Below are 144,179 nucleotides of genomic sequence, written 5' to 3' on the forward strand. Positions count from 1 at the left end.
ACCCTGGTCCTCGAGAGCCTCAGTCCTGCACGTTTTGCATGTCTCCCTGCTTCAACACAGCTGATTGCAATGAGCAGCTTGTTATCTGGCTTGGTGCTGAACTTGGTGATGAACTATCAGGACATTCAGTGGAGGGAGACGTGGAAAACCTGCAGGACTACAGCTCTCGAGGACCAGGGTTCCCTACCCCTGCTCTAAGTGGACATTCAATGATCAGGAGACACGGGGGACGTCTGAAAAGTCCCTCCTTTCTCCTGATGTATGGACTTTACCTTAACCCCTGGATGACGTCACAGGGTGAGGGGAAGGAGTTAGGAGGCTTCCTAAAGGAGTTAAGGAAAGGTGTTAGGAGGCTTCCTAAAGGAGTTAAGGAAAGGTGAATACATTAGTGTGGCAGTAGGACTGCACTTTCACTTAGTGATGTCATAATAATGCGACGGCGGCACAAGTCTGCCGTGGTGAGGAAAGAACTACAAGTTTCCCAAATAGGACTACAAAAAGCACATTTTGGTTTTAGATGACTTAAAGTTGTTAAATGCAGATTATTGCTTACACTTACATCAACTCTTCACAAATTAGGTTTGGAAGAGTTGTGTTGCTTTGGCCGGGAATCAAACCCAGGGCCTCTGTCGTGGCAGATGAGAATTATTCCTCTGAACCTCCTCCTGAGATGTTCTGACATAAAGTTTAACCTCTAAGATCCCCTGGTTAGTATAGTGGAGAGTATCTCCTCCTGTCACATTGAGTCCAGGGTTCAATTCCCTGACAGGGAGAGCAGAACCTTTTAGTTTTGTTATTAAAACCAGGTTCAGATTGGGAACGGCCCCTTCCAGCCATTCCAGCTGTTGTCAATGTGAACATAAAAGTTGCACAGTGAGACTCTGGAGTCCATTAGTGGTTCTCTTTCTAGGACCTCATCACTGCACACCAGGTTCTCTGCACCTTTTTTTAGGGACTGAGCCCGTAAGGGAAGCTGCCTGGAGGCGAGGACCCTATTGCATCTGTAGTGTTTCTTTCTTTGTTTCTTCTCCTGACGCCACTGAAACCAAATCTGACCCCTAAACTTCTTCACCAAATTTGACACAGTCATCAGGACTGGCTCAGACTAGAAGAAAATGTAAAAAAAAAAAAGAACTCATAAAGTGCCAAAATGTGCTCTCTCGCGCCACCTACAATTACTAAAATGACCAATTTCCAGAACAAAATGCAAGTGTGAACACTGAAGAGGCTGTATAAAGCTGCTTTCTCCTTTGAATAAATCTCCTTTCATCTCAGCATCTCCATGGCTCAATGGTGTCACCAGTACTGAGATCAAAGGAGAACAAAGGAGATCAGCATCTGATGTAGTTCAAACCCACTGAGCAAGCAACATCCATAGACGTCCAAGACATGTCCATCTGTCCAGTCCCTATTGTGGAGGAGCATAGAGAGTGAGCTACCAGCAGCTTCTCTCTGTGGAGGAGAACATCAGTCCTCACCTCCAGAGGAGCATAGAGAGTGAGCTACCAGCAGCTTCTCTCTGTGGAGGAGAACATCAGTCCTTCCATAATGAAGAGACAAGATATTTTGTCCTCATTATGGCCGAGAGGTACGAATGGCAGGTTGAGGCTTTTAATTTGATAGTGTTCTCCTGAATTTGTTATGTTTCTGCATTTGGGTTACCAGAGTCCTAAATGACTGTCTATCCTTCTTCCATTATGACCATTAGTAGAGCAGTCTTTGCTGAAACCCGGGATTGAACCAGGGACCTTTAGATCTTCAGTCTAACGCTCTCCCAACTGAGCTATTTCAGCACATCTCAGGTGGTTTTTCATGAACATGTGGAAACTTAACATCAGAATCGCTGTACTTACTACTGGATCACCATAGGATCCATTGTTCTCACTCATACTTCCTCAACTTCCTGTGAAGACTCTCCATCCACCTGGTTGATGTCGTCCTGAGGAGGACTTTCCTTCCATTGTAACGCCTCAAAAGTCTTGAATGAACATCGGCTCAGAGTGATTCTGACAAATGAATCCAGGATCCACTCTACCAACTGAGCTATAGAACGGTGTAAAGTGTGTTTCCTCACAGGGAGAAAACATTCCAGTGGAATAGACACACAGCAATAGTTTACATTGTTCTAACTCATGTTTCTGAAAAGCCTTTGGATTTCAACGGTGGATCCTCACATTAAAAGTTCATCATTGATACATTTCCTCACTTCAGAAAACTTCCTTTGAAGCCTTGAGGACTGTGGTCAGATGTCTTGACTCTGAAGTTGACTTTCCAACTGAACAATGATGTCATAAAGTAAACTTGTTCTTCCAAATCCTCTTTACTCAGTTTTAATAAAAGTCCTCCTTCGAGCCGGATTTGAACGAGCGATGTACAGATGTTGATGTTGTCCACTACAGTCCTCCGCTCTACCAACTGAGCTATCAAAGGGTGTAAAGTATTGTTTATGGCCCGGAGAAAAAGTTCCTCAGGACTATACACAGGTGAAGTTTTGACACTGGATCAGCTTGGTTTCCATTGTGCTAACTCAAAGTTCCTCAAGAAGCAGTGAAGACTCTCCATCCACCTGGTTCTGGGTCTGAAGACACCCAACCAGTGGAACTGTTACAGTCCACGTGGTCCAGCACTCGTGTTGCTGCTACTTATTGTTCATGGAAGATCAGAAAGTTCTGGAAATCTGACAGTAGAATTCCACTAGAAAGCAATCGGACACTGATACGTCACTGGAAAAACAAAAACAGCTTCATGACAATTTGAGAGTCAAATAATTTTGGGACTCACAGCAGAATTTGATTTCTAAAGTACAACATGTAATCAGATTACAGTGTGGTGTTCAGTTTCTCACTGCTGTCTTGAATATTAATACTTGGATGACACAATCTTGGATTTTCCAGCAAAGGTTCCATGATATTGTTTGTGAGATTGCAGAATTCCATCACTCACGCTTTACTTCTTAAATTACATCAACACAACAACGCTTGCTGTGTATCTCTGTGTTTAAGGTTTATTGTGCTTTTGTGCCGTCATTTGTGTGGAGATGACTTCTACCATCAAGACTAAAAGCATTGAATACACTGTTCTTCACTTTTACATTCTGTGTTGTTCTCATCATTAATATCATTTCACTGTATATTTCACATAATAGTGAAGGACGTCGACTCAGGAATTTGGTGTCAACAGTTTACCATCCCACGTCACCTTCTGCCGCTAATTTGCTTGTAAACTTATGCACACCCAAAAAAGTTCTGATGGCCCTGTTCTGAACATTATGTCATTCATTGAAACCCCACAAACCTGCAGCATAAAAGAGAATTGGACTGACCATAGAATCAAACAATTGTGTAAACACAGAAAAACTTAAATCATACCATACATTCAGAAACCTTTTTCTTGGTGTGGTCGAGAGTGGAGATATTTTCACAGTTGTAAAATGTTGATATGGAGCCTTTCTTCAAAGGCTCAGATGAAAGCAGTTCTTCTAAGACACTGTCAGGGGGCTGGTTAGGAAAGGACCGGAATGTGGTCTTAACAGAATTTCAAATATAAAAGTGTGAGTCAGAAAGAAATACAACAAAGACTGAAGGTCAAAGGTTAAATATGTATAAACATGGTGCAGGAGGCAGGGATCAGCAGAGTTTTGGGCAAAACAGGTTGTAACCTTTATGTTCAGACGATGGGGGGTGTTGTCAGCAGCTGCTGAAAGTAACTGAAAAAGTAACTTCTAATCTAACTTAGTTACTTTTAAAAACAAGTAATTAGTGAAGTAATTGAGTTGCTACCTAAAGGAGTAACTACTAATCAGATTAGTTTTTCAAGGTAACTGTGGTAACACTGCTCAGTTCTCACGTTAGGTTTGTAAAACACCTCAGGTGCTTAAAATAAGAAAATTCCATTTAAACAGTGTGTGTCTGCCTCTCCTTTGTTCTTAGTGTCTCCATGGCAACAGCAGCAATCTCCTTTAATTTCCTTTAATCTCCTTTCATCTCTTCCAGGAGGAGCCTCTCCCATCACTTTGTATGGGACATTGTTTTGCTGTTTTTTTTTATTGTGTTTGGAAGCTGTTATGTTCTGTTTCACTTAGACACCTGCACATAAAGTTGTTAAATACAGAAAGTAGCAACGTGGCTCCTTGTAGCACAACAGAGCCACTATGAGCCACGTATGGTGCTAACCCCCTTTTAGCACCAGTGTTTATGAGTTCATCATGAAATGTGTCGGCGTTGCTGTTTGAAGCTCCTCAAAGTGAATCAAGCCCCGATACTGTTGGTTGAGTCCTTTTGCTTCTTGAAGATGTTGCTGGTTGGTCTGGAGGACGATTCTCACACACAAAGTCTCAGGGGACGTCTGAATTGTCCCTCCTTTCTCCTTCTCTATGGACTTTACCTTCACCCTGGATGATGTCACAGGGTGAAGGAAAGGAGTTAGGAGGCTTCCTGAAGGAGTTAAGGAAAGGTGTTAGGAGGCTCCTAAAGGAGTTAAGGAAAGGCAAGTACGTTAGTGTGGCAGTCGGACTGCACTTTCACTTCTTGATGTCATAATAAAGCGACGGCAGCACAAGTCTGCTGTGGTGAGGAAAGAACTACAAGTTTCCCAAATAGGACTACAAAAAGCAAACTTGTACATTATTGGTGATTGGTAAAATAAGGAGCTGCATTGGCCGGGAATTGAACCTGCGTGGCAGCGAGAATTGTAGCAGTGAATAACCAATGCTCTCATGCTGACACATTCCCACCATGAGAGGTCATGTGATCAACTGCTGAGCTCAGTGGACTCATGTTACAGTATCTTCACCTAGCAAAAGCTCATTTCTTCTGCTCACTGTTGCTGAGCTGGGAAGCTAAGCAGGGTCAGGCCTGGTTAGTATTGTGATGAGACATGGCAGTATCTCCTCGTTAGTATAGTGGTCAGTATCCCCGCCTGTCACGTGGGAGACCGGGGTTCAATTCCCCGACGGGGAGTTTGCTTCATGGTGTTTATTTACTGATAATCCTCAGGTTGAGATCACAAAGGACCTTTCAGGCTTGACACTGACAGGTCCTGACAGAGTTCCTCCATGTTTTCTGGAGCCTGGATGGACCAGGTGAGCTCCATCAGCTGACCAGTCTCTGATTGGTGGTCAGTATTTGAGAGAGACTCACAACAAAGACACTCTGGAGCTTTATTCCAGTTTGAATTGAGAGACACCTGATTGACAACAAATGGAACAATCAACAGGTTTTCAGTGTATTTTCACCTATAAAAAGGTAATTTCTTCATGTCACTGATCCTTACGGCCATACCACCCTGAACACGCCTGATCTCATCTGATCTTGGAAGCTAAGCTGGTAGAAATCCTACACAAGGTTTTATAAATGAGGCCCCAGATCCAGATCAGATCCGTAATGTGATTTGTTAGAAAATTGTTAGAAAATGAAATGGAGTGAAAAGATTAGAACTGGGAGTTTTAACTTGAAACAGGTTTTTGTTCATCCTGTTCTCAGTTTCAATGATTATTTTTTCAGCTTCTTTTCCTTTGATTTCAATTCAAACTTTGTGATATTTCATTAGAAGCAGGTAGTGTGGCCGAGCGGTCCAAGGCGCTGGATTAAGGCTCCAGTCTCTCAGGAGGCGTGGGTTCAAATCCCACCACTGCCACTTTCAGAGGTTTGGATGGATTTAGTTCCTCAAATCAGCAGTAAAGACACACTGCCATCAGTTCTGCTGCTGATATGATGATACTTGCTCCACCCCCATGGAGGAGGGTTTTGTGGGAACAGTGGCTGTGTTACTCCTTCTTCATTGAAACCACCAACTGAAGCTTTAAAATAAACTGAATGTATAAAAAAAACTCCTCTTCTCACTCATGACCTTAAATATCTTCCATTTCTCTGTAAGGAAGATCAATTCACTTTAATTAAAAAAAAAAAAATCCAACTTTCACTTTGCTAAGATGTGCTATGTGAACCACCAAACATGCTAGTGTATGCTATATGAATGAGCTAGCATGTCGTCCACCATGATCCTTTGTGTTAAATGTAAAAAGAGGCTTTGACTTTGTGTGAGAGAATCCTCCTGCCAGACCTTCTAACACTTGTCTCTTGCTGCCGACTCGTATCGTCTCCATAACAGAGGACTGATACTGCAACATTGAAGTTTTTACATTTGGAGGCTTTTTTTGTGTTTTTCATCAAACTCCCATCCACTTTGAATGAGATGTTTTTCTGAGTTTTTATTTTTTTATTTATTTCAGAAACGGTGAGCAGAATCTTGACAAAAGCCACATTTGTTTCACATTAGTTAGATTCAGTAGCATGATATCCATTAGCTCATCTCAATGATAACTAGGTAAGCCAGGTAGCTACAACACTGAACAGAGCGTCTCCATGGCAACAGACACTGATCTCCTTTGATCTCCTTTGATCTCCATGAGGTGCCTCTCTCATCTGAACTGAATCCACAGGAGGTAATGAGACATTGATGGACTCTGCTGCGCTCTGATTATGTAACCAAACACTGCAGCATAATATTATTGATAATTTTACTGAGAGACACAGACGTCCTCCTCAGTGTTTGAACCCAGAATTGGAGTTGTCCTGTACGTTCACTCCTTCTTCTTCTCCTCACACACTGAAGTTGTACAAACAATATCATCAACTCTGACTTCACCTCATGTTACTTTTTGTGATCAAATCCAGTTTCCAAGGGGTCCTGTGGTGTAAAGGTGAGCACTTTATATACACTTTATATACCCCGGTTAAAATCCGGGTCACAGCAATGGCTACTAAAATGTTGTCGTCACAAGTTTTAAAGCAGGTACGTGGAACCATTAACAAGTTCTGCTCAGACCATCTCAAGCTCCGAGTCGAGCTGTAGGGCTTCATGAGATCAGCAATGTAAGGAGGAGCTTGACCATGTAGGGCTGGAAAAGGTAGCACCAAGATTTTAACCTGAATATGAAAGTCAGCAGGGAGCCAGTGGAGAGATATTAACAGAGGTCACATGGTTCTCCTGTTGCTGCTGCTCTAAAGTCTCACGGCTGAATTTTGGACTGACTGCAACTGATCCAGTTCTGTTTTGTTGAGACACGTGAAGAGACGGTTGCAGTCGTCCAGGTGTGAGGACACAAATGCATGGACAATCATTTCAAGCTCTTCTCTGGACATCATGGACCTGAGCTTGGAGACGTTACACAACTGGAAAAAGCAGTTTTTTACCAGCTGTCTACAATGTTGCTCCAGTGACATGGACTGATCAAAGACCAGCCCTAAATTCCTCAGTTTGTTTTGACTGAAAGGCTCAGTTCACCTGGTACTGTTTGGTAGTGTAGTAGTACTATCTGGTACTGTTTGATATTGGTAGTAGTACTATCTGGTACTGTTTGGTAGTGTAGTAGTACTATCTGGTACTGTTTGGTAGTGTAGCAGTACTATCTGGTACTGTTTGGTAGTGGTAGTAGTACTATCTGGTACTGTTTGGTAGTGGTAGTAGTACTATCTGGTACTGTTTGGTAGTGTAGTAGTACTATCTGGTACTGTTTGGTAGTGGTTGTAGTACTATCTGGTACTGTTTGATAGTGGTAGTAGTACTATCTGGTACTGTTTGGTAGTGGTAGTAGTACTATCTGGTACTGTTTGATAGTGGTAGTAGTACTATCTGGTACTGTTTGGTAGTGGTAGTAGCACTCCCTGGTACTGTTTGATAGTGGTAGTAGTACTATCTGGTACTGTTTGGTAGTGGTAGTAGTACTCTCTGGTACTGTTTGGTAGTGTAGTAGTACTATCTGGTACTGTTTGGTAGTGGTAGTAGTACTATCTGGTACTGTTTGATAGTGGTAGTAGTACTATCTGGTACTGTTTGGTAGTGGTAGTAGCACTCCCTGGTACTGTTTGATAGTGGTAGTAGTACTATCTGGTACTGTTTGGTAGTGGTAGTAGTACTCTCTGGTACTGTTTGGTAGTGTAGTAGTACTATCTGGTACTGTTTGGTAGTGGTAGTAGTACTATCTGGTACTGTTTGGTAGTGTAGTAGTACTATCTGGTACTGTTTGGTAGTGGTTGTAGTACTATCTGGTACTGTTTGATAGTGGTAGTAGTACTATCTGGTACTGTTTGGTAGTGGTAGTAGCACTCCCTGGTACTGTTTGATAGTGGTAGTAGTACTATCTGGTACTGTTTGGTAGTGGTAGTAGCACTCCCTGGTACTGTTTGATAGTGGTAGTAGTACTATCTGGTACTGTTTGATAGTGGTAGTAGTACTATCTGGTTGTGTTTGGTAGTGGTAGTAGCACTCCCTGGTACTGTTTGATAGTGGTAGTAGTACTATCTGGTACTGTTTGGTAGTGGTAGTAGTACTATCTGGTACTGTTTGATAGTGGTAGTAGTACTATCTGGTACTGTTTGGTGGTGGTAGTAGTACTATATGGTACTGTTTGGTAGTGGTAGTAGTACTATCTGGTACTGTTTGATAGTGGGAGTAGTACTCTCTGGTTCTGTTTGATAGTGGTAGTAGTACTATCTGGTACTGTTTGGTAGTGGTGGTAGTACTATCTGGTACTGTTTGGTAGTGGTAGTAGTACTCCCTGGTACTGTTTGATAGTGGTAGTAGTACTATCTGGTACTGTTTGGTAGTGGTAGTAGTACTCTCTGGTACTGTTTGGTAGTGTAGTAGTACTATCTGGTACTGTTTGGTAGTGGTAGTAGTACTATCTGGTACTGTTTGATAGTGGTAGTAGTACTATCTGGTACTGTTTGGTAGTGTAGTAGTACTATCTGGTACTGTTTGGTAGTGGTTGTAGTACTATCTGGTACTGTTTGATAGTGGTAGTAGTACTATCTGGTACTGTTTGGTAGTGGTAGTAGTACTATCTGGTACTGTTTGATAGTGGTAGTAGTACTATCTGGTACTGTTTGGTAGTGGTAGTAGCACTCCCTGGTACTGTTTGATAGTGGTAGTAGTACTATCTGGTACTGTTTGGTAGTGGTAGTAGTACTCTCTGGTACTGTTTGATAGTGGTAGTAGTACTATCTGGTACTGTTTGGTAGTGGTAGTAGTACTCCCTGGTACTGTTTGGTGGTGGTAGTAGTACTATATGGTACTGTTTGGTAGTGGTAGTAGTACTATCTGGTACTGTTTGATAGTGGTAGTAGTACTATCTGGTACTGTTTGGTAGTGGTAGTAGTACAATCTGGTACTGTTTGATAGTGGTAGTAGTACTATCTGGTACTGTTTGGTAGTTGTGGTAGTACTATCTGGTACTGTTTGGTAGTGGTAGTAGTACTCCCTGGTACTGTTTGATATTGGTAGTAGTACTATCTGGTACTGTTTGGTAGTGGTAGTAGTACTCCCTGGTACTGTTTGATAGTGGTAGTAGTACTATCTGGTACTGTTTGGTAGTGGTAGTAGTACTATCTTGTACTGTTTGATAGTGGTAGTAGTACTATCTGGTACTGTTTGGTGGTGGTAGTAGTACTATATGGTACTGTTTGGTAGTGGTAGTAGTACTATCTGGTACTGTTTGATAGTGGGAGTAGTACTCTCTGGTTCTGTTTGATAGTGGTAGTAGTACTATCTGGTACTGTTTGGTAGTGGTGGTAGTACTATCTGGTACTGTTTGGTAGTGGTAGTAGTACTCCCTGGTACTGTTTGATAGTGTTAGTAGTACTATCTGGTACTGTTTGGTAGTGGTAGTAGTACAATCTGGTACTGTTTGATAGTGGTAGTAGTACTATCTAGTACTGTTTGGCAGTGGTAGTAGTACTATCTGGTACTGTTTGGTAGTGGTAGTAGTACTATCTGGTACTGTTTGATAGTGGTAGTAGTACTATCTGGTACTGTTTGGTAGTGGTAGTAGTACTATCTGGTACTGTTTGATTGTGGGAGTAGTACTATATGGTACTGTTTGGTAGTGGTAGTAGTACTATATGGTACTGTTTGGTAGTGGTAGAAGTACTATCTGGTTCTGTTTGGTAGTGGTAGTAGTACTATCTGGTACTGTTTGGTAGTGGTAGTAGTACTATATGGTACTGTTTGGTAGTGGTAGAAGTACTATCTGGTTCTGTTTGGTAGTGGTAGTAGTACTATCTGGTACTGTTTGGTAGTGGTAGTAGTACTATCTGGTACTGTTTGGTAGTGGTAGTAGTACTATATGGTACTGTTTGGTAGTGGTAGAAGTACTATCTGGTTCTGTTTGGTAGTGGTAGTAGTACTATCTGGTACTGTTTGATAGTGGTAGTAGTACTATCTGGTACTGTTTGGTAGTGGTAGTAGCACTCCCTGGTACTGTTTGATAGTGGTAGTAGTACTATCTGGTACTGTTTGGTAGTGGTAGTAGTACTCTCTGGTACTGTTTGGTAGTGTAGTAGTACTATCTGGTACTGTTTGGTAGTGGTAGTAGTACTATCTGGTACTGTTTGATAGTGGTAGTAGTACTATCTGGTACTGTTTGGTAGTGGTAGTAGCACTCCCTGGTACTGTTTGATAGTGGTAGTAGTACTATCTGGTACTGTTTGGTAGTGGTAGTAGTACTCTCTGGTACTGTTTGGTAGTGTAGTAGTACTATCTGGTACTGTTTGGTAGTGGTAGTAGTACTATCTGGTACTGTTTGGTAGTGTAGTAGTACTATCTGGTACTGTTTGGTAGTGGTTGTAGTACTATCTGGTACTGTTTGATAGTGGTAGTAGTACTATCTGGTACTGTTTGGTAGTGGTAGTAGCACTCCCTGGTACTGTTTGATAGTGGTAGTAGTACTATCTGGTACTGTTTGGTAGTGGTAGTAGCACTCCCTGGTACTGTTTGATAGTGGTAGTAGTACTATCTGGTACTGTTTGATAGTGGTAGTAGTACTATCTGGTACTGTTTGGTAGTGGTAGTAGCACTCCCTGGTACTGTTTGATAGTGGTAGTAGTACTATCTGGTACTGTTTGGTAGTGGTAGTAGTACTCTCTGGTACTGTTTGATAGTGGTAGTAGTACTATCTGGTACTGTTTGGTAGTGGTAGTAGTACTCCCTGGTACTGTTTGGTGGTGGTAGTAGTACTATATGGTACTGTTTGGTAGTGGTAGTAGTACTATCTGGTACTGTTTGATAGTGGTAGTAGTACTATCTGGTACTGTTTGGTAGTGGTAGTAGTACAATCTGGTACTGTTTGATAGTGGTAGTAGTACTATCTGGTACTGTTTGGTAGTGGTGGTAGTAATATCTGGTACTGTTTGGTAGTGGTAGTAGTACTCCCTGGTACTGTTTGATATTGGTAGTAGTACTATCTGGTACTGTTTGGTAGTGGTAGTAGTACTCCCTGGTACTGTTTGATAGTGGTAGTAGTACTATCTGGTACTGTTTGGTAGTGGTAGTAGTACTATCTGGTACTGTTTGATAGTGGTAGTAGTACTATCTGGTACTGTTTGGTGGTGGTAGTAGTACTATATGGTACTGTTTGGTAGTGGTAGTAGTACTATCTGGTACTGTTTGATAGTGGGAGTAGTACTCTCTGGTTCTGTTTGATAGTGGTAGTAGTACTATCTGGTACTGTTTGGTAGTGGTGGTAGTACTATCTGGTACTGTTTGGTAGTGGTAGTAGTACTCCCTGGTACTGTTTGATAGTGGTAGTAGTACTATCTGGTACTGTTTGGTAGTGGTAGTAGTACTCTCTGGTACTGTTTGGTAGTGTAGTAGTACTATCTGGTACTGTTTGGTAGTGGTAGTAGTACTATCTGGTACTGTTTGATAGTGGTAGTAGTACTATCTGGTACTGTTTGGTAGTGGTAGTAGCACTCCCTGGTACTGTTTGATAGTGGTAGTAGTACTATCTGGTACTGTTTGGTAGTGGTAGTAGTACTCTCTGGTACTGTTTGGTAGTGTAGTAGTACTATCTGGTACTGTTTGGTAGTGGTAGTAGTACTATCTGGTACTGTTTGGTAGTGTAGTAGTACAATCTGGTACGGTTTGATAGTGGTAGTAGTACTATCTGGTACTGTTTGGTAGTGGTGGTAGTACTATCTGGTACTGTTTGGTAGTGGTAGTAGTACTCCCTGGTACTGTTTGATATTGGTAGTAGTACTATCTGGTACTGTTTGGTAGTGGTAGTAGTACTCCCTGGTACTGTTTGATAGTGGTAGTAGTACTATCTGGTACTGTTTGGTAGTGGTAGTAGTACTATCTGGTACTGTTTGATAGTGGTAGTAGTACTATCTGGTACTGTTTGGTGGTGGTAGTAGTACTATATGGTACTGTTTGGTAGTGGTAGTAGTACTATCTGGTACTGTTTGATAGTGGGAGTAGTACTCTCTGGTTCTGTTTGATAGTGGTAGTAGTACTATCTGGTACTGTTTGGTAGTGGTGGTAGTACTATCTGGTACTGTTTGGTAGTGGTAGTAGTACTCCCTGGTACTGTTTGATAGTGGTAGTAGTACTATCTGGTACTGTTTGATAGTGGTAGTAGTACTATCTGGTACTGTTTGGTAGTGGTAGTAGTACAATCTGGTACTGTTTGATAGTGGTAGTAGTACTATCTGGTACTGTTTGGTAGTGGTAGTAGTACTATCTGGTACTGTTTGATAGTGGTAGTAGTACTATCTGGTACTGTTTGGCAGTGGTAGTAGTACTATCTGGTACTGTTTGATTGTGGGAGTAGTACTATATGGTACTGTTTGGTAGTGGTAGTAGTACTATATGGTACTGTTTGGTAGTGGTAGAAGTACTATCTGGTTCTGTTTGGTAGTGGTAGTAGTACTATCTGGTACTGTTTGGTAGTGGTAGTAGTACTATATGGTACTGTTTGGTAGTGGTAGAAGTACTATCTGGTTCTGTTTGGTAGTGGTAGTAGTACTATCTGGTACTGTTTGGTAGTGGTAGTAGTACTATCTGGTACTGTTTGGTAGTGGTAGTAGTACTATCTGGTACTGTTTGGTAGTGGTAGTAGTACTATCTGGTACTGTTTGATAGTGGCAGCAGAACATTCGCCACGTCTAATGATGGAGGATGTTCCTGCAGCAGAACGTTCTCCACGATGATGGAGGATGTTCCTACAGCAGAACGTTCTCCACAATGATGGAGGATGTTCCTACAGCAGAACGTTCTCCACGATGATGGAGGATGTTCCTGCAGCAGAACGTTCTCCACAATGATGGAGGATGTTCCTACAGCAGAACGTTCTCCACAGCGTCTCCAGACTCTGTCTCGTCTGTCACATGTGCTCAGTGAGAACCTTCTCATCAGTGAAGAACTCAGGGCTCCAATGGCCAATCTGCCAATATTGCTGTTCTCTGGCTAATGCCAATGGCCCTGCAGGGTGTTGGGCTGTAAGAACAGCTCCCCCTGGTGGACGAGGTTCCTCATAGCACCCTGGTGAAGTGTGTTTCTGACACTTTGAGCAGAAACATCACATTAGTGTCCTGCTGGAGGTCATTCTGCAGCTCTTGCAGCTCCTCCTGGTCCTTCTTGCACCAAGGAGGAGGTAGCAGTCCTGCTGCTGGCTTGTTGTCCTCCTACCCCCCCTCCATGTCTCCTGGTGTCCTGGCCTGTCTCCTGGTATGTCCTCCACGTCTCCTGGTGTCCTGGCCTGTCTCCTGGTATGTCCTCCATGTCTCCCGGTGTCCTGGCCTGTCTCCTGGTATGTCCTCCATGTCTCCTGGTGTCCTGGCCTGTCTCCTGGTATGTCCTCCATGTCTCCTGGTGTCCTGGCCTGTCTCCTGGTATGTCCTCCATGTCTCCTGGTGTCCTGGCCTGTCTCCTGGTATGTCCTCCACGTCTCCTGGTGTCCTGGCCTGTCTCCTGGTATGTCCTCCACGTCTCCTGGTGTCCTGGCCTGTCTCCTGGTATGTCCTCCACGTCTCCTGGTGTCCTGGCCTGTCTCCTGGTATGTCCTCCACGTCTCCTGGTGTCCTGGCCTGTCTCCTGGTATGTCCTCCATGTCTCCTGGTGTCCTGGCCTGTCTCCTGGTATGTCCTCCATGCTCTGGACACTGTTCAGGGAGACACAGCAAACCTTCTTGCCACAGCTCATTGATGTTCCATCTTGGATGAGCTGCACAACCTGAGCAGCTTGTGTTGGTTGTCGACACGCCTCCTGCTCCTCCAGGACTGAAACACTAACAACATTCTAAAGTGAGCAGAACATCAGCCAGGAACCAGGAGAACAGCATCATGGTTTGTGGTCACCAGCTGCAGAACCACTGCTTTATAGGACTTGTCTTGATGATTGTTTGATTATTGTGATATGAAATGTTTCATATCACAACAAGAGACACTAAATCACTATTAATCTACTTTCTGCTCTGGACATGAAGCTTGGAGAAGCTGGGGATTGATCCCAGGACCTCATACATGCTAAGCATGACTCTACCACTGAGCTACATCCCCTGTCTTTCTTATTTTCAACTGAATCGGTTCATGAAAGACCAGGAGGAAAACTCCTGAGCAGCTTGTCTTCACCTTTCACTATCAAAGCTTTGATTGTGTGTCTGGTTGCTGGAGCTGCTTTTCTTGGAAGGGTGTGGCTCATTTGTCCAGCAGTTGTGTTTCCTCTAAGTCAGGGGTAGGGAACCCTGGTCCTCGAGAGCCTCAGTCCTGCACGTTTTGCATGTCTCCCTGCTTCAACACAGCTGATTGCAATGAGCAGCTTGTTATCTGGCTTGGTGCTGAACTTGGTGATGAACCATCAGGACATTCAGTGGAGGGAGACGTGGAAAACCTGCAGGACTACAGCTCTCGAGGACCAGGGTTCCCTACCCCTGCTCTAAGTGGACATTCAATGATCAGGAGACACGCCCTTGCCCTTCTTATAGAGAGGGACCACCACCCCGGTCTGCCAGTCCAGAGGTACTGTCCCCGCCCGCCACGCGATGTTGCAGAGACGAGTCAGCCACGACAGTCCCTGCACATCCAGAGACTTAAGGAACTCTGGGCGAATCTCATCCACTCCCGGTGCCTTGCCACGAGGAGCTTCACAACAACCTCGGTGACTTCAGCTTGGGAAATGGACGAGTCCACCTCTGAGAACCCAGTCTCTGCTTCCTCAATGGAAGACGTGGTGGTGGGATTGAGGAGGTCCTCGAAGTATTCCTTCCACCGCCCAACAATGTCCCCAGTTGAGGTCAACAGCTCCCCACGTCCACTGTAAACAGTGTTGGTGGAGAACTGCTTCCTCCGCCTGAGGCGCCGGACGGTTTGCCAGAATTTCCTCGAGGCCGACCGAAAGTCCTCCTCCATGGCCTCTCCGAACTCCTCCCAGACCCGAGTTTTTGCCTCCACCACAGCCCGGGCTGCAGCTCGCTTGGCCTGCCGGTACCTCCCAGGGACTCCAAGAAGGTTGGGTACTCTGAACTGCTGTTCGGTGCATAGGCCGAGACAACAGTCAGAGACCTGTCCACTACTTGTAGGCGTAGGGACGCAACCCTCTCGTTCACCGGGGTGAACTCCAACACATGGCGGCTGAGCTGTGGGGCAATAAGCAAGCCCACTCCAGCCCGCCGCCTTACACCGCGGGCAACTCCAGAGAAGTGGAGTATCCAGCCCCTGTCGAGGAGCTGGGTTCCAGAGTCCAAGCTGTGAGTGGAGGTGAGCCCGACTATATCTAGACGGTATCTCTCAGCCTCCCTCACAAGCTCGGGCTCCTTCCCCCCCAGCGAGGTCACATTCCATGTCCCAAAAGCCAGAGTCTGTGTCCGGGGATCGGGTCGTCGAGGCCCCTGCCGTATACTGCCACCCAATCCACACTGCACCCGACCCCTACGGCAGCCTCTGTAGGTGGTGGGCCCACAGGAGGATGAGGAAGAGGGGCCCGCGTCGTCCCTTCGGGCTGAGCCCGGCCGAGTCCCGCGGGCAAGAACGCGGCCACCAGGCGCTCGCGTGCGAGCCTCCACCCCGGGCCTGGCTCCAGGGTGTGGCCCCGGCTGCGCCAAACCGGGTGACGTCACCTTGCTCCTCGTGATTGTGTCCATGGGGTCTTATGAACTGCTTTTAGTCTGACCCGTCGCCTCGGACCTGTTTGCCTTGGGAGACCCTACTGGGGGGGCAAGCCCCCCGGCAACATAGCTCCGAGGGTCATTCGGGTGCTCAAACTCCCCCACCACGATAAGGTTGCAGTTCAAGGGGGAGAGACTGAGACAAGATATTTTGTCCTCATTATGGCCGAGAGGTACGAATGGCAGGTTGAGGCTTTTAATTTGATAGTGTTCTCCTGAATTTGTTATGTTTCTGCATTTGGGTTACCAGAGTCCTAAATGACTGTCTATCCTTCTTCCATTATGACCATTAGTAGAGCAGTCTTTGCTGAAACCCGGGATTGAACCAGGGACCTTTAGATCTTCAGTCTAACGCTCTCCCAACTGAGCTATTTCAGCACATCTCAGGTGGTTTTTCATGAACATGTGGAAACTTAACATCAGAATCGCTGTACTTACTACTGGATCACCATAGGATCCATTGTTCTCACTCATACTTCCTCAACTTCCTGTGAAGACTCTCCATCCACCTGGTTGATGTCGTCCTGAGGAGGACTTTCCTTCCATTGTAACGCCTCAAAAGTCTTGAATGAACATCGGCTCAGAGTGATTCTGACAAATGAATCCAGGATCCACTCTACCAACTGAGCTATAGAACGGTGTAAAGTGTGTTTCCTCACAGGGAGAAAACATTCCAGTGGAATAGACACACTGCAATAGTTTACATTGTTCTAACTCATGTTTCTGAAAAGCCTTTGGATTTCAACGGTGGATCCTCACATTAAAAGTGCATCATTGATACATTTCCTCACTTCAGAAAGTTTCCTTTGAAGTCTTGAGGACTGTGGTCAGATGTCTTGACTCTGTAGTTTGACTTTCCAGCTGAACCATGATGTCATAAAGTAAACTTGTTCTTCCAAATCCTCTTTACTCAGTTTTAATAAAAGTCCTCCTTCGAGCCGGATTTGAACGAGCGATGTACAGATGTTGATGTTGTCCACTACAGTCCTCCGCTCTACCAACTGAGCTATCAAAGGGTGTAAAGTATTGTTTACGGCCCGGAGAAAAAGTTCCTCAGGACTATACACAGGTGAAGTTTTGACACTGGATCAGCTTGGTTTCCATTGTGCTAACTCAAAGTTCCTCAAGAAGCAGTGAAGACTCTCCATCCACCTGGTTCTGGGTCTGAAGACACCCAACCAGTGGAAGTGTTACAGTCCACATGGTCCAGCACTCGTGTTGCTGCTACTTATTGTTCATGGAAGATCAGAAAGTTCTGGAAATGTGACAGTAGAATTCCACTAGAAAGCAATCGGACACTGATGCGTCACTGGAAAAACAAAAACAGCTTCATGACAATTTGAGAATCAAATAATTTTGGGACTCACAGCAGAATTTGATTTCTAAAGTACAACATGTAATCAGATTACAGTGTGGTGTTCAGTTTCTCACTGCTGTCTTGAATATTAATACTTGGATGACACAATCTTGGATTTTCCAGCAAAGGTTCCATGATATTGTTTGTGAGATTGCAGAATTCCATCACTCATGCTTTACTTCTTAAATTACATCAACACAACAACGCTTGCTGTGTATCTCTGTGTTTAAGGTTTATTGTGCTTTTGTGCCATCATTTGTGTGGAGATGACTTCTACCATCAAGACTAAAAGCATTGAATACACTGTTCTTCACTTTTACATTCTGTGTTCTTCTCATCATTAATATCATTTCACTGTATATTTCACAGAAGAGTGAAGGACGTCGACTCAGGAATTTGGTGTCAACAGTTTACCATCCCACGTCACCTTCTGCCGCTAATTTGCTTGTAAACTTATGCACACCCAAAAAAGTTCTAATGGCCCTGTTCTGAACATTATGTCATTCATTGAAACCCCACAAACCTGCAGCATAAAAGAGAATTGGACTGACCATAGAATCAAACAATTGTGTAAATACAGAAAAACTTAAATCATACCATACATTCAGAAACCTTTTTCTTGGTGTGGTCGAGAGTGGAGATATTTTCACAGTTGTAAAATGTTGATATGGAGCCTTTCTTCAAAGGCTCAGATGAAAGCAGTTCTTCTAAGACACTGTCAGGGGGCTGGTTAGGAAAGGACCGGAATGTGGTCTTAACAGAATTTCAAATATAAAAGTGTGAGTCAGAAAAAAATACAACAAAGAATGAAGGTCAAAGGTTAAATATGTATAAACATGGTGCAGGAGGCAGGGATCAGCAGAGTTTTGGGCAAAACAGGTTGTAACCTTTATGTTCAGACGATGGGGGGGTGTTGTCAGCAGCTGCTGAAAGTAACTGAAAAAGTAACTTCTAATCTAACTTAGTTACTTTTAAAAACAAGTAATTAGTGAAGTAATTGAGTTGCTACCTAAAGGAGTAACTACTAATCAGATTAGTTTTTCAAGGTAACTGTGGTAACACTGCTCAGTTCTCACGTTAGGTTTGTAAAACACCTCAGGTGCTTAAAATAAGAAAATTCCAGATGAAACAATGTGTGTCTGCCTCTCCTTTGTTCTTAGTGTCTCCATGGCAACAGCAGCAATCTCCTTTAATTTCCTTTAATCTCCTTTCATCTCTTCCAGGAGGAGCCTCTCCCATCACTTTGTATGGGACATTGTTTTGCTGGTTTTTTTAATTGTGTTTGGAAGCTGTTATGTTCTGTTTCACTTAGACACCTGCACATAAAGCTGTTAAATACAGAAAGTAGCAACGTGGCTCCTTGTAGCACAACAGAGCCACTATGAGCCACGTATAGTGCTAACCCCCTTTTAGCACCAGTGTTTATGAGTTCATCATGAAATGTGTCGGCGTTGCTGTTTGAAGCTCCTCAAAGTGAATCAAGCCCCGATACTGTTGGTTGAGTCCTTTTGCTTCTTGAAGATGTTGCTGGTTGGTCTGGAGGACGATTCTCACACACAAAGTCTCAGGGGACGTCTGAATTGTCCCTCCTTTCTCCTTCTCTATGGACTTTACCTTCACCCTGGATGATGTCACAGGGTGAAGGAAAGGAGTTAGAAGGCTTCCTGAAGGAGTTAAGGAAAGGTGTTAGGAGGCTCCTAAAGGAGTTAAGGAAAGGCAAGTACATTAGTGTGGCAGTCGGACTGCACTTTCACTTCTTGATGTCATAATAATGCGACGGCAGCACAAGTCTGCTGTGGTGAGGAAAGAACTACAAGTTTCCCAAATAGGACTACAAAAAGCAAACTTGTACATTATTGGTGATTGGTAAAATAAGGAGCTGCATTGGCCGGGAATTGAACCTGCGTGGCAGCGAGAATTGTAGCAGTGAATCACCAATGCTCTCATGCTGACACATTCCCACCATGAGAGGTCATGTGATCAACTGCTGAGCTCAGTGGACTCATGTTACAGTATCTTCACCTATCAAAAGCTCATTTCTTCTGCTCACTGTTGCTGAGCTGGGAAGCTAAGCAGGGTCAGGCCTGGTTAGTATTGTGATGAGACATGGCAGTATCTCCTCGTTAGTATAGTGGTCAGTATCCCCGCCTGTCACGTGGGAGACCGGGGTTCAATTCCCCGACGGGGAGTTTGCTTCATGGTGTTTATTGACTGATAATCCTCAGGTTGAGATCACAAAGGACCTTTCAGGCTTGACACTGACAGGTCCTGACAGAGTTCCTCCATGTTTTCTGGAGCCTGGATGGACCAGGTGAGCTCCATCAGCTGACCAGTCTCTGATTGGTGGTCAGTATTTGAGAGAGACTCACAACAAAGACACTCTGGAGCTTTATTCCAGTTTGAATTGAGAGACACCTGATTGACAACAAATGGAACAATCAACAGGTTTTCAGTGTATTTTCACCTATAAAAAGGTAATTTCTTCATGTCACTGATCCTTACGGCCATACCACCCTGAACACGCCTGATCTCATCTCATCTTGGAAGCTAAGCTGGTAGAAATCCTACACAAGGTTTTATAAATGAGGCCCCAGATCCAGATCAGATCCGTATTGTGATTTGTTAGAAAATTGTTAGAAAATGAAATGGAGTGAAAAGATTAGAACTGGGAGTTTTAACTTGAAACAGGTTTTTGTTCAGCCTGTTCTCAGTTTTAATGATTATTTTTTCAGCTTATTTTCCTTTGATTTCAATTCAAACTTTGTGATATTTCATTAGAAGAAGGTAGTGTGGCCGAGCCGTCCAAGGCGCTGATTAAGGCTCCAGTCTCTCAGGAGGCGTGGGTTCAAATCCCACCACTGCCACTTTCAGAGGTTTGGGTGGATTTAGTTCCTCAAATCAGCAGTAAAGACACACTGCCATCAGTTCTGCTGCTGATATGATGGATACTTGCTCCACCCCCGTGGACAAGGGTTTTGTGGGAACAGTGGCTGTGTTACTCCTTCTTCATTGAAACCACCAACTGAAGCTTTAAAATAAACTGAATGTATAAAAAAAACCCTCCTCTTCTCACTCATGACCTTAAATATCTTCCATTTCTCTGTAAGGAAGATCAATTCACTTTAATTTAAAAAAAAAAAAAATCAAACTTTCACTTTGCTAAGATGTGCTATGTGAACCACCAAACATGCTAATGTATGCTATATGAATGAGCTAGCATGTCGTCCACCATGATCCTTTGTGTTAAATGTAAAAAGAGGCTTTGACTTTGTGTGAGAGAATCCTCCTGCCAGACCTTCTAACACTTGTCTCTTGCTGCCGACTCGTATCGTCTCCATAACAGAGGACAGATACTGCAACATTGAAGTTTTTACATTTGGAGGCTTTTTTTGTGTTTTTCATCAAACTGCCATCCACTTTGAATGACAATGTTTTTCTGAGTTTTTTTTTTTTTTAATTTCAGAAACGGTGAGCAGAATCTTGACAAAAGTCACATTTGTTTCACATTAGTTAGATTCAGTAGCATGATATCCATTAGCTCATCTCAATGATAACTAGGTAAGCCAGGTAGCTACAACACTGAACAGAGCGTCTCCATGGCAACATACAATGATCTCCTTTGATCTCCTTTGATCTCCATGAGGTGCCTCTCTCATCTGAACTGAATCCTCAGGAGGTAATGAGACATTGATGGACTCTGCTGCTCTCTGATTATGTAACCAAACACTGCAGCATAATATTATTGATAATTTTACTGAGAGACACAGACGTCCTCCTCAGTGTTTGAACCCAGAATTGGAGTTGTCCTGTACGTTCACTCCTTCTTCTTCTCCTCACACACTGAAGTTGTACAAACAATATCATCAACTCTGATTTCACCTCATGTTACTTTTTGTGATCAAATCCAGTTTCCAAGGGGTCCTGTGGTGTAAAGGTGAGCACTTTATATACACTTTATATACCCCGGTTAAAATCCGGGTCACAGCAATGGCTACTAAAATGTTGTCGTCACAAGTTTTAAAGCAGGTACGTGGAACCATTAACAAGTTCTGCTCAGACCATCTCAAGCTCCGAGCCAGTGGAGAGACATTAACAGAGGTCACATGGTCCTCCTGTTGCTGCTGCTCTAAAGTCTCACGATGAATTTTGGACTGACTGCAACTGATCCAGTTCTGTTTTGTTGAGACACGTGAAGAGACGGTTGCAGTCGTCCAGGTGTGAGGACACAAATGCATGGACAATCATTTCAAGCTCTTCTCTGGACATCATGGACCTGAGCTTGGAGACGTTACACAACTGGAAAAAGCAGTTTTTTACCAACTGTCTACAATGTTGCTCCAGTGACATGGACTGATCAAAGACCAGCCTAAATTCCTCAGTTTGTTTTGACTGAAAGGCTCAGTTCACCTGGTACTGTTTGGTAGTGTAGTAGTACTATCTGCTACTGTTTGGTAGTGTAGTAGTACTATCTGCTACTGTTTGGTAGTGGTAGTAGTACTCTCTGGTACTGTTTGGTAGTGGTAGTAGTACTAGCTGGTACTGTTTGGTAGTGTAGTAGTACAATCTGGTACTGTTTGGTAGTGTAGTAGTACTATCTGGTACTGTTTGGTAGTGGTAGTAGTACTATCTGGTACTGTTTGGTAGTGGTAGTAGTACTATCTGGTACTGTTTGATAGTGGTAGTAGTACTATCTGGTACTGTTTGGTGGTGGTAGTAGTACTATATGGTACTGTTTGGTAGTGGTAGTAGTACTATCTGGTACTGTTTGATAGTGGGAGTAGTACTATCTGGTACTGTTTGGTGGTGGTAGTAGTACTATATGGTACTGTTTGGTAGTGGTAGTAGTACTATCTGGTACTGTTTGATAGTGGGAGTAGTACTCTCTGGTACTGTTTGATAGTGGTAGTAGTACTATCTGGTACTGTTTGGTAGTGTAGTAGTACTATCTGGTACTGTTTGGTAGTGGTAGTAGTACTATCTGCTACTGTTTGGTAGTGGTAGTAGTACTATCTGGTACTGTTTGATAGTGTAGTAGTACTATCTGGTACTGTTTGGTAGTGTAGTAGTACTATCTGGCACTGTTTGGTAGTGGTAGTAGTACTATCTGGTACTGTTTGGTAGTGGTAGTAGTACTGTCTGGTACTGTTTGGTAGTGGTAGTAGTACTGTCTGGAACTGTTTGGTAGTGGTAGTAGTACTATCTGGTACTGTTTGATAGTGGTAGCAGTACTATCTGGTACTGTTTTATAGTGGTAGTAGTACTATCTGGTACTGTTTGGTAGTGGTAGTAGTACTATCTGGTACTGTTTGATAGTGGTAGTAGTACTATCTGGTACTATTTGGTAGTGGTAGTAGTACTATCTGGTACTGTTTGATAGTGGTAGTAGTACTATCTGGTACTGTTTGGTAGTGGTAGGACTACTATCTGGTACTGTTTTGTAGTGGTAGTAGTACTCTCTGGTACTGTTTGATAGTGGTAGTAGTACTATCTGGTACTGTTTGGTAGTGGTAGTAGTACTCCCTGGTACTGTTTGATAGTGTTAGTAGTACTATTTGGTACTGTTTGATAGTGGTAGTAGTACAATCTGGTACTGTTTGGTAGTGGTATTAGTACTATCTGGTACTGTTTGATAGTGGGAGTATTACTATATGGTACTGTTTGGTAGTGGTAGTAGTAGTCTCTGGTACTGTTTGATAGTGGTAGTAGTACTATCTGGTACTGTTTGGTAGTGGTAGAAGTACTATCTGGTACTGTTTGGTAGTGGTAATTAGTAGTACTATCTGGTACTGTTTGGTAGTGGTAGTAGTACTATCTGGTACTGTTTGATAGTGGGAGTAGTACTCTCTGGTACTGTTTGATAGTGGTAGTAGTACTATCTGGTACTGTTTGATAGTGGTAGTAGTACTATCTGGTACTGTTTGGTTGTGTAGTAGTACTATCTGCTACTGTTTGGTAGTGGTAGTAGTGCTATCTGGTACTGTTTGGTAGTGGTAGTAGTACTATCTGGTACTGTTTGGTAGTGGTAGTAGTACTATCTGGTACTGTTTGATAGTGGTAGTAGTACTATCTGGTACTGTTTGATAGTGTAGTAGTACTATCTGGTACTGTTTGGTAGTGTAGTAGTACTATCTGGCACTGTTTGGTAGTGGTAGTAGTACTATCTGGTACTGTTTGATAGTGGTAGTAGTACTGTCTGGTACTGTTTGGTAGTGGTAGTAGTACTGTCTGGAACTGTTTGGTAGTGGTAGTAGTACTATCTGGTACTGTTTGATAGTGGTAGTAGTACTATCTGGTACTGTTTTATAGTGGTAGTAGTACTATCTGGTACTGTTTGGTAGTGGTAGTAGTACTATCTGGTACTGTTTGATTGTGGTAGTAGTACTATCTGGTACTGTTTGGTAGTGGTAGTAGTACTATCTGGTACTGTTTGGTAGTGGTAGTAGTACTCCCTGGTACTGTTTGATAGTGGTAGTAGTACTATCTGGTACTGTTTGATAGTGGTAGTAGTACTATCTGGTACTGTTTGGTAGTGGTAGTAGTACTATCTGGTACTGTTTGGTAGTGGTTGTAGTACTATCTGGTACTGTTTGGTAGTGGTAGTAGTACTATCTGGTACTGTTTGATAGTGGTAGTAGTACTCCCTGGTACTGTTTGATAGTGGTAGTAGTACTATCTGGTACTGTTTGATAGTGGTAGTAGTACTCTCTGGTACTGTTTGGTAGTGGTAGTAGTACTATCTGGTACTGTTTGATAGTGGTAGTAGTACTCTCTGGTACTGTTTGGTAGTGGTAGTAGTACTATCTGGTACTGTTTGATAGTGGTAGTAGTACTCCCTGGTACTGTTTGATAGTGGTAGTAGTACTATATGGTACTGTTTGGTAGTGGTAGAAGTACTATCTGGTACTGTTTTATAGTGGCAGCAGAACGTTCTCCACAATGATGGAGGATGTTCCTACAGCAGAACGTTCTCCACAATGATGGAGGATGTTCCTGCAGCAGAACGTTCTCCACAATGATGGAGGATGTTCCTACAGCAGAACGTTCTCCACAATGATGGAGGATGTTCCTGCAGCAGAACGTTCTCCACAGCGTCTCCAGACTCTGTCTCGTCTGTCACATGTGCTCAGTGAGAACCTTCTCATCAGTGAAGAACTCAGGGCTCCAATGGCCAATCTGCCAATATTGCTGTTCTCTGGCTAATGCCAATGGCCCTGCAGGGTGTTGGGCTGTAAGAACAGCTCCCCCTGGTGGACGAGGTTCCTCATAGCACCCTGGTGAAGTGTGTTTCTGACACTTTGAGCAGAAACATCACATTAGTGTCCTGCTGGAGGTCATTCTGCAGCTCTTGCAGCTCCTCCTGGTCCTTCTTGCACCAAGGAGGAGGTAGCAGTCCTGCTGCTGGCTTGTTGCCCTCCTACCCCCCCTCCATGTCTCCTGGTGTCCTGGCCTGTCTCCTGGTATGTCCTCCATGTCTCCTGGTGTCCTGGCCTGCCTCCTGGTATGTCCTCCATGTCTCCTGGTGTCCTGGCCTGTCTCCTGGTATGTCCTCCATGTCTCCTGGTGTCCTGGCCTGTCTCCTGGTATGTCCTTCATGTCTCCTGGTGTCCTGGCCTGCCTCCTGGTGTCCTGGCCTGTCTCCTGGTATGTCCTCCATGTCTCCTGGTGTCCTGGCCTGTCTCCTGGTATGTCCTCCATGCTCTGGACACTGTTCAGGGAGACACAGCAAACCTTCTTGCCACAGCTCATTGATGTTCCATCTTGGATGAGCTGCACAACCTGAGCATCTTGTGTTGGTTGTCGACACGCCTCCTGCTCCTCCAGGACTGAAACACTAACAACATTCTAAAGTGAGCAGAACCTCAGCCAGGAACAAGGAGAACAGCATCATGGTTTGTGGTCACCAGCTGCAGAACCACTACTTTATAGGACTTGTCTTGATGATTGCTTGATTATTGTGATATGAAATCTACCAATGAGCTACTTTCTGCTCTGGACATGGAGCTTGGAGAAGCTGGGGATTGAACCCAGGACCTCATACATGCTAAGCATGACTCTACCACTGAGCTACATCCCCTGTCTTTTTAATGAACTGAATCAGTTGATGAAAGACCAGGAGGAAAATCCTGAGGAGCTTGTCTTCACCTTTCACCATCAAAGCTTTGATTGTGTGTCTGGTTGCTGGAGCTGCTTTTCTTGGAAGGGTGTGGCTCATTTGTCCAGCAGTTGTGTTTCCTCTAAGTGGACATTCAATGATCAAGAGAAACAGGGTACGTCCCTGAACCCAAATTTGACCCCTGAACTTGCTCACCAAATTTGTCACACTCATCAGGACGTGCTCAGATGTAAAAAAAAAAACAAAGCATAACCCATAAAAGTGGCCAAATGTGCTCTCTAGCTCCACCTACAATCACTAAAATGACCAATGTCCACCACAGCCATGGTGTGATCTCTAAGAATGTCATCAAACAAAACTCCCTTCTTCATCTCATCAAAACTTAAATATCACACAAGTATCACTCAAAGTTAAACATTCGCCATCAAACAAGAAGTCTCCTGAAACTAGAGGTTTGTATTTCCAGAACAAAATGCAAGTGTGAATGCTGAAGAGGCTGAATAAAGCTGCTTTCTCCTTTGAATAAATCTCCTTTCATCTCAGCATCTCCATGGCTCCATGGTGTCTCCAGTACTGAGATCAAAGGAAGACAAAGGACAATCAGTATCTGATGTAGATCAAACCCACTGAGCAAGCAACGTCCATAGATGTTCAAGACACGTCCATCTGTCCAGTCCCTATTGTGGACGTCTATTTGACAGCCAGAACTAGTTGAAAATAGACATTTTAAACAGGCTGTAATTGAGGACGTCTATTTAACCGTCTATTTTACTATCATGTAAAATGAGTCACTTTTAAGAACTGTGACATCTGTATTCCAAAGATTCTTTAAAGTACGTCCAGCAACTACCAACCTTAATAAATCATCTATACTGGAGCCAATATGACTTGATACTATGATAACGTTGTTTGATTATGTACCAATTCATCATAAATACACTGAAAGACAGTTTTACTGCATTCAAGATGGAGTTCAGTGTTTTACTGCATTTCTAAGTATAATACATACTGTGTAGGATTGGTACCTTGCCCAATGTATGGTAACTGTGTTCAGGTTATGGGTTTAGGAATGTTTTATTACTTCCTGATGCTTTAATGATCTCTGCCATGAGCTTTCAAAGTAAAAGGATCTAGAATGAACTATGTTCTGCTCGCTATGTGAAGTAACTCTACAACTGTAGGATCATTATCAGCTCATCAACATTTTTTGGTGACGTCTCCACTGTAAAGGTTGTCTTATGCTTGACGTGTCCACGAGCTCCTCACGGCTTCCTGCAGCCAAATGACGTCATTTTAGCCGCCACGCCCCTCAGTGCAGTCCTGTTCACGTGGACGTCACCGCTCCGTGTGCCTCCCAATTCTTCTGACTACACGGACGGAGACGTGAGGAATAAAAAGGTGGAGCAGAAGAGGAGGAAGACTGAAGACTTGTTGTAAAGACACAAAAAGCATCAAGCTGCACATCCACACTGAAAACACAAGATGTGCTTCGTCAATATTTTTGCATCTCAATCAACCCGTTGATCACTTTGACACTAAATCCTGACAGAAAAGATGAAGAAAAGGAAGAGCAAAATAGGAGGTGGAGGTCAGGAGATGATATTATTTGGTGTCACAGAATCACAAATCAAGCTGTATTGAGTGTGATTGAGGGTTCAGCTAATGACAATTAAGGAAGACCCTCCCTTTGATCCTCCCACAATGAGACAGCTCTGCTCTGTCAGACGGCATCATGGGAGAAAGTATAATACAACTGCTCGGCCATTCTGACCTAAAAACACCAGGTCACATGTAGCCGAGGACGTTCTGGGTTCTCTAGTTCGTCTCATCTCACACCTTCACCCTGATGATGTTGTTTGGTCGTCCAAGAGTTTTCTCTCCAAGCCAACAATCAGGGACTACAAGCTCCAGTGGAGCTGCAGAAGCTACTGACGCTAGAAGGAGGAGGAGTGGAGCCATAGACCTATAGAACTAGAATTATATAGAGGTTTATGAGCAGATATCTACTTCTAGATTTCTATGTGGTCTGTCTTCTGTGTTTTTGGTGTGTTTGGTGAGTCACAGCGCCCCTAAAGGCCTGACATGTGTACTACATGCCCTGAAGCCTTGTGTTGAGCCGTGTTCATAGTGAGGTGTGGACACAATTGTTTTGGAGAAGGCTGGGGAGAAAAAAGAGGTTTTTTCGTCATGTGGATGAAACCTTACACTTGCAGGCCCAGCAGACGACCTTTGTCAGAGCAGAGAAGAAGCTCCTGAAGACTTTGAGTCTCTTTGGTTGACGCTGGCAATCAAGACGCAACAAGAGGCGACACATTCTAAACACTTTGCTGGAGAACAACTTTTTGAAAAGTTCCATAGAAATTGTGAGAATGCAACTTTCTGAAAACGTTCTTGTTCTTGTTTATTTCACAGCAGCCACACGTCTGTAAAGCAGCGTTTTAACTTTTCAACTGCAGTTTATTTCTCACCTCCAGTGCTTTCAGAAATACATTTCACTGAACTGATTCAGTAATGAAAGAGAGTTTTTGTATGAGCGGCCATGTTGGTCTGGTTTTAACTGCAGGAGTTGGTGCTTTTCGTGATGCGTTCAGGTGCATCACGTAAGCCTTCACTCCGACATTTCAACAAGCTGTGGTGCTCCTGCAGTAGCAATGTTACAAGTTAATGTGATTAAAATATGACTGCTAGTTATTAGCGAGCTGGAACACGCATGCTCAGCACACGTCAGTGCTGAAGTTTGTGCAGTGCAGCTCCTCAACAGTTGGTCCAGGACGGTCGGCACAGCCCAAACTCATTTCTTCAGCCACAAGGAGCTGGTCCAAGGAAATGATGTCATTTTGTTCAGCAGGATCCTGGAGTGCTGAACTTTCTTCTTCTTCTTATGGAGGACGAATTGGCCTTTATTGTGTGAATGCTGAAGGCAATGCTTTGATCTGCAACAGACGCTGATCTCCTTTGATCCTATCAGAGTGAATCCTGATCTGTGTGTGTGTGTGTGTGTGTGTGTGTGTGTGTGTGTGTGTGTGTGTGTGTGTGTGTGTGTGTGTGTGTGTGTGTGTGTGTGTGTGTGTGTGTGTGTGTGTGTGTGTGTGTGTGTGTGTGTGTGTGTGTGTGAGAGCCAATCATTGTTGTCAGCTGTGTTGATGTGAGGAGACATTGAAACCATGCAGGACCACGGCCCTCAAGGCTACTCTAGATCCACACTGGTGACTTCTCAACTGTGAGGTTCACATCTCAAGTCCACCATTCTGTCCTCAAGGACACCTCTGTCTCAATAGAGAGCTCTGCCCAATGTGGGACTTGAACCCACAACCCTGAGCTTAAGAGTCTCATGCTCTACCAACTGATCCAGATAAAAAAAATAAGAAAGCAGCCTGTATTCATATCTTTTATTGTATATGGCTGTTCATAAAAATAAATATATTATAAACATTACAAATTAAGCTTATATAATGTATATAGTATATAGTTTTTGATATATAAAACATTGAATCTGTTCAATGTTTTGATGGTAGTGAACTCACTCCTCTCTAGTTCCAGGTTTTGGGATTCATATTACTGCTGCAAAACCATGAGAAAGAGAATTTTGCAGAATATGAGCCCTTTGATCTCAGAATGTTACCACCCTATTGGTCTCATGCATAGTTTCTGTAGTGTAGTGGTTATCATGTTTGCTTAACACGCAAAAGGTCCCCTGTTTGAAACTGGGCAAAAACACAAAGGAAGCTTTTTTTTAAATTTCAAAACTCAGTTCATCTCTGGCAAATATGGTTTTAGTCCCATTTATACAACTTTCAAGGAGACATTCAGCACATTAATTGCTCCTTTCTAATCGTCATCCTTTACAAACACTGACTGCAGTCTGGAACTCAGATTTGAATGCCATCATTCATATCAGACTTCTGAAAGGAGATCATTTTTCCTGATCAGTTTCAATTGGCTCTCATGTCACAGGTCTTCTCCTGCCAAGATGTCCTCAAATCAATGTGTCTTCTCCTTGAGAGGTGAGGAACTAGCTCACTCTGAGAGCAGTGTCTCGTCTTTTGCCATGCGTCTTCCGTCCAGATGTTTGATCCTCATGTTGATACGGAGATGTGTGGAGTCCACAGTGTTTCACATCAATCACCTTGATTAGCCTGGTTGTAGGACTGGACCAGTTTGAGCCTGGAGGTTTTAGTGGGGTGAAATTCATAGGGTGTGACAAGTGTCCAACATATCAGGACCATAAATGATGGTAGTGAATCATGACTTGTTGGTTTGAGCAAGACATTCCATTCAACGGCTTCAACTGGGATTTGAACCCGTGTCTCCTGAGAGACTGGGTCTTGCTTCACCTTAGTTTTCCATATAAATAATTTTTTACCTGGAAACAGTCCATTTCCCATCTTGAAGTTCTACTTTTCAGCTTGGAGGATGTTCATTCAGTTGTTTACTTTTGTAGAAAAAAAGCAGATCACAAACATAAAAGACACAAAACTAATCATAGTTTTAAATGACATCACTCGTCATTTAAAATGGAAACTTCCTGGCTTTAAGAATCACTAAAAGAAATCAAGATAAAAATGGTGGTAGTGAAAATGTGATAATAAAAGTGAGTCAGATATAAATAGAAGAGAGAATGAAGGTCAAAGGTTAAATATGATCAGCAGGAGGCCAGGCAGTGATCAGAACGGAGTTTTTAGAAAAACCACTGATTTTATGTTGAGATCAGGGGGCATGTTGTCGGCAGCTGCTGAAAGTAACTAAAAAGTTACTGGTAATCTTTGTATTGGCCCTACTCCTGTTCAGCAGCTTGGGCAGACAATATGATGTGATTGAGAGACTTGTGTCACTTCTGACATGCAGGTGTTTCTATGAACCTTTGAAGTGGTCATATTATACTTCCTGGTGGTTGATAATGATCCTCCAGTTGTAGAGTCACTTAACATAGCGAGCAGAACATAGTTCATTCTAGATCTTTTTACTTTGAAAGCTCATGGCAGAGATCATGAAAGCAACAGGAAGTAATAAGACACGCCTAAACCCATAATCTGAACACATTTACCATACATAAGGCATGTATTACACTTAGAAATGCAGTAAAACACTGAACTCCATCTTGAATGCAGTAAAACTGTCTTTCAGTGTATTTATGATGAATTGGTACATAATCAAACAACGTTATCATAGTATCAAGTCATATTGGCTCTAGTTTGGATGATTTATTAAGGTTGATAGTTGCTGGACTTACTTTAAAGAGTCTTTGGAATACAGTTGTCACAGTTCTTAAATGTGACTCATTTTACATGATGGTAAAATAGACAGTCAAATAGACGTCCTCAATTACAGCCTGTTTAAAATGTCTATTTTCAACTAGTTCTGGCTGTCAAATAGACGTCTGTTATATACGTGGATGGATGGATATCTTGTCTCTTCATTATGGAATGACTGATGTTCTCCTCCATAGAGAGAAGCTGCTGGTAGCTCACTCTCTATGCTCCTCTGGAGGTGAGGACTGATGTTCTCCTCCACAGAGAGAAGCTGCTGGTAGCTCACTCTCTATGCTCCTCCACAATAGGGACTGGACAGATGGACGTGTCTTGGACGTCTATGGACGTTGCTTGCTCAGTGGGTTTGATCTACATCAGATGCTGATCTCCTTTGTTTTCCTTTGATCTCAGTACTGGAGACACCATGGAGCCATGGAGATGCCGAGATGAAAGGAGATTTCTTCAAAGGAGAAAGCAGCTTTATTCAGCCTCTTCAACTTTCACACTTGCATTTTGTTCTGGAAATTGATCATTTTAGTAATTGTAGGTGCCGCGAGAGAGCACATTTTGGCACTTTATGAGTTCTTTTTTTTTACATTGTGTTATAGTCTGAGCCTGTCATGATGAGTGTGTCAAATTTGGTGAAGAAGTTTAGGGGTCAGATTTGGTTTCAGTGGCGTCAGGAGAAGAAACAAAGAAAGAAACACTACAGATGCAATAGGGTCCTCGCCTCCAGGCAGCTTCCCTTACGGGCTCAGTCCCTGAAAAAAGGTGCAGAGAACCTGGTGTGCAGTGATGAGGTCCTAGAAAGAGAACCACTAATGGACTCCAGAGTCTCACTGCGCAACTTTTATGTTCACATTGACAACAGCTGGAATGGCTGGAAGGGGCCGTTCCCAATCTGAACCTGGTTTTAATAACAAAACCAAAGCCCCGTTTCCACCGCACACAAGTGCCGGGACGGAGCGGAGCGGTACGGAATAGAGAGCCCGACCGAAATTTTTGGTCGCGTTTCCACTGCAGAGAGGAGCTTAAAAAGTGGGCGGGGCTTATGAGCTCCGCAGAAATGTGACATTACAACAGAAAAGAAAGTCGTCAGATCTAGATCTTGTGAATCCTCTGTTGTTGTTTACATCCTCCACTTTGCACTGTTATTTTTTGCAGCGGAATAAAAAAGAAGTTACTTTTTGCAGCAGTTATTCTTTGCAGCGGCAGAGCTGCAGCCGCAGCTTCCTTGTTCTGAGAGAGTGAACGCTCCAGCCACTTGGGGCGACTTGCCCCGCACTCGAGCGCTCGGGTGCGGGTCAAGTGGCCGGAGCGTTCCCCCCGGTTGGCTGAGGCACAGACAAGGGAGTCTGAGCTTTCTGCTCAAACGCAGGAGGTTCTCCACTCCGGCGCTGATCGCGGTCTGGCAGCTCAGCGTCGGAACACGGAGGCGCCGAGCTCCGAGCTCCTCGTCATTGCTTCCGCAGTCCGTCCCCGCGATAAAGCGCCACTGACGCTGAGCTGCCGGACCGCGATCAGCGCCGGAGTGGAGTGGCTCCTGCGTTTGAGCCGAAAGCTCCAGACTTCCGTGTCCCGGACGCACATCCATGACACGGCGAGCTATGCTGCTAACAGGAAGCTCCAACGCGATGCAAAGTCCCTCCCCCCGGTCTCCCCCTGCCTCAAGTCCGCTCTTTCACCACAAACACTAAAGTTGAGCAGCAAAGAAAAGAAAAGGAAAATAAAAACAACCAGTGCACAGCTGACCACACTGACAACAGAGGATTCATCCAGCCGACACATTAACATATTGAGGGCGTGTAGTAAATCACTGACCAATCAGCAGACGGCTCCTCAACCTCAGACCCGTTCCATGGTCCTGGTACCCCGACGGAAGGGGAGCGGAAAAGCGGCCGCCTTTGGAGCGGTCTGGAGCGGTTCAGACCGCATTCCTGTCGTGACACGCGAACCGGAGCGGTTTAGACCGGTCCACCAGCACTTTTTGTGCGGTGGAAACGGGGCTCAAAAGGTTCTGCTCTCCCTGTCAGGGAATTGAACCCTGGTCTCAATGTGACAGGAGGAGACACTCTCCACTGTATTCACTCTGTATCTCCTCTGTCTCTCTGTGTCTCCCACCTGCCTCTCTGTGTCTCCCACCTGTCTCTCTGTGTCTCCCACCTGTCTCTCTGTGTCCCACCTGTCTCTCTGTGTCTCCCACCTGTCTCTCTGTGTCTCCCCCCTGTCTCTCTGTGTCTCCCACCTGTCTCTCTGTGTCCCACCTGTCTCTCTGTGTCCCACCTGTCACTCTGTGTCTCCCACCTGTCTCTCTGTGTCTCCCACCTGTCTCTCTGTGTCCCACCTGTCTCTCTGTGTCTCCCACCTGTCTCTCTGTGTCCCACCTGTCTCTCTGTGTCTCCCACCTGTCTCTCTGTGTCCCACCTGTCACTCTGTGTCTCCCACCTGTCTCTCTGTGTCTCCCACCTGTCTCTCTGTGTCCCACCTGTCACTTTGTGTCTCCCACCTGTCTCTCTCTGTGTCTCCCACTGGTCTCTCTGTGTCCCACCTGTCACTCTGTCGCTCTCCTGTCTCTCTGTGTCTCCCACCTGTCACTTTGTGTCTCCCACCTGTCTCTCTCTGTGTCTCCCACTGGTCTCTCTGTGTCCCACCTGTCACTCTGTCACTCTCCTGTCTCTCTGTGTCTCCCACCTGTCACTTTGTGTCTCCCACCTGTCTCTCTCTGTGTCTCCCACTGGTCTCTCTGTGTCCCACCTGTCACTCTGTCGCTCTCCTGTCTCTCTGTGTCCAGTTTCCACATGTTCATGAAAACTATTCTCATACAGGCTGAAATAGCTGAGCAGGGAGAGCGTTAGATGAAGATCTAAAGGTTCCTGGTTCAACTCCAAGTTTCAGCAAAGACTGTGGTTGTAATGGTCCAGAAGTATCTGCAGATGAACTTCATCCACAAGTGAAGGTTAGAGTCTGCTGGAGTCAGTCCTGCAATATGCAAATTAGCCCTGAGCCCCAGACAGGAGGAAGACTGACTTTGAGTAACTTTGTAAATAAAGTCACTCAGTTCCAGTGATGTAACATGTTAACTAGCAGGGTTGGGAAGGTGACTTGAAAACTGTAATCCATTACAATTCCAAGTTACTTGTCAAAAAATGTAATCAGTAACTTACTCTAAGTACTAACATAAAAAGTAATGTCCCAGAGTACTTTTAGTTACTTTTGGATTACCTCACCAGCAAACATAAAAATCAAGACAAGAAAGAATAGAAAGTGTCGTCTATTCAGTGTGTTGACACGTCTTAGACACAAATTGCACTGAACAAGTTTTGAACGATCAAAACTCAGTAACAATCAGGTGTCGAACACTGATTTATTTTTTAAACAATCAAAACCACAGGGGTAGAAATGAGACACTTTGAGTATGAAGGAGTTGGTGACACAGTGAAGCTCCCAGGGAGCTGACGGGGTCAAAGGTCATGCTGGAGATCAGGGGTCTCAAACTCCGGTCCTCGAGGGCCACAGCCCTGCACGATTTGCTTGTTTCCCTGCTTCCACACAGCTGATTGCAATGAGCAGCTCGTTATCTGGCTTTGTGCTGAAGGTGGTGATGAACCGACAGTCAGGGGAGGGAGACGTGGAAAACATGCAGGGCTGCAGCGCTTGAGGACCGGAGTTTGAGACCCCTGCTCTTGATCCACAGTGGTGACCTCTCCACTGGGAGACTCATAAGAGAGAGCTTCAGATGTCAAACCTTCCATTTTGTTCTTGAGGACACCACTGTCTGAAAGTAAAGATGTACAACGTGGAGGATCAGTGAGGCCAAGACAAAATCCTGGCAGAGCATCCAGGAGCCCTGATGGTATAGTGGTTAGTACTCTGTGTTGTGATGGTATAGTGGTTACTACTCTGTGTTGTGATGGTATAGTGGTTAGTACTCTGTGTTGTGATGGTATAGTGGCTAGTACTCTGTGTTGTGATGGTATAGTGGTTAGTACTCTGTGTTGTGATCATATAGTGGTTAGTACTCTGTGTTGTGATGGTATAGTGGTTAGTACTCTGTGTTGTGATCATATAGTGGTTAGTACTCTGTGTTGTGATGGTATAGTGGTTAGTACTCTGTGTTGTGATCATATAGTGGTTAGTACTCTGTGTTGTGATGGTATAGTGGTTAGTACTCTGTGTTGTGATGGTATAGTGGTTAGTATTCTGTGTTGTGATCATATAGTGGTTAGTACTCTGTGTTGTGATCATATAATGGTTAGTACTCTGTGTTGTGATGGTATAGTGGTTAGTACTCTGTGTTGTGATGGTATAGTGGTTAGTACTCTGTGTTGTGATGGTATAGTGGTTAGTACTCTGTGTTGTGATGGTATAGTGGTTAGTACTCTGTGTTGTGATCAAATAGTGGTTAGTACTCTGTGTTGTGATCATATAATGGTTAGTTCTCTGTGTTGTGATCATATAGTGGTTAGTACTCTGTGTTGTGATCATATAGTGGTTAGTACTCTGTGTTGTGATCATATAGTGGTTAGTACTCTGTGTTGTGATCATATAATGGTTAGTACTCTGTGTTGTGATGGTATAGTGGTTAGTACTCTGTGTTGTGATGGTATAGTGGTTAGTACTCTGTGTTGTGATGGTATAGTGGTTAGTACTCTGTGTTGTGATGGTATAGTGGTTAGTACTCTGTGTTGTGATCATATAGTGGTTAGTACTCTGTGTTGTGATCATATAATGGTTAGTACTCTGTGTTGTGATCATATAGTGGTTAGTACTCTGTGTTGTGATCATATAGTGGTTAGTACTCTGTGTTGTGATCATATAGTGGTTAGTACTCTGTGTTGTGATCATATAATGGTTAGTACTCTGTGTTGTGATGGTATAGTGGTTGGTACTCTGTGTTGTGATCATATAGTGGTTAGTACTCTGTGTTGTGATCATATAGTGGTTAGTACTCTGTGTTGTGATGGTATAGTGGTTGGTACTCTGTGTTGTGATCATATAGTGGTTAGTACTCTGTGTTGTGATCATATAATGGCTAGTATTCTGTGTTGTGATCATATAATGGTTAGTACTCTGTGTTGTGGCTGCAGCAACCCCAGTTCGAATCCGGGTCATGGCAGTGGTTATTCAAAGGTTGATGATGTCGTCACTCATGAACCTGATCTGTCGTCGGCTGAAGGAATCTCAAGAAGACTGTAACTCTTTTAAAATCTACCATCAGTATGTCTCAGACTTGATGAGAATTGATTGTCAGATTCATCTTCATTATCTTATCTTGTCTTAAAAACAAGTGTTGACAGTTGGTGGCAGCGTGAGTCGATTGGATTAGAATTATTTTGTAAATAAATGTTAGTAGGAGCTTTTTAAAGAAGTCTATTGAGTCCAGAGAGCTCAGGTAGAGAGAGCAGAGTGGAGCAGTGGAAGAGTTCTGGGGCCAGAACCCAGAAGTTGATGGATGGAAACCATCCTCTGCTAGTGACAGTTCAGGTTTTCTCCTCTGTCAAGTTTTCATGATCTGACTTCAGATCTGAAGGTTCAAGTCCTTTTGTGGTTAGAAATATCCATCATGTACTGCAGGGGTCGCCAACCCACGGCTCTTTGGTTAGTTCATGTAGTTTAGTTTAGTAGTTGTAAGTTGGCAACCAGCAGTGAAGAAGGTGTTGTATGTCGTGTCCTCCTGGCATGGTCTGCCTCTGGGAGTGTCAAAATAAAAGACTGGTGTGCACATCTGTTGTAAATTAAAAGCTTTTTCTTTGTTGTACTTTTTTGACATTACTCACCATAATATCACAGTGATATTGTGAGTGACAATGTAGGCGTGTGCGCATGGGTGAGTTGGACTGTGGTGCATGTGGGTGTGTGTGTGTCTCTGGGTGTTGTGTTCAGGGGAAACAGGACCAACTGGCTCTTTGAGCATTAAAGGTTGCTGACCCCTGATGTAGTGTGTGTCATATTTTAATCACATTAACTTGGAACATCGCTACTGCTTGTTGGAATGTCGGAGTGCAGGCTTACGTGATGCACCTGAACGCATCACGAAAAGCAGCAACTCCTGCAGTTAAAACCAGACCAACATGGCCGCTCATACAAAAACTCTCTTTCATTACTGAATCAGTTCAGTGAAATGTATTTCTGAAAGCACTGGAGGTGAGAAATAAACTGCAGTTGAAAAGTTAAAACGCTGCTTTACAGACGTGTGGCTGCTGTGAAATAAACAAGAACAAGAACGTTTTCAGAAAGTTGCATTCTCACAATTTCTATGGAACTTTTCAAAAAGTTGTTCTCCAGCAAAGTGTTTAGAATGTGTCACCTCTTGTTGCGTCTTGATTGCCAGCGTCAACCAAAGAGACTCAAAGTCTTCAGGAGCTTCTTCTCTGCTCTGACAAAGGTCGTCTGCTGGGCCTGCAAGTGTAAGGTTTCATCCACATGACGAAAAAACATCTTTTTTCTCCCCAGCCTTCTCCAAAACAATTGTGTCCACACCTCACTATGAACACGGCTCAACACAAGGCTTCAGGGCATGTAGTACACATGTCAGGCCTTTAGGGGCGCTGTGACTCACCAAACACACCAAAAACACAGAAGACAGACCACATAGAAATCTAGAAGTAGATATCTGCTCATAAACCTCTATATAATTCTAGTTCTATAGGTCTATGGCTCCACTCCTCCTCCTCCTAGCGTCAGTAGCTTCTGCAGCTCCACTGGAGCTTGTAGTCCCTGATTGTTGGCTTGGAGAGAAAACTCTTGGACGACCAAACAACATCATCAGGGTGAAGGTGTGAGATGAGACGAACTAGAGAACCCAGAACGTCCTCGGCTACATGTGACCTGGTGTTTTTAGGTCAGAATGGCCGAGAGGTTGTATTATACTTTCTCCCATGATGCCGTCTGACAGAGCAGAGCTGTCTCATTGTGGGAGGGTCAAAGGGAGGGTCTTCCTTAATTGTCATTAGCTGAACCCCCAATCACACTCTATACAGCTTCATTTGTGATTCTGTGACTCCAAATAATATCGTCTCCTGACCTCCACCTCCTATTTTGCTCTTCCTTTTCTTCATCTTTTCTGTCAGGATTTAGTGTCAAAGTGATCAACGGGTTGATTGAGATGCAAAAAATATTGACGAATCACATCTTGTGTTTTCAGTGTGGATGTGCAGCTTGATGCTTTTTGTGTCTTTACAACAAGTCTTCAGTCTTCCTCCTCTTCAGCTCCACCTTTTTTTCCTCACGTCTCCGTCCGTGTAGTCAGAAGAATTGGGAGGCACACGGAGCGGTGACGTCCACGTGAACAGGACTGCACTGAGGGGCGTGGCGGCTAAAATGATGTCATTTGGCTGCAGGAAGCCGTGAGGAGCTCGTGGACACGTCAAGCATAAGACAACCTTTACAGTGGAGACGTCACCAAAAAATGTTGATGAGCTGATAATGATCCTACAGTTGTAGAGTTACTTCACATAGCGAGCAGAACAGAGTTCATTCTAGATCCTTTTACTTTGAAAGCTCATAGCAGAGATCATTAAAGCATCAGTAACTAATAAAACATTCCTAAACCCATAACCTGAACACAGTTACCATACATTGGGCAAGGTACCAATCCTACACAGTATGTATTATACTTAGAAATGCAGTAAAACACTGAACTCCATCTTGAATGCAGTAAAACTGTCTTTCAGTGTATTTATGATGAATTGGTACATAATCAAACAACGTTATCATAGTATCAAGTCATATTGGCTCCAGTATAGATGATTTATTAAGGTTTATTAAGGTTTATTAAGGCTGGACTTACTTTAAAGAATATTTAGAATACAGTTGTCACAGTTCTTAAAAGTGACTCATTTTACATGATGGTAAAATAGACGGTCAAATAGACGTCCTCAATTACAGCCTGTTTAAAATGTCTATTTTCAACTAGTACTCCTTTGTGTTCCTTTGATCTCAGTACTGGAGACATCCCCTGTTCTCTACTGCAGAACAGAGGCTGAATTTGTTTTTCTCCTGAATCAGTTGATGAAAGACCAGGAGGAAAACTCCTGAGGAGCTTGTCTTCACCTTTCACTCTCAAAGCTTTGATTGTGTGTCTGGTTGCTGGAGCTGCTTTTCTTGGAAGGGTGTGGCTCATTTGTCCAGCAGTTGTGTTTCCTCTAAGTGGACATTCAATGATCAGGAGACACGGGGTCTGTCTGAAAAGTAGCTGAACACAAATTTGACCCATAAACTTGCTCACCAAATTTGTCACACTCATCAGGACGTGCTCAGATGTAAAAAAAAGAAAAAAAAAGACATAACCCCTAAAAGTGGCCAAATGTGCTCTCCAGCACCATATACAATCACTAAAATGACCAATGTCCACCACAGCCATTGTCTGATCTCTAAGAATGTCGTCAAACCAAATTCACTTCTTCATCTCATCAAAACTTAAATATCACACAAATATCACTCAAACTTTAATATTCGCCATCAAACAGGAAGTCTACTGAAACTAGGGGCTAGTATTTCCAGAACAAAATGCAAGTGTGAATGCTGAAGATGCTGTATAAAGCTGCTTTCTCTTTTGAACACATTTCCTTTCATCTCAGCGTCTCCATGGCTAAATGGTGTCTCCAGTACAGAGATAAAAGGAAAACAAAGGAGATCAGCGTCTGATGTAGATCAAACCCACTGAGCAAGCAACGTCCATAGACGTCCAAGACACGTCCATCTGTCCAGTCCCAATTGTGGACGTCTATTTGACAGCTGGATTAAGACTCCAGTCTCTCAGGAGTTGTGGGTTCAAATCCCACCACTGCCATTTTCAGAGCTGTGGATGGATTTACTTCCTCAAATCAAGAGTTGTCTGGCACTTTAAGGCTCCCTGCCAGACAGAAAATGATGACACAAGACATTCCTTTAATGCACAGGCCCCAGCTTCATATTTGTGAAGCATATTAGAGCTTCACAAATTTCCTGGAAACGTTATGAATCAAACTTTCAATCAAATCAAACTTTATTTCTATAGCCCTTTTATAATCACCCGGTGACATCCAAAGTGCTTTACAACAAAGCTAAAACAATACATTAAGAAGTAAATACGAGAATAAATACATAAAAACAAAAAATTTTATAAAACACAGGTGCTGTCTGTAGGAGGTGCGGCGGTGCTGCAGCTTGTTGAAGCCATCCAGAAATTCATAAAACAGAGCATACAGAGTAAAATAAAATACACTGCCCTAGGCAGAGTTAAAAGCCAACTTAAAAAGGTGAGTCTTCAGTTTTGATTTAAAAAGGCCGAGATCAGTGATGGCACGAATGTTGGGGGCAGTTTGTTCCACAGTCTCGGAGCAGCAACTGCAAAAGAGCGATCGCCCCACTGTTTGTATCTCCACCTTGGAATGTCTAGAAGAAGCTGACCTGAAGAACCAGGGCCCTCCAGGGTCACGTAGAGTTAAAATATCAGACAGGAAAGAAGAACCAGAGTCACGTAGAGTTAAAATGTCAGACAGGAAAGAAGAACCAGGGTCACGTAGAGTTAAAATGTCAGACAGGAAAGAAGAACCAGGGTCACGTAGAGTTAAAATGTCAGACAGGAAAGAAGAACCAGGGTCACGTAGAGTTAAAATGTCAGACAGGAAAGAAGAACCAGGGTCACGTAGAGTTAAAATGTCAGACAGGAAAGAAGAACCAGGGTCACGTAGAGTTAAAATATCAGACAGGAAAGAAGAACCAGGGTCACGTAGAGTTAAAATGTCAGACAGGAAAGAAGAACCAGGGTCACGTAGAGTTAAAATATCAGACAGGAAAGAAGAACCAGGGTCACGTAGAGTTAAAATATCAGACAGGAAAGAAGAACCAGGGTCACGTAGAGTTAAAATATCAGACAGGTAAGAGGGACCCAGGCCATTGATGGCATTAAAAACAAACAACAGAAGTTTAAAATCGATTCTAAAACGAACTGGAAGCCAGTGGAGAGACAACAGCACAGGGGGAATGTGTTCACGTCTGGATGAATTTGTTAAAAACCTGGCAGCGGCGTTCTGCACTAATTGAAGATGTGTAAGATTTATTGAAAGCAGAAAGCAGCTTTATCAGCCTCTTCAGCATTCACACTTGCACTTTGTTCTGGAAATACAAACCTCTAGTTTCAGTAGACTTCCTGTTTGATGGCGAATATTAAAGTTTGAGTGATATTTGTGTGATATTTAAGTTTTGATGAGATGAAGAAGTGAGTTTTGGTTTGACGACATTCCAAGGGAGATCACACCATGGCTGTGGTGGACATTGGTCCACATATGATTGTAATGTTTTGTTTACAGGAAGTCTGCATGATGTTTGTCTGGAGAAAGGTTTAATTTCATAACAATCAAGAGACACTGCCTTCAATCTATTGGCACCAAGTCAAGTCCAGTGTTTTCACAATAAAACATTTGAATAATACAAAGGAAGTTGAAACTAGAAGAGATGAACCTAAACTGACCTCAGACAGTGACAAACCTCCTGAAGATCTCAGCACCAAAACCACTTTCTAAAATCCTTTCAATCCTGTCATGTTCCAATACCACAATATCCCTTCAAGCTCCAAATGTGAAGAAGATCTCAACATCAACACAAACCCAACGCTTTGGTCACTAATCTGTAGAAACACATTCACAATGAGCAGAAACACCAATATACAGCTCAGACAATACAAGATCCTTCACTAGTTCATTACACAAGATGCTCTCACTTCCTCTAACATATGTTCAAACTGCACAGCTGATCTCCTTGATACCTGTCTACATTGTGATCTCCTTGATACCTGTCTATACTGTGATCTCTATGATACCTGTCTACACTGTGATCTCTCTGATACCTGTCTACACTGTGATATCCCTGATACTTGTCTACACTTTGATCTCCCTGATACCTGTCAAAACTGAGATCTCCTGGATACTTATCTACACTGTGATCTCCTTGATACGGTGATCTCCTTGATACTGTGATCTCCCTGATACTTGTCTACACTGTGATCTCCTTGATACCTGTCTACACTGTGATCTCCTTGATACTGTGATCTCCCTGATACCTGTCTACACTGTGATCTCCCTGATACCTGTCTACACAGTGATCTCCCTGCTGCCTATCTACACACTGTGATCTCCCTGATACCTAACTACACACTGAGATCTCCCTGATACCTATCTACACTGTGAGCTCCTTGATAGTGTGATCTCCTTGATACCTGTCTACACTGTTATCTCCCTGATACCTGTCTACACTGTGATCTCCCTGATACCTGTCTACACTGTGATCTCCCTGCTGCCTATCTACACACTGTGATCTCCCTGATGCCTATCTACACTGTGAGCTCCTTGATAGTGTGATCTCCTCGATACCTGTCTACACTGTGATCTCCCTGATACCTCTCTACACTGTGATCTCCCTGATACCTGTCTACACTTTGATCTCCCTGATACCTGTCTACACTGTGATCTCCCTGATACCTGTCTAAACTGTGATCTCCTTGATACTTGTCTACACTGTGATCTCCTTGATACTGTGATATCCTTGATACTGTGATCTCCCTGATACCTGTCTACACTGTTATCTCCCTGATACCTGTCTACACTGTGATCTCCCTGATGCCTATCTACACTGTGATCTCCCTGATACTGTGATATCCTTGATACTGTGATCTCCCTGATACCTGTCTACACTGTTATCTCCCTGATACCTGTCTACACTGTGATCTCGCTGATGCCTATCTACACACTGTGATCTTCCTAATACCCATCTACACACTGAGATCTCCCTGATGCCTATCTACACTGTGATCTCTTTGATACTGTGATCTCCCTGATACTTGTCTACACTGTGATCTCCTTGATACATGTCTACACTGTGATCTCCCTGATACCTGTCTACACTGTGATCTCCTTGATACCTGTCTACACTGTGATCTCCTTGATACCTGTCTACACTGTGATCTCCTTGATACTGTGATCTCCCTTATACCTGTCTACACTGTGATCTCCCTGATACCTGTCTACACTGTGATCTCCCTGCTGTTTATCTACACACTGTGATCTCCCTGATACCTAACTACACACTTTGATCTCCCTGATACCTGTCTACACTGTGATCTCCCTGATACCTGTCTAAACTGTGATCTCCTTGATACTTGTCTACACTTTGATCTCCTTGATACTGTGATATCCTTGATACTGTGATCTCCCTGATACCTGTCTACACTGTTATCTCCCTAAAACCTGTCTACACTGAGATCTCCCTGATGCCTATCTACACTGTGATCTCTTTGATACTGTGATCTCCCTGATACTTGTCTACACTGTGATCTCCTTGATACATGTCTACACTGTGATCTCCCTGATACCTGTCTACACTTTGATCTCCCCGATACTTGTCTACACTGTGATCTCCCTGATACCTGGCTACACTGTGATGTCCTTGATACTTGTATACACTGTGATCTCCTTGATACACTGTGATCTACCTGATACCTGTCTACACTGTGATCTCCTTGATACCTGTCTACACTGTGATCTCCTTGATACTGTCTACACTGTGATCTCCCTGATACTTGTCTACACTGTGATTCCCTTGATACCTGTCTACACTGTGATCTCCTTGATACTGTGATCTCCCTGATACCTGTCTACACTGTGATCTCCCTGATACCTGTCTACACTGTGATCTCCCTGCTGCCTATCTACACTGTGATCTCCTTGATACCTGTCTATACTGTGATCTCTCTGATACCTGTCTATACTGTGATCTCCCTGATACTTGTCTACACTGGGATCTCCCTGATACCTGTCTACACTGTGATCTCCCTGATACCTGTCTACACTGTGATCTCCTTGATACCTGTCTACACTGTGATCTCCTTGATACCTGTCTACACTGTGATCTCCTTGATACTGTGATCTCTCTGATACCTGTCTACACTGTGACCTCCCTGATACCTGTCTACACTGTGATCTCCCTGATACCTGTCTACACTGTGATCTCCCTGATACCTGTCTACACTGTGACCTCCCTGATACCTGTCTACACTGTGATCTCCCTGATACCTGTCTACACTGTGATCTCAGATCTGAAATGAGATCTCCAAACCACACAGTAATACAATTCGTTAAGATACTCTCAATTACACAATAGTAAAAGTTTAAAAGAATCTTTGTATTTTGAGTGAAATCGTGGAGCTTGCATGAAATGAAGAGGCGCTGTCTGGCTTTCTTAGCAATGTTACTGGTGTTTGAGCTCCAATTCAGGTCATGAGAAAGAGTCACGCCCAACAATTTACATTCCTCAACAATCTGTACCTCAGAATTGTTGATGGTAATTGGCGTCTGATTCTCATTGTGATGAAAGTCGATGACACGTTCACATGTCTTTGAGGTGTTCAGAAGCAAGTTGATTTCTATACTTTGACTACCTTTTCCACCTTCTCATGATAATGTGACTCATCTTTTGAGCCAATAAGCCCTATGACGGTTGTATCATCTGCAAATGTGTCAAAACTTCACCTGTGTATCGTCCTGGTGAACTTTTTCTCCTGGCCATAAACACCACTTCACACCCTTCGATAGCTCAGTTGGTAGAGTGGAGGACTGTAGTGGACAACATTGACGTGCTTAGGTTGCTGGTTCTAATCCAGGTCAAAGTAGAACTTTTCATAAAACTGAGTATGGAGGATTTGGAAGAACAAGTTTACTTTATGACATCATGGTTCAGTTGGAAAGTCAAACTTCAGAGTCAAGACATCTGACCACAGTCCTCAAGACTTCAAAGGAAGCTTTCTGAAGTCAGGAAATGTATCAATGATGAACTTTTAATGTGAGGATCCACCGTTGAAACCCAAAGGCTTTTCAGAAACATGAGTTAGAACAATGTAAACTATTGCTGTGTGTCTATTCCACTGGAATGTTTTCTCCCTGTGAGGAAACACACTTTACACCGTTCTATAGCTCAGTTGGTAGAGTGGATCCTGGATTCATTTGTCAGAATCACTCTGAGCCGATGTTCATTCAAGACTTTTGAGGCGTTACAATGGAAGGAAAGTCCTCCTCAGGACGACGTCAACCAGGTGGATGGAGAGTCTTCACAGGGAGTTGAGGAAGTATGAGTGAGAACAATGGATCCTATGGTGATCCAGTAGTAAGTACAGGTGTTCTGATGTTTAGTTTCCATATGTTCATGCAAAACCACCTGAGATGTGCTGAAATAGCTCAGTTGGGAGAGCGTTAGACTGAAGATCTAAAGGTCCCTGGTTCAATCCTGGGTTTCAGCAAAGACTACTGTAGTTTTCCTCCTCTCTCTTCATGAGCCTGACCTCACGAGGGTACGACCACCTTCCACTCATGTTATCTAATTGCGGTTATTTAAACACACACACTAAGTTTTGCCGCTAAACCACTTCCTCCTCACCACCAGAGTTCTAACTGGATGTTCCAGTTTCCTTTCCTTCAAAGTGATGAATGAACCTCCTCTTACCTTCACATGGAGGAACCAGGGGAGGAGCAACCAGGGGAGGAGAAACACCGAAGATTAAAGTGCAGAAACACAGTTTACACAGTCAAACTTCTCCCAACGCTCCACACCTGCTCACACACTCACACCCACACACTCCTAGCATGCAGAGAGAGAGAGAGAGAGAGCGAGAGAGAGGGCGAGAGAGGGGGGGGGGGAGGCGTAGCGCTGCGTGTCCAGGACAATTTGCTTTGAAATTGTAAATAAAATTGAGATGTATCCACGGCATGAAGTCTGTTCATTGTATAAGCTGCAGGGATCATAGCCCGTGAAAAAAGTAGCAGCTTATAGTCCAGAAAGTACGGTAGATAATTGTACCACCCCAACTCATTACTACATGCTTGATTCCTTGGGTTTTCAGTTAGCATCTCCTTGCTAACTCTGGTTGTGCTGCATTGTGCAGAAGAAGAAGAAGCTGGAGGACTTGTGGTTCAGGAACAGTCCTGGCAGTGTCCTGGTTCTCCCATGCAGGTCCAAGGAGCTGGTCTCTTGAGATCTGTGATGAAACTTTGTCCTGTGGGATCCAGGAGGAGCTGGCCGGTGCCGCTGGAATCCTTCTGTGTTTTATCTCATTGGTTGGTTAGTTTAGATGAGAAAGAATTTTCTTTACACCCAAACAAGTCTCAAATAAGTTTAAAAACAAGTCATCAGTAAAATAACTAAGTTAATTTTTAAATGAGTAACTAGTAATCAGTAATCAGATTAGTTTTTCAAGGTAGCTGTGGCTACACTGCTAAGATCTCATATTAGGTTTTTAAAACACCTCAGGTGCTTAAAACAAGACAATTCCAGGTGAAATAGTGTGTCTGCCTCTCCTTTGTTCTTCGTGTCTCCATGGCAACAGAAGTTGATCTCCTAAAATCTCCTTTAATCTCCTTTCATCTCTTCCATGAGGAGTCTCTCCCATCACTTTGTATGAAACATTGTTTTGTTGGTTTTTCCAATTGTGTTTGGAAGCAGTTATGTGAATCATTAACAAAAGTCATAACAACGTCTTCCTGATGTTCTTCTTGTGTCTGTGCTCCAGCAGTGCAGGACGAGTTATTCAGTAAAAAACTGAGACGCTGTCACATGGTGGAGGGGCGGAGCCACGCCGTACTGCACCTTACACACCATTTCCTGTTTCATTTAGACACCTGCACACAAAGCTGTTTAATACAGAAACGACGGCGGTGCAAGTCAGTAACGTCTGCCGTGGTGGGGAAGAACTACAAGTTTCTGAAAATGGGCTATAAAAAGCACTTTGGGTTTTAAAAGATTTAAAGTTGTTCAATGCAGATTCTTACTTTGGTAACTTACTAACTGCTTCCTTTTTCCGACATCATGATTTTCCCTGAACGCTCAGATGAGCGGGTCCCTTTAAATGTTGTCGCTGCAAGGAATTGTGGGGCAGCATGACCTCACCTCCTTTACGACAGGAAGCATCAGTGCTATCCTATGCTAAAGGAGGTTCTAAAGGAAGCATCAGTGCTATCCTATGCTAAAGGAGGTTCTAAAGGAAGCATCAGTGCTATCCTATGCTAAAGGAGGTTCTATAGGAAGCATCAGTGCTATCCTATGCTAAAGGAGGTTCTAAAGGAAGCATCAGTACTATCCTAGGCTAAAGGAGGTTCTAAAGGAAGCATCAGTGCTATCCTATGCTAAAGAGGCTCTAAAGGAAGCATCAGTGCTATCCTATGCTAAAGGAGGTTCTAAAGGAAGCATCAGTGCTATCCTATGCTAAAGGAGGTTCTAAAGGAAGCATCAGTGCTATCCTATGCTAAAGGAGGTTCTATAGGAAGCATCAGTACTATCCTAGGCTAAAGTAGGTTCTAAAGGAAGCATCAGTGCTATCCTGTGCTAAAGGAGGTTCTACAGGAAGCATCAGTGCTATCCTATGCTAAAGGAGGTTCTATAGGAAGCATCAGTGCTATCCTAGGCTAAAGGAGGTTCTAAAGGAAGCATCAGTGCTATCCTATGCTAAAGGAGGTTCTAAAGGAAATATCAGTGCTATCCTATGCTAAAGGAGGTTGTAAAGGAACCATCAGTGCTCTCCTATGCTAAAGGAGGTTCTAAAGGAACCAGCGAGTCTCCTTTCCTTTGCTTATTGAGAATTCAGTCAGTCCTTATCATGGCCGCGACACAAAACACTTCCAGGGTTCAGTGAAAGTTGATAGATGAGGAGTGAGGAGGACATTTCAGACGTACCCAAAGCCTCTTTTGAAGTTTAACAGAAAGGGTTGATGGTTGATTGATGACCAAAGGGCTCATCTGGGAATTGAACCCGGAACCTCTCGCACCCAAAGCGAGAATCATACTCCTAGACCAATGAGCCGACATGTTCAAGATGCTAAAGGACTCCAGTGATTGTCATAAAGCTGCAGGTTTGGATCATTTCCACACTTCAAGTCAGGACCAGCTTGGAGTTTGTATGTTCTCCTTAGCCCCGTTTCCACCGCACAAAAGTACGGGGACGGAACAAAGCGGTACGGCATCCGTCCCGATGCAGTGGCACTGACCGCGGTTGAACAGAACGCTGACCGCCTGACGGTGTGCGGGGCACCCACGCCATGGCGCGTGGAGCACCCACAAATTAAAAGCTGCAAATTGAAAGCTCTAATTCAATGCAGCTTTCAAATCCCACCACTCCCAGTTTCAGAAGTTTTCGTTGTTATATTTACTGAAATCAGGAAGTAACAAGATGCCACAGTCCATGAAGCTCCTAATATGTTGGAAACTGAGTTGAGGAATTTCCAAAACCTTCCTGTGTTTTCGTCCGGTTTCAAACAGTGGACCTTTTGTGTGTGAAGCAAACGTGATAACCACTACACTACAGAAACTCTTGTTTAGAAAACATTTAAAATCACATACAAATTGTTTTCACCAAAGTGTGCCGGTTAGCTCAGTTGGTCAGAGTGGTGCTAATAACACCAAGGTCATGGGTTCAATCCCCATACTGGCCACATGAAGCTTCATGAAACACTGTCTTTACTTTCTGATGGCGCTGTCTCTTTAACAAACATTTAAAACCAGTAGTTTCAGTCAGGGCCAGCAGTAACAAAATACCCCCCTCCCCCACACATTATGTCCTACAGTAAATACACAATCAGAATCCAATGTAAGGCCACGACTATGCATCAGGACTTAATCCACACCAACATGACAGCTGATCAACAACCACAACACATCAAGACTCCACTGAGCAGCTTCACCATCACATCATTCTCCAGTGTTTCCAACAGGTTTACACACCACTGTCATGCACACTTTGTCTGTGTGCACCATTGTATGGGAAACACCACTTTACAATCAAAAACACCACCAAATGCCAACAGCAGCTCCAATCTAATCCAGAGAAAGTAAAAAACTAACTAGCATCACCATCACTTGTAGATTAAATCATCCTGCTGTAAAATGCTGCACAAAGACTTTGTTGGTCTGAGTTCCTCATCATTTCTGTGTCGGTCTTCTTCTGCTCACAATTTACATTTTTTCTGCAAACAGGCACCTTGAAAAAGTTCCCCAAAGCAGGTCTTCAATCGTATCATGATCTTGATGTTAAATTAGCCTCCATCACTCCAGAGTAGCAGATCATAACAGAATCATCACCACCTGCCCATGAGCCAATCAGTCAAGCTCATTTCAATGACCACACCCAGACCAGCACTAGAAACTCTGCTGGCCCTAAAGCGTTCTGTCAATAACACATCAGAATCTGATTGGCTGATGATACTGTCACTCAACATTTTAACCCAATAGCAGCGTCCAGCTTCCATCAGAGGTTAGCAATGAAGCTACTGCTAGCCCCAGCAGAGGAAAGGAGCTGTGATGTGTTTAGAGGACATAGGAGATTTGACCTCCACACAAGATAACCAGTCGTCTTCTGGATAAAGTTGCTAAAGTCACTAATTGATTCCAGACACAGATTTCAGAATCACTTTTTAATTATTATTAAAAAAAGAAAAATCATTTTTGACAGGGCTAGCAGTGCTAGACCTGCTGCCCCTGACTGCACACCACTGTTTAAAACACACTCCACTGCTTCAGTCCTTCAGTGTCAACCTTCAAACCAACAGTGCCATCTGGTGGTGAGAAAATAAAGAAGTGGTTCATGAGGCTTCATTGAGCATCACTACTTGTGACTCATTATTGCTGTCAGTGGTTATTTTCAGTGTTTGCACTCAGTGCAGGATAGAGATCTACTCACATTGTGTTTTTGTTCATGAAAAGTCAGGTTCCACTGAGATTTGAACTCAGATCACTGGATTCAGAGTCCAGAGTGCTAACCATTACACCATTTGGTTATAAATTATTCATCAGATACACATAAGATATTTTTTTCATCATGTGTTTCTCAGGTGTTCCTGATGGAATCCCTTCAGGTTGCTGGTGTCCAGGGGCGCCACACGACGTGCATAGAGGCCCGGCAGATCCAGCGCATGAACCAGCAGGCCGAGGTGCTCTTTGGCAGGGAGCATGTTTTTTACTTCTGAATGATGTTAAAGGGCTAATCCTCGTCCCTGAATCCTCATGGTCTGTTTTGTACATCTGCAGATTGGACTTTGAGGAGCCTGAGGAACCAGAGCCGGTGGCAGGACCTTCAAAGTGGACCATCCAGCCCAAGGCCACCAGGACCACCTCCCACATCCCACCTCCGTCTCAGCAGCACCAATACTGCTGGTGGTCCCAGCACAGCCTCAGGCACCGTCTATTCTCAGTTCACCCGGGGGTCAGTCGGACATTGGCCTAGGTCCAACAACGTTTTTGGTGGACCAAACTGCAGGCGGACGTCAGGGAGTATGTGGCAGCCTGTCCTGAGTGCTCCCGTTGCAAGTCCGATAATTCACCCCCAGCATGAAATCTCCTCCTTCTGTCTGTCCCTTCACGTCCCTGGTCCCACATCACTTTGGATTTCGTCACTGGACTTCCTGAATCCCATGGCAAAGCCACCGTCCTAGCTGTTGTTGACCGTTTTTCTAAGATGGCTCATTTCATTCCCCTCACTAAATTACCCTCTGCCAAAGAGGCCGCTGAATTAGTCCTCCTTCATGTTTTCCGTCTTCACGGTCTCCCTCAGGATTTAGTTTCAGATCGTGGCCCCCAGTTCACTTCCCATTTCTGGAAGGAGTTCTGTGCTCTCATTGGAGCCTCCCTGAGTCTCTCCTCTGGCTACCACCCTCAGTCTAATGGACGGACGGAGCGTCTCAACCAGGTCCTGGAGACTGGCCTTCGTCTCCTGTCCCACCAACAACCCTCCTCCTGGTCCAAAAACATCATCTGGGTGGAGTATGCACACAACTCTCTTCCCTCTGCATCAACTGGACTCTCACCATTTCATTGTGTTTATGGTTTTCAGCCCCCACTCTTCCCAGCCCTGTAGAAGGAGGTTCAGGTTCCCTCGGCGGCTGCCCTGGTTCCGAGGTGCCGGAGGGTCTGGATCCTAGCCCGCCAGCATCTTCTCTGAGCAGCGGCGTCTCATAAGATCTACGCCGACCGTCGTCGCTCACAGGCACCCAACTACCGGCCAGAGCAGGGCATGTGGCTTTCCACAAGGAACCTCCGACTCCAGGGACCGTCACGCAAGTTAACCCCACGATTCATTGGCCCCTTTCCCATTTCCAAAGTGATCAACCCCGTGTCTGTTCATCTCCAACTCCCCAGGAACATCCGGATCCATCCCTCTTTCCACGTGTCCCACATCAAACTCACCACCGAAAGCCCCCTGGTCCCCGCTTAGAAATCCCCTCCACCCCCCCGGATACTGGACAGCGGAGAGACAGTGTACACTGTCCGCAAGCTCCTGGCAGTCCGGCGTCGGGGGAGGGGTCACCAATTCCTTGTGGACTGAGAGGGATATGGGCCAGAGGAGCGCTTATGGGTCCCGGCAAGTAACATTCATGACCCCTCCCTCATCCAGGAGTTTTACAACAACCACTCGGACCTACCTGGGTCGTCAGGAGCCGGCCCTTGAGGGGGTGGGGGGGGGGGGGGTGGGTACTGTCATGATCCTGCTCTCACTCACCCCTCCCTTCCTGAGAGTGTTCACTCCTCCCCTCCTGTGTTCCCCTTAGCTCCGCCCCTGTACTCTCCTGCTTCCTCCTCCTGATCACAGCTGTTTGTTATTGTCATTAGTGTGTATTTAGTTTCCTCTCTTGTAGCTCTAGTTGCCAGTTCGTCTGCGTTCTCACACCAGTCGTACCCGCCATTTTTTCCTTGTGTTGCCTTTGTGTGTTTTCGACCTTCTGCCTGCCCGACTTCACCTCCTGGATTTTCTCCTCAATCACCTGTACTGGTTTTAACCTCCTGCCTGTCTGACCTGGCCTCCTGGATTTCCTCCTCCATTACCTGCTCTGGTTTTTGATCTTGGCCTGCCTGACTTTGCTTCTGCTGTGGTTTTTATAATAAACACTTTTGAACTGAGCTTCTTGTCTTTCGTGCAATTGAGTTCACAAACCCTGACATCTGTACTGATCGGATCCATACTGTGTATATTGTTACACCTCTTTTTGGTGAATTAATTCTAATTAATTGTTGATGATTTTATTATTTTGAAGGAATTGATCAATTTAAGTGTTTATTCATAGCTTGTTCCACACCTTTTTTCTGGGTCTCCACCTAATAGTAGTGTTCAGGTATAGCAGTTACAAGCATCCTGTGTTGGTTTCTTTATGGACTAGACCAGGGGTCGGCAACCCGCGGCTCCGGAGCCCCATGTGGCTCTTTGGTCCCTCCACTGCGGCTCCTTGAGTCTCTGTCCCACTGCAGTTCATCCTGGAGGGACGTAAGGAGGCAAAGCCACCCAGAGAGGGACGTAAGGAAGTAAAGCCACCCAGAGAGGGACGTAAGGAGGTAAAGCCACCCAGAGAGGGACGTAAGGAGGTAAAGCCACCCAGAGAGGGACGTAAGGAGGTAAAGCCACCCAGAGAGGGACGTAAGGAGGCAAAGCCACCCAGAGAGGGACGTAAGGAGGCAAAGCCACCCAGAGGGACGTAAGGAGGTAAAGCCACCCAGAGCGCAGCCCCCGCTACAAAGAGTGGTAAAATGTAGGGTCGTGAACGATGCAGTGATGTAACGTCATTACAACAATAATTGATGAAGAACGTAGAATTGCGGCTGCAGGTCATGACAGCGGATCAACTGGTGTCTGAAGCTGGGAGCTTCCTGTACCTTTCACAGTAAAACTGCTGCGCTGCGGAGCGCCAACAGTTCCAGGAGGTTCATTACAGACTTGTTGAGAGAGACGGAACATTCTAGTAAATTACACAACAACTACAGGACATTAAAGACACACCATCACACTCATGGTTCTAACAATCCAGATCTCCAACATTTATCTTCCATTTTAATAATGTGTAGCAATAAAGGAGCCATTGACCCCTGATCTAGTATCTGTGACTTTTTATGGCATTGATTGGAACTTTTCTTTGGAAGTAGTTAACCTTTACTCCGCCCCGGTACGTTGGATCTTTCATTTGTACGACTGAAGCAAGGGAGACAGACTTGCCACACCTGTGAACCCAAAAGCAAATTAGACCTTTTTTCCGCCCACACACACACACACACACACCCACACACACACACACACGCACACACGCACACACAAACCAGATGTCATGGAATTTCACGGGAATCCGGGCGTGGACGGACACACACACACACACACACACACACACACACACACACACGTGCACACACAAATCAGACATCGTAGAATTTCATGGGAATCTGGGCATAGATGGAGACAAACACACACACACACACACACACACACACACACACACACACACACACACACACACACACACACACACACACACGGTCAAAGTGAACTTTATTCCCTCTGAGGGTCAGTTTGATTCTAGCCATCAATGAAACATCCAAATAAAGAACAAGTTGTCTTTTATACTGTGAACAACTGAAACCTCTACTGACTGTTATTGAGCAGATTGATGGTGGATGGAATGATGGATTCTTGTTCCTCTTGGATCTTTATGAAGGAAAAAACCTTCATGGAGGTAAAGATCTTCATTTAGAAGAACATCAGGCGAGGAAGCCTGCCTGATGTTGACAGGCAGCTCATTCCAGAGTTTCGGAGCAGCGGCGGCAAATGATGTGTCTCCTCTGAGCTTCAGCCTCGTCTTAGGGACTGTCAGCAGCAGCTGATCGGCTGATCTCAGGGATCTTGGTGGGCAGTAAGGCTGAAGCAGGTCTGATAGATACTGGGGAGCCAGATTGTTAAAACATTTAAAAACAAATAACAAAAGCTTAAAATGAATTCTGTGGTGCACAGGGAGCCAGTGGAGGGAGGCCAGGATGGGGGAGATGTGCTCACGCCTAGGAGTCTGTGTTAGAAGAGTTCTGCACAAGCTGCAGTGGAGAAAGGGAGGCCTGGCTAACCCTACATACAGGGAGTTGCAGTAGTCCAGACGAGTGGTGATGAAAGCATGGATTAGTTTCTCCAGGTCAGGCCTTGATAAAATAGGCCTCAATTTAGCAATTTGGCGTAGTTGATAAAAACTTTTTTGCACTACAGAACAGATCTGCTTCTCAAATTTAAAATCAGGGTCGAACTTGACCCCCAGGTTGGTGACACAATCCTTGAGATTTAGTGACAAAGAGCCAAGGTCAATGTTGGGGGGAGTACAGCAACTTGGTCGGAATATCATCACTTCGGTCTTGCTTTCATTAAGACTGAGAAAACTAGAGGAGAGCCAGGCTTTAATATCGTGAAGACAGTCTAGGAGTGGCTGGACAGAGTGGGAGTGGTTTTGTGCCAAAGGAAAATAGACCTGGCAATCATCGGCATACAAATTAAATGAGACCCTGTGTTTTCTAAAAACAGAACCAAGGGGGAGTAGATACAGTGCAAATAGAAGAGGGCCAAGGATTGAGCCCTGAGGGACCCCATGTGGAAGAGGAGCTGTTGAGGACACAAAGTTGTGGAGTTTTACACAGAAACTTCTGTCGGTTAGGTTTGACCGAAACCAGTCAAGGGCGATACCCTTAATGCCCACACAGTGCTCGAGGCGGGAGATTAAAATGTGGTGGTCAACAGTGTCAAACGCGGCAGACAAGTCAAGGAGCACAAGAACAACACATTTCCCAGAGTCTGTTGACAAGAGTATGTCATTTGACACTTTCAGAAGTGCTGATTCTGTGCTATGTAAAGCTTTAAATCCAGACTGGAACAGTTCAGTAATGCCATTAGCTTCCAAGTAGGGTACCAACTGATTGTGGACAATCTTCTCTAAGATTTTGGACATGAACGGAAGATTAGAGATGGGCCTGAAATTGGAACTGAGGGAGGGATCAAGGCCTGTTTTTTTAAGTAGGGGTCGAACTACTGCATGTTTAAAATCTCCAGGTACTGTGCCAGAGGAGAGACTGCTATTGATGATCTCAAGGACACTTGGTCCAATAGTAGCAAGTACCTCTTTAAACAAGCGGGGTGGGATGGCCTTCATAAAAACCCAGGACAGAAGTCTGGTGGAACACTGAGGCTGGTGTCAAATGACAGTTCTCCAGATAAGAAGAGCAGAGCCTGATGTGTGTGCATGCAGTGGTTGTGGAGCAGCAGAGAAGGTGTGGATCCTCCAGTAGAACCACGATGACCAACCTGGACATGATCCAGAGGCTCATCTCACCAAACATGTTTCCTCCTGAAGGAGGACGCTGAGGGACGTTTGAGCAACAAAGCAACTGCAACTTTCTAACAGACGCTTCAATTCCTCCTAAGAAGCTGCAACAAGTCTTTACCTTTGAGAAATGAAGCCAGAAAAGCTGCTCTGCTCCTCATCCTCATCCGGGGTGTGTGTGTGTGTGTGTGTGTGTCCATCTTCGCCCCAGTTCCTGGGAAGTCACATGACCTCAGGTTTGGGAGTGTGTAGTGTGTGTGTGTGTCCTTCCTCGCCCCAGTTCCTGTGAAGTCACATGACCTCAGGTTTGGGAGTGTGTAGTGTGTGTGTGTCCATCCTCGCCCCAGTTCCTGGGAAGTCACATGACCTTTGGTTTGGGAGTGTGTAGTGTGTGTGTGTCCTTCCTCGCTCCAGTTCCTGGGAAGTCACATGACCTTTGGTTTGGGAGTGTGTAGTGTGTGTGTGTGTATAAAGGCAGTGAGCGTTCAGACTGCAGCTCATCCTCATCACAGCAGCTGCAGGTGAGTCTCTAAAACTTTAAAATAAATCCTAATGTAACCATGGGAACTAGATCAAATATGGAGGAACATTGAACTAAAACAATATTCAAGTTGCATGATCTCCTGTGTGTGTGTGGTTTTCTTGACACAGTGTCAGAACCTGCTAGAGTTAGTAGGTGACTGTAAATGTCCTGTAAGACAAGACCAGTGTGGTTCTACTGCACCATTCAAACACCTTCATTCACGCTGATCAGCTGTTCGCTGTGTCTCCGATTCATGAGGTCACCATGTGGACAGCGTGATGAGGAAGACTTTGAAACGGCAGTTCTGAAGAAGCAGGATCTTTATTGATCCACTCATGGATCAAACTGCATGTTTCCTGAAACATGGAACAGTTGGACATTCAACAGTGTTGAGGAGGTCACATTAATGGCCTTTTAGCTTCATCCTGAAATTTGATCTCCACAATATGTCAGGCAACTAACTGCTGTTTCTGGGATTGACTTTCCACACACCGTAGTAGTTTCTTGGCTTTGCTTAATAAATGTTTATTATGACTGTATGCATTTCACACAGGGACATTTTTCATGGAGCAGCAAGATGAATTAACACCATTTTTTTTTAATCTTTTCAGATAAAGAGTCACATTTCTGAGTGCAGATCCAGCATCGATGGCGTTGAATCCAGGTACTGAAGCTCCCAGCGTTAACAGCGCGCTGACTGATCGGCAGTGCCTCATCAACATATCGAATAGAGTCAGAGACTGCAGTCTGGTCAATCCCAGGTAGGGGCCTGGCACAAACAACAACAACAACAAAATGAGTCTCCTAATATCATCAGATAATCACATTTCACCTTTTCCCTGGTTGAACAGGTGTTACACCGAAAGTGGAACATGTGCTTCTCCGTTGCCGCCCACCATTCCTCCCAAGGGCTCCGGGAGCACTCTGTTCGTCAAGACTCCTTACACGCCTTGTGGAGCCGTCGGGGTCGTCACCTGCGATGTTCTGTTCGGTGGCGGCGGCAGCCTCACCGCCGGAAAGATTGCCATAATGTTCTCCAACCCCTTCGACATGATCAAGTACTCAAACATGTTCGCAGTGGGAGTCTTTGAGAAGAGCAAAGAGTGCAATAAAGAGCTGTACGAGGAGATGTATAACCAAACGAACGACTCCTTCGTCAGGAGTCAAGCAAGCGATGGCGTCTTGGTTTACCAAGGCAAACAGGTCAAGTTAAGCGCCACGATGTCAGACGGCTACCAGACCGAAATCAAACTGGAAGTTAGTGAGGCTGACTGACACTAACTTGAAGCTTTCAATGTCTGGAGAGTAGAAATAGTGGCAGACAATACAAAAGAAGAAATATTGTTCACGTCAGCTCTTTTCAAAGAGAATAAAGTTTCTTCCAACAGTGACTCTTGTATCAGTCTTTCTATTTGTCTATCTGAATATCGACTATATGGTTTTCTACCAATGTAACTTATTCTTGATAAAGCAGAAATGTGGGTAATTTGCTGGTGATCTCGGAGAGATTTTAAGTTTGGTTTGGTATATTTTTATTTAAAACATTAAAAAAAGACAATTAAATAATATGCTAGTACTAATAATAATATGACCAAAGAAACCTTTTAATAAATATTATTATAATCAGCACAATGATGAAAACAATAATAATGATATTATTAATCAATCATCAAAACAATAATAATAGTGTATATTTGGTCTCTGAAAAAAGATTAGAGAGAAGCAAGGAGCTTATCTCGCCCTTCACATTTATCTTAATGAATAAAATAATCCACCCCTGAATTTAAAACGATCCCTGGACCACCATATCAGTGCCTTTAACCCTTGTGTGGCATTGGGGGCAAAAACGTCCACTAGGAGTCACTTTTCCTCTTAACTTCACCAGAACTTTCACTGTATTGACTCAAATGGAAAGATATTTGCTGAGGAAGCTTACTTTTACATAAAATTAAAACATTTGATTTCAAAATTTTCACTAGGTCAATAATACAGTCAGCAAAAAAACTCCCTTTGGTGGCGTTCGTGGCTGTTTTCATCCACTAGCTTTGACCACTGTAAAACTATATATCGTATACATATTTCTTTGAAAAAGTTTTTGCATAAATCTATTAATCAACAGTCCTGATCAAAACTACCAAATATAAAAAAAGAAAAAATTAAAATGAACCCTTTAAATGCCAATTTAGAAGATAAAGGCACTGAAATGGGAAAAAATATACACAAAATGACTCATTTTCAATATAAAATGTGATCGGACATCAGCATTTTTTTACATGTTATTACAGTCTTGGATATGTCAAAGATTAGTAATGTAATTATCTTTGAAGCTTATTTAGTTTTTGTGCAAAATCAGATTTTCAAAAAAACTCCCTTTGGTGGCTGTTTTTATCCACTCACTTTACAGCTGTAAAATTAGATCGGATAAATATTTTTTTTCAAATTTTTTTACATAAATCTGTTTATCAACCTCAGTCCTGATACCAAAAAGTATTACTTTTTTTAAATGAACCTTTTAAATGCCAATTTAGAAGATAAAGTCACTGATATGGGAAAAATACACATAAAATGAAAGCTGCAAGCAGCACGGGTGGCCATGATCCTCTAGACCGGTTAATTCAAATTTTTTACATTTTGTTTTAATGACTTTTATTTTGAAAAAATGGCATTGAAACCAGCTAATTAGCTAGTGATTCGTGACCGCTGTGCCCCCATTAGACCACCTACCAATTTTCAGCTCAATCGGACCATGTTTGCTAGCATGCTAACAGGCATGCTAGTCCGCAAGCTAGCCGATCCACCTGAAAATGTCTGTTGGGAAATCGCCAGGAGCCCCCGAGCCAGAATCTGGTCTTACTTCAATTCTGGTGTGACTGACACAGCACTTATGGAACAATAAAGGTTTTTCAAAAACATCCACCGACATGAATTTGAGGGCCTTAGGCCAGGCCTCCTAGAGAGGTCAGTGTGGAACGATAGAGTGACCTGGTGAAGTGCCCGGTGTCGGCGGCTGTTTTTGAAAAACCTTTCATGTTCCATAACTGCTACTCACGGGTGTGTAGGTGTGAGTGTGTGAGAGAGTGAGTGTGTGTGTAGGTGTGAGTGCGTGAGAGAGTGAGTGTGTGTGTAGGTGTGAGTGTGTGAGAGAGATATATAAACAGTTACTTAAAAAAAAAAAAAAAAACTCACAGCACAGAAAAGCATAGAAAACATTGTTGGTGTGTATGTAAGGGCCCTATGTCTCTGAGTCTCTGTCTGTCTGTTTGTAAAAGTAGACAACAGACATGGATTAAATTGACACATCATACATCAGTCATCAAAAAAAGTCCCAAAAACATAATACAAAGCAATTCAGCATTAACCGTCATATTTTCTTGTGTGGAAATTAGGAGAGTAATGATTGTTACAGGCGGATTACGTCTCCCACGATACAAATCAATGCATCAGAGGCGGCGGGTGACCTGACCAAGATGGCGCCTGAATCGCGTCTGGGAGCAGGAACCGGATGTGACGTCACACCGCAATGACGTGTCACGACTTGTTTACCACACAAATGGAGAAGCCGTCAGACCGCCGCCATCTTGTTTGGCCATTTTGATCCGAATCACCACCACAGCGCCATTGTTGGTGGGAGGCAGTACTACATGCAATATGGCTGCTTCCTGCTGGTCGCCGCCTTGTTTTGTTCCGACGCACAATTACAGCGTCACTGTCGGTGGGAGGCAAGAGCACATGATCCGTAATACATCCGTGCTCCTCCAGACTTGAAACCTCGCCAGTGCGGTATAAAAATGGCGGTGTAGGGCCGCTGACATGCTTGTTTATGGACGCCGACATTATTGCTCACGGTCAGCGCCATACTAATCTCAAAACTCAAACCTCGCCAGTGCGGTATCACAAGGGTGGCGTACGGGCGCCGACATACTAGTTTGTGGTTGTCGACATACTTGTTTGTGGTCGCAACCATACGTGTTTGTGGTTGTCGACATACTTGTTTGTGGTCGCAACCATACGTGTTTGTGGTTGTCGACATACTAGTTTGTGGTCGCAACCATACTTGTTTGTGGTTGTCGACATACTAGTTTGTGGTTGTCGACATACTTGTTTGTGGTCGCAACCATACGTGTTTGTGGTTGTCGACATACGTGTTTGTGGTTGTCGACATACTTGTTTGTGGATGTCGACATACTTGTTTGTGGTCGCAACCATACTTGTTTGTGGTTGTCGACATACGTGTTTGTGGTTGTCGACATACTAGTTTGTGGTTGTCGACATACTTGTTTGTGGTTGTCGACATACTTGTTTGTGGTTGTCGACATAGTTGTTTGTGGTTGTCGACATACTAGTTTGTGGTTGTCGACATACTTGTTTGTGGTTGTCGACATAGTTGTTTGTGGTTGTCGACATACTAGTTTGTGGTTGTCGACATAGTTGTTTGTGGTTGTCGACATACTAGTTTGTGGTTGTCGACATACTTGTTTGTGGTTGTCGACATAGTTGTTTGTGGTTGTCGACATACTAGTTTGTGGTTGTCGACATACTTGTTTGTGGTTGTCGACATAGTTGTTTGTGGTTGTCGACATACTAGTTTGTGGTTGTCGACATACTTGTTTGTGGTCGCCGCCATATTTAAAAGGACAACTGACGTCAGTGCTTCAGTTACGTCACGGTTTCATGGGTCATGTTCAGTTTGAAGAAGCACAAGAACGCTGGAGGAACATCCAGGTGGATATAATGTGAATAAAGCTCAGAGAGTATTTCTAAGGTCCAGAGCCAAGTGGATTGAAGAGGGAGAACCCCCCCCCCCCCCATCATATTCCATATTCAATTTATACAAACACAGCCTAGAAAAAAAATCACTCATGACGAATGCTTTGAACAAAAAGTGTAATGAAGGTTTTGAGTTTCTTTATCAACCTGTAGTCATCTTCTTAAGAAAATGCTGAATCACTTTTCAATTAGATAAATGATCAGATTCTCGTAAACAAAGAAAACTTTACAAATGTAGAAGAGGATGTAATCAAATTTTAAACAATTCAATTCAATGTCTCATCATAAAAACAGCCTCTGATCTCCAGGCTCAGATGGAAGAACTACAAACATTTCTGAAAATAAATTAAACGTTGCTATTTGAGACAATAATGTTTACTGGTGAGGAATTATTGACGATGAAATGAGGCAGAATTATTTCAGACATCCTGAATCAGCTTTCCTTCTATTTGTCATGTTTCTTTACCTTCAGGACGACATAGTGTCTCATCTACCCTTCTTCTTTGTTCTAAATACTGCAGTACATTTACTCTTCTCTGTTCTAAATACTGCAGTACATTTACTCTTCTCTATTCTAAATACGGCAGTACATTTACTCTTCTCTGTTCTAAATACTGCAGTACATTTACTCTTCTCTGTTCTAAATACTGCAGTACATTTACTCTTCTCTGTTCTAAATACTGCAGTACATTTACTCTTCTCTGTTCTAAATACTGCAGTACATTTACTCTTCTCTATTCTAAATACTGCAGTACATTTACTCTTCTCTGTTCTAAATACTGCAGTACATTCACTCTTCTCTGTTCTAAATACCGCAGTACATTTACTCTTCTCTGTTCTAAATACTGCAGTACATTTACTCTTCTCTATTCTAAATACTGCAGTACATTTACTCTTCTCTGTTCTAAATACTGCAGTACATTTACCCTTCTCTGTTCTAAATACTGCAGTACATTTACTCTTCTCTATTCTAAATACAGCAGTACATTTACTCTTCTCTGTTCTAAATACTGCAGTACATTTACTCTTCTCTATTCTAAATACTGCAGTACATTCATTCTTCTCTATTCTAAATACTGCAGTACATTTACTCTTCTCTGTTCTAAATACTGCAGTACAGTCACTCTTCTCTGTTCTAAATACTGCAGTACATTTACTCTTCTCTATTCTAAATACTGCAGTACATTTACTCTTCTCTGTTCTAAATACTGCAGTACATTTACTCTTCTCTATTCTAAATACTGCAGTACATTTACTCTTCTCTGTTCTAAATACTGCAGTACATTTACTCTTCTCTGTTCTAAATACTGCAGTACATTTACTCTTCTCTATTCTAAATACTGCAGTACATTCATTCTTCTCTATTCTAAATACTGCAGTACATTTACTCTTCTCTGTTCTAAATACTGCAGTACAGTCACTCTTCTCTGTTCTAAATACTGCAGTACATTCACTCTTCTCTATTCTAAATACTGCAGTACATTTACTCTTCTCTGTTCTAAATACTGCAGTACATTTACTCTTCTCTATTCTAAATACTGCAGTACATTTACTCTTCTCTGTTCTAAATACTGCAGTAAATTTACTCTTCTCTGTTCTAAATACTGCAGTACATTTACTCTTCTCTGTTCTAAATACTGCAGTACATTTACATTTCACACCACTGCTCCTCTTATTTTATATCCCACATTGTTGCTGAGCCACGTAGCAAACCTTTATTCTGTAGGAGCAAACCTTTATTCTGGAGACACTTGCTGTGGACATGATGGACCAAGTTGTCCAACTCTCTCTGGACCTATTTCAGCAAGACACTGCATCTGGAACCACATCTGGAGAGTTCAGCTACTAAACTGATCTGCTGCTTCATTCATGCAGTGACAATGTGGTGCATTAAGCAAAACTAACTACAAGAATGGAGAGTAACTGTAGTTACTTCAGCAGGAAAGGAGTAAATAAACTACAAGGATGGAGAGTAACTGTAGTTACTTCAGCAGGAAAGGAGTAAATAAACTACAAGGATGGAGAGTAACTGTAGTTACTTCAGCAGGAAAGGAGTAAATAAACTACAAGGATGGAGAGTAACTGTAGTTACTTCAGCAGGAAAGGAGTAAATGTCCATGACGAACCTTTAAAAAGTTCCTCTGACAACTTTAAAAGAATCAAACATCCATGAATCATTGATCTTTATTTTCTACACAAGATCAGGTGACTTTGATAGAGAAAACTCTTATGAGACAGTGTGGAAAGGAAAAGTCCCTCTAACAGGAAGACACCTTTGTAGAGAGGACAGAGGAGAGGACAGGAGAGAGGACAGGAGAGAGGACAGGAGATATGACAGAAGAGAGGACAGGAGAGAGGACAGGAGAGAGACCAGGACAGAGGACAGGAGAGAGGACAGGAGATATGACAGAAGAGAGGACAGGAGAGAGGACAGGACAGAGGACAGGAGAGAGGACAGGACAGAGGACAGGAGAGAGGACAGGAGATATGACAGAAGAGAGGACAGGAGAGAGGACAGGAGAGAGACCAGGACAGAGGACAGGAGAGAGGACAGGAGATATGACAGAAGAGAGGACAGGAGAGAGGACAGAAGAGAGGACAGGAGATATGACAGAAGAGAGGACAGAAGAGAGGACAGGGCAGAGGACAGGAGAGAGGACAGGAGAGAAGACAGAAGAGAGGACAGGGCAGAGGACAGGAGAGAGGACAGGAGAGAGGACAGAAGAGAGGACAGAAGAGAGGACAGGAGAGAGGACAGAAGAGAGGACAGGAGAGAGGACAGGAGAGAGGACAGGAGATATGACAGAAGAGAGGACAGGAGATATGACAGAAGAGAGGACAGAAGAGAGGACAGGACAGAGGACAGAAGAGAGGACAGGACAGAGGACAGGAGAGAGGACAGGAGATATGACAGAAGAGAGGACAGAAGAGAGGACAGGGCAGAGGACAGGAGAGAGGACAGAAGAGAGGACAGGACAGAGGACAGGAGAGAGGACAGGAGAGAGGACAGAAGAGAGGACAGAAGAGAGGACAGGAGAGAGGACAGGAGAGAGGACAGGAGATATGACAGAAGAGAGGACAGGAGATATGACAGAAGAGAGGACCGAAGAGAGGACAGGAGAGAGGACAGGAGAGAGGACAGGAGATATGACAGAAGAGAGGACAGGAGAGAGGACAGGAGAGAGGACAGGACAGAGGACAGAAGAGAGGACAGGACAGAGGACAGGAGAGAGGACAGAAGAGAGAACAGGAGAGAGGACAGGACAGAGGACAGGAGAGAGGACAGGAGAGAGGACAGGAGATATGACAGAAGAGAGGACAGAAGAGAGGACAGGAGAGAGGACAGGAGATATGACAGAAGAGAGGACAGAAGAGAGGACAGGAGAGAGGACAGAGGAGAGGACAGGAGAGAGGACAGAGGAGAGGACAGACAGACAGATAGATAAGAGAGAGATCCACTCTGTGAAGACTGATCAGGACAGGAGACTTCAAACCACCTTCAGCTCCACTGGAGACTCTCCGACAGCTCTCAGACTACAGGAGAGAGAGACATGTTATTACATGTAATAGTGGTGAAGAAGTGGTAGATGTTATTACATGTAATAGTGGTGAAGAAGTAGTAAATGTTATTACATGTAATAGTGGTGAAGAAGTAGTAAATGTTATTACATGTAATAGTGGTGAAGAAGTAGTAAATGTTGTTACATGTAATACTGGTAAAGAAGTAGTAAATGTTGTTACATATAATAGTGGTGAAGAAGTAGTAAATGTTATTACATGTAATAGTGGTAAAGAAGTAGTAAATGTTATTACATGTAATAGTGGTAAAGAAGTAGTAAATGTTGTTACACGTAATAGTGGTAAAGAAGTAGTAAATGTTATTACATGTAATAGTGGTAAAGAAGTAGTAAATGTTATTACATGTAATAGTGGTAAAGAAGTAGTAAATGTTGTTACACGTAATAGTGGTAAAGAAGTAGTAAATGTTGTTACATGTAATAGTGGTAAAGAAGTAGTAAATGTTATTACATGTAATAGTGGTAAAGAAGTAGTAAATGTTGTTACATGTAATAGTGGTAAAGAAGTAGTAAATGTTATTACATGTAATAGTGGTAAAGAAGTAGTAAATGTTATTACATGTAATAGTGGTAAAGAAGTAGTAAATGTTGTTACATGTAATAGTGGTAAAGAAGTAGTAAATGTTATTACATGTAATAGTGGTAAAGAAGTAGTAAATGTTGTTACACGTAATAGTGGTAAAGAAGTAGTAAATGTTATTACATGTAATAGTGGTAAAGAAGTAGTAAATGTTGTTACATGTAATAGTGGTAAAGAAGTAGTAAATGTTGTTACATGTAATAGTGGTAAAGAAGTAGTAAATGTTGTTACATGTAATAGTGGTAAAGAAGTAGTAAATGTTATTACATGTAATAGTGGTAAAGAAGTAGTAAATGTTATTACATGTAATAGTGGTAAAGAAGTAGTAAATGTTGTTACATGTAATAGTGGTAAAGAAGTAGTAAATGTTGTTACATGTAATAGTGGTAAAGAAGTAGTAAATGTTATTACATGTAATAGTGGTAAAGAAGTAGTAAATGTTGTTACATGTAATAATGGTAAAGAAGTAGTAAATGTTATTACATGTAATAGTGGTAAAGAAGTAGTAAATGTTGTTACATGTAATAGTGGTGAAGAAGTAGTATCACCTGATGAAAACAGGAAGTAATCAGATTACTACACCATCATCAGGTGAAAACAGGAAGTAATCAGATTACCACACCATCACCAGGTGAAAACAGGAAGTTCTAAGATTACTACACCATCATCAGGTGAAAACAGGAAGTAATCAGATAACTACACCATCACCAGGTGAAAACAGGAAGTAATCAGATTACTACACCATCATCAGGTGAAAAGAGGAAGTAATCAGATTACTACACCATCACCAGGTGAAAACAGGAAGTAATCAGATTACTACACCATCACCAGGTGAAAACAGGAAGTAATCAGATTACTACACATCACCAGGTGCATTCAGACTCTTGTTCATCATGGAGGTTGGTTCTCCTGTGAGAGAGTTAGAACGTTCTCCACTAGCTATGAAAACCTTCCTGAAGCAGGTTGTTGTGGTCCAGAGGTGAAGGTGATGGACTAGAAATCCACTGGGGTCTCCCTGAACCAGAACCAGAAAGAACCAAACACCAAATACCTCATGGTGGCTGATAATGATCCTCCAGTTGTAGAGTCACTTAACATAGCGAGCAGAACATAGTTCATTCTAGATTCTTTTATTTTGAAATCTCATGGCAGAGATCCTGAATGCACCAGGAACACCAAGCTTGTAAACAAAGCCAAGTAACGAAACCCTTCATTGGATTCAGGTGTGCTGCAACTGGGAGAACCAGTGTGTCTGATCGCACTCCAGCAGCTCAGCGCCAGAACACGGAGGCTCCGAGCTCCGAGCTTCTCTGCATCGCGTCCACGGTCTGTCCCCGCGATGGACAGAACACTGACCGTCTCTGGCTAAGGGGTAGGCGGAGGGGTACAAAATAGAATTGGGATTGGGCATCAGTCTTAAAAAAACAGACAAAATGAAGTAAACAATGTCCCATACATATGCGCTTCTTGTCGTCCATTTTCAGAAACTTGTAGTTCTTCCCCACCGCAGCAGACGTCACTAACTTGTGCCACCGTCATATTATTATTACAGTCTCATGCTCTAGTGACTGAGCTGGTCAGGCTACTTGTTCTGTAGTGATGAAGGACGAGTGTAAAATCCTCCTCTGAAGACCTTCAGGACCACGGTTGACTGTGACTTGCTCACATTGTGGAAACTATTTGAAGCTTCATCCACAGTTGCTATGGAAACAGGAGCAGAACCAGAACTCTTTCAGAACCATGACATCATCACAAGAACAGCTGATATTGCAGAAAGCCTCATTTTAAAAGAAACAATAGCACTTGGATTCATTGTTCGGAGGAGAGAAGGACCATCAAGCAACAGCTGCTGAAAAATAGACACAAGTTCAACACAATGTGAGCTTCAACTTGTCAGCCTTCTGTTGGTGATGTTCATGGACAGGGTGTCGAGGTGCAGCTGAGGAAGAGGAGACAACAAGTCAACCAGGCTGACAGTAAGGTAAGGCTCTATACTTTCTAGTTCATTGGACTTACACTTTCTTACAGGCCTTGTTTTCTTACTGGGAAGAGAAAATCTCTGCTGACTTCACACACTTGTGATCTGAAGTCAGATCCTGAAAACCTGAACTGTCACTAGCAGAGGATGGTTTCGATCCATCGACTTCTGGGTTCTGGGCCCAGCACGCTTCCACTGCGCCACTCTGCTTAGTGCATGACTGCTTCTTCCCAAATCAACTTTCCTTGTAGGATCTTGTTTCCCACTGAGGTCCTGGTTTAGGTGTATGAGGGACATGAAAGTCTACTTGAATTCAGGGCATGTAGTACACATGTCAGGCCGTTAGGGGCGCTGTGACTCACCAAACACACCAAAAACACAGAAGACAGACCACATAGAAATCTAGAAGTAGATATCTGCTCATAAACCTCTATATAATTCTAGTTCTATAGGTCTATGGCTCCACTCCTCCTCCTCCTAGCGTCAGTAGCTTCTGCAGCTCCACTGGAGCTTGTAGTCCCTGATTGTTGGCTTGGAGAGAAAACTCTTGGACGACCAAACAACATCATCAGGGTGAAGGTGTGAGATGAGACGAACTAGAGAACCCAGAACGTCCTCGGCTCCACGAGACCTGGAGTCGCTACTGCCGAGGACCTCAGGGCCCATGAGGGTCGATATGATAAAAGCATCAATGTATGTTAGTTTACGGCAGGTATATAAACGGCAAACACACACAAGAAACCATACATTCATAACTTTTTCGGGAAATTTCAAAAAAATCAACTTATCGCCAATATGTAGCTTGTGCCTGTGCATTCAGGTTAAAAATGTCATCATTTCCTGTCTGACAGTAGAGGAAGCATGAGAGTCTGCACCCAGACCACTCTCGATTTGAGGAACTAAAGTTATCCAGAGCTTTGAAAGAGGCATTGGAGGGATTTGAACCTTCACCATCTGAATTAGCTGAATTAATAATCATTTAAAGTGAGAACAGGCTGAACAAAAGCCTGTTTTGTGTCCAAGTTAAAAATTCCCAATTCCTAAGTTTTGACTCCAGACCCAGGCCTCGTTGATTTGTGGTACCAGTTCAGGTATTTTTCTATATACAACTACTTGTTATTGACATGTGACTGACGTCACAACCTACATTTTTTGACAAGTAACTTGTAATTGTAATGGATTACAGTTTACAAGTCACCTTCCCAACCCTGCTAAATAACGTGTTACATCACTGGAACTGAGTGACTTTATTTACAAAGTTACTCAAAGTCAGTCTTACTGGAGTGTTTTGGTCCAGAAGTATCTGCAGATGAACTTCATCCACAACTGAAGGTTAGAGTCTGCTGGAGTCAGTCCTGCAATATGCAAATTAGCCATGAGCACCAGACAGGAGGAAGCCTGACTTTGCCTACCATCCACTGCATTGGCCAGGGTTCAGGCCTGATGGTTATCAGGAGGTTGGACGTCACGAGCCGGCGTTTTAACATTTCCCCACTCTGGGAACCATGTTCAAACAAACCTGTCTTCACGCTCCTAAAACACCGCCTCATGTGGATGATAGGACAAAAACAGCTGGTTGAGGTTAACTGGTTTCATGGTGTGGAACAACACACAGAAAAACTTACCCTCCCCTTTGAGGAATTGAACCCTGGGCTCCTCAAAAGGCAATAAATTAGGTTTAACCTGATGTAAAACCTTCCTGGAGCATGTTGTTGTGGCCGAGAGGTTAAGGCGATGGACTAGAAATCCATTAGGGTCTCCCTGCGTAGGTTCGAATCCTACCAACAACGCTGCTCAATGCTTTCTCAAGGGTACTTGAAAGACTCTCCTTGTGGACTATTTTATAAAGTCAAACCTCTTAGTTGGAGACAACCTGAAATCAGAACCAAAAACACAATTCACTTGTTTCCACATGTCTGAATATTCAAAACTCTTTGTGAAAAACCTTAAACAAATGAAGAAATGATTAATTGCACTTTGTGTTCATTCAGCAAACACATGGTTCCTCATGTCAAAACTTTAATCAGTCTTTCATTCCAGAGCTGAGACAACTGAACTCCACACATTTACTGCTGAGCAGTCACTTCTATGTTCAGTTTGGGAATTGAACCCAAGACCTCAGTGTTCTGAGATGAGAATTCCATGAATAGGTCAGACATATGCATGAGGAGAATGAAGCTCATATAAATGAATCATGACACTCAAGAAGAGTCTTTGTGTAACAAAGTATTGAGCAGCGTTATTGACAGGATTCAGACGCTGCATTGTAGCTCCTCCTTATGGAACCGTACCGATGTGCTAGCTACCACTACAGAGGGTGACGGTTGGTACGGTACTTTTGGTACACTGCACAACTTTAATGAGTGAAAACACATGAAAACCTGGACTGGATCATAACGTAGCAGCACACAGTGCAGGGTAGAAATGAGACACTTTGAGGATGAAGGAGTTGGTGACACAGTGAAGCTCCCAGGGAGCTGATGGGGTCAAAGGTCATGGTCTAGACCCACAGTGGTGACCTCTCCGACGACCCTGAGATTAAGAGTCTCATGCTCTACCGACTGAGCTAGCCAGGCATCTTGTTCTGTCCTCATGGAAGGTTCCCTGTAATACCCTACACAGAAGACGACCACTGTTGACTGAGACTTGTTCACATTGTAAAAACTCCATTGTTGTCAGTGTGTCTGCTGCTGTTGTGTAAAAGTAAGACTTTTCTTGAACAGACAAGTTGTTGTCACTTGGAACGTTGTTGTGTAAATGGGATCTAAGACTCAGGTCAAAACCGACCCGTTAACATGTGACTGTCAGTCATTGAAATATCCATCAGTGTGTTATAGAAGGTCTTCAAGTTTCAATAAGCAATACAGACACACTTTTAACTGTTGTGTTACAAAACATGAGTTTTATTTTATTCTCAATGTCAAAAACATGAGCAAGGCTTTTTCACAAAACATGTGAAAACAAGCATGCTGATCCTCTGAAACACACACACACACACACACACACACACACACACACACACACACACACACACACACACACACACACACACACACACACACACACACACACACACACACACACACACACACACACAGATCAGGATTCACTCTGATAGGATCAAAGGAGATCAGCGTCTGTTGCAGATCAAAGCATTGCCTTCAGCATTCACACAATAAAGGCCAATTGGTCCTCCATAAGAAGAAGAAGAAAGTTCAGCACTCCAGGATCCTGCTGAACAAAATGACATCATTTCCTTGGACCAGCTCCTTGTGGCTGAAGAAATGAGTTTGGGCTGTGCCGACCGTCCTGGACCAACTGTTGAGGAGCTGCACTGCACAAACTTCAGCACTGACGTGTGCTGAGCATGCGTGTTCCAGCTGGCTAATAACTAGCAGTCATATTTTAATCACATTAACTTGTAGCATCGCTACTGCAGGAGCACCGCAGCTTGTTGAAATGTCAGAGTGCAGGCTTACGTGATGCACCTGAACGCATCACGAAAAGCAGCAACTCCTGCAGTTAAAACCAGACCAACATGGCCGCTCATACAAAAACTCTCTTTCATTACTGAATCAGTTCAGTGAAATGTATTTCTGAAAGCACTGGAGGTGAGAAATAAACTGCAGTTGAAAAGTTAAAACGCTGCTTTACAGACGTGTGGCTGCTGTGAAATAAACAAGAACAAGAACGTTTTCAGAAAGTTGCATTCTCACAATTTCTATGGAACTTTTCAAAAAGTTGTTCTCCAGCAAAGTGTTTAGAATGTGTCACCTCTTGTTGCGTCTTGATTGCCAGCGTCAACCAAAGAGACTCAAAGTCTTCAGGAGCTTCTTCTCTGCTCTGACAAAGGTCGTCTGCTGGGCCTGCAAGTGTAAGGTTTCATCCACATGACGAAAAAACATCTTTTTTCTCCCCAGCCTTCTCCAAAACAATTGTGTCCACACCTCACTATGAACACGGCTCAACACAAGGCTTCAGGGCATGTAGTACACATGTCAGGCCGTTAGGGGCGCTGTGACTCACCAAACACACCAAAAACACAGAAGACAGACCACATAGAAATCTAGAAGTAGATATCTGCTCATAAACCTCTATATAATTCTAGTTCTATAGGTCTATGGCTCCACTCCTCCTCCTCCTAGCGTCAGTAGCTTCTGCAGCTCCACTGGAGCTTGTAGTCCCTGATTGTTGGCTTGGAGAGAAAACTCTTGGACGACCAAACAACATCATCAGGGTGAAGGTGTGAGATGAGACGAACTAGAGAACCCAGAACGTCCTCGGCTACATGTGACCTGGGTGTTTTTAGGTCAGAATGGCCGAGCGGTCCAAGGCACTGCATTCAGGTTGCAGTCTCTTCAGGAGGCGTGGGTTCGAATCCCACTTCTGACAGCAGAGCATGTGTTTTCAGTTATATTATACTTTCTCCCATGGTGCCATGTGACAGAGCAGAGCTGTCTCATTGTGGGAGGATCAAAGGGAGCGTCTCCTTAATTGTCATTAGCTGAACCCCCAATCACTCTCTATACAGCTTGATTTGTGATTCTGTGACTCCAAATAATATCACCTCCTGACCTCCACCTCCTATTTTGCTCTTCCTTTTCTTCATCTTTTCTGTCTGGATTTAGTGTCAAAGTGATCAACGGGTTGATTGAGATGTAAAAATATTGACGAAGCACTTTGTATGGAATGTTAAAATTGTAAGAAAATGAAGTGAACACAGGTCAGAGACTATTGATAGTTTGCTGACATAAACATATTTCAACAGTATTCCAGTTTAATCATGTTTTATTGAGAAATTGGAGAATGCTCTTCCAAAACACAAGAGATATACTGTGAGACACACTTTGAATTCAGGAACACTTTTAGGGACCGTCTACGGAGATGGAGGAGCGTTTTCACAAAATCCTGTTTTCAGGGCTTCAAGCATGGTTGTTGTGTAAACGGACCACCATGATGCAACTAAACGTTTTCATTTCTCTCCTCCAGCGGCTCCTGCTCCCAACCTGCAGGGGGCAGTGCATCACAAACACACTTCCACCGCAGTATTAAATTAGAGCAGAAGAAGTAGACTTCTTCTCTGTGACACCAGCAGGTGATCCTGCAGTGGAGAGCGGAGCATCAACTATTGTTTCAAATTAAAGGTTCCCTCTGTTGAAGTCTGACACTGAAGCTAATTGACGTCTATGAGTCACATCTTGTGTTTTCAGTGTGGAGGTGCAGCTTGATGCTTTTTGTGTCTTTACAACAAGTCTTCAGTCTTCCTCCTCTTCAGCTCCACCTTTTTTTCCTCACGTCTCCGTCCGTGTAGTCAGAAGAATTGGGAGGCACACGGAGCGGTGACGTCCACGTGAACAGGACTGCACTGAGGGGCGTGGCGGCTAAAATGATGTCATTTGGCTGCAGGAAGCCGTGAGGAGCTCGTGGACACGTCAAGCATAAGACAACCTTTACAGTGGAGACGTCACCAAAAAATGTTGATGAGCTGATAATGATCCTACAGTTGTAGAGTTACTTCACATAGCGAGCAGAACATAGTTCATTCTAGATCCTTTTACTTTGAAAGCTCATAGCAGAGATCATTAAAGCATCAGTAACTAATAAAACATTCCTAAACCCATAACCTGAACACAGTTACCATACATTGGGCAAGGTACCAATCCTACACAGTCTGTATTATACTTAGAAATGCAGTAAAACACTGAACTCCATCTTGAATGCAGTAAAACTGTCTTTCACTGTATTTATGATGAATTGGTACATAATCAAACAACGTTATCATAGTATCAAGTCATATTGGCTCCAGTATGGATGATTTATTAAGGTTGGTAGTTGCTGGACGTACTTTAAAGAGTCTTTGGAATACAGTTGTCACAGTTCTTAAAAGTGACTCATTTTACATGACGGTAAAATAGACGGTTAAATAGACGTCCTCAATTACAGCCTGTTTAAAATGTCTATTTTCAACCAGTTCTGGCTGTCAAATAGACGTCCACAATAGGGACTGGACAGATGGACATGTCTTGGACGTCTATGGACGTTGCTTGCTCAGTGGGTTTGATCTACATCAGATGCTGATCTCCTTTGTTCTCCTTTGATCTCAGTACTGGAGACACCATGGAGCCATGGAGATGCTGAGATGAAAGGAGATTTATTCAAAGGAGAAAGCAGCTTTATTCAGCCTCTTCAGCATTCACACTTGCATTTTGTTCTGGAAATACAAACCTCTAGTTTCAGGAGACTTCTTGTTTGATGGCGAATGTTAAACTTTGAGTGATATTTGTGTGATATTTAAGTGTTGATGAGATGAAGAAGTGAGTTTTGGTTTGACAACATTCCAAGAGAGATCACACCATGGCTGTGGTGGACATTGGTCATTTTAGTGATTGTAGGTGGAGCTAGAGAGCACATTTGGCCACTTTTAGGGGTTCTGTTTTTTTTTTGTTTGTTTTTTTTTTTTACATCTGAGCACGTCCTGATGAGTGTGACAAATTTGGTGAGCAAGTTCAGGGGTCAAATTTGGGTTCAGGGACGTACCCTCTTTCTCTTGATCATTGAATGTCCACTTAGAGGAAACACAACTGCTGGACAAATGAGCCACACCCTTCCAAGAAAAGCAGCTCCAGCAACCAGACACACAATCAAAGCTTTGATGGTGAAAGGTGAAGACAAGCTGCTCAGGAGTTTTCCTCCTGGTCTTTCATCAACTGATTCAGTTGAAAATAAGAAAGACAGGGGATGTAGCTCAGTGGTAGAGTCATGCTTAGCATGTATGAGGTCCTGGGATCAACCCCCAGCTTCTCCAAGCTTCATGTCTTGGCCAGAAAGTAGATCATTGGTAGATTTCATATCACAATAATCAAACAATCATCAAGACAAGTCCTATAAAGGAGTGGTTCTGCAGCTGGTGACCACAAACCATGATGCTGTTCTCCTGGTTCCTGGCTGAGGTTCTGCTCACTTTAGAATGTTGTTAGTGTTTCAGTCCTGGAGGAGCAGGAGGCGTGTCGACAACCAACACAAGATGCTCAGGTTGTGCAGCTCATCCAACATGGAACATCAATGAGCTGTGGCAAGAAGGTTTGCTGTGTCTCCCTGAACAGTGTCCAGAGCATGGAGGACATACCAGGAGACAGGCCAGGACACCAGGAGACATGGAGGACTTACCAGGAGACAGGCCAGGACACCAGGAGACATGGAGGACATACCAGGAGACAGGCCAGGACACCAGGAGACATGGAGGACATACCAGGAGACAGGCCAGGACACCAGGAGACATGGAGGACATACCAGGAGACAGGCCAGGACACCAGGAGACATGGAGGGGGGGTAGGAGGGCAACAAGCCAGCAGCAGGACTGCTACCTCCTCCTTGGTGCAAGAAGGACCAGGAGGAGCTGCAAGAGCTGCAGAATGACCTCCAGCAGGACACTAATGTGATGTTTCTGCTCAAAGTGTCAGAAACACACTTCACCAGGGTGCTATGAGGAACCTCGTCCACCAGGGGGAGCTGTTCTTACAGCCCAACACCCTGCAGGGCCATTGGCATTTGCCAGAGAACAGCAATATTGGCAGATTGGCCATTGGAGCCCTGAGTTCTTCACTGATGAGAAGGTTCTCACTGAGCACATGTGACAGACGAGACAGAGTCTGGAGACGCTGTGGAGAACGTTCTGCTGTAGGAACAGCCTCCATCATTGTGGAGAACATTCTGCTGTAGGAACATCCTCCATCATTGTGGAGAACGTTCTGCTGTAGGAACATCCTCCATCATCGTGGAGAACGTTCTGCTGCAGGAACATCCTCCATCATCGTGGAGAATGTTCTGCTGCAGGAACATCCTCCATCATTGTGGAGAACGTTCTGCTGTAGGAACATCCTCCATCATTGTGGAGAGCGTTCTGCTGCCACTATCAAACAGTACCAGATAGTACTACTACCACTACCAAACAGTACCAGAAAGTACTACTACCACTACCAAGCAGTACCAGAAAGTACTACTACCACTACCAAACAGTACCAGACAGTACTACTACCACTATCAAACAGTACCAGATAGTACTACTACCACTACCAAACAGTACCAGACAGTACTACTACCACTATCAAACAGTACCAGATAGTACTACTACCACTACCAAACAGTACCAGATAGTACTACTACCACTATCAAACAGTACCAGATAGTACTACTACCACTACCAAACAGTACCAGAAAGTACTACTACCACTACCAAACAGTACCAGACAGTACTACTACCACTATCAAACAGTACCAGATAGTACTACTACCACTACCAAACAGTACCAGATAGTACTACTACCACTACCAAACAGTACCAGACAGTACTACTACCACTATCAAACAGTACCAGATAGTACTACTACCACTACCAAACAGTACCAGCTAGTACTACTACCACTACCAAACAGTACCAGATAGTACTACTACCACTACCAAACAGTACCAGATAGTACTACTCCCACTACCAAACAGTACCAGATAGTACTATCTGGTACTATCAAACAGCACCAGATAGTGCTACTACCACGCTCCACACCCGCTCACACACTCCTAGCATGCAGAGAGAGAGAGAGAGAGAGAGAGAGAGAGAGAGAGAGAGAGAGAGAGAGAGAGAGAGAGAGAGGGGGGAGGCGTAGGGCTGCGTGTCCAGGACAATTTGCTTATAAATTGTAATTAAAATTGAGATGTATCCACGGCATGAAGTCTGTTCATTGTATAAGCTGCAGGGATCATAGCCCGTGAAAAAAGTAACAGCTTATAGTCCAGAAAGTACGGTAGATAATTGTACCACCCCAACTCATTACTACATGCTAGATTCCTTGGGTTTTCAGTTAGCATCTCCTTGCTAACTCTGGTTGTGCTGCATTGTGCAGAAGAAGAAGAAGCTGGAGGAGTTGTGGTTCAGGAACAGTCCTGGCAGTGTCCTGGTTCTCCCATGCAGGTCCAAGGAGCTGGTCTCTTGAGATCTGTGATGAAACTTTGTCCTGTGGGATCCAGGAGGAGCTGGCCGGTGCCGCTGGAATCCTTCTGTGTTTTATCTCATTGGTTGGTTAGTTTAGATGAGAAAGAATTTTCTTTACACCCAAACAAGTCTCAAATAAGTTTAAAAACAAGTCATCAGTAAAATAACTAGGTTAATTTTTAAATGAGTAACTAGTAATCAGTAATCAGATTAGTTTTTCAAGGTAACTGTGGCTACACTGCTAAGATCTCATATTAGGTTTTTAAAACACCTCAGGTGCTTAAAACAAGAAAATTCCAGGTGAAATAGTGTGTCTGCCTCTTCTTTGTTCTTCGTGTCTCCATGGCAACATAAGTTGATCTCCTTTAATCTCCTTTAATCTCCTTTCATCTCTTCCATGAGGAGCCTCTCCCATCACTTTGTATGAAACATTGTTTTGCTGGTTTTTTCAATTGTGTTTGGAAGCAGTTATGTGAATCATTAACAAAAGTCATAACAACGTCTTCCTGATGTTCTTCTAGTGTCTGTGCTCCAGCAGTGCAGGACGAGTTATTCAGTAAAAAACTGAGACGCTGTCACATGGTGGAGGGGCGGAGCCACGCCGTACTGCACCTTACACACCATTTCCTGTTTCATTTAGACACCTGCACACAAAGCTGTTTAATACAGAAACGACGGCGGTGCAAGTCAGTAACGTCTGCCGTGGTGGGGAAGAACTACAAGTTTCTGAAAATGGACTATAAAAAGCACTTTGGGTTTTAAAAGATTTAAAGTTGTTCAATGCAGATTATTACTTTGGTAACTTACTAACTGCTTCCTTTTTCCGACATCATGATTTTCCCTGAACGCTCAGATGAGCGGGTCCCTTTAAATGTTGTCGCTGCAAGGAATTGTGGGGCAGCATGAGCTCACCCCCTTTACGACAGGAAGCATCAGTGCTATCCTATGCTAAAGGAGGTTCTAAAGGAAGCATCAGTGCTATCCTATGCTAAAGGAGGTTCTAAAGGAAGCATCAGTGCTATCCTATGCTAAAGGAGGTTCTAAAGGAAGCATCAGTGCTATCCTATGCTAAAGGAGGTTCTAAAGGAAGCATCAGTGCTATCCTATGCTAAAGGAGGTTCTAAAGGAAGCATCAGTGCTATCCTATGCTAAAGGAGGTTCTCAAGGAAGCATCAGTGCTATCCTATGCTAAAGGAGGTTCTAAAGGAAGCATCAGTGCTATCCTATGCTAAAGGAGGTTCGAAAGGAAGCATCAGTGCTATCCTATGCTAAAGGAGGTTCTAAAGGAAGCATCAGTGCTATCCTATGCTAAAGGAGCTTCTAAAGGAAGCATCAGTGCTATCCTATGCTATAGGAGGTTCTAAAGGAAGCATCAGTGCTATCCTATGCTAAAGGAGGTTCTAAAGGAAGCATCAGTGCTATCCTATGCTAAAGTAGGTTCTAAAGGAAGCATCAGTGCTATCCTATGCTAAAGGAGGTTCTAAAGGAAGCATCAGTACTATCCTAGGCTAAAGGAGGTTCTAAAGGAAGCATCAGTGCTATCCTATGCTATAGGAGGTTCTAAAGGAAGCATCAGTGCTATCCTATGCTAAAGGAGGTTCTAAAGGAAGCATCAGTGCTATCCTATGCTAAAGGAGGTTCTAAAGGAACCAACGAGTCTCCTTTCCTTTGCTTATTGAGAATTCAGTCAGTCCTTATCATGGCCGCGACACAAAACACTTCCAGGGTTCAGTGAAAGTCGATAGATGAGGAGTGAGGAGGACATTTCAGACGTACCCAAAGCCTCTTTTGAAATTTAACAGGAAGGGTTGATGGTTGATTGATGACCAAAGGGCTCATCCGGGAATTGAACCCGGGACCTCTCGCACCCGAAGCGAGAATCATACTCCTAGACCAATGAGCCGACATGTTCAAAAGCTAAAGGACTCCAGTGATTGTCATAAAGCTGCAGGTTTGGATCATTTCCACACTTCAAGTCAGGACCAGCTTGGAGTTTGTATGTTCTCCTTAGCCCCGTTTCCACCGCACAAAAGTACGGGGACGGAACAAAGCGGTACGGCATCCGTCCCGATGCAGTGGCACTGACCGCGGTTGAACAGAACGCTGACCGCCTGACGGTGTACGGGGCACCCACGCCATGGCGCGTGGAGCACCCACAAATTGAAAGCTGCAAATTGAAAGCTCCAACGCAATTCAGCTTTCAAATGCCACCACTCCCAGTTTCAGAAGTTTACGTTGTTATATTTACTGAAATCAGGAAGTAACAAGATGCCACAGTCCATGAAGCTCCTAATATGTTGGAAACTGAGTTGAGGAATTTTCAAAACCTTCCTGTGTTTTCGTCCGGTTTCAAACAGTGGACCTTTTGTGTGTGAAGCAAACGTGATAACCACTACACTACAGAAACTCTTGTTTAGAAAACATTTAAAATCACATACAAATTGTTTTCCCCAAAGTGGGCCGGTTAGCTCAGTTGGTCAGAGTGGTGCTAATAACACCAAGGTCATGGGTTCAATCCCCATACTGGCCACATGAAGCTTCATGAAATACTGTCTTTACTTTCTGATGGCGCTGTCTCTTTAACAAACATTTAAAACAGTAGTTTCAGTCAGGGCCAGCAGTAACAAAATACCCCCTCCCCCACACATTATGTCCTACAGTAAATACACAATCAGAATCCAATGTAAGGCCACTACTATGCATCAGGACTTAATCCACACCAACATGACAGCTGATCAACAACCACAACACATCAAGACTCCACTGAGCAGCTTCACCATCACATCATTCTCCAGTGTTTCCAACAGGTTTACACACCACTGTCATGCACACTTTGTCTGTGTGCACCATTGTATGGGAAACACCACTTTACAATCAAAAACACCACCAAATGCCAACAGCAGCTCCAATCTAATCCAGAGAAAGTCAAAAACTAACTAGCATCACCATCACTTGTAGATTAAATCATCCTGCTGTAAAATGCTGCACAAAGCCTTTGTTGGTCTGAGTTCCTCATCATTTCTGTGTCGGTCTTCTTCTACTCACAATTTACCTTTTTTCTGCAAACAGGCACCTTGAAAAAGTTCCCCAAAGCAGGTCTTCAATCGTATCATGATCTTGATGTTAAATTAGCCTCCATCACTCCAGAATAGCAGATCATAACAGAGTCATCACCTCCTGCCCATGAGCCAATCAGTCAAGCTCATTTCAATGACCACACCCAGACCAGCACTAGAAACTCTGCTGGCCCTAAAGCGTTCTGTCAATAACACATCAGAATCTGATTGGCTGATGATACTGTCACTCAACATTTTAACCCAATAGCACCGTCCAGCTTCCATCAGAGGTTAGCAATGAAGCTACTGCTAGCCCCAGCAGAGGAAAAGGAAAGGAGCTGTGATGTGTTCAGAGGACATAGGAGATTTGAGCTCCACACAATAGAACCAGTCGTCTTCTGGATAAAGTTGCTAGTCACTAATTGATTCCAGAGACAGATTTCAAAATCACTTTTTAATTATTATTAAAAAAAAAAGAATACTCATTTTTGACAGGGCTAGCAGTGCTAGACCTGCTGCCCCTGACTGCACACCACTGTTTAAAACACACTCCACTGCTTCAGTCCTTCAGTGTCAACCTTCAAACCAACAGTGCCATCTGGTGGTGAGAAAATAAACAAGTGGTTCATGAGGCTTCATTGAGCATCACTACTTGTGACTCATTATTGCTGTCAGTGGTTATTTTCAGTGTTTGCACTCAGTGCAGGATAGAGATCTACTCACATTGTGTTTTTGTTCATGAAAAGTCAGGTTCCACTGAGATTTGAACTCAGATCACTGGATTCAGAGTCCAGAGTGCTAACCATTACACCATTTGGTTATTAATTATTCATCAGATACACATAAGATATTTTTTTCATCATGTGTTTCTGATGGAATCCCTCCAGGTTGCTGGTGTCCAGGGGCCTCATTTATAAAACTGTGCGTAGGATTGACGTCAAAATTGGCGTACGCACGAAACACAGAAAGTGCGTACGCACAAAAATATCCTGATTTATAAAACAGTGCGCACGCACGTCCTACGCCGATTTCCCTTTATAAATCACAATCCACTCTAAATGTGGCGCACCTGTGTGCGGGTCAGACCACGCCCATATTTGCCTATAAATATTCAGAGAAACGCCTCTCATGAATATTGATTCACGACTGACAGCATGCCGAAAGCAGACAGAAAAGCCAAGAAACGCAATTTGACCCAGTGTGAGGTGGAAGTTCTGGTCGGGGGTGGAGAAGAGGAAGGCGATATTATTTGGTGGACACAGTGTTGGGGTCACCAACGCCAAAAAGGCTCTAGAGTGGCAGCATGTGGCGGATGGTGTCAATGCTGTGGCCTCAGAAGGTCGGAGTGTGGCTGAGGTGAAAAAAAGTGGTCAGACATCAAAGTAGACACAAAAAGCGCCTGGCGTCACACAGGCAGAGCGTCTGTGCCCCGGGCGGGGGGGACGGGCCCTCCGGAGCTCACCCCGCTGAGGAAACACTGGCGGGGGTCATCGGGGAATCCCTCCTGAGTGGAGTGGTGACGGGGGTGGAGGGGGACACCCAGGCCCGCCCTCCCTACACGCAGAACACGCGCTGTGCGTCGGGCCCCGCGATCCATGGGGGCCCCATTTTGCGCAAGTGAACTGAATTTCCCTCGGGATCAATAAAGTATCATCATTCTCTGCAAATGCGCAAAGGATGCGCTGCATTTTGCCGAGAGGCGCGTAGAACACCGCCACCAAGTCAGCCCGAGGCCGGAGAGAGAGAGAGAGAGAGAGAGAGAGAGAGAGAGAGAGAGAGAGAGAGAGAGAGAGAGAGAGAGAGAGAGAGAGAGAGAGAGAGAGAGAGAGAGAGAGAGAGAGAGAGAGAGAGAGAGAGAGAGAGAGAGACAGCTTCCAAACGTCAATACGATTCAGGAGCTCGCAAAAGAAAGAAACAGTCCAAACAGTCAGAGGCTCGTGCTTCACTTGAAGGTGGGATGTTGTTGAAATAAAAAAGATTGTTCCACTTTTGATCTATAAAGTTCTTGTTCCACTGTTGATAGAGGCTGTTCATTTGATTCGTTAGTAATTAAATGTATTGTTATTATTATTATTATTAGTAGTAGTAGTAGTATTATTATTAGTATTATTAGTATTATTAGTATTATTATGTTATTGGAAGGGGGGCCCCAAAATAAAATCCTGCTTAGGGCCCCCACTTGGCCAGGGGCGGCCCTGGGGACACCGCCACCTGCCCTTCAGGAGCCCGATGGTGCGCTCCACAATACTGCGCGCCTGGCTGTGGCGCAGATTCTAGGTCCTCTCCTCTGCGCCTTGTGGGTGAGGAAAAGGGGTGAGCAGCCACCGCTTGAGGGTTAGGGTTCTCCACTGTCGCCTGCAAGGTCGTGAACGGGTTAAACACTCCTACAAAATTGCAAGTCTCAGGATTTCCACATGAATTCTCCGTACCTAGAAGCCACCCATCACGTACAGCCTCCAGTCTGCGCCCAACACTGCTATATGGGCTATATGATATAGGATGTTACACTGCATTCATATCAGTGGAAACATCATTTACCCTACTGTTGTCTTACTATTGTCTTAATCATATGTTTCCCGTGTGCACTCCAGGGAGTATGTTTGTTTATTCATTGTAGAAATTTTATTTTTTACTATCCACTTCTTGCAAATAAACTGTCCATATATGAGGTCATATAACTATTTATTTTACACGATCGGTTTCACACAGTTTCTCCCGTTTCTTTCTTCTGCCATCGGTGGCGCAGTTTCTCCTTCACCCAGTTCTGTGCGTACGCATGGGTCAGAGTTGGCGTGGAGGACCGCACATTTTCCCGTCAAGTTCTCTTTTTATAAATCCCACGGTTTGCGTAGAGAGTGGCGTACGCATTCTTTTGTGCGTACGCAACGTTTATAAATGAGGCCCCTGGACACCAGCAACCTGGAGGGATTCCATCAGGAACACCTGAGAAACACATGATGAAAAAAATATCTTATGTGTACCTGATGAATAATTTATAACCAAATGGTGTAATGGTTAGCACTCTGGACTCTGAATCCAGTGATCTGAGTTCAAATCTCAGTGGAACCTGACTTTTCATGAACAAAAACACAATGTGAGTAGATCTCTATCCTGCACTGAGTGCAAACACTGAAAATAACCACTGACAGCAATAATGAGTCACAAGTAGTGATGCTCAATGAAGCCTCATGAACCACTTGTTTATTTTCTCACCACCAGATGGCACTGTTGGTTTGAAGGTTGACACTGAAGGACTGAAGCAGTGGAGTGTGTTTTAAACAGTGGTGTGCAGTCAGGGGCAGCAGGTCTAGCACTGCTAGCCCTGTCAAAAATGATTTTTCTTTTTTTTAATAATAATTAAAAAGTGATTCTAAAATCTGTGTCTGGAATCAATTAGTGACTTTAGCAACTTTATCCAGAAGACGACTGCTTATATTGTGTGGAGCTCAAATCTCCTATGTCCTCTGAACACATCACAGCTCCTTTCCTCTGCTGGGGCTAGCAGTAGCTTCATTGCTAACCTCTGATGGAAGCTGGACGTTGCTATTGGGTTAAAATGTTTCAATGAAGAAGGAGTAACACAGCCACTGTTCCCACAAAACCCTCCTCCACGGGGGTGTAGCAAGTATCCATCGTATCAGCAGCAGAACTGATGGCAGTGTGTCTTTACTGCTGATTTGAGGAACTAAATCCATCCAAACCTCTGAAAGTGGCAGTGGTGGGATTTGAACCCACGCCTCCTGAGAGACTGGAGCCTTAATCCAGCGCCTTGGACCGCTCGGCCACACTACCTGCTTCTAATGAAATATCACAAAGTTTGAATTGAAATCAAAGGAAAAGAAGCTGAAAAAATAATCATTGAAACTGAGAACAGGATGAACAAAAACCTGTTTCAAGTTAAAACTCCCAGTTCTAATCTTTTCACTCCATTTCATTTTCTAACAAATTTCTAACAAATCACATTACGGATCTGATCTGGATCTGGGGCCTCATTTATAAAACCTTGTGTAGGATTTCTACCAGCTTAGCTTCCAAGATGAGATGAGATCAGGCGTGTTCAGGGTGGTATGGCCGTAAGGATCAGTGACATGAAGAAATTACCTTTTTATAGGTGAAAATACACTGAAAACCTGTTGATTGTTCCATTTGTTGTCAATCAGGTGTCTCTCAATTCAAACTGGAATAAAGCTCCAGAGTGTCTTTGTTGTGAGTCTCTCTCAAATACTGACCACCAATCAGAGACTGGTCAGCTGATGGAGCTCACCTGGTCCATCCAGGCTCCAGAAAACATGGAGGAACTCTGTCAGGACCTGTCAGTGTCAAGCCTGAAAGGTCCTTTGTGATCTCAACCTGAGGATTATCAGTAAATAAACACCATGAACCAAACTCCCCGTCGGGGAATTGAACCCCGGTCTCCCACGTGACAGGCGGGGATACTGACCACTATACTAACGAGGAGATACTGCCATGTCTCATCACAATACTAACCAGGCCTGACCCTGCTTAGCTTCCCAGCTCAGCAACAGTGAGCAGAAGAAATGAGCTTTTGATAGGTGAAGATACTGTAACATGAGTCCACTGAGCTCAGCAGTTGATCACATGACCTCTCATGGTGGGAATGTGTCAGCATGAGAGCATTGGTTATTCACTGCTACAATTCTCGCTGCCACGCAGGTTCAATTCCCGGCCAATGCAGCTCCTTATTTTACCAATCACCAATAATGTACAAGTTTGCTTTTTGTAGTCCTATTTGGGAAACTTGTAGTTCTTTCCTCACCACAGCAGACTTGTGCTGCCGTCGCATTATTATGACATCAAGAAGTGAAAGTGCAGTCCGACTGCCACACTAACGTACTTGCCTTTCCTTAACTCCTTTAGGAGCCTCCTAACACCTTTCCTTAACTCCTTCAGGAAGCCTCCTAACTCCTTTCCTTCACCCTGTGACATCATCCAGGGTGAAGGTAAAGTCCATAGAGAAGGAGAAAGGAGGGACAATTCAGACGTCCCCTGAGACTTTGTGTGTGAGAATCGTCCTCCAGACCAACCAGCAACATCTTCAAGAAGCAAAAGGACTCAACCAACAGTATCGGGGCTTGATTCACTTTGAGGAGCTTCAAACAGCAACGCCGACACATTTCATGATGAACTCATAAACACTGGTGCTAAAAGGGGGTTAGCACCATACGTGGCTCATAGTGGCTCTGTTGTGCTACAAGGAGCCACGTTGCTACTTTCTGTATTTAACAGCTTTATGTGCAGGTGTCTAAGTGAAACAGAACATAACTGCTTCCAAACACAATTAAAAAAACCAGCAAAACAATGTCCCATACAAAGTGATGGGAGAGGCTCCTCCTGGAAGAGATGAAAGGAGATTAAAGGAAATTAAAGGAGATTGCTGCTGTTGCCATAGAGACACTAAGAACAAAGGAGAGGCAGACACACACTGTTTCATCTGGAATTTTCTTATTTTAAGCACCTGAGGTGTTTTACAAACCTAACGTGAGAACTGAGCAGTGTTACCACAGTTACCTTGAAAAACTAATCTGATTAGTAGTTACTCCTTTAGGTAGCAACTCAATTACTTCACTAATTACTTGTTTTTAAAAGTAACTAAGTTAGATTAGAAGTTACTTTTTCAGTTACTTTCAGCAGCTGCTGACAACACCCCCCCATCGTCTGAACATAAAGGTTACAACCTGTTTTGCCCAAAACTCTTTGAAATTCTGTTAAGACCACATTCCGGTCCTTTCCTAACCAGCCCCCTGACAGTGTCTTAGAAGAACTGCTTTCATCTGAGCCTTTGAAGAAAGGCTCCATATCAACATTTTACAACTGTGAAAATATCTCCACTCTCGACCACACCAAGAAAAAGGTTTCTGAATGTATGGTATGATTTAAGTTTTTCTGTATTTACACAATTGTTTGATTCTATGGTCAGTCCAATTCTCTTTTATGCTGCAGGTTTGTGGGGTTTCAATGAATGACATAATGTTCAGAACAGGGCCATTAGAACTTTTTTGGGTGTGCATAAGTTGACACCAAATTCCTGAGTCGACGTCCTTCACTCTTCTGTGAAATATACAGTGAAATGATATTAATGATGAGAACAACACAGAATGTAAAAGTGAAGAACAGTGTATTCAATGCTTTTAGTCTTGATGGTAGAAGTCATCTCCACACAAATGACGGCACAAAAGCACAATAAACCTTAAACACAGAGATACACAGCAAGCGTTGTTGTGTTGATGTCATTTAAGAAGTAAAGCGTGAGTGATGGAATTCTGCAATCTCACAAACAATATCATGGAACCTTTGCTGGAAAATCCAAGATTGTGTCATCCAAGTATTAATATTCAAGACAGCAGTGAGAAACTGAACACCACACTGTAATCTGATTACATGTTGTACTTTAGAAATCAAATTCTGCTGTGAATCCCAAAATTATTTGACTCTCAAATTGTCATGAAGCTGTTTTTGTTTTTCCAGTGACGTATCAGTGTCCGATTGCTTTCTAGTGGAATTCTACTGTCAGATTTCCAGAACTTTCTGATCTTCCATGAACAATAAGTAGCAGCAACACGAGTGCTGGACCACGTGGACTGTAACACTTCCACTGGTTGGGTGTCTTCAGACCCAGAACCAGGTGGATGGAGAGTCTTCACTGCTTCTTGAGGAACTTTGAGTTAGCACAATGGAAACCAAGCTGATCCAGTGTCAAAACTTCACCTGTGTATAGTCCTGAGGAACTTTTTCTCCTGGCCGTAAACAATACTTTACACCCTTTGATAGCTCAGTTGGTAGAGCGGAGGACTGTAGTGGACAACATCAACATCTGTACATCGCTCGTTCAAATCCGGCTCGAAGGAGGACTTTTATTAAAACTGAGTAAAGAGGATTTGGAAGAACAAGTTTACTTTATGACATCATTGTTCAGTTGGAAAGTCAACTTCAGAGTCAAGACATCTGACCACAGTCCTCAAGACTTCAAAGGAAGCTTTCTGAAGTGAGGAAATGTATCAATGATGCACTTTTAATGTGAGGATACACCGTTGAAATCCAAAGGCTTTTCAGAAACATGAGTTAGAACAATGTAAACTATTGCTGTGTGTCTATTCCACTGGAATGTTTTCTCCCTGTGAGGAAACACACTTTACACCGTTCTATAGCTCAGTTGGTAGAGTGGATCCTGGATTCATTTGTCAGAATCACTCTGAGCCGATGTTCATTCAAGACTTTTGAGGCGTTACAATGGAAGGAAAGTCCTCCTCAGGACGACATCAACCAGGTGGATGGAGAGTCTTCACAGGGAGTTGAGGAAGTATGAGTGAGAACAATGGATCCTATGGTGATCCAGTAGTAAGTACATGATTCTGATGTTAAGTTTCCACATGTTCATGAAAAATCACCTGAGATGTGCTGAAATAGCTCAGTTGGGAGAGCGTTAGACTGAAGATCTAAAGGTCCCTGGTTCAATCCCGGGTTTCAGCCAAGACTGCTCTACTAATGGTCATAATGGAAGAAGGATAGACAGTCATTTAGGACTCTGGTAACCCAAATGCAGAAACATAACAAATTCAGGAGAACACTATCAAATTAAAAGCCTCAACCTGCCATTCGTACCTCTCGGCCATAATGAGGACAAAATATCTTGTCTCTTCATTATGGAAGGACTGATGTTCTCCTCCACAGAGAGAAGCTGCTGGTAGCTCACTCTCTATGCTCCTCTGGAGGTGAGGACTGATGTTCTCCTCCACAGAGAGAAGCTGCTGGTAGCTCACTCTCTATGCTCCTCCACAATAGGGACTGGACAGATGGACATGTCTTGGACGTCTATGGATGTTGCTTGCTCAGTGGGTTTGAACTACATCAGATGCTGATCTCCTTTGTTCTCCTTTGATCTCAGTACTGGTGACGCCATGAAGACGTTGAGATGCAACGAGATTTATTCAAAGGAGAAAGCAGCTTTATTCAGCCTCTTCAGTGTTCACACTTGCATTTTGTTCTGGAAAATGGTCATTTTAGTAATTGTAGGTGGCGTGAGAGAGCACATTTTGGCACTTTATGAGTTCTTTTTTTTTACATTGTGTTATAGTCTGAGCCAGTCCTGATGAGAGTGTCAAATTTGGTGAAAAGTTTAGGGGTCAGATTTGGTTTCAGTGGCGTCAGGAGAAGAAACAAAGAAAGAAACACTACAGATGCAATAGGGTCCTCGCCTCCAGGCAGCTTCCCTTACGGGCTCAGTCCCTAAAAAAAGGTGCAGAGAACCTGGTGTCCAGTGATGAGGTCCTAGAAAGGGAACCACTAATGGACTCCAGAGTCTCACTGTGCAACTTTTATGTTCACATTGACAACAGCTGGAATGGCTGGAAGGGGCCGTTCCCAATCTGAACCTGGTTTTTAATAACAAAACCAAAGCCCCGTTTCCACCGCACACAAGTGCCGGGACGGAGCGGAGCGGTACGGAATAGAGAGCCCGACCGAAATTTTTGGTCGCGTTTCCACTGCAGAGAGGAGCTTAAAAAGTGGGCGGGGCTTATGAGCTCCGCAGAAATGTGACATTACAACAGAAAAGAAAGTCGTCAGATCTAGATCTTGTGAATCCTCTGTTGTTGTTTACATCCTCCACTTTGCACTGTTATTTTTTGCAGCGGAAAAAAAAAGAAGTTACTTTTTGCAGCAGTTATTCTTTGCAGCGGCAGAGCTGCAGCCGCAGCTTCCTTGTTCTGAGAGAGTGAACGCTCCAGCCACTTGGGGCGACTTGCCCCGCACTCGAGCGCTGGGGGGCGGGGCAAGTGGCCGGAGCGTTCCCCCCGGTTGGCTGAGGCACAGACAAGGGAGTCTGAGCTTTCTGCTCAAACGCAGGAGGTTCTCCACTCCGGCGCTGATCACGGTCTGGCAGCTCAGCGTCGGAACACGGAGGCGCCGAGCTCCGAGCTCCTCGCCATCGCTTCCGCAGTCCGTCCCCGCGATAAAGCGCCACTGACGCTGAGCTGCCGGACCGCGATCAGCGCCGGAGTGGAGTGGCTCCTGCGTTTGAGCCGAAAGCTCCAGACTCCCGTGTCCCGGACGCGCATCCATGACACGGCGAGCTATGCTGCTAACAGGAAGCTCCAACGCGATGCAAAGTCCCTCCCCCCGGTCTCCCCCTGCCTCAAGTCCGCTCTTTCACCACAAACACTAAAGTTGAGCAGCAAAGAAAAGAAAAGGAAAATAAAAACAACCAGAGCACAGTTGACCACACTGACAACAAAGGATTCATCCAGCCGACACATTAACATATTGAGGGCGTGTCGTAAATCACTGACCAATCAGCAGACGGCTCCTCGACCTCAGACCCGTTCCATGGTCCTGGTACCCCGACGGAAGGGGAGCGGAAAAGCGGCCGCCTTTGGAGCGGTCTTGAGCGGTTTAGACCACATTCCTGTCGTGACACGCGAACCGGAGCGGTTTAGACCGGTCCACTGGCACTTTTTGTGCGGTGGAAACGGGGCTCAAAAGGTTCTGCTCTCCCTGTCAGGGAATTGAACCCTGGTCTCAATGTGACAGGAGGGGACACTCTCCACTGTATTCACTCTGTATCTCCTCTGTCTCTCTGTGTCTCCCACCTGTCTCTCTGTGTGTCTCCCACCTGTCTCTCTGTGTCTCCCACCTGTCTCTCTGTGTCCCACCTGTCTCTCTGTGTCTCCCACCTGTCTCTCTGTGTCCCACCTGTCTCTCTGTGTGTCTCCCACCTGTCTCTCTGTGTCTCCCACCTGTCTCTCTGTGTCTCCCACCTGTCTCTCTGTGTGTCTCCCACCTGTCACTCTGTATCTCCTCTGTCTCTCTGTGTCCCACCTGTCTCTCTGTGTCTCCCACCTGTCTCTCTGTGTCCCACCTGTCTCTCTGTGTGTCTCCCACCTGTCTCTCTGTGTCTCCCACCTGTCTCTCTGTGTCCCACCTGTCTCTCTGTGTCCCACCTGTCACTCTGTGTCTCCCACCTGTCTCTCTGTGTCTCCCACCTGTCTCTCTGTGTCCCACCTGTCTCTCTGTGTCTCCCACCTGTCTCTCTGTGTCCCACCTGTCTCTCTGTGTCTCCCATCTGTCTCTCTGTGTCCCACCTGTCACTCTGTGTCTCCCACCTGTCTCTCTGTGTCTCCCACCTGTCTCTCTGTGTCCCACCTGTCTCTCTGTGTCTCCCACCTGTCTCTCTGTGTCCCACCTGTCTCTCTCTGTGTCTCCCACTGGTCTCTCTGTGTCCCACCTGTCACTCTGTGTCTCCCACCTGTCTCTCTGTGTCTCCCACTGGTCTCTCTGTGTCCCACCTGTCACTCTGTGTCTCCCACCTGTCTCTTTGTGTCTCCCACCTGTCTCTCTGTGTCCCACCGGTCTCTCTGTGTCCCACCTGTCACTCTGTGTCTCCCCCTGTCTCTCTGTGTCCCACCTGTCTCTCTGTGTCCCACCTGTCACTCTGTGTCTCCCACCTGTCTCTCTGTGTCTCCCACCTGTCTCTCTGTGTCCCACCTGTCTCTCTGTGTCTCCCACCTGTCTCTCTGTGTCCCACCTGTCTCTCTGTGTCTCTCATCTGTCTCTCTGTGTCCCACCTGTCACTCTGTGTCTCCCACCTGTCTCTCTGTGTCTCCCACCTGTCTCTCTGTGTCCCACCTGTCTCTCTGTGTCTCCCACCTGTCTCTCTGTGTCCCACCTGTCTCTCTCTGTGTCTCCCACTGGTCTCTCTGTGTCCCACCTGTCACTCTGTGTCTCCCACCTGTCTCTCTGTGTCCCACCTGTCTCTCTGTGTCTCCCACCTGTCTCTCTGTGTCCCACCTGTCTCTCTCTGTGTCTCCCACTGGTCTCTCTGTGTCCCACCTGTCTCTCTGTGTCTCCCACTGGTCTCTCTGTGTCCCACCTGTCACTCTGTGTCTCCCACCTGTCTCTTTGTGTCTCCCACCTGTCTCTCTGTGTCCCACCTGTCTCTTTGTGTCTCCCACCGGTCTCTCTGTGTCCCACCTGTCACTCTGTGTCTCCCACCTGTCTCTCTGTGTCTCCCACCTGTCTCTCTGTGTCTCCCACCTGTCACTCTGTGTCTCCCACCGGTCTCTCTGTGTCCCACCTGTCACTCTGTGTCTCCCACCTGTCTCTCTGTGTCTCCCACCTGTCTCTCTGTGTCCCACCTGTCTCTCTGTGTCTCCCACCGGTCTCTCTGTCTCCCACCTGTCTCTCTGTGTCCCACCTGTCTCTCTCTGTGTCTCCCACCGGTCTCTCTGTGTCCCACCTGTCTCTCTGTGTCTCCCACCGGTCTCTCTGTCTCCCACCTGTCTCTCTGTGTCCCACCTGTCTCTCTGTGTCTCCCACCTGTCTCTCTGTGTCTCCCACCTGTCTCTCTGTGTCTCCCACCTGTCACTTTGTGTCTCCCACCTGTCTCTCTCTGTGTCTCCCACTGGTCTCTCTGTGTCCCACCTGTCACTCTGTGTCTCCCACCTGTCTCTCTGTGTCTCCCACCTGTCTCTCTGTGTCTCCCACCTGTCTCTCTGTGTCTCCCACCTGTCACTTTGTGTCTCCCACCTGTCTCTCTCTGTGTCTCCCACTGGTCTCTCTGTGTCCCACCTGTCACTCTGTCGCTCTCCTGTCTCTCTGTGTCTCCCACCTGTCACTTTGTGTCTCCCACCTGTCACTCTGTGTCTCCCACTGGTCTCTCTGTGTCCCACCTGTCACTCTGTGTCTCCCACCTGTCTCTCTGTGTCTCCCACCTGTCTCTCTGTGTCTCCCACCTGTCACTTTGTGTCTCCCACCTGTCTCTCTCTGTGTCTCCCACTGGTCTCTCTGTGTCCCACCTGTCACTCTGTCGCTCTCCTGTCTCTCTGTGTCCAGTTTCCACATGTTCATGAAAACTATTCTCATACAGGCTGAAATAGCTGAGCAGGGAGAGCGTTAGACTGAAGATCTAAAGGTTCCTGGTTCAACCCCAAGTTTCAGCGAAGACTGTGGTTGTAATGGTCCAGAAGTATCTGCAGATGAACTTCATCCACAAGTGAAGGTGAGAGTCTGCTGGAGTCAGTCCTGCAATATGCAAATTAGCCCTGAGCCCCAGACAGGAGGAAGACTGACTTTGAGTAACTTTGTAAATAAAGTCACTCAGTTCCAGTGATGTAACATGTTAACTAGCAGGGTTGGGAAGGTGACTTGAAAACTGTAATCCATTACAATTACAAGTTACTTGTCAAAAAATGTAATCAGTAACTTACTGTAAGTACTAACATAAAAAGTAATGTACCAGAGTACTTTTAGTTACTTTTGGATTACCTCACCAGCAAACATAAAAATCAAGACAAGAAAGAATAGAAAGTGTCGTCTATTCAGTGTGTTGACACGTCTTAGACACAAATTGCACTGAACAAGTTTTGAACGATCAAAACTCAGTAACAATCAGGTGTCGAACACTGATTTATTTTTTAAACAATCAAAACCACAGGGGTAGAAATGAGACACTTTGAGTATGAAGGAGTTGGTGACACAGTGAAGCTCCCAGGGAGCTGACGGGGTCAAAGGTCATGCTCGAGATCAGGGGTCTCAAACTCCGGTCCTCGAGGGCCACAGCCCTGCACGATTTGCTTGTTTCCCTGCTTCCACACAGCTGATTGCAATGAGCAGCTCGTTATCTGGCTTTGTGCTGAAGGTGGTGATGAACCGACAGTCAGGGGAGGGAGACGTGGAAAACATGCAGGGCTGCAGCGCTTGAGGACCGGAGTTTGAGACCCCTGCTCTTGAGCCACAGTGGTGACCTCTCCACTGGGAGACTCATAAGAGAGAGCTTCAGATGTCAAACCTTCCATTTTGTTCTTGAGGACACCACTGTCTGAAAGTAAAGATGTACAACGTGGAGGATCAGTGAGGCCAAGACAAAATCCTGGCAGAGCATCCAGGAGCCCTGATGGTATAGTGGTTAGTACTCTGTGTTGTGATGGTATAGTGGTTAGTACTCTGTGTTGTGATGGTATAGTGGTTAGAACTCTGTGTTGTGATGGTATAGTGGTTAGAACTCTGTGTTGTGATCATATAGTGGTTAGTACTCTGTGTTGTGATCATATAATGGTTAGTACTCTGTGTTGTGATGGTATAGTGGTTAGTACTCTGTGTTGTGATCATATAGTGGTTAGTACTCTGTGTTGTGATGGTATAGTGGTTAGTACTCTGTGTTGTGATGGTATAGTGGTTAGTACACTGTGTTGTGATGGTATAGTGGTTAGTACTCTGTGTTGTGATGGTATAGTGGTTAGTACTCTGTGTTGTGATGGTATAGTGGTTAGTACTCTGTGTTGTGATGGTATAGTGGTTAGTACTCTGTGTTGTGATCATATAGTGGTTAGTACTCTGTGTTGTGATCATATAGTGGTTAGTACTCTGTGTTGTGATCATATAATGGTTAGTACTCTGTGTTGTGATCATATAGTGGTTAGTACTCTGTGTTGTGATGGTATAGTGGTTAGTACTCTGTGTTGTGATCATATAGTGGTTAGTACTCTGTGTTGTGATCATATAGTGGTTAGTACTCTGTTGTGATCATATAGTGGTTAGTACTCTGTGTTGTGATCATATAGTGGTTAGTACTCTGTGTTGTGATCATATAATGGTTAGTACTCTGTTGTGATCATATAGTGGTTAGTACTCTGTGTTGTGATCATATAGTGGTTAGTACTCTGTGTTGTGATCATATAGTGGTTAGTACTCTGTTGTGATCATATAGTGGTTAGTACTCTGTGTTGTGATCATATAGTGGTTAGTACTCTGTTGTGATCATATAGTGGTTAGTACTCTGTTGTGATCATATAGTGGTTAGTACTCTGTGTTGTGATCATATAGTGGTTAGTACTCTGTGTTGTGATCATATAGTGGTTAGTACTCTGTGTTGTGATCATATAGTGGTTAGTACTCTGTGTTGTGATGGTATAGTGGTTAGTACTCTGTGTTGTGATCATATAATGGTTAGTACTCTGTGTTGTGATCATATAGTGGTTTGTACTCTGTGTTGTGATCATATAGTGGTTAGTACTCTGTGTTGTGATGGTATAGTGGTTAGTACTCTGTGTTGTGATGGTATAGTGGTTAGTACTCTGTGTTGTGATGGTGTAGTGGTTAGTACTCTGTGTTGTGATGGTATAGTGGTTAGTACTCTGTGTTGTGATGGTATAGTGGTTAGTACTCTGTGTTGTGATGGTATAGTGGTTAGTACTCTGTGTTGTGATGGTATAGTGGTTAGTACTCTGTGTTGTGATGGTATAGTGGTTAGTACTCTGTGTTGTGATGGTATAGTGGTTAGTACTCTGTGTTGTGATGGTATAGTGGTTAGTACTCTGTGCTGTGATGGTATAGTGGTTAGTACTCTGTGTTGTGATCGTATAGTGGTTAGTACTCTGTGTTGTGATCATATAGTGGTTAGTACTCTGTGTTGTGATGGTATAGTGGTTAGTACTCTGTGTTGTGATGGTATAGTGGTTAGTACTCTGTGTTGTGATGGTATAGTGGTTAGTATTCTGTGTTGTGATGGTATAGTGGTTAGTACTCTGTGTTGTGATCATATAGTGGTTAGTACTCTGTTGTGATCATATAGTGGTTAGTACTCTGTTGTGAGCATATAATGGTTAGTACTCTGTGTTGTGATCATATAATGGTTAGTACTCTGTGTTGTGATCATATAGTGGTTAGTACTCTGTTGTGATCATATAGTGGTTAGTACTCTGTTGTGAGCATATAATGGTTAGTACTCTGTGTTGTGATCATATAATGGTTAGTACTCTGTGTTGTGATCATATAGTGGTTAGTACTCTGTTGTGATCATATAGTGGTTAGTACTCTGTTGTGATCATATAGTGGTTAGTACTCTGTTGTGATCATATAGTGGTTAGTACTCTGTTGTGATCATATAGTGGTTAGTACTCTGTGTTGTGATGGTATAGTGGTTAGTACTCTGTGTTGTGATCATATAATGGTTAGTACTCTGTGTTGTGATCATATAATGGTTAGTACTCTGTGTTGTGATCATATAGTGGTTAGTACTCTGTGTTGTGATCATATAATGGTTAGTACTCTGTGTTGTGATCATATAATGGTTAGTACTCTGTTGTGATCATATAGTGGTTAGTACTCTGTGTTGTGATGGTATAGTGGTTAGTACTCTGTGTTGTGATGGTGTAGTGGTTAGTACTCTGTGTTGTGATGGTATAGTGGTTAGTACTCTGTGTTGTGATGGTATAGTGGTTAGTACTCTGTGTTGTGATGGTATAATGGTTAGTACTCTGTGTTGTGGCTGCAGCAACCCCAGTTCGAATCCGGGTCATGGCAGTGGTTATTCAAAGGTTGATGATGTCGTCACTCATGAACCTGATCTGTCGTCGGCTGAAGGAATCTCAAGAAGACTGTAACTCTTTTAAAATCTACCATCAGTATGTCTCAGACTTGATGAGAATTGATTGTCAGATTCATCTTCATTATCTTATCTTGTCTTAAAAACAAGTGTTGACAGTTGGTGCCAGCGTGAGTTGATTGGATTAGAATTATTTTGTAAATAAATGTTAGTAGGAGCTTTTTAAAGAAGTCTATTGAGTCCAGAGAGCTCAGGTAGAGAGAGCAGAGTGGAGCAGTGGAAGAGTTCTGGGGCCAGAACCCAGAAGTTGATGGATGGAAACCATCCTCTGCTAGTGACAGTTCAGGTTTTCTCCTCTGTCAAGTTTTCATGATCTGACTTCAGATCTGAAGGTTCAAGTCCTTTTGTGGTTAGAAATATCCATCATGTACTGCAGGGGTCGCCAACCCACGGCTCTTTGGTTAGTTCATGTAGTTTAGTTTAGTAGTTGTAAGTTGGCAACCAGCAGTGAAGAAGGTGTTGTATGTCGTGTCCTCCTGGCATGGTCTGCCTCTGGGAGTGTCAAAATAAAAGACTGGTGTGCACATTTGTTGTAAATTAAAAGCTATTTCTTTGTTGTACTTCTTTGACATTACTCACCATAATATCACAGTGATATTGTGAGTGACAATGTAGGCGTGTGCGCATGGGTGAGTTGGACTGTGGTGCATGTGGGTGTGTGTGTGTCTCTGGGTGTTGTGTTCAGGGGAAACAGGACCAACTGGCTCTTTGAGCATTAAAGGTTGCTGACCCCCGATGTAGTGTGTGAAGAATAACTATCAGTCATATTTTAATCACACTAACTTGTAACGTCGCTACTGCTTGTTGGAATGTCGGAGTGCAGGCTTACGTGATGCACCTGAACGCATCACGAAAAGCAGCAACTCCTGCAGTTAAAACCAGACCAACATGGCCACTCATACAAAAACTCTCTTTCATTACTGAATCAGTTCAGTGAAATGTATTTCTGAAAGCACTGGAGGTGAGAAATAAACTGCAGTTGAAAAGTTACAACGCTGCTTTACAGACGTGTGGCTGCTGTGAAATAAACAAGAACAAGAACGTTTTCAGAAAGTTGCATTCTCACAATTTCTATGGAACTTTTCAAAAAGTTGTTCTCCAGCAAAGTGTTTAGAATGTGTCACCTCTTGTTACGTCTTGATTGCCAGCGTCAACCAAAGAGACTCAAAGTCTTCAGGAGCTTCTTCTCTGCTCTGACAAAGGTCGTCTGCTGGGCCTGCAAGTGTAAGGTTTCATCCACATGACGAAAAAACATCTTTTTTCTCCCCAGCCTTCTCCAAAACAATTGTGTCCACACCTCACTATGAACACGGCTCAACACAAGGCTTCAGGGCATGTAGTACACATGTCAGGCCTTTAGGGGCGCTGTGACTCACCAAACACACCAAAAACACAGAAGACAGACCACATTGAAATCTAGAAGTAGATATCTGCTCATAAACCTCTATATAATTCTAGTTCTATAGGTCTATGGCTCCACTCCTCCTCCTCCTAGCGTCAGTAGCTTCTGCAGCTCCACTGGAGCTTGTAGTCCCTGATTGTTGGCTTGGAGAGAAAACTCTTGGACGACCAAACAACATCATCAGGGTGAAGGTGTGAGATGAGACGAACTAGAGAACCCAGAACGTCCTCGGCTACACGTGACCTGGTGTTTTTAGGTCAGAATGGCCGAGAGGTCTAAGGCGCTGCGTTCAGGTTGCAGTCTTTTCTGGAGGCGTGGGTTCAAATCCCACTTCTGACAGCAGAGCGTGTGTTTAAACATCTTGGTGTGTTCATGAACCTTTAAAGGAAACTATATTATACTTTCTCCCATGATGCCGTCTGACAGAGCAGAGCTGTCTCATTGTGGGAGGGTCAAAGGGAGGGTCTTCCTTAATTGTCATTAGCTGAACCCTCAATCACACTCAATACAGCTTGATTTGTGATTCTGTGACTCCAAATAATATCATCTCCTGACCTCCACCTCCTATTTTGCTCTTCCTTTTCTTCATCTTTTCTGTCAGGATTTAGTGTCAAAGTGATCAACGGGTTGATTGAGATGCAAAAATATTGACGAAGCACATCTTGTGTTTTCAGTGTGGAGGTGCAGCTTGATGCTTTTTGTGTCTTTACAACAAGTCTTCAGTCTTCCTCCTCTTCAGCTCCACCTTTTTTTCCTCACGTCTCCGTCCGTGTAGTCAGAAGAATTGGGAGGCACACGGAGCGGTGACGTCCACGTGAACAGGACTGCACTGAGGGGCGTGGCGGCTAAAATGATGTCATTTGGCTGCAGGAAGCCGTGAGGAGCTCGTGGACACGTCAAGCATAAGACAACCTTTACAGTGGAGACGTCACCAAAAAATGTTGATGAGCTGATAATGATCCTACAGTTGTAGAGTTACTTCACATAGCGAGCAGAACATAGTTCATTCTAGATCCTTTTACTTTGAAAACTCATGGCAGAGATCATTAAAGCATCAGTAACTAATAAAATATTCCTAAACCCATAACCTGAACACAGTTACCATACATTGGGCAAGGTACCAATCCTACACAGTCTGTATTATACTTAGGAATGCAGTAAAACACTGAACTCCATCTTGAATGCAGTAAAACTCTCTTTCAGTGTATTTATGATGAATTGGTACATAATCAAACAACGTCATCATAGTATCAAGTCATATTGGCTCCAGTATGGATGATTTATTAAGGTTGATATTTGCTGGACGTACTTTAAAGAGCCTTTGGAATACAGTTGTCACAGTTCTTAAAAGTGACTCATTTTACATGATGGTAAAATAGACAGTTAAATAGACGTCCTCAATTACAGCCTGTTTAAAATGTCTATTTTCAACTAGTTCTGGCTGTCAAATAGACGTCCACAATAGGGACTGGACAGATGGACATGTCTTGAACATCTATGGACGTTGCTTGCTCAGTGGGTTTGATCTACATCAGATGCTGATCTCCTTTGTTCTCCTTTGATCTCAGTACTGGAGACACCATGGAGCCATGGAGATGCTGAGATGAAAGGAGATTTATTCAAATGAGAAAGCAGCTTTATTCAGCCTCTTCAGCATTCACACTTGCATTTTGTTCTGGAAATACAAACCTCTAGTTTCAGGAGACTTCTTGTTTGATGGCAAATATTAAACTTTGAGTGATATTTGAGTGATATTTAAGTTTTGGTGAGATGAAGAAGTGAGTTTTGGTTTGACAACATTCCAAGAGAGATCACACCATGGCTGTGGTGGACATTGGTCATTTTAGTGATTGTAGGTGGAGCTAGAGAGCACATTTGGCCACTTTTAGGGATTATGTTTTTTTTTTGTTTGTTTGTTTTTTTTACATCTGCGCACGTCCTGATGAGTGTGACAAATTTGGTGAGCAAGTTTAGGAGTCAAATTTGGGTTCAGGAACGTACCCTGTTTCTCTTGATCATTGAATGTCCACTTAGAGGAAACACAACTGCTGGACAAATGAGCCACACTCTTCCAAGAAAAGCAGCTCCAGCAACCAGACACACAATCAAAGCTTTGATGGTGAAAGGTGAAGACAAGCTCCTCAGGAGTTTTCCTCCTGGTCTTTCATCAACTGGTCCATTTGAAAATAAGAAAGACAGGGGATGTAGCTCAGTGGTAGAGTCATGTTTAGCATGTATGAGGTCCTGGGATCAATCCCCAGCTTCTCCAAGCTTCATGTCCAGAGCAGAAAGTAGATTAACAGTGATTTAGTGTCTCTTGATTGTTGTTTATATGAAACATTTCATATCACAACAATCAAACAATCATCAAGACAAGTCCTATAAAGGAGTGGTTTTGCAGGTGGTGACCACAAACCATGATGCTGTTCTCCTGGTTCCTGGCTGATGTTCTGCTCACTTTAGAATGTTGTTAGTGTTTCAGTCCTGGAGGAGCAGGAGGCGTGTCGACAACCAACACAAGCTGCTCAGGTTGTGCAGCTCATCCAACATGGAACATCAATGAGCTGTGGCAAGAAGGTTTGCTGTGTCTCCCTGAACAGTGTCCAGAGCATGGAGGACATACCAGGAGACAGGCCAGGACACCAGGAGACATGGAGGACATACCAGGAGACAGGCCAGGACACCAGGAGACATGGAGGACATACCAGGAGGCAGGCCAGGAAACCAGGAGACAGGCCAGGACACCAGGAGACATGGAGGACATACCAGGAGACAGGCCAGGACACCAGGAGACATGGAGGGGGGGGGTAGGAGGGCAACAAGCCAGCAGCAGGACTGCTAGCTCCTCCTTGGTGCAAGAAGGACCAGGAGGAGCTGCAAGAGCTGCAGAATGACCTCCAGCAGGACACTAATCATCCATCGACTTCTGGGTTCTGGGCCCAGCACGCTTCCACTGCGCCACTCTGCTTAGTGCATGACTGCTTCTTCCCAAATCAACTTTCCTTGTAGGATCTTGTTTCCCACTGAGGTCCTGGTTTAGGTGTATGAGGGACATGAAAGTCTACTTGAATTGATCCCCAACCATTTACTGGAGCACCATTTGTTTCCAGTGTGGTTTTAGACTTGCTGACAGTGTTGGCTTGGAGAGAAAATTCTTGGACGACCAAACAACATCATCAGGGTGAAGGTGTGAGATGAGACGAACTAGAGAACCCAGAACGTCCTCGTCTACACGTGACCTGGAGTCTCTACTGCAGAGGACCTCAGGGCCCATGAGGGTCGATATGATAAAAGCAGTTCAGATAAATAAGAGGGTGCAAAACCATTAAGACACTTGAAGGGTTATGTAGGGTTTATCTCTTGCTGTACTCTTTACAAACTGTTTCACCCATCAGATATATGAACAGTTACTTTACGTTATGTACTGAAAAAAGGTAAACCTCGGGTGCTTTATTGGTATATAAGCCGCAAACACATGCAAGAAACCATTCATTACACATTCATAACATTTTATGAAATTTCAAAGTAGCAACTTACCTCTAATATGAAACTTGGCCTGTGAATTCAGGTTAAATGAATGTCTTGTGTCATCATTTTCTATCTGGCAGCCTCGGGTGCTTTATTGATAGCCACCGTTAGCATTGCTTAGCTTTAAAATGACTCGTAAACTAAACCACTGATGTAACATTACGGCAGGTATATAGTGTGAATAGAAATCAAAGGAAAAGAGGCTGAATTAATAATCATTCAAACTGACAACAGGCTGAACAAAAACCTGTTTTGTGGTCAAGTTAAAACTCCCAATTCCATCTTTTCACTCCAGACCCAGGCCTCGTTGATTTGTGGTACCAGTTCAGATAGTTTTCTAAATGCAACTGCTTGTTATTGACGTGTGAAAAAACCTGTATTGGTGCCTCCCCAACAGCAGTAAAACCAAACTGATCAAACCAAAGGTCAAAATGTCTTCCTGTAGAAGAGAATGACTAACAGTTATGTTCCACAGTGCAGAGCAGCTCTTTAACCCCCAAAGTGAAACTACTTCCTGGAGGTTGGACACCATCTTGTAACAGGTGAACTCTACCTGAGACCAGCTGCCACCACACCTCTGAACATCAGCTCTACGTTGTCTGACCCTGAAGCTTCTCTTCTGTTTCTCCTTGTTAGCCACATACTCAGGTTGGCTTGTCCTTACAGGAAGTTGGCCAAACAGATGTTTGTGTGCTGTGCTGGTGTGAACCTGGGAGCAAAGAGGAAGAAGCTGTGCTCCTATATGAACCCTCGACCAGCCAGCCACTGCTGCAGTAAAGAGGGAGTCAGTCTGGGACATGGAGACAAAGGTGCTGGATTGTTTCCTCAGCTTGGCAGAAGAGGCAGTGACTTCCTGTTTGGGGGTCAAGCTGCACCACATGTCTGTTGGTAGCCAAGGCCCCATGCACTGTCCTCCACTGGAGATCCACAGAAGACCTGTGACACGAGAGCCAATTGAAACTGATCAGGAAAAATGATCTCCTTTCAGAAGTATATGAACGGTGGCATTCAAATCTGATTTCCAGACTGCAGTCAGTGTTTGTAAAGGATGACAATTAGGAAGCAGCAATTAATGTGCTGAATGACTCCTTGAAAGTTGTGCAAATGGGACTAAACCCATGTTTTTCTGAGTTGAACTGTGTTTTGGAGTTTAAATAAGCTTCCTTGGTGTTTCTCCCTGTTTTGATCAGGGGAACTTTTGCTTGTCAAGCAAATGTGATAACCACTACACTACAGAAACTATGCATGAAGTAAGCAGGGTGGTGTGGATGACAGGGGTGGTATTCCACCAAATTTGCTTTCTCATTTGAATATTTTTCATTAGTATTGCAGCACTAATAAGCATCCCTAAACCTTGGAAGAAAACATGTTCAGAAATAAATCACAGAGTGCCTCTTGGTGATGAAACAATAAGTGCTCATGTTCTACAATGAAATTGATTTCATAGCGATCATAAGTGACAAGTGACAAAATTCTCTTCCTGGATGTCCTTACAAAGAGCGGTCACAACACTCATTCATGTTGTTCTGTCTTTCAAACCGACAGGCCAAAGGGCCAGTGGGTGTAGTGGTTGGCACTGGTGTTCAAAGTCTCACACCACTGATGAGTTGTGTAAGGCAACTAAAGTAAACCTTCTTGCTGTACAATGAGACTCCATGAAGAATTAGATGTTCTCTCCAAAGGAGCTAATGTTTGCAAAAGGAGCTCACTGACCAAACTAAATCTGACTGTAGATTCAGACGGTCTGCTGAGGATCAGAGGCAGACTGAAGCTAGATGATCTAAGTGACCAAGAAAAGCATCCAATCATTCTTCCAGGTAATCACCATGTGTCATCAAACACTCTCCTTTGATCTCCTTTGATCTCCATGAGGTGCCTCTCTCATCTGAAATGAATCTACAGGAGGTAAGGAGACATTGATGGACTCTGCTGCTCTCTGATTATGTAACTAAACAACAAAATCAATGGGCCAATGGATAACGCGTCTGACTACGGATCAGGAGACTGCAGGTTCAACTCCTGGCTGGTTCGTAGATTTAAACAGAAGTCAAAACAAACATAACATTCTTTCATGTTTCAAGTGAATAAAATCCACTGTTCGGAACCATAACAAGCTCCCATGACATTGATCAAAAACTTAGCAGTGATTAAACCAACAGGTATGGACTCTTTCTCCAAACATCTAGGCTCATGTAGAACAGGCTGTATGGTTAGTGGTACTGTGGTAAACCATCTCATATAGAGCAGTCTGTAATCTGCCTTTTGTTTCCCTCCTCTCCTCACCTCATGTTGTCCTTCTTACCCTCAAACTTTCTATGCTATTTTGTTGTACCTGTTAAAATGACAATAAAAAGATTCTGAGTTGAAAAGGAGCAGGAAGAGCGCCCCCTGATGACGGAAGGAAAAGCTTACAGCACCTGGTATTCCCAGGCAGTCTCCCATCCAAGTACTAACCAAAGAAGGTCTGGTATCCATAACTGTCTCGTTGTATCGTTCCCAACACAGTTTGGCTGTCCAGCAGGTGGAACCATCGTTCTACTTCCATTCAGTTCTACTTTTCAATACATTTTCTGAGTGGGGTTGCAAAGACTGCTGCACAGAGCTCTGCTATGCCTGGTTAGTTAGCTTTGGTTTTTACAACCCCCCCCCTTTCTGGTCCAGTGGTGTGAGCTTTCCCTTCGATTCTACCAATCTGACCTGGACACCTTGCTTGGTTTCCCAGCTGAGGTATACCACAGCTCCAAAGCTCTTGTCACTTCCATCTGAGAATGTTATTCCCCAAGGTTTTCCAACCCAGCCAGCTGATGTGAGGCTTCTATGGAACGTGATCTGGCCAAGATGAACATATTCCTCAAACAAGTTGAGGGCATCCCTCCAGAGGTCTCCAGAAAGGGGCTTGTTCCGAGTGTCTCGGGTCATACTTCCACCTCCAGCCTCTTGGAATGCTTTCCTGACAAGTATGGCTCCTTTCACCTTGATGGGTGTAACAATCCAATCAGATCATAGAGGCTAGCCACTTGGCTTAATAGCTCTCTTCTGGTCAGTGGGTCAGGAGTCTTTCTCTTTCTTTTCAAGAAGGTCTTGGCCTGTTCTTGTTTTCTTCTCCTTCTTGAGAAGTTGATTGAGGATATTATGTAAATCTGGTCCTTGTCTTGGCGAGATGATTTGAGAAAAAAGGAATGATTAAAATCACCTTAATTTAAACAAAAGGATGGTTTTACTTTGTTGGGATCTCACAAGACCACAGAGAGTTTGTTCATTTCCAAGGAAAGACATTTTTCATTTGTCATAATGCAGTCATAACATGTGAATTCTGACTCAGGAATGTGACTTTTGCCACTGAGATCATCCATTAATCATCGATCAGTAACAACCATTAGTCATGTTTTCAAGCCTCGTTGGCGCAGTAGGCAGAGCGTCAGTCTCATAATCTGAAGGTTGTGAGTTCGAGCCTCACACGGGGCAACAGGTTTAGCTCATTTGATCAGTGTTGAACCAGAACAGTAGAAAGTCTGATCACTTTCAAAAACCACAGACAATCCAGTGATTTCAGTCAAATGTATCACTGAACGTATTAATTCAATATCAACATTATTTACACATTTCAAAGCAGGAAGAATAGTAAAAGTACAAATGGTGGTATTCAACAGTAAACATCAAGAGAAAAAGCGTCTTGTCATGCAGGGTAAGTAACCACAACCACTGCATGAATGATTGAGATCAAAGAGAAGCAGAATGTTCAGCATCTTAGCAAGTTTTCCTGGAGAAAGATTCTTTCCTGAACGGTTCCATTATTTCTTGCAATAGTGATTGTTGGTCAGTATTTGTGAGACTCACAACAAAGACACTTTGGAGGTTTATTCCAGGTTGATTTCAGACGAGCCTGATTGACAACAAATGCCACAGTAAATGTGTTTTCAGTGTAAATTCAACTCTAAAAAGATCCTTCCTTCCTGTTGCTGTTGCTTACGGCCATACCACCCTGAACACACCTGATCTCATCTGATCCTGGAAGCTAAGCAGGGTAGGGCCTGGTCACTACTTAGATGGGAACAGCTCATGACCCCCCAAGTCCCTGTTGCTGGTCTTGGGGTTGAGCAGAATCCTGGATCAGAGGATTTTATGGGCTTGTGCCACCTGCTGGCCAGTTAATGTCACAACACTTTCTTTTAATGTAATTTCAGCTCATTGAAGGAGATTTATTATGTATTAATTCAGGACAATATAATTCATGGGGATTGATTTCATCCCTTTAACAATCTATTCTGAAGTCTTACATCTTAATGGAGAAGGCCAGAGGATTCCAATTTACCAGTCACATTTGATCTCCAACAGATCAGAACTTTTGTAACTCAAGACAGATTCTTTTCAGGTCTTGTTCTCCTATTATGTGATTCTTTAAGATCTGTCTGGAGACACTGTTTTCACACTCACTACATTTTTACTGAGAATAACACACATTTTAAATGCCAACAACATTTGTATTATAATAACAAATAACAAACATAAATTCAACGATGTAATGCAAGACAACTCACAACTATTTAACAATGTACATATATAGACTTTTCATTTTCTACAAACACACCAAATGGAGGTGTTAATCATTCCTCCTCTTGTCCACCACAGTTTTAAAATGTTCACAGCTGGTGTACACCACACCCTCAAAACCAGGCGTGCTGGATTTTCTTGTTGTTGGGCAAAAGGTAAACATCTTCTGGTTTCCACGTACTTCTTCTTTTGATGGCGTGTACCTTGTGCGCAGGCCACCACACTGCGGTACTCGACACGCCACACAGGGTTTGTTAGATTCCTTTGGCATGACGGTCTTGACGGTGGGTGCAGGGGGGGGGGGACAAACACCTGACTGCTGGACGGCCCAGCAAACTGAATAGACGGTGCCCGAGGCTGTGCTGGGACCACCAGCAGTATTGGTGCTGCTGAGACGGAGGTGGGGTGTGGGAGGTGGTCCTGGTGGCCTTGGGCTGGATGGTCCACTTTGAAGGTCCTGCCACCGGCTCTGGTTCCTCAGGCTCCTCAAAGTCCAATCTGCAGATGTACAAAACAGACCATGAGGATTCAGGGACGTGGATTAGCCCTTTAACATCATTCAGAAGTAAAAAACATGCTCCCTGCCAAAGAGCACCTCGGCCTGCCGGTTCATGCGCTGGATCTGCCGGGCCTCCATGCACGTCATGTGGCGCCCCTGGACACCAGCAACCTGGAGGGATTCCATCAGGTACACCTGAGAAACACATGATGAAAAAAATATCTTATGTGTATCTGATGAATAATTTATAACCAAATGGTGTAATGGTTAGCACTCTGGACTCTGAGTCCAGTGATCTGAGTTCTAATCTCAGTGGAACCTGACTTTTCATGAACAAAAACACAATGTGAGTAGATCTCTATCCTGCACTGAGTGCAAACACTGAAAATAACCACTGACAGCAATAATGAGTCACAAGTAGTGATGCTCAATGAAGCCTCATGAACCACTTCTTTATTTTCTCACCACCAGATGGCACTGTTGGTTTGAAGGTTGACACTGAAGGACTGAAGCAGTAGAGTGTGTTTTAAACAGTTTTTTGTTCCTGCAAGTATTCAAAATACAAGATTAAACAGCAAGGGAGCCGTGCTTATTGCACGGCGACTAAAACGCTTCAAATGATTTGGCATGAATGTGGATTAAGCATAAATGTGATAACTTATGTACAATTGTTCCAACAGGTCTCCCTGAACCAGAACCAGAAAGAACCAAACATCAAATATCTCATGGTGGCTCATAATGATCCTCCAGTTGTAGAGTCACTTAGCATAGCGAGCAGAACATAGTTCATTCTAGATTATTTTACTTTGAAATCTCATGGCAGAGATCATGAATGCACCAGGAACATCCAGCTTGTAAACAAAGCCAAGTAACAAAACCCTTTATTGGATTCAGGTGTGCTGCAACTGGGAGAACCAGTGTGTCTGATCGCACTCCAGCAGCTCAGCGCCAGAACACGGAGGCTCCGAGCTTCTCTAAGGTAATACTCTATACTTTCTATTTCATTGGACTTACACTTTCTTACAGGCCTTGTTTTCTTACTGGGAAGAGAAAATCTCTGACTTCACACACTTGTGATCTGAAGTCAGAGCCTGAAAACCTGAACTGTCACTAGCAGAGGATGGTTTCGATCCATCGACTTCTGGGTTCTGGGCCCAGCACGCTTCCACTGCGCCACTCTGCTTAGTGCATGACTGCTTCTTCCCAAATCAACTTTCCTTGTAGGATCTTGTTTCCCACTGAGGTCCTGGTTTAGGTGTATGAGGGACATGAAAGTCTACTTGAATTGATCCCCAACCATTTACTGGAGCACCATTTGTTTCCAGTGTGGTTTTAGACTTGTTGACAGTGTTGGCTTGGAGAGAAAATACTTGGACGACCAAACAACATCATCAGGGTGAAGGTGTGAGATGAGACGAACTAGAGAACCCAGAACATCCTCGGCAGGTATATAAAAGGCAAACACACACAAGAAACCATACATTCCTAACTTTTTCAAAAAAAAAAAAACAATTTCAAAAAAGCAATGTATCGCTAATATGTAGCTTGTGCCTGTGCATTCATGTTAAAAATGCCATCATTTCCTGTCTGACAGTAGAGGAAGCATGAGAGTCTGCACCCAGACCACTCTCGATTTGAGGATCTACATTTATCCAGAGCTTTGAAAGAGGCATTGGTGGGATTTGAACCTACACCATCTGAGAGACTGGAGACTTAATCTAGTGCCTTGGATCGCTCCGCCACAGCACCTGCAGCAGTTTGTTATCACAAGGTAAAAGAGGCTGAATTAATAATCATTTAAAGTGAGAACAGGCTGAACAAAAGCCTGTTTTGTGTCCAAGTTAAAAATTCCCAATTCCTAAGTTTTGACTCCAGACCCAGGCCTCGTTGATTTGTGGTACCAGTTCAGGTATTTTTCTAAATACAACTACTTGTTACTACATGTGACTGACGTCACAACCTAAATTTTTTGACAAGTAACTTGTAATTGTAATTGATTAGCTTCAGTGTCAGACTTCAACAGAGGGAACCTTTAATTTGAAACAGTTAATTTTGAAAAGTGTTCCATGGGCCTGTTTCAGTGGCAGCTGGACAAGAGAGGGCACCAGAGTGCTGCCCTCCCTGGGGGTTTGAAGGGTTAGGGTCAGGCACTCTCCTTTGATCTCCTTTGATCTCCATGAGGAGCCTCTCTCATCTGAATTGAATCCACAGGAGGTATTGAGACATTGATGGACTCTGCTGCTCTCTGATTATACAACTAAACAACAATAATCAACGGGCCAGTGGCGCAATGGATAACGCGTCTGACTACGGATCAGAAGACTCTAGGTTCAACTCCTGGCTGGCTCGTGGCTTGAAACAGAAGTCAATACAGGCGTCCATTTTTTTTCATATTTATAGTGAATCAAATCCACTTTTTGGAGCCATAATAAGCTCCCGTGAGGTTCATCAAAAACCTATCAGTGAATAAATTGACAGGTATGGACTCTTTCTCTGCTGAACATCTTAAGTTTGAGAGTGTTGGAGCCAAAGTCCAGTGGTCACTCAACCTCATGGAAGGGGGGAGGGGGGTCCATGTTTGAAGAACAAAGAGACCACATGCCCAGGACTGGAAAAGTTCGCCATTGGTCATGTGACCCTCCCCCCAGGCCCCCCCCCCCCCCCCCCCCCCCCCCCCCCAGAATGGCGCAACACTGGAGGTCAACAGCAGGGGAGCCCAAGACCTCCCTCACCAGCCGGAGCCTCCGGGGCGGGCCCTCCCTCAGGATTGGTCCACATGGCCCTGAGCACAGCGGGAACTGGAACCAAGCGAAGCGATATAAAATCACCTGCGCAGGAAACTTCTGCTCTTCCAAGTCGAATGTGCTCCGAGACGGACGCACCTCTTCGCACGGAGACGAAGTACCACATGTGTTAACACTCTGACCGGCCCGGAGAGTTCTTCACCTCGCTGGACGAGCCGAGAACCACCGTGGAATTACTTTTGTTTTTGTTATTTGTTTTTTTTTTTCTTCTTCACCGGATCCTGAGTGTGCGGTGGCAACACACTCCCTCATGCTGACCTGAACCTACTTCTTCTTCCCCTCCTCACAAGAAGCGCTTGATCACTCCTCCGATTTACATCCACGGGAACCTCCGCACTGTGCAGCTCTCTCTCTCTCTCTCTCTGTCTCTCTCTCTCTCTCTCTCTCTCTCTCTCTCTCTCTCTCTCTCTCAGCTTGCCCCGCTGCTCCTGGTGTCCAAATCCTGCCTAATTCACCTATTTGGACTCGTGGACAAGCTGGGAAAGTTGCACACACAGTAGGATCTGTCCGTCTTTCTCCCCCTCTTTTCTCTCTTCTCCTCTCCTCACTAACGTTGCGCAACTCAGCAACAGCTGTTCCCTTGTGCTCCTCCACTGCACTTCTGGGACAGTGTGTAGTTCACTGTCCCTGGGATTTCTCGGCCACGAGACCCCAAGCAGGCTGTTGAAGGAGGAGGAGGATCCTCACTGTGTTTTCCAGAGAGCAGATCAAGGTGAGTGAAACAAACTGTGCTGTTAGAGATTCTATTCTCTTGTGCTAATATCTGTTCTCTCTTCTCTCTTTGCTCTTTGGCTTCAGAGCTTCATGATGATCTCATGGACTGGAGGGTGTTTTTCAGATCATCATCAACATCCTGATGGTGTAGTAATCTGATTACTTCCTGTTTTCACCTGGTGATGGTGTAGTAATCTTGCAACTTCCTGTTTTCACCTGGTGATGATGTAATAATCTTATAACTTCCTGTTTTCATCTGGTGATGGTGGAGTAATCGTACAACTTCCTGTTTTAACCTGGTGATGGTGTAGTAATCTTAAAACTTCCTGTTTTAACCTGGTGATGGTGTCGTAAGCTCATTACTTCCTGTTTTCACCTGGTGATGGTGTAGTAATCTTGCAACTTCCTGTTTTCACCTGGTGATGGTGTAGTAAATGATAACTTCCTGTTTTCACCTGGTGATGGTGTAGTAATCTGATTACTTCCTGTTTTTACCTGGTGATGGTGTAATAATCTTATAACTTCCTGTTTTAACCTGGTGATGGTGTAGTAATCGTATAACTTCCTGTTTTCACCTGGTGATGGTGTAGTAATCTCATTACTTCCTGTTTTCACCTGGTGATGGTGTAGTAATCTCATTACTTCCTGTTTTCACCTGGTGATGGTGTAGTAATCTCATTACTTCCTGTTTTCACCTGGTGATGGTGTAGTAATCTCATTACTTCCTGTTTTCACCTGGTGATGGTGTAGTAATCTTATAACTTCCTGTTTTCATTTAATACTTCTTTGCCACTACTACATGTTGTAACATTTACTACTTCTTCACCACTATTACATGTAATACAATGTACTACTTCTTTACCACTAGTACATGTAGTAACATTTGCTACTTCTTCACGACTATTACATGTAATGACATGTACTACTTCTTTACCACTAATACATGTAATAACCTTTGCTACTTCTTTACCACTATTACATGTAATAAAATGTACTACTTCTTTACCACTATTACATGTAATAACATGTACTAGTTCTTTACCACTATTACATGTAATAACATTTGCTACTTCTTCTCCACTATTACATATAATACAATTTACTACTTCTTCTCCACTATTACATATAACACAATTTACTACTTCTTTACCACCATTACATGTAATAACATGTACTAGTTCTTTACCACTATTACATGTAATAACATGTGTCTCTCAACCTCCCTGCTGGAGGTCTGATGATGGAGCTGAAGGTGGTTTGAAGCCTTCTGTCCTGATCAGTCTTCACAGAGTGACTATCTGTCTGTCTGTCCTCTCCTCTGTCCTCTCTTCTGTCCTCTCTTCTGTCTTCTGCCCTGTCCTCTCTCCAGTCCTCTCTCCTGTCCCCTCCTATGTCCTCTATTCTGTCCTCTCTCCTGTCCTCTCTCCTGTCCCCTCCTATGTCCTCTCCTCTGTCCTCTCTACTGTCCTCTCCTCTGTCCTCTCTCTTGTCCCCTACTATGTCCTCTCTTATGTCCTCTCTCATGTCCTCTCCTCTGTCCTCTCTTCTGTCTTCTGCCCTGTCCTCTCTCCAGTCCTCTCTCCTGTCCTCTTTTCTGTCCTCTCTCCTGTCCCCTCCTATGTCTTCTCCTCTGTCCTCTCTTCTGTCCTCTCTCTTGTCCTCTCCTCTGTCCTCTCTCCTGTCCCCTCCTACGTCCTCTCTTATGTCCTCTCTCATGTCCTCTCCTCTGTCCTCTCTTCTGTCCTCTCTTCTGTCTTCTGCCCTGTCCTCTCTCCTGTCCTCTCTCCTGTCCCCTCCTATGTCCTCTATTCTGTCCTCTCTTCTGTCTTCTGCCCTGTCCTCTCTCCTGTCCTCTCTCCTGTCCCCTCCTATGTCCTCTATTCTGTCCTCTCTTCTGTCCTCCCTCCTGTCCCCTCCTATGTCCTCTCCTCTATCCTCTCTTCTGTCCTCTCTCCTGTCCTTTCCTCTGTCCTCTCTCCTGTCCCCTCCTATGTCCTCTCTTATTTCCTCTCTCATGTCCTCTCCTCTGTCCTCTCCTCTGTCATCTCCTCTGTCCTCTCTTCTGTCCTCTCTTCTGTCTTCTGCCCTGTCCTCTCTCCAGTCCTCTCTCCTGTCCTCTCATCTGTCCCCTCCTATGTCCTCTATTCTGTCCTCTCTCCTGTCCTCTCTTCTGTCCTCTCTCCTGTCCCCTCTTATGTCCTCTCCTCTGTCCTCTCTCCTGTCCCCTCCTATGTCCTCTATTCTGTCCTCTCTCCTGTCCTCTCTTCTGTCCTCTCTCCTGTCCCCTCTTATGTCCTCCCTTCTTTCCTCTCTCCTGTCTTCTCTCCTGTCCTCTCCTCTGTCCTCTCTCCTGTCCTCTCCTCTCTCCTGTCCTCTCTTCCATCCTCTCTCCTGTCCTCTCTCCTGTCCTCTGTTCTGTTCTCTCACCTGTCCTCTCTCCTTTCCTGTCTCCTGTCCTCTCTTCTGTCCTCTCCTCTGTCCTCTCTTCTGTCCTCTCTTCTGTCCTCTCCCCTGTCCCCTCTTATGTCCTCCCTTCTTTCCTCTCTCCTGTCTTCTCTCCTGTCCTCTCCTCTGTCCTCTCTCCTGTCCTCTCCTCTCTCCTGTCCTCTCTTCCATCCTCTCTCCTGTCCTCTCTCCTGTCCTCTGTTCTGTTCTCTCACCTGTCCTCTCTCCTTTCCTGTCTCCTGTCCTCTCTTCTGTCCTCTCCTCTGTCCTCTCCTCTGTCCTCTCTTCTGTCCTCTCCCCTGTCCTCTCTCCTGTCCTCTCCTCTGTCCTCTCTACAAAGGTCCTTCCTGTTAGAGGGACTTTTCCTTTCCACACTGTCTCATAAGAGTTTTCTCTATCAAAGTCACCTGAGCTTGTGTAGAAAATAAAGATCAATGATTCATGGATGTTTGATTCTTTTGAAGTTGTCAGAGGAACTTTTTAAAGGTTCGTCATGGACATTTACTCCTTTCCTGCTGAAGTAACTACAGTTACTCTCTATTCTTGTAGTTTATTTACTCCTTTCCTGCTGAAGTAACTACAGTTACTCTCCATCCTTGTAGTGAGTTTTGCTTAATGCACCACATTGTCACTGCATGAATGAAGCAGCAGATCAGTTTAGTAGCTGAACTCTCCAGATGTGGTTCCAGCTGCAGTGTCTTGCTGAAATAGGTCCAGAGAGAGTTGGACAACTTGGTCCATCATGTCCACAGCAAGTGTCTCCAGAATAAAGGTCTGCTCCTACAGAATAAAGGTTTGCTCCCACAGAATAAAGGTTTGATCCTACAGAATAAAGGTTTGCTACGTGGCTCAGCAACAATGTGGGATATAAAATAAGAGGAGCAGTGATGTGAAATGTAAATGTACTGCAGTATTTAGAATAGAGAAGAGTAAATGTACTGCAGGATTTAGAATAGAGAAGAGTAAATGTACTGCAGTATTTAGAATAGAGAAGAGTAAATGTACTGCAGTATTTAGAATAGAGAAGAGTCAATGTACTGCAGTATTTAGAATAGAGAAGAGTAAATGTACTGCAGTATTTAGAATAGAGAAGAGTAAATGTACCGCAGTATTTAGAATAGAGAAGAGTAAATGTACTGCAGTATTTAGAATAGAGAAGAGTACATGTACTGCAGTATTTAGAATAGAGAAGAGTAAATGTACTGCAGTATTTAGAATAGAGAAGAGTACATGTACTGCAGTATTTAGAACAGAGAAGAGTAAATGTACTGCAGTATTTAGAACAGAGAAGAGTAAATGTACTGCAGTATTTAGAATAGAGAAGAGTAAATGTACTGCAGTATTTAGAATAGAGAAGAGTAAATGTACTGCAGTATTTAGAATAGAGAAGAGTCAATGTACTGCAGTATTTAGAATAGAGAAGAGTAAATGTACTGCAGTATTTAGAATAGAGAAGAGTAAATGTACCGCAGTATTTAGAATAGAGAAGAGTAAATGTACTGCAGTATTTAGAATAGAGAAGAGTACATGTACTGCAGTATTTAGAATAGAGAAGAGTAAATGTACTGCAGTATTTAGAATAGAGAAGAGTACATGTACTGCAGTATTTAGAACAGAGAAGAGTAAATGTACTGCAGTATTTAGAACAGAGAAGAGTAAATGTACTGCAGTATTTAGAATAGAGAAGAGTAAATGTACTGCAGTATTTAGAATAGAGAAGAGTAAATGTACCGCAGTATTTAGAATAGAGAAGAGTAAATGTACTGCAGTATTTAGAATAGAGAAGAGTACATGTACTGCAGTATTTAGAATAGAGAAGAGTAAATGTTCTGCAGTATTTAGAATAGAGAAGAGTAAATGTACTGCAGTATTTAGAATAGAGAAGAGTAAATGTACTGCAGTATTTAGAATAGAGAAGAGTAAATGTACTGCAGGATTTAGAATAGAGAAGAGTAAATGTACTGCAGTATTTAGAATAGAGAAGAGTAAATGTACTGCAGTATTTAGAATAGAGAAGAGTAAATGTACTGCAGTATTTAGAATAGAGAAGAGTAAATGTACTGCAATATTTAGAATAGAGAAGAGTAAATGTACTGCAGTATTTAGAATAAAGAAGAGTAAATGTACCGCAGTATTTATAATAGAGAAGAGTAAATGTACCGCAGTATTTAGAATAGAGAAGAGTACATGTACTGCAGTATTTAGAATAGAGAAAAGTAAATGTACTGCAGTATTTAGAATAGAGAATAGGAAATGTACTGCAGTATTTAGAACAGAGAAGAGTAAATGTACTGCAGTATTTAAAATAGAGAAGAGTAAATGTACTGCAGTATTTAGAATAGAGAAGAGTAAATGTACTGCAGTATTTAAAATAGAGAAGAGTACATGTACTGCAGTATTTAGAATAGAGAAGAGTAAATGTACTGCAGTATTTAAAATAGAGAAGAGTAAATGTACTGCAGTATTTAGAATAGAGAAGAGTAAATGTACTGCAGTATTTAGAACAGAGAAGAGTAAATGTACTGCAGTATTTAAAATAGAGAAGAGTAAATGTACTGCAGTATTTAGAATAGAGAAGAGTAAATGTACTGCAGTATTTAGAACAGAGAAGAGTAAATGTACTGCAGTATTTAGAATAGAGAAGAGTAAATGTACTGCAGTATTTAAAATAGAGAAGAGTAAATGTACTGCAGTATTTAGAATAGAGAAGAGTAAATGTACTGCAGTATTTAGAATAGAGAAGAGTAAATGTACTGCAGTATTTAGAATAGAGAAGAGTAAATGTACTGCAGTATTTAAAATAGAGAAGAGTAAATGTACTGCAGTATTTAGAATAGAGAAGAGTAAATGTACTGCAGTATTTAAAATAGAGAAGAGTAAATGTACTGCAGTATTTAGAATAGAGAAGAGTAAATGTACTGCAGTATTTAAAATAGAGAAGAGTAAATGTACTGCAGTATTTAGAATAGAGAAGAGTAAATGTACTGCAGTATTTAGAATAGAGAAGAGTAAATGTACTGCAGTATTTAAAATAGAGAAGAGTAGGGTTAGATGAGACACTATGTTGCCCTGAAGGTAAGGAAACAGTCAGTTGTCATTTTAAATATGGCGGCGACCACAAACAAGTATGTCGACAACCGTAAATGAGTATGTTGGTTATTAGCGTTAAAATTACTGTAAGTAATAGATTACTGAAAGTAATAGATCACTGGAAGTAATTCTGAAAAATGTTAATTATTAATGGAAGTAAATGGTCATTTACTCATTAACAACTCCTAAAGTAATTGAGTAATTACTTACAAGTGAATAAATTATCTAAAATAATTTATTAATGAAGAATTATTAACTTGAATAAATTGTTTATTTATCAAATAATACTGGAATTGTGGAATCACCAGCTAAACTGGAAATAGCTAATACCAAAATATCAGTCTTGTTTGTAAAAAGGTTATTTAAGTTAGTTAATATTCCTGTGCAAAATATAACAATCTTAAATAACAAGGAAGGTGTGAGATTCTAGCTCAGACTGTTACAAACCAGTGAATTATCAACAATAAAATACCAGGAATCCATCAATTCAGTTAACAGGTGTTTATTTACACAAATACATTAATTCATAAATAATTCAGAAATCATCTCATGAATCAATACAATCAAGTAACAACGTCATCTAACAGGAGATCTAATCTACTAAACAGCAACACTGTGTACAAAGAAAGAGGGTGTGTGTGTGTGTGTGTGTGTGTGTGTGTGTGTGTGTGTGTGTGTGTGTGTGTGTGTGTGTGTGTGTGTGTGTGTGTGTGTGTGTGTGTGGACACACTAGGACAAACAGGCAGCAACTCCAACATCTCCTCGTTAGTACAGTGGAGAGTATCCCAGCCTGTCCCGCAGGAGGCCGATGTTCAATTCCCCGACTGTGATCAGAAGAAACGATCTCTTTATAGTGAAAATACTGTATTCTGAGTCCACTGAGCTCTGCAGGTGAATCACATGACCTCTGATGGTGGGAACATGGAAACATGAGAGCATTGGTGGTTCAGTGGTAGAATTCTGCCACGCGGGAGGCCCGGGTTCAATTCCCGGCCAATGCAGCTCTTTTTATGAATCATCAATAATTTACAAGTTTTACTGACCTGCCTTGTCTGACTAAAGGCTGTGAGGTTGAATATTACTTGTCACAGATTATATACACTGGTTATTGTGTATATACACATGAAGAAACAACATCCAGCAGAAGACAACACCCCAGACCTTGAGCCTCACTCTCTTTCTCACCATGTCCTTCACTTCTTATGGTCCAAATAGATCTACTGTTGTGAACTCAAATGTCCTGGCTGGCTGCGTTCACTCCACTGGATTGTAAAACATCAAATCTGAGGGGAGGAGCTGAGGGGAGGTGGAGGAGGTGGAGGAGGTGGATGTTGTTGTGGTGATGACAGGAACTGCAGAGGCGGGGTCGTGGATGTGTTGTTGTGAGAGGTGGAGGGGTGATGGAGAGAGCAGTAGGGGGCGCTCTTTCAAGGTCTATGTTGTGGTGTGGTGAGTGAGGAAGACAGGTGGGGGCGTGAACCAGGAGGCTCGAAGCGAGCTGAACGACTGAAACGAGCTGAACGGCTGAAATGAGCCGAACGACTGAAATGAGCCGAACGGCTGAAATGAGCCGAACGGCTGAAACGAGCCGAACGACTGAAACGAGCCGAACGGCTGAAACGAGCCGAACGACTGAAACGAGCCGAACGACTGAAACGAGCCGAACGGCTGAAACGAGCCGAACGGCTGAAACGAGCCGAACGGCTGAAACGAGCCGAACGGCTGAAACGAGCCGAACGGCTGAAACGAGCCGAACGGCTGAAACGAGCCGAACGACTGAAACGGAGGTTCAGATGTTCTGTTCGGTGGTTCTCTCTCCCTCTCCACACTCGGACAGGAGAGCACCTGAACACGACGTTCACACGTGAACACAAACAGTTGCAGCTTTATGAGAAAACACAGAAAATAAACACATTTTATGTATTAGCTTCAGGCTAATCTAACAATGCTGCCCAGACAAAAGCTTGTTTACTGTTCCTGGTGTGTGGTTGTTCAGCACCGATAGTGCTGGTCTCACAATGGGTCTGAGGATCTCATCTGGTACCTCATGGCAGTCAGGGTTCCACTGGCTAGAACATGGAGGCTGTGGGCCATCCAAAGAAATGCCTCCCTACACCAATACTGACCCAGAGCCAAACCACTCATGCTGGAGGATGTTCCTGCAGCAGAACGTTCTCCATGACTCATGATGGAGGATGTTCCTGCAGCAGAACGTTCTCCATGGCTCATGCTGGAGGATGTTCCTGCAGCAGAACGTTCTCCATGGCTCATGATGGAGGATGTTCCTGCAGCAGAACGTTCTCCACGATGCTGGAGGACGTTGCTGCAGCAGAACGTTCTCCACGGCTCATGCTGGAGGATGTTGCTGCAGCAGAACGTTCTCCACGGCTCATGATGGAGGATGTTCCTGCAGCAGAACGTTCTCCACAGCTCATGATGGAGGATGTTCCTGCAGCAGAACGTTCTCCACGGCTCATGATGGAGGATGTTCCTGCAGCAGAACGTTCTCCAAGGCTCATGCTGGAGGATGTTCCTGCAGCAGAACATTCTCCACGATGCTGAAGGATGTTGCTGCAGCAGAACGTTCTCCCCGGCTCATGATGGAGGATGTTCCTGCAGCAGAACGTTCTCCACGGCTCATGCTGGAGGACGTTTCTGCAGCAGAACGTTCTCCACGGCTCATGCTGGAGGACGTTTCTGCAGCAGAACGTTCTCCACGGCTCATGCTGGAGGACGTTTCTGCAGCAGAACGTTCTCCACGGCTCATGCTGGAAGATGTTCCTGAGTTGAAATTCTCATTAATCTCAAGAAAGGAGGTTCAATGCTTCCTATAGAACCTCCTTTAGCCTAAAACACACTGATGCTTCCTTTAGAACCTCCTTTAGCCTAAAACACACTGATGCTTCCTTTAGAACCTCCTTTAGCCTAAAACACACTGATGCTTCCTTTACCAAAGGAGACCAGATCATGCTGCCCCACAATGCTTTGCGGCAACAACATTTAAAGGGACCCACTCATCCGAGCGTTCAGGGAAACTCACGATGTCTCAAAGCAGATCATGTTAAGTTACCAAAGCAATAATCTGCCTTGAACCACTTTCAATAATCTAAAGTCTCATGTGGTTGGACAGTTAGCTCAGCTGGTCAGAGTGTGGGGCTGTAAACGTCAAGGTCATAGGTTCAATACCCAGACTGGCCATAGAACTGACTGCTAACAAATAACTCTACGTGAGAACAATTAACTTTTTTATATTAATGAACACTCCTGACAATTTATCAAGGTTATGAGTTTGTCAGTGTTTGATTGAAATGCTTCTGCCATGGGACCACATGGCCTAATGGACAAGGCGTCTGACTTCGGATCAGAAGATTGAGGGTTCAAGTCCCTTCGTGGTTAGAAATATCTATCATGAAGTGGCTGAAGTGCCATTAGAACGTTTTAGTAAACTAGAAACATCCTGAACCAGACTCTGCTGGTAGAAGTGGGATTTGAACCGACACCTCCAGAAGATGCTGCAACATGAACAAGTTGGTCCTCCAGGGTCCTGCTGAACAAAATGACATCATTTCCTTGGACCAGCTCCTTGTGGCTGAAGAAATGAGTTTGGGCTGTGCCGACCGTCCTGGACCAACTGTTGAGGAGCTGCACTGCACAAACTTCAGCACTGACGTGTGCTGAGCATGCGTGTTCCAGCTCGCTAATAACTAGCAGTCATGTTTTAATCACATTAATTTGTAACATCGCTACTGCAGGAGCACCGCAGCTTGTTGAAATGTCGGAGGGCAGGCTTACGTGATGCACCTGAACGCATCACGAAACGCACCAACTCCTGCAGTTAAAACCAGACCAACATGGCCGCTCATACAAAAACTCTCTTTCATTACTGAATCAGTTCAGTGAAATGTATTTCTGAAAGCACTGGAGGTGAGAAATAAACTGCAGTTGAAAAGTTAAAACGCTGCTTTACAGACGTGTGGCTGCTGTGAAATAAACAAGAACAAGAACGTTTTCAGAAAGTTGCATTCTCACAATTTCTATGGAACTTTTCAAAAAGTTGTTCTCCAGCAAAGTGTTTAGAATGTGTCACCTCTTGTTGCGTCTTGATTGCCAGCGTCAACCAAAGAGACTCAAAGTCTTCAGGAGCTTCTTCTCTGCTCTGACAAAGGTCGTCTGCTGGGCCTGCAAGTGTAAGGTTTCATCCACATGACGAAAAAACCTCTTTTTTCTCCCCAGCCTTCTCCAAAACAATTGTGTCCACACCTCACTATGAACACGGCTCAACACAAGGCTTCAGGGCATGTAGTACACATGTCAGGCCTTTAGGGGCGCTGTGACTCACCAAACACACCAAAAACACAGAAGACAGACCACATAGAAATTTAGAAGTAGATATCTGCTCATAAACCTCTATATAATTCTAGTTCTATAGGTCTATGGCTCCACTCCTCCTCCTCCTAGCGTCAGTAGCTTCTGCAGCTCCACTGGAGCTTGTAGTCCCTGATTGTTGGCTTGGAGAGAAAACTCTTGGACGACCAAACAACATCATCAGGGTGAAGGTGTGAGATGAGACGAACTAGAGAACCCAGAACGTCCTCGGCTACATGTGACCTGGTGTTTTTAGGTCAGAATGGACGAGCGGTTGTATTATACTTTCTCCCATGATGCCATGTGACAGAGCAGAGCTGTCTCATTGTGGGAGGGTCAAAGGGAGGGTCTTCCTTAATTGTCATTAGCTGAACCCCCAACAACACTCAATACAGCTTCATTTGTGATTCTGTGACTCCAAATAATATCATCTCCTGACCTCCACCTCCTATTTTGCTCTTCCTTTTCTTCATCTTTTCTGTCAGGATTTAGTGTCAAAGTGATCAACGGGTTGATTGAGATGTAAAAATATTGACGAAGCACATCTTGTGTTTTCAGTGTGGAGGTGCAGCTTGATGCTTTTTGTGTCTTTACAACAAGTCTTCAGTCTTCCTCCTCTTCAGCTCCACCTTTTTTTCCTCACGTCTCCGTCCGTGTAGTCAGAAGAATTGGGAGGCACACGGAGCGGTGACGTCCACGTGAACAGGACTGCACTGAGGGGCGTGGCGGCTAAAATGATGTCATTTGGCTGCAGGAAGCCGTGAGGAGCTCGTGGACACGTCCAGCATAAGACAACCTTTACAGTGGAGACGTCACCAAAAAATGTTGATGAGCTGATAATGATCCTACAGTTGTAGAGTTATTTCACATAGCGAGCAGAACATAGTTCATTCTAGATCCTTTTACTTTGAAAGCTCATAGCAGAGATCATTAAAGCATCAGTAACTAATAAAACATTCCTAAACCCAGAACCTGAACACAGTTACCATACATTGGGCAAGGTACCAATCCTACACAGTCTGTATTATACTTAGAAATGCAGTAAAACACTGAACTCCATCTTGAATGCAGTAAAACTGTCTTTCAGTGTATTTATGATGAATTGGTACATAATCAAACAACGTTATCATAGTATCAAGTCATATTGGCTCCAGTATGGATGATTTATTAAGGTTGATAGTTGCTGGACTTACTTTAAAGAGTCTTTGGAATACAGATGTCACAGTTCTTAAAAGTGACTCATTTTACATGATGGTAAAATAGACGGTTAAATAGACGTCCTCAATTACAGCCTGTTTAAAATGTCTATTTTCAACTAGTTCTGGCAGTCAAATAGACGTCCACAATAGGGACTGGACAGATGGACGTGTCTTGGACGTCTATGGACGTTGCTTGCTCAGTGGGTTTGATCTACATCAGATGCTGATCTCCTTTGTGTTCCTTTGATCTCAGTACTGGAGACATCCCCTGTTCTCTACTGCAGAACAGAGGCTGAATTTGTTTTTCTCCTGAATCGGTTGATGAAAGACCAGGAGGAAAACTCCTGAGCAGCTTGTCTTCACCTTTCACTCTCAAAGCTTTGATTGTGTATCTGGTTGCTGGAGCTGCTTTCCTTGGAAGGGTGTGGCTCATTTGTCCAGCAGTTGTGTTTCCTCTAAGTGGACATTCAATGATCAGGAGACACGGGGTATGTCTGAAAAGTAGCTGAACACAAATTTGACCCATAAACTTGCTCACCAAATTTGTCACACTCATCAGGACGTGCTCAGATGTAAAAAAAAGAAAAAAAAAGACATAACCCCTAAAAGTGGCCAAATGTGCTCTCTAGCTCCATATACAATCACTAAAATGACCAATGTCCACCACAGCCATTGTCTGATCTCTAAGAATGTCATCAAACCAAATTCACTTCTTCATCTCATCAAAACTTAAATATCACACAAATATCACTCAAACTTTAATATTCGCCATCAAACAGGAAGTCTACTGAAACTAGGGGCTAGTATTTCCAGAACAAAATGCAAGTGTGAATGCTGAAGATGCTGTATAAAGCTACTTTCTCTTTTGAACACATTTCCTTTCATCTCAGCGTCTCCATGGCTAAATGGTGTCTCCAGTACAGAGATAAAAGGAAAACAAAGGAGATCAGCGTCTGATGTAGATCAAACCCACTGAGCAAGCAACGTCCATAGACGTCCAAGACACGTCCATCTGTCCAGTCCCTATTGTGGACGTCTATTTGACAGCTGGATTAAGACTCCAGTCTCTCAGGAGTTGTGGGTTCAAATCCCACCACTGCCATTTTCAGAGCTGTGGATGGATTTACTTCCTCAAATCAAGAGTTGTCTGGCACTTTAAGGCTCCCTGCCAGACAGAAAATGATGACACAAGACATTCCTTTAATGCACAGGCCCCAGCTTCATATTTGTGAAGCATATTAGAGCTTCACAAATTTCCTGGAAACGTTATGAATCAAACTTTCAATCAAATCAAACTTTATTTCTATAGCCCTTTTATAATCACCCGGTGACATCCAAAGTGCTTTACAACAAAGCTAAAACAATACATTAAGAAGTAAATACGAGAATAAATACATAAAAACAAAAAATTTAATAAAACACAGGTGCTGTCTGTAGGAGGTGCGGCGGTGCTGCAGCTTGTTGAAGCCATCCAGAAATTCATAAAACAGAGCATACAGAGTAAAATAAAATACACTGTCCTAGGCAGAGTTAAAAGCCAACTTAAAAAGGTGAGTCTTCAGTTTTGATTTAAAAAGGCCGAGATCAGTGATGGCACGAATGTCGGGGGGCAGTTTGTTCCACAGTCTGGGAGCAGCGACTGCAAAAGAGCGACACCCCACTGTTTGTATCTCCACCTTGGAATGTCTAGAAGAAGCTGACCTGAAGAACCAGGGCCCTCCAGGGTCACGTAGAGTTAAAATATCAGACAGGAAAGAAGAACCAGGGTCACGTAGAGTTAAAATGTCAGACAGGAAAGAAGAACCAGGGTCACGTAGAGTTAAAATGTCAGACAGGAAAGAAGAACCAGGGTCACGTAGAGTTAAAATATCAGACAGGAAAGAAGAACCAGGGTCACGTAGAGTTAAAATATCAGACAGGTAAGAAGAACCAGGGTCACGTAGAGTTAAAATATCAGACAGGAAAGAAGAACCAGGGTCACGTAGAGTTAAAATATCAGACAGGAAAGAAGAACCAGGGTCACGTAGAGTTAAAATATCAGACAGGAAAGAAGAACCAGGGTCACGTAGAGTTAAAATATCAGACAGGTAAGAGGGACCCTGGCCATTGATGGCATTAAAAACAAACAACAGAAGTTTAAAATCGATTCTAAAACGAACTGGAAGCCAGTGGAGAGACAACAGCACAGGGGGAATGTGTTCACGTCTGGATGAATTTGTTAAAAACCTGGCAGCGGCGTTCTGCACTAATTGAAGATGTGTAAGATTTATTGAAAGCAGAAAGCAGCTTTATCAGCCTCTTCAGCATTCACACTTGCACTTTGTTCTGGAAATACAAACCTCTAGTTTCAGTAGACTTCCTGTTTGATGGCGAATATTAAAGTTTGAGTGATATTTGTGTGATATTTAAGTTTTGATGAGATGAAGAAGTGAGTTTTGGTTTGACGACATTCCAAGGGAGATCACACCATGGCTGTGGTGGACATTGGTCCACATATGATTGTATTGTTTTGTTTACAGGAAATCTGCAGGATGTTTGTCTGGAGAAAGGTTTAATTTCATAACATTCAAGAGACACTGCCTTCAATCTATTGGCACCAAGTCAAGTCCAGTGTTTTCACAATAAAACATTTTAATAATACAAAGGAAGTTGAAACTAGAAGAGATGAACCTAAACTGACCTCAGACAAACCTCCTGAAGATCTCAGCACCAAAACCACTTTATAAAATCCTTTCAATCCTGTCATGTTCAAATACCACAATATCCCTTCAAGCTCCAAATGGGAAGAAGATCTCAACATCAACACAAACCCAACGCTTTGGTCACTAATCTGTAGAAACACATTCACAATGAGCAGAAACACCAATATACAGCTCAGACAATACAAGATCCTTCACTAGTTCATTACACAAGATGCTCTCACTTCCTCTAACATATGTTCAAACTGCACAGCTAATCTCCTTGATACCTGTCTACATTGTGATCTCCCTGATACTTGTCTACACTTTGATCTCCCTGATACCTGTCAAAACTGAGATCTCCTGGATACTTGTCTACACTGTGATCTCCTTGATACGGTGATCTCCTTGATACTGTGATCTCCCTGATACTTGTCTACACTGTGATCTCCTTGATACCTGTCTACACTGTGATCTCCTTGATACTGTGATCTCCCTGATACCTGTCTACACTGTGATCTCCCTGATACCTGTCTTCACTGTGATCTCCCTGCTGCCTATCTACACACTGTGATCTCCCTGATACCTATCTACACTGTGAGCTCCTTGATAGTGTGATCTCCTTGATACCTGTCTACACTGTTATCTCCCTGATACCTGTCTACACTGTGATCTCCCTGATACCTGTCTACACTTTGATCTCCCTGATACCTGTCTACACTGTGATCTCCCTGATACTTGTCTACACTTTGATCTCCCTGATACCTGTCTACACTGTGATCTCCCTGATACCTGTCAAAACTGAGATCTCCTGGATACTTGTCTACACTGTGATCTCCTTGATACGGTGATCTCCCTGATACTTGTCTACACTGTGATCTCCTTGATACTGTGATTTCCTTGATACTGTGATCTCCCTGATACTTGTCTACACCGTGATCTCCCTGATACCTGTCTACACTGTGATCTCCCTGATGCCTGTCTACACTGTGATCTCCCTGATACTTGTCTACACTGTGATCTCCTTGATACTGTGATATCCTTGATACTGTGATCTCCCTGATACTTGTCTACACCGTGATCTCCCTGATACCTGTCTACACTGTGATCTCCCTGATGCCTGTCTACACTGTGATCTCCCTGATACTTGTCTACACTGTGATCTCCTTGATACTGTGATATCCTTGATACTGTGATCTCCCTGATACCTGTCTACACTGTTATCTCCCTGATGCCTATCTACACACTGTGATCTTCCTAATACCCATCTACACACTGAGATCTCCCTGATACCTATCTACACTGTGATCTCTTTGATACTGTGATCTCACTGATACTTGTCCACACTGTGATCTCCCTGATACCTGTCTACACTGTGATCTCCCTGATACCTGTCTACCTTGTGATCTCCTTGATACTGTGATCTCCCAGATACTTGTCTACACTGTGATCTCCCTGATACCTGTCTACACTGTGATGTCCTTGATACTTGTATACACTGTGATCTCCTTGATACTGTGATCTCCCTGATACTTGATAAACTGTGATCCACCTGATACCTGTCTACACTGTGATCTCCTTGATACCTGTCTACACTGTTATCTCCCTGATGCCTATCTACACACTGTGATCTTCCTAATACCCATCTACACACTGAGATCTCCCTGATACCTATCTACACTGTGATCTCTTTGATACTGTGATCTCATTGATACTGTCTACACTGTGATCTCCCTAATACCTGTCTACACTGTGATCTCCTTGATACTGTGATCTCCCTGATACTTGTCTACACTGTCATCTCCTTGATACTGTGATCTCCTTAATGCTGTGATCTCAGGGCGACCGTGGCACAGGTGGTAGAGTGGTCGTCTTCGGAGTGAGAGGTCGGAGGTTCGATCCCAGTCTACACCGGTCTATGTGTCGAAGTGTCCTTGGGCAAGACACTGAACCCTAAATTGCTCCCAGTGGTCGACTAGAGCCTTGCATGGCAGCTCTGTCCCATTGGTGTGTGAATGTGAATGTGAGTGTGAATGGGTGAATGAGCTGATATGTAAAGAGCTTTGGGACTGCACTCAGTGTGGTTAGAAGGCACTATATAAATCTAGACCATTCACCATCTCCCTGATACTTGTCTACACTATGATCTCCTTAATACCCGTCTACACTGTGATCTCCTTGATACTTGTCTACACTGTGATATCCTTGATACTGTGATCTCCTTGATACCTGCTTACACTGTGATCTCCCTGATACCTGTCTACACTGTGATCTCCCTGATACCAATCTACCCTGTGATCTCAGATCTGAAATGAGATCTCCAAACCACACAGTAATACAATTCGTTAAGATACTCTCAATTACACAATGGTAAAAGTTTAAAAGAATCTTTGTATTTTGAGTAAAATCACAGAGCTTGCGTGAAAAGAAGAGGCACTGTCTGGCTTTCTTAGCAATGTTACTGGTGTTTGAGCTCCAATTCAGGTCATGAGAAAGAGTCACGCCCAAGAATTTACATTCCTCAACAATCTGTACCTCAGAATTGTTGATGGTAATTGGCGTCTGATTCTCATTGTGATGAAAGTCCATGACACGTTCACATGTCTTTGAGGTGTTCAGAAGCAAGTTGATTTCTATACTTTGACTACCTTTTCCACCTCCTCACGATAATGTGACTCATCTTTTGAGCCAATAAGCCCTATGACGGTTGTATCATCTGCAAATGTGTCAAAACTTCACCTGTGTATCGTCCTGGTGAACTTTTTCTCCTGGCCATAAACAATACTTGACATCCTTCGATAGCTCAGTTGGTAGAGTGGAGGACTGTAGTGGAGAACATAAACGTCCTTAGTTTGCTGGATCTAATCCAGCTTGAAGTATAACTTTTCATAAAACTGAGTATGGAGGATTTGGAAGAACAAGTTTACTTTATGACATCATGGTTCAGTTGGAAAGTCAAACTTCAGAGTCAAGACATCTGACCACAGTCCTCAAGACTTCAAAGGAAGTTTTCTGAAGTGGGGAAATGTATCAATGATGCACTTTTAATGTGAGGATCCACCGTTGAAATCCAAAGACTTTTCAGAAACATGAGTTAGAACAATGTAAACTATTGTAGTGTGTCTATTCCACTGGAATGTTTTCTCCCTGTGAGGAAACACACTTTACACCGTTCTATAGCTCAGTTGGTAGAGTGGATCCTGGATTCATTTGTCAGAATCACTCTGAGCCGATGTTCATTCAAGACTTTTGAGGCGTTACAATGGAAGGAAAGTCCTCCTCAGGACGACGTCAACCAGGTGGATGGAGAGTCTTCACAGGAAGTTGAGGAAGTATGAGTGAGAACAATGGATCCTATGGTGGTCCAGTAGTAAGTACAGCGATTCTGATGTTAAGTTTCCATATGTTCATGCAAGACGTCCTGAGATGTGCTGAAATAGCTCAGTTGGGAGAGCGTTAGACTGAAGATCTAAAGGTCCCTGGTTCAATCCCAGGTTTCAGCAAAGACTACTGTAGTTTTCCTCGTCTCTCTTCATGAGCCTGACCTCACGAGGGTACGCCCACCTTCCGCTCATGTTATCTAATTGTGGTTATTTAAACACACACATAGACACTTTTAGCATCTTAACTGCTAAGTTGTGCCGCTAAACCACTTCCTCATGACCACCAGAGTTCTAACTGGATGTTCCAGTTTCCTTTCCTTCAAAGTGATGAATGAACCTCCTCTTACCTTCACATGGAGGAACCAGGGGAGGAGGAACCCGGGGAGGAGGAGCCAGGGGGGGAGGAACAAGGGGAGGAGGAACCAGGGGAGGAGGAACCAGGGGAGGAGGAGCCTGGGGAGGAGGAACCCGGGGAGGAGGAACCAGGGGAGGAGGAACCCAGGAGGAGGAACCAGGGGAGGAGGAACCAGGGGAGGAGGAACCAGGGAGGAGGAACCAGGGGAGGAGGAACCAGGGGAGGAGGAACCAGGGAGGAGGAACCAGGGGAGGAGGAACCCGGGGAGGAGGAACCCGGGGAGGAGGAACCAGGGAGGAGGAACCAGGGGAGGAGGAACCAGGGGAGGAGGAACCCGGGGAGGAGGAACCAGGGGAGGAGGAACCAGGGAGGAGGAACCCGGGGAGGAGGAACCAGGGGAGGAGGAACCAGGGAGGAGGAACCAGGGGAGGAGGAACCCGGGGAGGAGGAACCCGGGGAGGAGGAACCAGGGGAGGAGGAACCCGGGGAGGAGGAACCAGGGGAGGAGGAACACAGAGGATTAAAGTGCAGAAACAAAGTTTACACAGTCAAACTTCTCCCAACGCTCCACACCTGCTCACACACTCACACCCACACACTCCTAGCATGCACCGAGAGAGAGAGAGAGAGAGAGAGAGAGAGAGAGAGCGAGAGAGAGAGAGAGAGCGAGAGAGAGCGAGAGAGAGAGAGAGAGCGAGAGAGAGAGCAAGAGAGAGAGAGAGAGAGAGAGAGAGAGAGAGAGAGAGAGAGGGGGGGGAGGCGTAGGGCTGCGTGTCCAGGACAATTTGCTTATAAATTGTAAATAAAATTGAGATGTATCCACGGCATGAAGTCTGTTCATTGTATAAGCTGCAGGGATCATAGCCCGTGAAAAAAGTAACAGCTTATAGTCCAGAAAGTACGGTAGATAATTGTACCACCCCAACTCATTACTACATGCTTGATTCCTTGGGTTTTCAGTTAGCATCTCCTTGCTAACTCTGGTTGTGCTGCATTGTGCAGAAGAAGAAGAAGCTGGAGGACTTGTGGTTCAGGAACAGTCCTGCAGTGTCCTGGTTCTCCCATGCAGGTCCAAGGAGCTGGTCTCTTGAGATCTGTGATGAAACTTTGTCCTGTGTGATCCAGGAGGAGCTGGCCGGTGCCGCTGGAATCCTTCTGTGTTTTATCTCATTGGTTGGTTAGTTTAGATGAGAAAGAATTTTCTTTACACCCAAACAAGTCTCAAATAAGTTTAAAAACAAGTCATCAGTAAAATAACTAAGTTAATTTTTAAATGAGTAACTAGTAATCAGTAATCAGATTAGTTTTTCAAGGTTACTGTGGCAACACTGCTCAGATCTCATATTAGGTTTTTAAAACACCTCAGGTGCTTAAAACAAGACAATTCCAGGTGAAATAGTGTGTCTGCCTCTCCTTTGTTCTTAGTGTCTCCATGGCAACATAAGTTGATCTCCTTTAATCTCCTTTAATCTCCTTTCATCTCTTCCATGAGGAGCCTCTCCCATCACTTTGTATGAAACATTGTTTTGCTGGTTTTTTCAATTGTGTTTGGAAGCAGTTATGTGAATCATTAACAAAAGTGATAACAACGTCTTCCTGATGTTCTTCTTGTGTCTGTGCTCCAGCAGTGCAGGACGAGTTATTCAGTAAAAAACTGAGACGCTGTCACATGGTGGAGGGGCGGAGCCACGCCGTACTGCACCTTACACACCATTTCCTGTTTCATTTAGACACCTGCACACAAAGCTGTTAAATACAGAAACGACGGCGGTGCAAGTCAGTAACGTCTGCCGTGGTGGGGAAGAACTACAAGTTTCTGAAAATGGGCTATAAAAAGCACTTTGGGTTTTAAAAGATTTAAAGTTGTTCAATGCAGATTCTTACTTTGGTAACTTACTAACTGCTTCCTTTTTCCAACATCATGATTTTCCCTGAACGCTCAGATGAGCGGGTCCCTTTAAATGTTGTCGCTGCAAGGAATTGTGGGGCAGCATGACCTCACCTCCTTTACGACAGGAAGCATCAGTGCTATCCTATGCTAAAGGAGGTTCTAAAGGAAGCATCAGTGCTATCCTATGCTAAAGGAGGTTCTAAAGGAAGCATCAGTGCTATCCTATGCTAAAGGAGGTTCTAAAGGAAGCATCAGTACTATCCTATGCTAAAGGAGGTTCTAAAGGAAATACCAGTGCTATCCTATGCTAAAGGAGGTTCTAAAGGAAGCATCAGCACTATCCTATGCTAAAGGAGGTTCTAAAGGAAGCATCAGTGCTATCCTATGCTAAAGGAGGTTCTAAAGGAAGCATCAGTATTATCCTATGCTAAAGTAGGTTCTAAAGGAAGCATCAGTGCTATCCTATGCTAAAGGAGGTTCTAAAGGAAGGCTCAGTACTATCCTAGGCTAAAGGAGGTTCTAAAGGAAGCATCAGTGCTATCCTATGCTAAAGGAGGTTCTAAAGGAAGCATCAGTATTATCCTATGCTAAAGTAGGTTCTATAGGAAGCATCAGTGCTATCCTATGCTAAAGGAGGTTCTAAAGGAAGCATCAGTACTATCCTATGCTAAATGAGGTTCTAAAGGAAGCATCAGTACTATCCTATGCTAAAGGAGGTTCTAAAGGAAGTATCAGTGCTATCCTATGCTAAAGGTGGTTCTAAAGGAAGCATCAGTGCTATCCTATGCTAAAGGAGGTTCTAAAGGAAGCATCAGTGCTATCCTATGCTAAAGGAGGTTCTAAAGGAAGCATCAGTACTATCCTAGGCTAAAGGAGGTTCTAAAGGAAGCATCAGTGCTATCCTATGCTAAAGTAGGTTCTAAAGGAAGCATCAGTGCTATCCTATGCTAAAGGAGGTTCTAAAGGAAGCATCAGTGCTATCCTATGCTAAAGGAGGTTCTAAAGGAAGCATCAGTGCTATCCTATGCTAAAGGAGGTTCTAAAGGAAGCATCAGTACTATCCTATGCTAAAGGAGGTTCTAAAGAAAGCATCAGTACTCTCCTATGCTAAAGGAGGTTCTAAAGGAAGCATCAGTGCTATCCTATGCTAAAGGAGGTTCTAAAGGAAGCATCAGTACTATCCTAGGCTAAAGGAGGTTCTAATGGAAGCATCAGCACTATCCTATGCTAAAGGAGGTTCTAAAGGAAGCATCAGTGCTATCCTATGCTAAAGGAGGTTCTAAAGGAAGCATCAGTACTATCCTAGGCTAAAGGAGGTTGTATAGGAACCATCAGTGCTATCCTAGGCTAAAGGAGGTTCTAAAGGAAGCATCAGCACAATCCTATGCTAAAGGAGGTTCTAAAGGAAGCATCAGTACTATCCTAGGCTAAAGGAGGTTGTATAGGAACCATCAGTGCTATCCTAGGCTAAAGGAGGTTCTAAAGGAAGCATCAGCACAATCCTATGCTAAAGGAGGTTCTAAAGGAAGCATCAGCACAATCCTATGCTAAAGGAGGTTCTAAAGGAACCATCAGTACTATTCTATGCTAAAGGAGGTTCTAAAGGAAGCATCAGCACAATCCTATGCTAAAGGAGATTCTAAAGGAAGCATCAGTGCTATTCTATGCTAAAGGAGGTTCTAAAGGAAGCATCAGTGCTATCCTATGCTAAAGGAGGCTCTAAAGGAAGCATCAGTGCTATCCTATGCTAAAGGAGGTTCTAAAGGAAGCATCAGTGCTATCCTATGCTAAAGGAGGCTCTAAAGGAAGCATCAGTGCTATCCTATGCTAAAGGAGGCTCTAAAGGAAGCATCAGTGCTATCCTATGCTAAAGGAGGTTCTAAAGGAAGCATCAGTGCTATCCTATGCTAAAGGAGGTTCTAAAGGAAGCATCAGTGCTATCCTATGCTAAAGGAGGTTGTAAAGGAACCATCAGTGCTATCCTATGCTAAAGGAGGTTCTAAAGGAAGCATCAGTGCTATCCTATGCTAAAGGAGGTTCTAAAGGAAGCATCAGTGCTATCCTATGCTAAAGGAGGTTGTATAGGAACCATCAGTGCTATCCTATGCTAAAGGAGGTTGTAAAGGAACCATCAGTGCTATCCTATGCTAAAGGAGGTTGTATAGGAAGCATCAGTGCTATCCTAGGCTAAAGGAGGTTCTAAAGGAAGCATCAGCGCTATCCTATGCTAAAGGAGGTTCTAAAGGAAGCATCAGTGCTATCCTATGCTAAAGGAGGTTGTAAAGGAACCATCAGTGCTATCCTATGCTAAAGGAGGTTCTAAAGGAAGCATCAGTGCTATCCTATGCTAAAGGAGGTTCTAAAGGAAGCATCAGTACTATCCTATGCTAAAGGAGGTTGTAAAGGAACCATCAGTGCTCTCCTATGCTAAAGGAGGTTCTAAAGGAACCAACGAGTCTCCTTTTCTTTGCTTATTGAGAATTCAGTCAGTCCTTATCATGGCCGCGACACAAAACACTTCCAGGGTTCAGTGAAAGTTGATAGATGAGGAGTGAGGAGGACATTTCAGACGTACCCAAAGCCTCTTTTGAAGTTTAACAGGAAGGGTTGATGGTTGATTGATGACCAAAGGGCTCTTACGGGAATTGAACCTGGGACCTCTCGCACCCTAAGCGAGAATCATACTCCTAGACCAACGAGCCGACATGTTCAAGAAGCTAAAGGACTCCAGTGATTGTCATAAAGCTGCAGGTTTGGATCATTTCCACACTTCAAGTCAGGACCAGCTTGGAGTTTGTATGTTCTCCTTCGCCCCGTTTCCACCGCACAAAAGTACGGGGACGGAACAAAGCGGTACGGCATCCGTCCCGATGCAGTGGCACTGACCGCGGTTGAACAGAACGCTGACCGCCTGACGGTGTACGGGGCACCCACGCCATGGCGCGTGGAGCACCCACAAATTAAAAGCTGCAAATTCAAAGCTCCAATTCAATTCAGCTTTCAAATCCCACCACTCCCAGTTTCAGAAGTTTACGTTGTTATATTTAATGAAATCAGGACGTAATAAGATGCCACAGTCCATGAAGCTCCTAATATGTTGGAAACTGAGTTGAGGAATTTCCAAAACCTTCCTGTGTTTTCGTCCGGTTTCAAACAGTGGACCTTTTGCGTGTGAAGCAAACGTGATAACCACTACACTACAGAAACTCTTGTTTAGAAAACATTTAAAATCACATACAAATTGTTTTCCCCAAAGTGGGCCGGTTAGCTCAGTTGGTCAGAGTGTGGTGCTAATAACACCAAGGTCATGGGTTCAATCCCCATACTGGCCACATGAAGCTTCATGAAATACTGTCTTTACTTTCTGATGGCGCTGTCTCTTTAACAAACATTTAAAACCAGTAGTTTCAGTCAGGGCCAGCAGTAACAAAATACCCCCCTCCCCCACACATTATGTCCTACAGTAAATACACAATCAGAATCCAATGTAAGGCCACGACTATGCATCAGGACTTAATCCACACCATCATGACAGCTGATCAACAACCACAACACATCAAGACTCCACTGAGCAGCTTCACCATCACATCATTCTCCAGTGTTTCCAACAGGTTTACACACCACTGTCATGCACACTTTGTCTGTGTGCACCATTGTATGGGAAACACCACTTTACAATCAAAAACACCACCAAATGCCAACAGCAGCACCAATCTAATCCAGAGAAAGTAAAAAACTAACTAGCATCACCATCACTTGTAGATTAAATCATCCTGCTGTAAAATGCTGCACAAAGACTTTGTTGGTCTGAGTTCCTCATCATTTCTGTGTCGGTCTTCTTCTACTCACAATTTACCTTTTTTCTTCAAACAGGCACCTTGAAAAAGTTCCCCAAAGCAGGTCTTCAATCGTATCATGACCTTGATGTTAAATTAGCCTCCATCACTCCAGAGTAGCAGATCATAACAGAATCATCACCACCTGCCCATGAGCCAATCAGTCAAGCTCATTTCAATGACCACACCCAGACCAGCACTAGAAACTCTGCTGGCCCTAAAGCGTTCTGTCAATAACACATCAGAATCTGATTGGCTGATGATACTGTCACTCAACATTTTAACCCAATAGCAACGTCCAGCTTCCATCAGAGGTTAGCAATGAAGCTACTGCTAGCCCCAGCAGAGGAAAGGAGCTGTGATGTGTTCAGAGGACATAGGAGATTTGAGCTCCACACAAGATAACCAGTCGTCTTCTGGATAAAGTTGCTAAAGTAACTAATTGATTCCAGACACAGATTTCAGAATCACTTTTTAATTATTATTAAAAAAAAAAGAAAAGTCATTTTTGACAGGGCTAGCAGTGCTAGACCTGCTGCCCCTGACTGACCACCACTGTTTAAAACACACTCCACTGCTTCAGTCCTTCAGTGTCAACCTTCAAACCAACAGTGCCATCTGGTGGTGAGAAAATAAAGAAGTGGTTCATGAGGCTTCATTGAGCATCACTACTTGTGAGTCATTATTGCTGTCAGTGGTTATTTTCAGTGTTTGCACTCAGTGCAGGATAGAGATCTACTCACATTGTGTTTTTGTTCATGAAAAGTCAGGTTCCACTGAGATTTGAACTCAGATCACTGGATTCAGAGTCCAGAGTGCTAACCATTACACCATTTGGTTATAAATTATTCATCAGGTACACATAAGATATTTTTTTCATCATGTGTTTTTCAGGTGTTCCTGATGGAATCCCTCCAGGTTGCTGGTGTCCAGGGGCGCCACACGACGTGCATGGAGGCCCGGCAGATCCAGCGCATGAACCAGCAGGCCGAGGTGCTCTTTGGCAGGGAGCATGTTTTTTACTTCTGAATGATGTTAAAGGGCTAATCCTCGTCCCTGAATCCTCATGGTCTGTTTTGTACATCTGCAGATTGGACTTTGAGGAGCCTGAGGAACCAGAGCCGGTGGCAGGACCTTCAAAGTGGACCATCCAGCCCAAGGCCACCAGGACCACCTCCCACATCCCACCTCCGTCTCAGCAGCACCAATACTGCTGGTGGTCCCAGCACAGCCTCGGGCACCGTCTATTCAGTTTGCTGGGCCGTCCAGCAGTCAGGTGTTTGTCCCCCCCCCCCCTGCACCCATCGTCAAGACCGTCATGCCAAAGGAATCTAACAAACCCTGTGTGGCGTGTCGAGTACCGCAGTGTGGTGGCCTGCGCACAAGGTACACGCCATCAAAAGAAAACGTAAGTGGAAACCAGAAGATGTTTACCTTTTGCCCAACAACAAGAAAATCCACCACGCCTGGTTTTGAGGGTGTGGTGTACACCAGCTGTGAACATTTTAAAACTGTGGTGGAGAAGAGGAGGAATGATTAACACCTCCATTTGGTGTGTTTGTAGAAAATGAAAAGTCTATATATGTATATTGTTAAATAGTTGTGAGTTGTCTTGCATTACATCGTTGTATTTATGTTTGTTATTTGTAAATTTGCCTTCACATTTTCTGACATTAACAAATGTAATGTTAAACAGTAAATACTTTACATTGTTAACTATTGTTATATTATATTTGTAAATTTATAGTAGTTATTATTTCATATCAAAACACTAAATGTTTGTGTAAATACATAATGGTTTCAGTACACTAAATACACTTAATAAAAATGTTGTTGGCATTTAAAATGTGTGTTATTGTCAGTAAAAATGTAGTGAGTGTGAAAACAGTGTCTCCAGACAGATCTTAAAGAATCACATAATAGGAGAACAAGACCTGAAAAGAATCTGTCTTGAGATACAAAAGTTCTGATCTGTTGGAGATACAATGTGACTGGTAAATTGGAATCCTCTGGCCTTCTCCATTAAGATGTAAGACTTCAGAATATATTGTTAAAGGGATGAAATCAATCCCCCTGAATTATATTGTCCTGAATGAATACATAATAAATCTCCTTCAATGAGCTGAAATTACATTAAAAGAAAGTGTTGTGACATTAACTGGCCAGCAGGTGGCACAAGCCCATAAAATCCTCTGATCCAGGATTCTGCTCAACCCCAAGACCAGCAACAGGGACTTGGGGGGTCATGAGCTGTTCCCATCTAAGTAGTGACCAGGCCCTACCCTGCTTAGCTTCCAGGATCAGATGAGATCAGGTGTGTTCAGGGTGGTATGGCCGTAAGCAACAGCAACAGGAAGGAAGGATCTTTTTAGTTGAATTTACACTGAAAACACATTTACTGTGGCATTTGTTGTCAATCAGGCTCGTCTGAAATCAACCTGGAATAAACCTCCAAAGTGTCTTTGTTGTGAGTCTCACAAATACTGACCAACAATCACTATTGCAAGAAATAATGGGACCGTTCAGGAAAGAATCTTTCTCCAGGAAAACTTGCTAAGATGCTGAACATTCTGCTTCTCTTTGGTCTCAATCATTCATGCAGTGGTTGTGGTTACTTACCCTGCATGACAAGACGCTTTTTCTCTTGATGTTTACTGTTGAATACCACCGTTTGTACTTTTACTATTCTTCCTGCTTTGAAATGTGTAAATAAGGCTGATATTGAATTACTACGTTTAGTGATACATTTGACTGAAATCACTGGATTGTCTGTGGTTTTTGAAAGTGATCAGACTTTCTACTGTTCTCGTTCAACACTGAGCAAATGAGCTAAACCTGTTGCCCCGTGTGAGACTCGAACTCACAACCTTCAGATTATGAGACTGACGCTCTGCCTACTGCACCAACGAGGCTTGAAAACATGACTAATGGTTGTTACTGATCGATGATTAATGGATGATCTCAGTGGCAAAAGTCACATTCCTGAGTCAGAATTCACATGTTATGACTGATTATGACAAATGAAAAATGTCTTTCCTTGGAAATGAACAAACTCTCTGTGGTCTTGTGAGATCCCAACAAAGTAAATCCATCCTTTTGTTTAAATTAAGGTGATTTTAATCATTCCTTTTTTCTCAAATCATCTCACCAAGACAAGGACCAGATTTACATAATATCCTCAATCAACTTCTCAAGAAGGAGAAAGAAAACAAGAACAGGCCAAGACCTTCTTGAAAAGAAAGAGAAAGACTCCTGACCCACTGACCAGAAGAGAGCTATTAAGCCAAGTGGCTAGCCTCTATGATCTGATTGGATTGTTACACCCATCAAGGTGAAAGGAGCCATACTTGTCAGGAAAGCATTCCAAGAGGCTGGAGGTGGAAGTATGACCCGAGACACTCGGGACAAGCCCCTTTCTGGAGACCTCTGGAGGGATGCCCTCAACTTGTTTGAGGAATATGTTCATCTTGGCCAGATCACGTTCCATAGAAGCCTCACATCAGCTGGCTGGGTTGGAAAACCTTGGGGAATAACATTCTCAGATGGAAGTGACAAGAGCTTTGGAGCTGTGGTATACCTCAGCTGGGAAACCAAGCAAGGCGTCCAGGTCAGATTGGTAGAATCGAAGGGAAAGCTCACACCACTGGACCAGAAAGGGGGGGTTGTAAAAACCAAAGCTAACTAACCAGGCATAGCAGAGCTCTGTGCAGCAGTCTTTGCAACCCAACTCATAAAATATATTGAAAAGTAGAACTGAATGGAAGTAGAACGATGGTTCCACCTGCTGGACAGCCAAACTGTGTTGGGAACGATACAGAGAGACAGTTATGGATACCAGACCTTCTTTGGTTAGTACTTGGATGGGAGACTGCCTGGGAATACCAGGTGCTGTAAGCTTTTCCTTCCGTCATCAGGGGGCGCTCTTCCTGCTCCTTTTCAACTCAGAATCTTTTTATTGTCATTTTAACAGGTACAACAAAATTGCATAGAAAGTTTGAGGGTAAGAAGGACAACATGAGGTGAGGAGAGGAGGGAAACAAAAGGCAGATTACAGACTGCTCTATATGAGATGGTTTACCACTGTACCACTAACCATACAGCCTGTTCTACATGAGCCTAGATGTTTGGAGAAAGAGTCCTTGATTTAATCACTGATAAGTTTTTGATCAACCTCATGGGAGCTTGTTATGGTTCCAAACAGTGGATTTTATTCACTGACAGGGGTCGGCAACCCGCGGCTCTATGGTCCCTCCACTGCGGCTCTTTGGTCCCTCCACTGCGGCTCTTTGGTCCCTCCACTGCGGCTCTATGGTCCCTCCACTGCGGCTCTTTGGTCCCTCCACTGCGGCTCTTTGGTCCCTCCACTGCGGCTCTTTGGTCCCTCCACTGGGGCTCTATGGTCCCTCCACTGCGGCTCTATGGTCCCTCCACTGCGGCTCTTTGGTCCCTCCACTGCGGCTCCTTGGTCCCTCCACTGCGGCTCTTTGGTCCCTCCACTGCGGCTCTTTGGTCCCTCCACTGCGGCTCTATGGTCCCTCCACTGCGGCTCTTTGGTCCCTCCACTGCGGCTCTTTGGTCCCTCCACTGCGGCTCTTTGGTCCATCCACTGCGGCTCTTTGGTCCCTCCACTGCGGCTCTTTGGTCCCTCCACTGCGGCTCTTTGGTCCCTCCACTGCGGCTCTTTGGTCCCTCCACTGCAGCTCTATGGTCCCTCCACTGCGGCTCTATGGTCCCTCCACTGCGGCTCTTTGGTCCCTCCACTGCGGCTCTTTGGTCCCTCCACTGCGGCTCCTTGGTCCCTCCACTGCGGCTCTTTGGTCCCTCCACTGCGGCTCTTTGGTCCCTCCACTGCGGCTCTTTGGTCCCTCCACTGCGGCTCTTTGGTCCCTCCACTGCGGCTCTTTGGTCCTCCACTGCGGCTCCTTGAGCCTCCGTCCCACTGCAGTTCATCCAGGAGGGACGTATGGAGGCAAAGCACCCAGAGAGGGACGTAAGGAGGCAAAGCCACCCAGAGAGGGACGTAAGGAGGCAAAGCCACCCAGAGAGGGACGTAAGGAGGCAAAGCCACCCAGAGCGGGACGTAAGGAGGCAAAGCCACCCAGAGAGGGACGTAAGGAGGCAAAGCGCACCTCAGAGTGGGACGTAAGGAGGCAAAGCCACCCAGAGCGGGACGTAAGGAGGCAAAGCGCACCTCAGAGCGGGACGTAAGGAGGCAAAGTGCACCTCAGAGCGGGACGTAAGGAGGCAAGGCCACCCAGAGCGGGACGTAAGGAGGCAAAGCGCACCTCAGAGCGGGACGTAAGGAGGCAAAGTGCACCTCAGAGCGGGACGTAAGGAGGCAATGCCACTCAGAGCGGGACGTAAGGAGGCAAAGTGCACCTCAGAGCGGGACGTAAGGAGGCAAGGCCACCCAGAGCGGGACGTAAGGAGGCAAAGCGCACCTCAGAGCGGGACGTAAGGAGGCAAAGTGCACCTCAGAGCGGGACGTAAGGAGGCAAAGCGCACCTCAGAGCGGGACGTAAGGAGGTAAAGCCACCCAGAGCGGGACGTAAGGAGGCAAAGCGCACCTCAGAGCGGGACGTAAGGAGGCAAAGCGCACCTCAGAGCGGGACGTAAGGAGGCAAAGCGCACCTCAGAGAGGGACGTAAGGAGGCAAAGCGCACCTCAGAGAGGGACGTAAGGAGGCAAAGCCACCCAGAGCGGGACGCAAGGAGGCAAAGCACCCAGAGAGGGACGTAAGGAGGCAAAGCACCCAGAGAGGGACGTAAGGAGGCAAGGCCACCCAGAGAGGGACGTAAGGAGGCAAAGCGCACCTCAGAGTGGGACGTAAGGAGGCAAAGCCACCCAGAGAGGGACGTAAGGAGGCAAAGCCACCCAGAGAGGGACGTAAGGAGGCAAAGCCACCCAGAGCGGGACGTAAGGAGGCAAAGCCACCCAGAGAGGGACGTAAGGAGGCAAAGCCACCCAGAGCACTACAAAGAGTAGAGTAAAATGTAGGCAGGTCGTGAACGACGCAGCGATGTCACGTCATTACACAACAATAATGGCATGAAGAATGTAGAATTGCGGATCAACCGGTGTCTGAAGCTGGGAGCTTCCTGTACCTTTCACAGTAAAAGCCGACAGTTCCAGGAGGTTCATTATAGACTTGTTGAGAGTGACGGAACATTCTAGTGAATTATACAACAACTACAGGACATTAAAGACACACTACTCAAACTCATGGTTCCAACAATCCAGATCTCCCACAATTATCTTCCATTTTAATAATGTGTAGCAATAAAGGAGCTGATAGCTGCAATGCATTATGGGAGTTTGTTTGTCGTGTTTTAAATGTAATTATTGGGGGTTATATTAGATTTGTAGTGTAGGTAATAAACTGAATAAATAAATAGTAAAAACTGAAGCTAACTAACCAGTCAAAGCAGAGCTCTGTGCAGCAGTCTTTGCAACCCCACTCAAAAAATGTATTGAAAAGCACAATCGAATGGAAGTAGAACGATGGTTCCACCTGCTGGACAGCCAAACTGTGTTGGGAGCTATACAGAGAGACAGTTATGGATACCAGACCTTTGTGAACAGGGTTTGCAAGGCTGGACCACTTGAGGACTGGTGGTAGATCCCGGGAGACGTAAACATTGCTGACATACCTAGAGGAGGATCCTCCTGAGGATCTCAAGGAGGTTTCAGAATGACAAAATGGACTTCAGTTCCTGAGGCAGCCAATGGAGGAGTGGCCAAAAAAGTCAGCTAAAGAGGTTTCAGTAATTGCTAAGGAGACCATAGAAAAACTTCAAAGGAAGGCTTTCTCAGCAGTACTGACCAGAATCCAGGAGAGAAAACAGAATACTGCACTGCAAACCCCTGACTGCAATGAACCTGTGGCTCATCTAAAGACTTCTGACCATCTGGGAGGAATTCACAGACCCCAAGCTGGTTTGGTAGTTAAGTTACTTGTTGATAAAAGGAGCTTCAGTCGTTTATCTAAACAGGTCAGAGTCATTGCCTCGGTGTGAAGAGCTGCCACAAGGTGGGAAATGAAAGGCTCAGCTGTCAGTAAGGCTCAGGAGGAGGCTAAGACCAAAGACAAGCAAGCTGTTCTGTCTGTTGGAGAGTGTGAAGGTGTGCTTCAAGACCTTTTCCTTGCAGCCCAGGAGGTTACTACCTTTTATGACATGACTCTCAACACATTGGCTGTATACAATGACAATGAGTCAGGATTGTTACTATGTGGAGGAAGAATAGTTCTTCAATAAAGAGGAAAGTGCAGTACCTATCCTACCATATGAAGCATGGATATCAACACTTCTAGATCAAGAGGCCCACAAAGCAAACCATGAAGAGGAAGCAGGAACACTCCTTCAGATGAGGAAGGAAGCCTGGGTTAGAAGGGCTCAGAGATTGGCTAAGAAAGTTGTTGACAGAAGAGTCAGGGTGAGAAAGTGTCAGCAAATCATGGGTGACCTTCCACTGGAGTGAACGCAGCCAGCCAGGACATTTGAGTTCACAACAGTAGATCTATTTGGACCATAAGAAGTGAAGGACATGGTGAGAAAGAGGGTGAGGCTCAAGGTCTGGGGTGTTGTCTTCTGCTGGATGTTGTTTCTTCATGTGTATATACACTATAACCAGTACATAACTGTTACATAACATCTGTGACAAGTTATATTCAACCTCACAGCCTTTAGTCAGACAAGGCAGGTGAGTTAAGCTTGTAAATGATTGATGATTGGTACAATAAGGAGCTGCATTGGCCGGGAATTGAACCCGGGCCTCCCGCGTGGCAGGCGAGAATTCTACCACTGAACCACCAATGCTCTCATGTTTCCATGTTCCCACCATCAGATGTCATGTGATTCAACTGCAGAGCTCAGTGGACTCAGAATACAGTATTTTCACCTATAAAAAGATAATCTATGCCTCTTACTGTTGCTCACGGCCTTACCACCCTGAACACACCTGGTCTTGGAAGCTAAGCAGGGTCAGGCCTGGTTAGTACTTGAATGGGAGACGGCCAGGGAATGGCTCATGACCCCCCAAAGTCCCTATTGCTGATCTTGGGATTCAGCAGAATCCTGGATCAGAGGATTTTTTGGGCTTTTGCCACCTGCTGGCCAGTTAATGTCACAACACCAGGTGCTGTAAGCTTTTCCTTCTGTCACCAGAGGGCGCACCTGGCCACAGTCAAGCTTCCCCATCACATTGGGACTGATCCACCATGACTGTGGAAAGTCTCTCCTTTTGTAGTTTAACTCACTGGCTTGAAATGTGTAAATACTGTTGATATTGTCACGACAGGCTCCAGTAAGTGACAGGTACTTTTTTCTTCCTACTGGTGCTTACGGAAGCTAAGCAGTATCAGGCCTGGTTAGTACTTGGATAGGAGACCACCTGGGAATACCAGGTGCTGTAAGCTTTTCCGTCTGTCATCAGGGGGCGCTCTTCTTGCTCCTTTTCAACTCATCCTACCTCTTACCAACAGCCTTTTTACGAAATAATAATTATAATGGTTAAGGAAGTTGAAAGTTTAACAGGGATTTGATTGTGAAGGACAAAGTTGTATTTTTTGCCTTTGTGAGGAAGAAAAGTGAGCGATGAGTTGAAACTGAGCAAGAACAGTTGAGGAAGTTCTTTTCAGAACCTGAGTTGGAGGATTTGAAGAGACCAGAAATCAACAAGGCCTGGGTCTGGAGTGAAAAGATGGAAGTGAGTGTTTTAACTTGACCACAAAACAGGTTTTTGTTCAGCCTGTTCTCAGTTTGAATGATTAGAATCAGAATCAGAATCAGAAGCTTTATTGTCATTCTAACAGGTACAAGTACAGGTACAATGAAATTGCATAGAAAGTCTGGGGAAAGAAGGACAACATGAGGTGAGGAGAGGAGGGAAAAAAAGGCAGATTAAAGACTGTGCTCTAAGGAGACAGTCTGTAATTGGGAAAAAAACCCACCTCAGGCACATTTAGCATCAACAAAGACGGTGAAAGGTGCTGGTAAAATTCCAGTGGGCCAGAGAGTCCGGGAAAGGGAGGGTGGGAGGAGGGGGAGGAAGACCAGGGGTGGGGGGGGGCAGGGGGCAGAGCTTTCGTTCCACACTCACATCCAGGAGAGTTGAAGACAAAACACAGCCTTGGCGACTGGGTGTCTGGAGTCCAAATGTTGATTAGGATTGTTTTCATTCAGGCGCTTCAGCTTTATCTGTCGACCTCGAGTGTCTCTGGTCTCCACTGCTGCTCCAATTATGGCAAGATTTTAGCTTCCCAACTGAGTTCGAATATCCTCCAAGATCGATCCAATTTGACGTAAACGTTCAAGAGTCATGACCTGCACGCTCTTGAGTTGGTTTATCACATGAGTCTGACCGTTCAAAGCTCAGTACAGTCCTTCAGTGACGATAGGCAGCCTTCCCAATGCAGCTGCTAGCGTCTTCTCAACTTTGCGATAGATCAGAAAGCCGCCAGCCCCAATCGGCAGCATACCTGCTATCATGAATCCCAATATGTAGACGTCCTCCACATCCTCGATGGAAAGAATGGACAAACACAGTTGCCTCCAGGAACCTCCAGGAACCTATGGGACCTCCAGGAACCCCAGGAACCTCAGGGACCTCCAGGACCTCCAGGAACTCCAGGAACCCCAGGAACCTCAGGGACCTCCAGGAACCCCAGGAACCCCAGGAATCCAGCATGTATCCAGCTGCAAACGTCCCATCAGGACATGCAGGCTCTCCTTTGCCCGATCTTAGTGTCGTAAAAATTTGGTCGATCGCATTGAGAAACCAGCTGATCAATTCCATGGTTCCAGTTAAATTCCGATGTGGGAGTGAAGAGATTCTCTTGATAGATAAGACACAGGACAGTACAGGACGGGAGCAGCAAGCAGGGAAGACGAGGGGGAGAGGAGAGAGAAGCGTCCGCCTTCGCTGAGAGCCGGAAGAAGAGTACCACTACTACCACTATCAAACAGTACCAGATAGTACTACTACCACTATCAAACAGTACCAGATAGTACTACTACCACTACCAAACAGTACCAGATAGTACTACCACCACTACCAAACAGTACCAGATAGTACTACTACACTACCAAACAGTACCAGATAGTACTACTACCACTACCAAACAGTACCAGATAGTACTACTACACTACCAAACAGCACCAGATAGTACTACTACCACTACCAAACAGTACCAGGTGAACTGAGCCTTTCAGTCAAAACAAACTGAGGAATTTAGGGCTGGTCTTTGATCAGTCCATGTCACTGGAGCAACATTGTAGACAGCTGGTAAAAAACTGCTTTTTCCAGTTGTGTAACGTCTCCAAGCTCAGGTCCATGATGTCCAGAGAAGAGCTTGAAATGATTGTCCATGCATTTGTGTCCTCACACCTGGACGACTGCAACCGTCTCTTCACGTGTCTCAACAAAACAGAACTGGATCAGTTGCAGTCAGTCCAAAATTCATCGTGAGACTTTAGAGCAGCAGCAACAGGAGGACCATGTGACCTCTGTTAATATCTCTCCACTGGCTCCCTGCTGACTTTCATATTCAGGTTAAAATCTTGGTGCTACCTTTTCCAGCCCTACATGGTCAAGCTCCTCCTTACATTGCTGATCTCATGAAGCCCTACAGCTCGACTCAGAGCTTGAGATGGTCTGAGCAGAACTTGTTAATGGTTCCACGTACCTGCTTTAAAACTTGTGACGACAACATTTTAGTAGCCATTGCTGTGACCCGGATTTTAACCGAGGTATATAAAGTGTATTAAAAGTGCTCACCTTTACACCACAGGACCCCTTGGAAACCGGATTTGATCACAAAAAGTAACATGAGGTGAAGTCAGAGTTGATGATATTGTTTGTACAACTTCAGTGTGTGAGGAGAAGAAGAAGGAGTGAACGTACAGGACAACTCCAATTCTGGGTTCAAACACTGAGGAGGACGTCTGTGTCTCTCAGTAAAATTATCAATAATATTATGCTGCAGTGTTTGGTTACATCATCAGAGAGCAGCAGAGTCCATCAATGTCTCATTACCTCCTGTGGATTCAGTTCAGATGAGAGAGGCACCTCATGGAGATCAAAGGAGATCAAAGGAGATCAGTGTCTGTTGCCATGGAGACGCTCTGTTCGGTGTTGTAGCTACCTACTTACCTAGTTATCATTGAGATGAGCTAATGGATATCATGCTACTGAATCTAACTAATGTGAAACAAATGTGACTTTTGTCAAGATTCTGCTCACCGTTTCTGAAATTAAAAAAATAAATAAAAACTCAGAAAAACATTGTCATTCAAAGTGGATGGCAGTTTGATGAAAAACACAAAAAAAGCCTCCAAATGTAAAAACTTCAATGTTGCAGTATCTGTCCTCTGTTATGGAGACGATACGAGTCGGCAGCAAGAGACAAGTGTTAGAAGGTCTGGCAGGAGGATTCTCTCACACAAAGTCAAAGCCTCTTTTTACATTTAACACAAAGGATCATGGTGGACGACATGCTAGCTCATTCATATAGCATACATTAGCATGTTTGGTGGTTCACATAGCACATCTTAGCAAAGTGAAAGTTGGATTTTTTTTTTTTTTAATTAAAGTGAATTGATCTTCCTTACAGAGAAATGGAAGATATTTAAGGTTATGAGTGAGAAGAGGAGTTTTTTTTTTTATACATTCAGTTTATTTTAAAGCTTCAGTTGGTGGTTTCAATGAAGAAGGAGTAACACAGCCACTGTTCCCACAAAGCCCTTGTCCACGGGGGTGTAGCAAGTATCCATCATATCAGCAGCAGAACTGATGGCAGTGTGTCTTTACTGCTGATTTGAGGAACTAAATCCACCCAAACCTCTGAAAGTGGCAGTGGTGGGATTTGAACCCACGCCTGCTGAGAGACTGGAGCCTTAATCCAGCGCCTTGGACCGCTCGGCCACACTACCTGCTTCTAATGAAATATCACAAAGTGTGAATTGAAATCAAAGGAAAAGAAGCTGAAAAACTAATCATTGAAACGGAGAACAGGATGAACAAAAACCTGTTTCAAGTTAAAACTCCCAGTTCTAATCTTTTCACTCCATTTCATTTTCTAACAAGTTTCTAACAAATCACATTACGGATCTGATCTGGATCTGGGGCCTCATTTATAAAACCTTGTGTAGGATTTCTACCAGCTTAGCTTCCAAGATCAGATGAGATCAGGCGTGTTCAGGGTGGTATGGCCGTAAGGATCAGTGACATGAAGAAATTACCTTTTTATAGGTGAAAATACACTGAAAACCTGTTGATTGTTCCATTTGTTGTCAATCAGGTGTCTCTCAATTCAAACTGGAATAAAGCTCCAGAGTGTCTTTGTTGTGAGTCTCTCTCAAATACTGACCACCAATCAGAGACTGGTCAGCTGATGGAGCTCACCTGGTCCATCCAGGCTCCAGAAAACATGGAGGAACTCTGTCAGGACCTGTCAGTGTCAAGCCTGAAAGGTCCTTTGTGATCTCAACCTGAGGATTATCAGTAAATAAACACCATGAACCAAACTCCCCGTCGGGGAATTGAACCCCGGTCTCCCACGTGACAGGCGGGGATACTGACCACTATACTAACGAGGAGATACTGCCATGTCTCATCACAATACTAACCAGGCCTGACCCTGCTTAGCTTCCCAGCTCAGCAACAGTGAGCAGAAGAAATGAGCTTTTGATAGGTGAAGATACTGTAACATGAGTCCACTGAGCTCAGCAGTTGATCACATGACCTCTCATGGTGGGAATGTGTCAGCATGAGAGCATTGGTGATTCACTGCTACAATTCTCGCTGCCACGCGGGTTCAATTCCCGGCCAATGCAGCTCCTTATTTTACCAATCACCAATAATGTACAAGTTTGCTTTTTATAGTCCTATTTGGGAAACTTGTAGTTCTTTCCTCACCACAGCAGACTTGTGCTGCCGTCGCTTTATTATGACATCAAGAAGTGAAAGTGCAGTCCGACTGCCACACTAACGTACTTGCCTTTCCTTAACTCCTTTAGGAGCCTCCTAACACCTTTCCTTAACTCCTTCAGGAAGCCTCCTAACTCCTTTCCTTCACCCTGTGACATCATCCAGGGTGAAGGTAAAGTCCATAGAGAAGGAGAAAGGAGGACAATTCAGACGTCCCCTGAGACTTTGTGTGTGAGAATCGTCCTCCAGACCAACCAGCAACATCTTCAAGAAGCAAAAGGACTCAACCAACAGTATCGGGGCTTGATTCACTTTGAGGAGCTTCAAACAGCAACGCCGACACATTTCATGATGAACTCATAAACACTGGTGCTAAAAGGGGGTTAGCACCATACGTGGATCATAGTGGCTCTGTTGTGCTACAAGGAGCCACGTTGCTACTTTCTGTATTTAACAGCTTTATGTGCAGGTGTCTAAGTGAAACAGAACATAACAGCTTCCAAACACAATTTAAAAAAACCAGCAAAACAATGTCCCATACAAAGTGATGGGAGAGGCTCCTCCTGGAAGAGATGAAAGGAGATTAAAGGAAATTAAAGGACATTGCTGCTGTTGCCATGGAGACACTAAGAACAAAGGAGAGGCAGACACAAACTGTTTCATCTGGAATTTTCTTATTTTAAGCACCTGAGGTGTTTTACAAACCTAACGTGAGAACTGAGCAGTGTTACCACAGTTATCTTGAAAAACTAATCTGATTAGTAGTTACTCCTTTAGGTAGCAACTCAATTACTTCACTAATTACTTGTTTTTAAAAGTAACTAAGTTAGACTAGAAGTTACTTTTTTAGTTACTTTCAGCAGCTGCTG

Source organism: Blennius ocellaris (genome assembly GCF_963422515.1).
Source record: "Blennius ocellaris genome assembly, chromosome: 22".
Lineage (NCBI taxonomy): Eukaryota > Metazoa > Chordata > Actinopteri > Blenniiformes > Blenniidae > Blennius > Blennius ocellaris.